The 144,179-nt window shown below is 40.8% G+C and overlaps 2 protein-coding genes across 4 annotated transcripts in view; one reads left to right on the forward strand and one right to left on the reverse strand.

Annotated features, from left to right (window-relative positions):
- The first annotated feature begins 44,355 nt into the window (after positions 1–44,355).
- Positions 44,356–100,482, forward strand: KDM3A (lysine demethylase 3A). Of its 2 annotated transcripts, XR_002143326.2 has the most exons (27): positions 44,356–44,497; positions 45,106–45,321; positions 51,814–51,969; positions 53,529–53,639; positions 56,722–56,824; positions 57,831–57,955; positions 58,204–58,276; positions 58,387–58,475; positions 64,674–64,837; positions 66,903–67,420; positions 73,231–73,435; positions 76,543–76,757; positions 79,759–79,911; positions 80,046–80,141; positions 80,539–80,666; positions 82,788–82,983; positions 84,693–84,865; positions 85,236–85,472; positions 86,771–86,942; positions 89,317–89,404; positions 90,348–90,478; positions 94,443–94,562; positions 94,643–94,782; positions 96,036–96,212; positions 96,296–96,430; positions 97,406–97,619; positions 97,916–100,482. XR_002143326.2 is itself a non-coding variant. In XM_002922335.4 (26 exons), exons 2-26 carry the CDS (start codon positions 45,136–45,138, stop codon positions 97,484–97,486), a joined length of 3,972 nt encoding a protein of 1,323 aa, XP_002922381.1. In that variant the 5' UTR covers positions 44,356–44,497; positions 45,106–45,135; the 3' UTR covers positions 97,487–100,482. The 2 variants fall into 2 exon arrangements, 1 of the variants encoding a protein (XP_002922381.1); XM_002922335.4 differs by having other exon boundaries at positions 97,406–100,482.
- A 21,081-nt stretch (positions 100,483–121,563) lies between these two features.
- RNF103 (ring finger protein 103) overlaps positions 121,564–144,179 on the reverse strand; it is a 94,368-nt gene continuing 71,752 nt past the window's right edge. For both annotated transcript variants that reach the window (XM_011228823.3, XM_002922336.4), the window contains 4 exons: positions 140,061–140,240; positions 126,224–126,345; positions 123,397–123,511; positions 121,564–122,170 (listed from right to left, as the gene is read on the reverse strand). In XM_011228823.3, coding sequence (XP_011227125.1) covers positions 122,028–122,170; positions 123,397–123,511; positions 126,224–126,345; positions 140,061–140,240 — 560 coding nt within the window. In that variant the 3' untranslated portion in view covers positions 121,564–122,027. The remainder of the gene's footprint in view (positions 122,171–123,396; positions 123,512–126,223; positions 126,346–140,060; positions 140,241–144,179) is intronic.

Raw genomic sequence — 144,179 nt, forward strand, 5'->3', positions numbered from 1 at the left:
TATACAAGGCCGTGGGTTTGTGACAAGTAGCCACAGGGCAATCCTCTGAAAACAATCTGTGCAAAGTCCAATCATGGGCCCAAGGACAGGATACACTGCACGCCTCAGTTACCTCCCTCTACGGTAGAGATGATAATACGCCCGGGTGTGCAGATAATGTTAGTTAATGAGCAGAATTTCGCTAACCATAGGCAAGGCTGGGTGCTGGGAGAGAACAAGGAGGCAAAAACATTTGAAGGTTATTATCCAGTTCTTATTAATAATGTAATGATAAAAACTATAACATTTATTGGGCACATAGCATACCAGGCACCACGCTAAGACTTTACAAGTCTCGGTTTAGCCTCACATCAGGCCTTTTAACATAAATAATGTGTCCAAGTTCAGAAAGCTAGTAAGGAGAAGAGCAGATAAGATGTGTGCATTAAAAGAAAGAAGAAACAACAGAGCTGAAGATACTATGTGCTTAGGGCAAGACTTAGAAGAAACAACATGCAGTGGAGAAAAATCTGTAAAATACAGGCAAAAATAGTTCCAACCTCATAGGCTTGTTCTGAAGGCTAAATGGGCTAATGTTGCAAAGGGTTTTTTCCTTAAGTGTCTAGCAGAGAGTAAGCTCTTAATGAGTATTAGACAATCTAATTATTAGTCATATGGGTGGGTCAGAGAGCCGGGGCCTCCAGATGGAAAGACTATCTCCAGGAAAGTAGAGATTCTGCAGTGGGTATATTTTATTCAGGAGCCAGAGGTCTACACTGAGCATGGAGATGAGGAAAGCAGACATGTGTGGCCAAATTAAATAACAGACACTGGGAAAGTGATCTGTGATCTTCTGAGCCAGGGTGTCCACAGAGTTGCTAGGGGAGGGGCGGCTAGGAGGTGGATGTTCTAGGCCCTTCCTTACTCCCCCCACCCTGAGCGAAACTGTATTGAGCGGTTTCACCCACAGGTCTTTGTTATGGGATTACGTCTGGAAAAAAGGACTCTGATTCCTAGCTTTGGCGCTCCTAGCCCAGTGAAGTTAGGCACTTCACCTCTCAGAGCCTCAGTGCTCCCACTGTGAGATGGGGAAAATATTAGCAATTATCTCCCAGGGTAGTCAGGAGCAGTGAATGATTCAACATATTAAGAGGGTAGAACACTACTGACACCTAGTACTAGCAAAAGGATTCTGCCGCCATCGTACAGAGGGGGGAAGATGCTGATCAGAGACAGGAGACGGCCCCCTTGAGGTTGCCAGCCTGGCTGGTAGCAAAGCCAAGTCAAACCAATCTTTGACAAGTCCGATCCATTCCCAGAAACCCTGACCCACGCTTCCTCTATGCCAGACACTGTGCTAAGGGCCTCACAAATAAAACTCACTTAAGCTCCTGACGGTCCTAGGAGGTGAGTATTATTATTCTCCCATTTTACAGACAAGGACACTGAGGCCCAGAGCAGTTAAGTAACTTGCCGGGAAGGGGTGTCAGAGCTGGTTAGTGCGCCAGCTGGGATGCAAACCGAGGCAGGCTGGTACCAGACTGTTAAACTTTGCCTCTATCAAGTGACAGATATCTATTTGTAACGAGGAGGGCTGAAATATAAATTCGGGGCCAGAGGCAGGTGGCTTGCTGGGCTGCTTGGGGTTCCGGCTGCCTTGGGGCTGCCTTCGTGACGCAGCCCACGGAGGACAGCATCCGCGGAGACCCAGGTGCCCTTGCTCAGTCTCCTTTGCCCTTCCCCAGGTGCGCCTTACCCGGAGCCGAGCGTCCTCCGTGCCCTGGCTTCCGCTGCATGCAGATCAGCTCGGCTTTTCTACTCCGGGTTCAAACCCCAGCTCTGCGTGCTGACTGCGGGCCACTTATTTAACCTCCCTACACGCCACCCACTATCTCTAAAATAGGGATGCCTTTCTTGTTTCGTTTGTTTGTTTGCTCTGTTTTGTTTTGGTTTTCTTGCTTTGCTCGGAGGATGACATCTCCAGCGTCTAAAGGCAGCGGCAGGTACGTATTTCCTCAATTCCTGTTGCGCCTCCGCCAGCCCCACCCTGCTACGCCCCTGCTCATGTGCCCACACCTTCCCTCTAATTGCGGACTCCGGGGCCCGGGCTCTGCCCTGCAGACCGCCCCGCATCAGACGAGAAAACGCCCGACTCAAATGGAAGCTAATGGATCCAAACTTAATAATAGCAAGTAACGTTTAGAACACTGCCGTGTCCCAAGCTGGTGCTAAGTGCTCTAAATGCACGTTCTTGTGAAATCGTCCCAAGAGTCCTGCAATTTCCCGAGGTTGCAGAGTCGCTGAGTAACTGGCCGGAGGTCACGCAGGAGCATAGCGTCAGAGCAGGACCCAGCAATCCGACCCCCGGCCCGGGCAGAAGGCGCCTCCCCGGTGCCTGCGCCCCACGGTCCGTCCCACTGAGAAGCAAGCCCGCGCGACCGGATTTCTGCCCCCAGCTAGGACACTCTAGCCAGGGGGCCGGCGGTGCGCGGCAGGGGGGAGGCGACTCCCCCGGGACTGGCCTGGGGCCGGTACGCCCCCTGGAGGAGCCAGCGCGGAAAGCCCGAGAAAAGCCACGGCGGCGGGTGGGGAGGAAGCGGGAGGCTTGGAAGCCCGCGCTGCCTTCAGCCGGGTTCGGCTCTTCTCGAGGGACCGCAATCAAGTGAGGTCCCCCAGTTCAAACCCGGGCTGTTGGAATACTTACGCCCTGTGGGGAGGGCCTAACATGAATCAGGAACGGGTGGGTGAGAATTTTAAAACGATAGAGGTTCTTGGAGGAGCCCACTCCACAGGCGACAGGCAGTCCCCTGGTGCTGGTCCCCTGACATCACCTTCAGACCTAAGCTGCTGGTCTGAGGCAGCCAGGTGAGGTGAAAGCTGTTCATGTCCCAGTCAGAGGTTGTCAAATGAGGAGACTAGAACAATGGACTATTACAGAGCAGGAATTTCAAGTATAGAGGACCTCTTGATGGTCAAAAGGATTCCTGCTTTGGACACAAGGTTGGAATTAAGAGAAAACTCTGAAGTTTCACTGATTAAAATTTCTGTGTCAAGGACCCATGATTCTATGACAGGTACCTCTCTAGGGAAAAGTGCACCTTGGGAATCTTCCCACACCTGGGGTTAATCTGAGGATCACAGAAGCACATTTGGAGGGAATATTGAGAAAGAGGAGAGCTAGCTTAGTGATTGTCAAAATGTGGTCCCTGACCAGCAGCTATAGCATTACTGGGATCTTGTTAAAAATGCAGATTTGAAAAAAAAATGCAGATTTGAGGACTCCACTCCAGACCTGCTGTGCTAAAAACTCTATGGATGGGGCCCAGGAATCTGTGTTTTAACAAGCCCCCCTCTCCCAGCACCACCTACCTCCACCCTCCCTACCCTCACCTCCGGATTCTAACGTAAGCTCAAGTTTGAGAACCACTTGTCTGAGTTTATCTTATTCTGGTTGTTCTTGTCCTCTGCATGTTTATCACGTGGTATTAATTTTATTACTGGTACTATCACAATATAGCATTCCTTAATTAGGCACTGGTGAGTCAACACAAAAATGAACAAGACATGGTACCTTCTTCTTAGGAATTCACAACCTGATGGGAAACTTGATTGTAACCCGGACAAACTGTGATCTGCTCTACAGCCGAGGGATAAACATAATAAGGGCACAGAGGCGAGAGGGGATTCATTCCTAATGATAAGCTGAGAGAAAGCATTACTGAAACAGTGACATGTTAGATTTGGATCTTGAAGGATGCGTGTGATTTCCAGCAAGCAGAAGAGGAGGAATTTATTATTTCTCAATAGCATTTCAAATACCCTTAAACCAAGAGTTTGGTTTGTTTTGTTTTACGCTCAACAGAGCAGAATAGCAGTTATCCTTGGTATCTCTTGTTTACCCAACAAGTCAGGGAGCCTCATTTGCTGGTGACTCTGGATAATAACAAGAAAGGGAAAATAAATGATCTTCATTAGTTTCCAAGGTTAGTGACCACCCAAGGTCATGGCTGGGGACTGTTAAACCAGATGCCACTGGTTTGGATTAGAGGAACACAATGCAGAGTTACCTGGATCAGATGCCTGAAATGGAGAGAGGGAAATGGGGAGACAGTAACAGAGAGGAGAGAAGGAATAGAAAAGGAATTGACTGACTGGATGGCTGTTACATAGAAGCCTCTGGAAAAGAGGAAGAAGCCGTGGTTCAGTAGTACCTATACTTTGCCTCCTAAATTAAATGTCAATAAGGCTTTTAACCTGAAAGCTTAAAAGGAAATTTAAGTCAGAATTTCAATTATTTAATACTACAACATAGGCTATGTGGGGCTGGCAGAGCTGAGATCCAAGGTGGCTTGAGGAATCACGCTGCATCACCCGTGGGAGAGATCAGGGCCATCTAGCCCCTGGATCAGTCAGGGTCTATTTGGAAAAGCAAAACCACACAGCAACTTGAACAGGGGAAGTTTAACGCAAAGAACTATTAACTATAATAACAGATTGGAGTAACGAGGGGTTGGCTAGAAAGGTGTGAACAGAACTCTAAAGAATCTAGGAATACGGGCTGCAGGGAGCAGCCGTTCACCCTAGGGCTGCCGTGGTGCACGGGATGGCTGGGCTGCCGAGATGCTGCGGCGGCAGCACTTGCCCGGGATGGGGCCTCTCGGACGCTGGGGAGCGCCGCTCCCGGCCTGGCATCCCCGGAGGTGCTGTGCTACAAAACTGCCGGAGCTGTGGTGCTGGCCGGAGGTGCTGGCCTCTGGGTGCTCCAAGAGCCTGGGGCTTCAGAAGCCTTCCTGCTGCAGGAACCTGCTGAGCAAGAACACAAGACCCAGAAGCAAAAGGCTTTCCTTCTGCAGGGTCTCTCCAGAGCCCTCTACTGCTCAAGCTTTCGTGCCAGTTGGGAAAGGAAAAATGTGTCAAAGTCCCAGCCCCATTTTCCGAGAGCTGCCCAAAAGGGTGACTCAGGGGCTGATAAAGCAATAATCTGGTGGCCAGCATGCTCTAAGCTGTTGTAGGCTCTCCGGGACACGGAGAAACAGCATCCTTTGATTTGAACAGGGCTCACGTGACAAGCAGGAAACAGCTGACACTTGTCTACAGTTGGAGTTTGGGGGCTGGCAGAGACTTGTCTGATGGGCGCCTGGCCACGTGTGCCTCCAAAACTGTGTAGAACTCATGCTCTGGAAGGTAGGGTTTCCACTCCTAGAGACCCATGATAAGGGATGCAAACATCCGATGACTGCTGTGCTGGGAGGAAGAGGGAAGAAAGTCCTTGACAGTCTGACAACGCTAGAATGGTTAAATGAGTTACAGAGAGTTTACAAGATGGAATATCATGTGGTCATTAAAAATTGCTGCTTTAAATGTTTAAGGAAATTGTAAAATGCTCATGATATAATGTAAAAAGGGGGAAAAGACTAAAACAATATATCTATAGAATATTCTCAATTATGTTTAAATAAAGTGTATATGTGTCTATAATGAAACAGAAGGAAATGGTGTTTATCTCCGGATAGTGATTAATTTTTCTTTTCTTCTTTGTATTTATCTGTATTATCCATGATTCCTAGACCGAGCTTGTGTCACTTTCATAACTAAAAGAAAATGTATGATACATTGTAAGGAATATGCATGTCTCTGGCGTTAGTAGCTGGAGGGAAGCTTGACATCACACTTCCTTCTGGGAGCTGAACTTCAAGATCTGATGTCTCTCCCGGAGCAAACTTAACTGCCTCTTTACGGCTCCGGTGGGGTTGTGGCTGGGGGTCCACTACCGCCTTTTTCATTTCCCCTTCCTCCCTCTCTTGAATATTTCCTTTCTTTGTGCACGAGGAGAGAGAACGAAAACACACAGCAGTGTGATCACGTGATCTTAGTAAACTCTGCTCTGGACAGCTGGCCGCAGGGCATTCTGCAGTTTGTTTCTGAACTGGGGTACCTCCCTCCTTCCTCCCCCCGAAACCCCCCTCTTGAGCTGCTGGATATTTACCAGTTCATTTGTATCCATGTTCCCTCTTGAAACGATCACTGGAATAAGATGAGATGACTTTTTCTTAGATTTTCACTTGCTAGATTCCCATTCCAGAATCCTGTTTTTCTGTTTTTATTTTAATTTATTTTTTAAAAAGATTTTATTTATTTACTTGACAGAGAGAGAGAGAGTAGCAGAGAGAGAGGGAGAAGCAGACTCCCCGCTGAGCAGGGAGCCCGATGTGGGGCTCGATCCCGGGACCCCGGAATCAAAACCTGAGCCAAAGGCAGACGCTCAACTGACTGAGCCACCCAGGCGCCCCTGTTTGTTTGTTTTTAAACAGAACTCAGTTATGGTAAAGAAATGCATGCTGCATAACAAGAAAATCTAATGTTCATATCAATGATTTAGGTCTATTAATCAATATCCATTTGAATAGCTTCCTGTGTAATAAAAGGAATTGCATTTTCGTAGGACACTTTCAGTGAATCATTGTGTGACCAACCCCTTCCTCTTCTCGTGAGTCTGAGGCAAGGCCAGCAATTTAATGATGGATATCACTGAGCAAATAATGGGAAAGCAATGGAGAGAGGTGTTTGAAACTAGTAAGCAATATGTCCCTGCCCACGCCCACCACACACAGTCAGGGGGAGATGGAGATTCCCTCTGGCCTATGGAGCAGAAGACTCCTGGAGAGAAGCAGGAGAACTGGAGGCTGGAGGGAGTCCCAGCGCAGGGTGTCATTTCCCACCCAGGTTAGATTCAAATGAGTGGAAACCAATAGTCTAGCACTGTTCCGTGGGGAGCGGAGAGCAGAGGAGCTCTGTTCCTCCTTGCCCTCCAGAACTCTGGTACCTCACAGGAATTTCTCATGCCCTCATGCAGGGGGAGCCATAGAGTAAAAATGGGGAAGTGGGATGCCCGGGACGTAGAGGTGGTGGGTCAGCCTTACTGAACTTCCCATGGCTTGAAGTGGCATGGGAGAACAGCCAGCCACGTTTTCCTGAGCCCCTTTCCTCCCAGAAATATACAGAAGTTAAATGAAAAGAGAGGAATGCTAACCTGTAGGATCTCTTGGTCATAAGAAGGGGATACTTTAGAAAATGGTGTAGCCATATGAAGCCCCGGGCCAAGAGCCAAACCCTTGCTAGAGTGGGATACTGTGGTGCTCCCCCATATTCCCTCTCGAGGGGATACACCCACCCTCCAGCTGCTGGGAACTCTGGTGGCTGACCATTATGCAGTGGGAATTGACCTGGCTGTGGGAAATGACCCTCTGGGTGGAAGCAGCCTATAGCTAGAGACAGACTGACGTAGGGATCCAAAAGCCAGCCTCCCTTCTTCCATTTGGAATCCTTCTAAAGAGTCATTCCGACTCCAGAGCTTCTCCTAGGGTGGGCTGAGGCTTCATTTGCAACCACATTGCTGGCTGGCTTCTCTGCACAGTCCTGCCTTCCTCATTCCCTTACAGGTGCACCTCCCGCAAACACTTTCCAATGAGCCCTTTGTGTGGGGAGACAGTGTGCAGTTCAGAATGGGCATTTATTCTAGGATAATCAGGGCTAGGAGTGGTCCTAAGAAGCTGACTCTAAAAAGGGAACTGGGGGGGGGCACCTAGGTGGCTCAGTCGTTAAGTGGCTGCCTTCAGCTCAGGGCGTGATCCCGGAGTCCTGGGCTCGAGCCCCACAACAGGCTCCTCCCCTGGGAGCCTGCTTCTTCCTCTCCCACTCCCCCTGCTTGTGTTCCCTCTCTTGCTGCCTCTCTCTGTCAAATAAATAAATAAAATCTTCAAAAAAAAAAAAAGGTGGGAGGGACCTGGGAAGTGGATCATTTGTTGGCTAGCTGGCAGTGAGGACCCCATTACTGGTGGTTGGTGGAATACAGATAGCCCCTGGCATGCTGTAACCATGCAGCCATTCCAACTTTCACCAGTGGTGAACTGGGAAGGAATACCAGTAGAGGGGGCACACCGGCAGTTACAATAATCACAGCACTGGAGAGGCATGAGGGCGCTTGGAAGGACTACAGAATTGCATGACAATTGCTGAGAACGTTGAAATTGTTGAAGAGAGAAAAGGGCCAGCACAGGGGGTCATTCACCAACTCAAGGCAAAATATGAAAGCCAGAGGACCTCCTTGGCAGTATTTAAGGAGATTCTGATCTCCTGCAGCCTGAAGGCAGGCAGAGCCGGAAGACCAGACTCCAGCTCTGGACTTAATCATAATGGGGGAGCATTAGAGAATGCTGGATTCTCAGCCCCATTCTGTGTGGCCTCCCACAGTCAGGGGCCTGCAAGGAGTAGGATTCTGAGACTTGCAACGGGGATATCTGGGTAGACGCAGGTGAGAACTTTGAATGCCCAGATTCCCCTAAATGCTTTGGTGAAGTAACAGTGAACTTTGGCTTAGCCCTCTGGGGTTCAGTTTAGCAAGAATTTTTATAAACAACATCCTGGTGCTACTTGTCCCTGAAAATACCCAGTTCGATGGGCAAGGCTGATTTTATCTCTGCCATCCTTCAAAGGAGGAAATCAAGGTTTGGAGAGTGAGGAATTGAAAGGAAGACTCTAACCTGGGACTCTGGCAGCTACAGCAGTGTTTTCTCTTGAGGAAGGTGGGCTCGGGCTTCGTGGCCACCCACACAGTAGCTTCTGCTCTTGGGGCTGAAACTAAAATACATTTCCCAGGCCACTCCGCTTCACCTGGGGTTGGAACCTTGTGACCGAGATCTGGATAGTGGACTGTCGACAGAATTGTTGTCGCCATTTCTGGTATTTTCCTAAAATACCACGTCTGTGCCATCTCAATGTTCTCTTCTCTACCCTTAGTGACTGGCCGATCTGTGTCAAAGGTGGTGGCCCTGCTGGATATGTATGTATTTATTGGTACAGTTCTTCTGTTTTTGATAGAAAAGTCAGGCCTGGTAAGGCAAAATTAGCAAGTCATCGGCAGGCATGTATGGGGAAACCGTAGCAGTGGGGCGAGCATGAGAAACACTGCATTGCAACCTTTCATCTTTTGATTTCAAACACATGCATCATCACTGGGGGTGAGTGGATGATCGAAGAGATAAAGGAACTGGGGGATCTGGGGCCTCATCTGGGGAGAGCTACCCTCCAGCATCCTGTGGAGGCTGTAAAGATGTGTTGGGTGGGACGGGAAGCGCAGCTCAGGCTGGAACCAGTAACCCATGCGGTTAGTGTATGCAACTGTTGCACAGCAGGTCGGGGCCCCAGAATCCGAGTAAAGTCTGCTTGAAGGCAGAGCACATACTCTCCACGTCTGTGTCTCCTTGGCTGCAGCCGGGGCCGCACACTCAGGAGGCCTTCGGGACATAGCAGGGGCAGCAATTCTGCGGAAGAGCAGGCGAGGTCTGAGCGCTGGTGGGACCGCACTCCGCTGGCAAGCCCAGGTAAGCTACCTGCTGGAGAGCCTCTGGGAGGCTCGCGTTCTAGGAACTTGAGGATGCCTCTTCGTCTGTAACCCGTGGCTCCTGCTGCTGTGGGTGTGGGAGGGAGGGGTGGGGATAGGGAATTTCACAGAGTGGGTCCAAAGGGTAGAGGCTGGCAGGGTGGCAGCGCCGGGGGAACCACAATCTCTGCCTTCTGCGCCCGAGGTCTCCTGGCAGCTGCAAGGTGAGGAAATTTGAGAAGAGGCAGATTGGGTTTGCTCCCCTGGCTCTCACGGCAGGGCTGGGTAAAAAGAGGCAGCGTGCCTTTCTCACACGACTGTTTCGTTGTTCTCTATATGCCTGCTAGCAGGCTCGGCTCCCTGGATCTCTGAGAGGCCCGTAGCAGTGCACAGTCTAGCGACAGAGGCAGCCGGTGAGGGACAATTACACCTTACAGCAGAGGTGGTGGGACAGAGGCCCCAGCCAGGGGCGGTGGGGCCCAGACACAAGTGCACTGTGGGGAGGCAGCCCCCTGAGGTGAGGGCCCTGCCAGAACAGACACGGCTCAGATCTAAAGAGCAGGAGCAGGAGGAGATAAAGAAATCCTGCAGGAGGGGCGCCTGGGTGGCGCAGTCGTTAAGCGTCTGCCTTCAGCTCAGGGTGTGATCCCGGCATTCTGGGATGGAGCCCCGCATCAGGCTCCTCTGCTGGGAACCTGCTTCTTCCTCTCCCACTCCCCCTGCTTGTGCTCCCTCTCTCGCTGGCTGTCTCTGTCAAATAAATAAATAAATAAAAATCTTAAAAAAAAAAAAAAAGAAATCCTGCAGGACCTGTGGGCCAGCCTGGCTCTCCTCTGGCCCTGTCATCTGCTGGAAAAGTAGAAGTGATTGTTTCTTTCTTCCCCCTCCCAACACCCCTTTCCATCTTGTCCCTTCCTCGATTTTCCGGGTGGCCAACCTTAGGCAGAGACAGTCTTAAGAGAGAGGCCTGTCTGCCATCACAACATAGGTCACCACAGAAGTGATGATGATGTGTGTGCACGAGGGGCAGGGACTCAGGCAGGGGACCCCCCTACCCGCCAACTCTCAAACTGAACAGGAAGGAGGAGGTCTGGGAGCCTTGAGCTGTTGTCACTGTCACTCTGCTCCAGGTCTCATGAGATGCTACCCAGGCCTCAGGAGGATGATTGAGCACGGTAAAGATGGAGGCTGAGACCCCAGTAGGGCATTCCCAACCTCAGAAGAGATCCCTGGGTCCCTTAAGTGACCTCAGAACCAAAAGGTACCATACCTGGAGACGCTGCAGGCCTGAACAATGAGGATAGTGACAACTGTGATGAACCGGAGAGGAGAGACCTTTCTCTGATTCTCAGGGCTCCATATGGACGTTCTGGGTGCCATGACACCCCAGCAGGGGGAGCTGGACGGTGCCCATGAGGGATCTTGTAGAAAGGACCAGGTCTTGGAGCCAGAGCTAAGTTGACTTAAAGAATAAATGTAGCCGACTGAGGCTCACACACCTTTACATTTGTTTGGTTCTGTAGCTTCCTCTTTCCTACCTCAGCCTACTTGAAAGTGGATTATTGTTTGTATAAGCCGATGTGGGGATATGGAGAGAGAGAGAAAGAGAGAGAGAGTTCTAATATAACTTCATCCCCCCGACACACACACACACCCAGCTCCCCTACTGCGCCAGAGTGCTACCATTTGTTGCAATTAGAGAACCTGCAATGACCCGTCATTATCACACAAAGTCCATGGCTTACATCAGGACTCATGCTTGACGTTGTCTACTCTATGGGTTTTGACAAATGTATAACGACATGGATCCATGATTGTAGTGTCGTACAGAATAGTTTCATTGTCCTAAAAGTCCTTTTGTTGCTCCCCACACTGCACCCCCACCCCCACCCTCACTGTAACCATCGATCTTTTTACTGTCTCCATAGTTGGGCCTTTCCTAGAATGTTATATAGTTGGAATAATACAGAATATAAAACCTTCTCAGACTGGCTTCTTTCACTTAATAGTCTGCATTTAAGATTCTCCCATGTCTTTTCATGGTTTGATAGCTCATCTATTTTTAGTGCTAAATAATATATCATTTCGGAATGAACCACAATTTATTTATCCATTCATCACTGAAGAACATCTTGTTGCTTCCAGGTTTTGGCAGTTGTGTATAAAGCTGTTAAACACATCCACATGCAGGTTTTTGTGTGAACATAAGCTTTTTGTTCCTTTGGGTAAATGCGTAGGAGTACTATTGCTGGATTGTATGGTAAGCGTATGTTTAGTTTTGTAAGAAAACCACCAAACTCTCCTCCAAAGTGGCTTCAAAGTGCCAAAGTACCATTTTGCATTCCCACCAGCAATGGGTGAGAGTTCCTGTTGCCCCACATCCTTGTCAGCATTTGGTGTTGCCAGTGTTTAGGATTTTGTTCATTCGAATAGGTGTGTAGTGGTATCTTACCGTTGTTTAATTTGTGTCTGTTCAGGTCTTTGGCCCACTTTTTATTAGGTTCATTTTCTTAATGTTGAATTTTAAGAGTTCTTGGTATATTTTAGATAATACTCATGTATGTGACAGATCTTCTGCAAATATTTTCTTCAGTCTGTGGCTGTCTTCTCATTTCTCTCTCTCTCTCTCTTTTTTTTAAAGATTCATTTACTTGAGAGAGAGCAAGAGAGAGAGGGAGCGAGCACATGGGCAGGGGGAGGGGCAGGGGAAGAGGGATAGAGAGAGAGAATCCCACGTGGACTCCATGCTCAGCATGGAGCCCAATGTGGGGCTCGATCCCATGACCTGGAGATCATGACCTGAGACAAAACCAAGAGTTGGACGCTCAACCGACTGAGCCAACCAGGTGCCCCTGTCTTCTCATCTCTTGACATTGTCTTTCACAGGACATTTTCAATTATAATTAAGTCCAGATTATTATTTAATTTCATTCAAACTAGTTTTTAATGTATCTTGAGTGTCCTTTTTTGATCCATGTGTTATTTTGAAGTGTATTGTTTAATCTCCAAGTATTTTGTGATTTTCCTGTTATCTTTCTATTATTGATTTCTAATTCAGTTCCATTGTGGTCTGAGAGCTTTGTATGGTTTCTATTTTTTAAAGTTGTTAAGGTGTGTTTTATGGCCCAGAATGCCTGTCTTGGTAATATAGTATAGCTTTTATTTTTTATTATGTGAAGAAAATAGTATAAGTTATATTTTCATCACTTAGCTTAACAATTATCAACACATGGCCAATCTTATTTCATTACCACTTTCTTACTTCCCAGACTTTTAATTCAATTTAATTTAATTTTTTAAGTAGGCTCCACACTCAATATGGGACTTGAACTCACCATCCTGAGATCAAGAGTTGCACGCTGTACCGACTGAGCCACCCAGGTGCCCCCTGGTCATTTTAAATCAATTTTAGACACGATATAATTTTATCCATAAATACTTCAATATATATTAGAATGTAATCATCACCTTTGTGAATGTGATCCTTTGGAGTTCATCAAAATCAGCCTATACTGAGACCCGCTGGTATCCTGCTTCCATCCACCCCACTCCATGCCCTCACCCTTGGCCAAAGCTAGATAAATCTAATTTGGCTCTGTGCCTTGAGAAGATGCCAGAGGCTGGTGATGTAAACATGCCTTTAGGTAGCTATTTTGGGTGGGCGAGGGGACAGTGTTGCAGTTGGCAGTCTGACTCCAGCTGTCACCACCTATGAGCCATGTAAATTTGAGCAAGGCATTTAACTTTTAGAACTGTGTCTTAGTTTTCCTCCGATTAAACAGAGATCATAAAACCTACTTTGACAAATTGTTGTGAAGCTTAACTAAGATAGTAGAAGTGAAAGCCATATTAGTCAATATTATCCTAGTTTGTGTAGCAACAAAACCACGTTAGGGAAGATTTTCAATTAACCTTTGGAACAAGAACCCCTTTTGTACATAGGAAGCCGTGTGCCTCTTTAGAGAAGAGAGTTCAAAACACCCCCTCCCCCACCGCCCCATGAAACCACAAGCTCCCAGGGCACTAATTCTCAGAACAAGGCTGAATTTGGGCCCTGATGGAGATTGAATCTTGAACGTGGGACACTAGGCAACCCAAACCGACTATCATGAACTAAGGTATTATCTGATCCACTGAGTCATAAAGGCGGTTTTTTTCTCTTAGACTGGCTGCTCCTTGGGTGAGGGGACATAACCACAGACAGTCCCAACTTTACATCTTCAGAATGTGCAACCAGAGAGAAAACAGGGCTCTTTTCCAAGTTCTAATGAGAAAAATCCCACGGAAAAACTCTGATTGTCCAGTCTTAGGTCATGTGTCCATTGCTGGCCCAATCACGATGCCTTAGGAATTAATGCCCAGCTTCTGCCACCATCCCTCACTGGTGGCCAGAAGCAGACTCATGGCTGGGGTGCAGGGATAGTTTCCTAGAAGAAGGAGGTCACTGTTACAAGCAGATGATATAAGTAGTTATATACCACACAGATGGAGGAAATACATGCCTGTGAAATAACCAGTATTTTTTAAGTTCTATTTTCATGGTGTCACTAATAATTGTCTTTTACTCAGAACAAGGTATTTATCTTTTATATATATAAGCAAATTATCTAATCAAAGATTCAGAATAAAAGTATTTTGATTCAGTTATTATCAGCAAATTACTGTGATTTTACAACTCAATTCATGTCCATGAGATGAACACTTGTCTCGTTTACTTTGTAGTAACCTTTATAAAGGGCCTTATTAAGTCACAGCTTAGGGTGAACAGAATTGAAGTCACCTTTCTTGTCTACTCCATAGTATATAGGGCTTCTTTCTTTCTGTGGTCACAAATGCCTCTAATTCCCAGTATTATGTGAGATTGTCTAGTGAAAAAGTGTAGATGGAAGAGAAGACAAAAGAACTCTGTGGAACACTCCCTTCATGGGTGGAACAAGCAATCGAAGCCAGGGAAAGAAGCAGAGAAGGAGGAGTTAGAGAGGAGTCAGAGACTGGAGAATACCATGACAGGTGTTACAGAAGAGTTATGGGAAGGAGGGTGGCCTGGAGGCTGGGAAGTCCAAGATCGAGGTGCTGGCAGATTCAGTGTCCGGTGAAAGCCCTCTTCCTGGTTCATAGATGGCCATGTTCTCCTCATAACCTCACATGGCAGGAAGGAAGAGGGAGCTCCCTGGGGCCTTTTCTTATAAGAGCACTAACCCCGTTCATGGGGGTCTACTCTCATGACCTAATCACCTCCCAAAGACCCCACTTCCAAATGCTATCACACTGGGGATTAGGCTTCAACATATGAATTGGGTTTGACATTTTCAGCCCCACTCCCATCTTCCAGAAAGGGGAGAGGGGCTGGAAATGGAATTAATGATGATCATGCCTATTTGATGAAGCCTCCATAAAATCTCAAAAATACAGGGTTTGTATTGCTTCTAGGTTGGTGAACGCGCAGAGGTGCCAGGAGAGCGGTGTGCCTGGAGAGGTCACGCAAGCTCCATACCCCTTCCCATACATCTGGCCCCATGCATCTCTTCCATCTGGATGTTCATCTGGATCCTTGATCACGTCCTTTTGAAAGAAGCTGGCAAACAGTAGGTAAACGGTTTCCCTAATTTCTGTGAGCTGCTCTAGCAAATTAATCGAATCTGAGGAGGGGGTCATGGGAACCTCCAATTTATAACCCATTTGTGAGAAGTGCAGGTGACAACCTGGACTTGTGATTGGCATCTGAAGTGAGGTGCAGGCAGTCTTGTGGGACTGAGCCCTCGACTGGTGGGACCCAACACTCTCCAGGTAGATAGTGTCAGAACTGAATTAAATTACAGGACACACAGCTGATGTCGCTGAGTGGTGCTTGGTGGGGGCAAAGCTCACTCACATCTGGTGGCAGAAGCCCTGTGAGTATGGTAGTCGTGTGAGAGTAAAGGAGACATGCAGGAGGAAGAGCGAGTTTTTTCTACACAATAGCAAACTTCAGTGTGTGTGGCCCAGTGTGTCATCCAAAACACCGTCCCAGATTTTCTAACTCAATGCCCATGACAACCCTATACCATCAACGTTATTATTACTACTTTATGGATGGAGAAACTGAGACTTTTATAGGTCAAGTGATTTGCCAGTCTCCAGAAAGCTAAAAATTAGCAGAGTTAAAATGCAGACTCGAATTCTCCTGCCCTACGAAGCTTAGTTAAAATGAGGGGCTGGGGTGAGATCTGAGGGTGCATGTACAAGGCTGAGTTCCAAGAGCAATTGTAAATTTGCTGCTTTCTTTCTGATGACAACCTCAAAAAAATGTCCTCAACCATTTCTAAGGATGTATCTTCCTTCCTATTCGCTGTGAAAAATCCCTGAAGTGTTCATAGAGTAAGACTTTTTATGTGCTTTTCTCAAGCTGGAAACAAGGAAACTGTGGGTCCATGAAACTAGCGTCAGGGGTTTAGTGGGATAGTTTTTGTGTTGAAAACAGTTGCAAATAGTATTTGAGTTTAAGAAAGGCTGGATCAGATGCTTATGAAGGGAGGTTCCAGCTCTAACATCTATTTTATAGATTTACTGTGAAGTAGGAGCTGAGTGACTGGTTGGATTCATTCGTTTAATTAACCAGCATTTATTGAGTGCCTAATATGCCTCAGGGCTACCGATGCCGAGAAGAACAATGGTCCATTAAGTGGGCGAGATGTGAGCAAAAAAATGTAATATAAAAATGAAATAATACGGTGCCCTGTGCACTGCAGCGGAAGTGTTGACAGTGTTTATGATGCATAGAAGGTGAGGAATTGCTTACGCCTCAAGAGGGAGTCATTGGTGGGATGAAAGTCACAGGTAGGTCTAACAGCGGGAGCAAAAGATGGGTGGTGTCAGGGCCCCTAGGATGAAGCACACAGGTGACAAGGCTCCCATGCTCAGGTGTTGAGCTTGCATTTGCATGACCCTAAGAGGGAATGCCTCTTTGAATTTTGCATGCAAGCTACTTCAGTCACCTCACCCTCGGCCTGGCCTGAGTAACGAAGTAGAATTCTTTTGTGGTCTCCCCAGATCCCCTTTGTTCGGGCAGGACATGCATCCCCTAGCTGCTGTAAAGTCAGTAGCTACCAACTCTCAGCAGACCCTCTTTCCAGAGAATTGCCTTTAGCCAAATGGAAGCTATGACCCTTGGGATATATATTATGCTTCTTTCCCACTCCCCATCCAAGGACAACCCCCCCCCCACAACCAAGGTTTACCAGCTTACAGAAACAAAAAGAGAGAACCCGAGAGAGGGACTTCTGGAGTGGACCCACTCCCAAGTGAAGCTGGTGAAAATTATTTTAAATAAACCCCCAAACCACAGAAAGCCTCTGGAAATGGTTCCAAGGAACTGAAGAAATATTTATTCAAGAAAACCTACTAGAATTCAGTATGAATAGCAAGAGTCAGTAGTATTTGAACCCAGGTATGCTCCCTGCCTCCACGTTCCCAACTCAGAGAGATGGAAACTGTGTTCTTGACTGGTTCAGTCAAGAACACAGGGCTCCTACCCCTCCTCTCCAGCTCCTTGTTGGAGAGCTCTTTTCCTGAGCTAGCTCAGACTCTCTCATCTGGCCCCTGCTCCTTGTCCAGGTAAGTGTGGCTGACTGGTGGGGGCTACCATCTGCCACCCAGCCCACACTCATGACAGGGAAGCTCTACTTCACTGGGAGATCCCACCTGCTCTGTCGCCACTTGTAAGGCAGTGATTTCATGCCAGGAGAAGTAAGTCAAGGAGAATGAAACCTGGCCACGGAAGACATACTGGGACCTTTCCACGGCATTCAAAGCATTCAAAGTCTAAATGAGTCACAGAGCCAGAGAAGTATTTGCCCTTCTGGGTACATATTTCAGCAGCCCAAGCTCCCCCTGGGCTCTGGAAGTGTCCAGTCATCCTGACACCAGCAACATTTGCAGGTTGAGACACTGGGACCCAATCCCTCTGCTATTCTTGACTCTTAGGAGGCACTGAGAAATACACAAGAATTGGTGTTTTTTTGTTTTTGTTTTTGCTTTTGTTTTGCTTATCAGTATGACTGGGAAGGCTACTGCCATTTAGTGGACAGGGACAGTCCTACATCAAAGAATTATCCCACTCAGAAAGTCTATTGTATTCCTTTGAGAAAAAAACCCTCCAGATTGTACCCAAAAAGTACACTAAGAAATTGAGGAAAACAATACTAAACTTCCAGAATGAGTATTTCTGACCTCACTTTAATATGTGGCTGAAGATGGATTTGGTGGCCCAGCTCGTAGGCCATCTAGCCCCAAACCCTTTTTCGGTACCTCGAACCAGGTACCGGATGGCAAGCTAAGCCAATATTCCTTGACCCCCAGCATGGGGTGGATAAGGGTGGGCATTTCTGTCTCTTGGGGTCCTCCATTCTCAGAACCTGCTTTAGTGGTCTAATCTGGAAATGGAATGTGCCTCCCGGATTACCCTCTCTGACCCAGGTCTAGCTCTTGTCACTTACATGAGGTAATCTTCACTCTACCTGTCCGAAGATAAATTTTAAACGACAAAAGAATCATCCCTAAACCCAAAAAGCCTATGGGAAAGGGAAAGGAGGCGGAGGAGAAGGAGGGCCAGGGGGGGAGGGAGTCTTTAGGTTTGGAAGGAATGGGTACCCTTTTTGTCAGGCATGGAGCAGAAGCATATCATGGCCCTGGCTCAGATGACCAATGACCAGAGAGACACCCTGCACACCCATCTCTTGGACAGAACTTTACGGATGGGGACCCCAGCCATGACTCCAGTTAGATTCTTCTGGTTGGCAGAGATGGAGAGTAAGGTAAGGATGTGGAGGATGTAAACAGGCTTAGTTTCTCACATCCCTGTGTTTATGGGCTGAACGTCGCAGCGACTCGCTTGCTGAAGAGATGTTTTTCAGGAGCTTAGGGGCCAATGATGTGAACATCAGCAGAAAAGAATCCTGTGCCCTCCCACCGCTGGCCTCTGTGTATGGTTCTCGTAGTGCCTCCATGCCTTCGTCTCAACATACGGCTCCCCGAACTCAGTGCCCTCCCCCCCAGTTGGTGCACAGCAAGCCGTCTGTGGCAGAAAGACATTCGGAGGGGTGATGTGTTTCTCATATACCTATTTTTTAAATCTTCAGAACAGTGTCAAAGAGCATGTGAAATCTATTAAGAGAAACCAGAGGGACAGCCGTAGCCATAGCTGAAAAGAAATCTTCCCAGTTTATATTAAAGAGTTTTTGCTGACACTTCCAACTTCCCACCGACTCCCTAATTATGAAAACAAACAGTAAAAAGTAGAAGTTAAGAATAAGAAGAAATAGGGACGCCTGGGTGGCTCAGTCTGTTAGGCGTCTGCCTTCGGCTCACTCATGATCCTGGGGTCCTGGGATCAAGTCCCTCATTGGGCTCCCTGCTCAGTGGGGAGTCTGCTTCTCCCTCTGCCTGCTGCACCCCTTGCTTGTGCTCTCTCTCTCTCTGTCAAAAACATAAATAAAATCTTTAAAAAAAAGAATAAGAAGAAATAGATAAAACTATGATGATGATGTTATCTTTTCAAGTGGACAAAGAAATCAATGAAAAGGGGAGGAAAAGAATCATGGTTCAAATGCATGAAACAAATTCAAACCAAACAAAACCAGAGCTTAATAATTCTTCTGCTACAAGTAATGGCAGGATTTAAATATAAAATTATTTTTAAGGAATTTAAAATAATGTAAACATGAAAATGAATACCAACAACAAAGTACCAAATGACCTTAAAGAATGAATAAATAAATCCCAAGCCAATATAATGTGTTCAGATAACAAAAGAGGCTAAAAGTTTAGAATAGAAATTATGAAATAAAAGTAAGGAGGGTAATTAATTAGTTTTTTATTGAAGTATATCTGACATACAATGTTATTTTAGTTTCAGGCATACAACATAGTGATTCGACATTTATCTATGTTACACAATGCTCACCATGGCAAGTGTTGTTACCATTTGTAACCACACGTTATTACAGTATTAGTGACTATATTCCCCATGTTGCACTTTTCATCCCTGTGACTTATTTATTTTATAACCAGAAGTTTGTACCTCTCAATCCTCTTCACCTATGTCGCCCTTCCTCTCACCTCCACCCCCTCTGGCAACTACTGGTACTCTATATTTATGAATCTATTTCTGTTTTTTGTTTGTTTTTTAGATTCCACATTGAAGTCAGATCATATGGCATGTGTCTTTCTCTACCTTACTTATTTCAGTTAGCATAATACCCTGTAGGTCCATCCATGTTGTCACAAATGGTAAGGCTTCATTCTTTTTTATGGCTGAGTAATAGTCCATTGCGTACACACACACACACACGCACACACACACACACACACACACACACACACATCTTCTTTATCCATTTATCTATTGATGGACACTTGGGTTGCTTTTATGTCTTGCCTATTGTAAATAATGTTGCAATAAACATAGATTGCATGTATCTTTTCAAATTAGTGAATTCTTTGGGTAAATACCCAGAAGTGGAATTACTGGATTGTACGCTAGTTCTATTTTTAATTTTTTAAGGAATTTCTGTACTGTTTTCCACAGTGGCTGCACCAGTTTGGATCCCCACTAACAGTGCACAAACTTTTCACCTTTTCACCACATCTTCACCAATACTTATTATTTCTTATCTTTTTGATACTAGCCATTCCAACAGGTGTGAGGTGATCTCTCATTATGGTCTTGATTTACATTTCCCTGATGATAAGTGATATTTTCGTGTGTTTATTGTCCATCTGTATGTCTTCTTTGGAAAAATGCTTATTTGGGTACTCTGCCCATTTTTTAATTGAATGATTTTGGTTTTTTAGTGTTGAGTTATATAAGTTTTTTAATATATATGTTGGATATTAACCCCTTCTCAGGTATATGGAAGCTAAGTAATTTAAAATGTAAAGTATTTCTTAAAAATTTAAAATGTAAAAATTTTAAATCTAAAGAATTTCTTAAAAATTGAAACAAGTAAAATCAAAATATCAAAAATATTGAAGATAAAATAGTGACTGTTGAGGTATAGCCAGGTTTAAAAAAAAAAAAGATTAAAGGGAGAAAAACAGCTATAAAAAGATTAAAAAGGGGGACCCAGATGGCTCACTTGGTTAAGCAACCAATTCTCGATTTTGGTTCAAGTCATGATCTCAGGTTGTGACATCAAGCCCCAAGTCTGGCTCTGTGCTGGACATGAAGCCCACTTAAGATTCTCTCTCCCTCTCCCCCTTCCCCCCAACAAAAAAAGAAAAAAAAAGAAAAAAAAGAAAAGCAAAAAAAGACTTAAAATTAAACACAATGTTAGGAAAATAAAATATTGTTTAAATGCATACAAAATAAAAGTGTAAAAAGTTTTAAAAGATTAAAAGAAAACAAGTATGAAAAGATCAGAAAGATAAAACTAGAAAACTGATCAAGACTTAAAAGGTGAAAAAATAATACCATTTAAAATAATTCGAAGCAACGTAAACGCGAATAGAACATATATAGGACCATAAAAAAGTACACAAGTAAAAGTATTTCAGACTAAATCCTTAATAAGGAAAAATAGGGTGAGTCAAGGGTGAGTGTTTAAGTGGGAATTTAGGATTGAAGCAGCCCTACAGGGAGGTGAAAAGGGGGTCCAGCGTGGGAGTAGGGAAAGGGGTCAGGACCCCCTCAAAGGACGCTCCAAGGAGAAGCCACACGGCAGTAATGAGCAGCTGACAGCCAAATCTGTCAAACCAGCTGGGCTTCCAGGAGGCCCCTTCACCCCCTTGTATGTGCTTGTCACAGCTGCAGCCCAGAATAATGGTGTGTGGTGGCGTCAGGCACCTTTTTACACTGAGGGTCACAGACAGTATAGGACAGGGGTAAATGAACACACCAGCTTTGAATGCAGATCAACTCACCCTTCTTAGCTACGTGCTCTCAGGTAAATTTCCTAATCTCTTTTAGGCTCAGGTTTCTCATAAGCAAAGTAGGAATAATATACCTACCTTATAATGCTATTTGGAAGATTCCACAAGCTAAAGCTTACGAATTATGTTACAAGACGTCAACAAAGGATAGCCTTTATCATTAACTCACCAGGAGGAAAACTGTCCATTTGCTTTACAGCTATACAGGAAAAAAAAAATTTTTTTTAAAGATTTTATTTATTTATTTGACAGAGATAGAGACAGCCAGCGAGAGAGGGAACACAAGCAGGGGGAGTGGGAGAGGAAGAAATAGGCTCATAGCAGAAGAGCCTGATGTGGGGCTCGATCCCACAACGCCGGGATCACGCCCTGAGCTGAAGGCAGACGCTTAACCGCTGTGCCACCCAGGCGCCCCAGGAAAAAATTTTTTTTAAGATGTTAAGATTTCTTGAAGGAGAACCAGAAAAGGTTCAACTGTGCCATCCTTTTTTTTTTTTTTTTTTGGTGGGGGGACAGGGGGTGCTTAAAATAACACAAAAAATTTTAAGTTTTTATATATTTATTTTATTTGAGAGAAAGAGAGAGGGTAGGGGCAGAGGGAGAGAGAAAATCCCAAGCAGACTCAGAGCTGAGTGCAGAGTTGGACATGGAGCTTGATCTCACAACCCTGAGATCATGACCTGAGCCAAAACCAAGAGTCAGAGGCTTAACCGACTGAGCCACCCAGGTGCCCCCAATTAACACAGATTTATTATCTTATATTTCTGGAGCTCAGAAGTCCTAAACTGAAGGTATCAGCAGAGCTAAATTCTTTCTGGAGGTTGTAGTGGAGAATCCGTTTCCTTGTCTTTTCAGCCTCTAGAGGCCATCTCCCTCCCTCCCTCTCTCCCTCTTTCCCCCATCCCCAACTCTCACCCATTTCTGTTGTCACAATCTCCTTCTCTGACTCTCCTGAACAAAGCCACCTCTCATCCCCACACCAAGGACTCTTGATTAATTCAGGTCCACCTGGACAATCCAGGGTAATCTCTCCGTCTCAAGATCCGTAACTTAATTATATCTACAGAATCCTTTTGCCATGTAAGAAATATATATTTACAGGTTCTGGGGTTTAGGACATGGATGTCTTTAGACCATTATTCTGTCTATCATAGCCCCTCTAAGGATTAACCTAGTGTTCGTTCTAAGATGCCCTAACTCTTTAAGCCCTAACTTGTACTAGGGGTGGATTACTCACATCTACCTCAGAGGAACTTCTACCATGTTACACCTGTGCAGTTGAGAATATTCCCCTGACTTCTGACATATGGAAATGGTGTCTAGTGCCCAGTACCCAGTCCAGGGCCAAACAGAGAGCTCTTCCAAAGAAAGGAGTGGGGCCCAGTGGTTGGTGTTGAAAGTCGAGGGAACACTGTGCTCTGGCTATGGTACTGCCCTAGCTCTCTAGGAATTCATAAGAATGGTAAACAGTGAGAAGAACCTGTTGGAGGGAGGAAGGAAACTCAGTCAGCTTCCTCAACTTTCACAGCTCTACTTTATATATAGACTCTTGTGTGTGTGCAGTAAAATTCACATAACATAAAGTTCACCATCTCAACCATCTTAAAGTGTACCACTCAGTGGCATTAGTATGTTTACAATGTTGTTCAACTATCACGATAATGTAGTTCCAGAACATTTCATCACTGTGGAAAGAAACCCTGTATCCATTAAATAGTCAATCCTCATATCCCTCTCTTCCAACCTTTGGCAACCACTCATCTACTTCTGTCCATGTAGAATGTCATATTCAGATATTTCATATAAATGGAGGCATACAATATGTGGTCTTTTGCTTCTTTGACTCAGCACAGTGTTTTCAAAGTCCATCCATATTGTCGTGTGTATTAGTATTTCATTATTTCTTTGAGGCCAAATAATATTCCATCATATGGGTATACATTTGTTTATCCATTCATCAGTTGTTGGACATTGGATTTTTTCCAACTTTTGACTGTTGTGAATAATGCTGCTATAAACACTCACCTATGAGTTTTTGTTCAAGCATTTATTTTCAGTAATTTTGGGTACAGACCTAAGAGTGGGGTTGCAGGGTCATTTGGTAATTATGTGTTTAATGAGCCATCTTTTAAAAATATAACATAAATAAAAACTTAAGTAAATTTAACTAAAAACCTTATCATATTCCAGTGGGGAGTACATGCTTTCAAGGAGAAGATGACAAAAGTGGAGAAAGGGACAAATGGGGAGAGGTGGAGAAGATGAAAGGAAAGAGAAAAAAAAAAAGAAAAAGAAAAGGAAAAAAACCATGAATTCGTTGGGATATAGGTTTAGCACTGTAAGAGAAACCAAAATAACAATAGCCTGAACAAAATAAGAGTATATTTTTCAATGATGTGAGAGGGCCAGGGGTTCAACAGCTTCCAAAACGGCCGCTCCAGTCCCTACCATCACATCTACACTTAGGGTGGACAACTCATCCCCGTTTGCCTGAGACCATCCTGGTTTTAGCTTAGAAAGTCCTGAGTCTCAGGAATCTGTACAAACAGGAACTGTTTGGTCACCCTACAACACTCCATCCAGCAGGAAGGGGAGAGGAAGAAGTGGTAGTCATGCCTTGCCTTTCAAGGCATAACTTGGAGGTATACCTATTGTTTCTGTTCCTATCCTACTAGCCAACACTTAGTCACATGGCCACATCTAATTATAGGGAACGCTCAGAAATTTAACCTTGAGCTAGACAGCTATGGGCCCAGCTAAAACTTGGGAATTCATTACTAAAAGAAGATAATGGATATGCAGAGACAACTAGCTGTCTCTGCCAACATACATAACAAAGAGAGGTACAGGGACACAATGCAAGCAGAACTGTGCAAGGAAAACTGGGAAATAGTCATTAAGTTTGTCATTACTGAGGTTTGTGAGTCTAATTGTTAAGAGATTATTTCCTCTTTGTATACTTTATGATTCTACCAATTGGTAGCAGTACAACTAACAGGTGACTGTTAAATTTGTACCTCTTCCCTCCTTCCTTTTTTCTTTTATTCCTTCTTTTTAATAAGGAACGTGCATTATCAGTCAAGATCCTGGCAGCAAATGGCAGGTTCAAGTGGGATAACTGAGGAGCATGTAATGAAGGGACTATCTACGGGGCGAGGACAGAGTTAAGTTTGGCTGCAAGGACAGTACTCTAAGGCTAGCAATAATGTAGAGCCATCATGCCCCTCCTCTCAAGGGGCAAGAGGAGGAAGGGGTTACTGGGTCCTGAAAGGATCAGCTGTGGTTGTAGGAGAGGGCCACCCAGCAGGAGATATGACCTCCACTAAAGGAATGTAGTTAAATCAGGGTCCAGCAGGGAAAGAAGAGCCTGGGGAATAAACACTCAAACTGCTCTCTCCTCCTACCCTCCAATCTCCTCTCCAATAGGAGGGCCAGCCTCCTGGGGCACAGAAATAGGAGGAAGCAAATCTGGAGGGGCAGATACAAAATACCCACCAAATCAACTTTTCATTAAAATGGCTCAAGTGTACAGAGTTAATAAGCATGATTTAAATGAATTAACAAAGAATAAATAGAATTAATAGTTTAACTTTACCTTTTAAATTACCCTTAATATTATTAATCGTAACTTCATCTAATGCTGGTCTCATAAAGAGACCTCGATTTGCAATTCCCTTTGGAATTCGCCTTCAATCTTATTTTGAAGCCTGTTCTAGGACTTGTGCTTATCCATCAGACTCACTTCGTAGGTTCCCATCTCTGTTTTCAATAAGGTATTTTACCATATTGTAAAAAGTATTTTGTTTACCCCTGGAATAATCCTCTGACATGCTTATGAACTAGGAATGCACCCCCCATAATGAAAACAAGCAAATAAACAAAACAAACCATTTTTGTGTGCATGTGTTCATCCTGGGCTTCCAGTGATATGCTTTAAAATAGATTCAAGCTCCCAGAAGGATATTCATCTTTAAAATTCTAGCTTTCATTATAAAGAAGGCACGTAAATTAGTATGACAAGCACTAACTCCCTAATTGATCAATGGAAAAAGGGTATGAATAAACAATTTTTAGAAAAAGGGTAAGAAATAGTCCCCGTTACTAGTAATCAAAGAAAAGCAGATTTTAAATAATCAGACTCAAATTTGGTCAATAGCAAATTAGCAAAATCAGAATTTGTGAATCTTATCTAATACTATCAAGGGTACAGGGCAAGACTGTAACTTGTCCATATTTTTCGGAAAGCATTTTGACAATATGTATCAAGACTCTTTAAAATATTAATATTTCCAAAATTGAGCACTTACGATGTGTAAGGCCCTGCAGGGGTTTTCAGCAGGTTTTCTGTAGTTAACAAGACACACATTTCTTCTCTGCCTGGTGTGTGAAGGGGGGTGGGGGTGGAGATGGATAATAAATAAGTAAATAAATCAACAGGATAAATTCAGGTAATGATAAATTCCATAAATAAATATGTTCATCAGAGGTGGGGGAAAGAGGAGAGGCAGTTCAGAGAACGGCTTGTCAGGCAAGGTCTTTTCAAAAAAATAAATGCTCAGTTGAGACTTACGTAAGTTAGGAGAAGCTAGTCTTGGGAAGATCAGGGAGAACAGGAGTTCCAGATTCGACTGGAGGTGGCACCATTCTACTTGGGAGCCAGGCTATGAGTCTAGGAAGTAGCTGGAGGCCTGTGTGGATGGTACCAGGAGGCAGGAGAAGAGACCAGAGGAGTGACAGGCCATGGTAAGGGCTGGATTTTACTCAGAATATGATGGACGTCAGTGAAGAAGTCTAAACAGGGGAGTGATGGGAATTAGAAAGGTCAGTCTATAAATCTGTATCTACNAGTGAAGAAGTCTAAACAGGGGAGTGATGGGAATTAGAAAGGTCAGTCTATCAATCTGTATCTATTAACTTAGAAGTTTGTCCAGAATATACTGTTTTAGATGCAACCCTGCACTGGAGTTTATAGCACTCTGATAGAGGAGAGGCTTGAAACAGAAATGAGGTCAAATTATCTAAAAAGCTGTGCATGTTGCTTGTCTGAGTTGCCGTGTGCTACAGCTCTTGTGTTTATATAAAGAGGCAGTGTTACTCTTTGGGCCTCTTTTGTCTCAGCTGCAGAAGCAAGGTGATAAAGAGAAGGTAATCGTTTGGAAAGCATGGCAAGGAGACACACGTGTTGTGCTGCTGCTGTGACTTTAAGGTCTACCATCTTCAGAAGTTGACCTGTGGCAAGTGTGGCTTCCCGACTAAGTGGAAGAGAAAGTATAGCTGGCGTGCTAAGGTTGAAAGATGAGGCCCCCAAAGATTGTATGCTGCAGGTTTAGGCATAGATTCCATGAAGGGATCACACCTAACCCAAGAGAGCAGGTGTTGCAGGATCCAGTACGTCTTAAGGATTTCAGCAATTAGTCACAATACATGTTCTAGTTTAAAGTAATAAATAGATAANAGGATCCAGTACGTCTTAAGGATTTCAGCAATTAGTCACAATACATGTTCTAGTTTAAAGTAATAAATAGATGATAGATAGATAGATAGATAGATAGATAGATAGATAGGAAGTGTCACATATTGCTATGGGTGCAATAACAGCTGCTACACTGCCCGGGTTTGAGGCCCAGAATCTCAGCAACCTTGCTTAGTGGTTAGATATGTATCACTAATAAGTGGGTATATCAGTCAGGATAGGCTAGGTTCTGTTGCAGTAACAAATGATTCCCAAATCTCAATGGCTAATAGCAGCAAAGTTTATTTCTCCCTCATGCTGCATGTTTTCTGAGGACTAGGCCATGTCTGTATTCCATGTTCTTTACACTTCGGGACCCATGCTGATGGAGCAGCCTCTATATGGAATATTGTAGGCCATGTGGCTGAGGGAAGGGAGATGTGGAGAACTATGGGCTAGTTCTTAAAGTTTCTACTTCAAAGTGATCCACTTCATTTTGGCCAACATATTATGTGACTCCTAAGTGTAACAGTATGGGGNCTCTATATGGAATATTGTAGGCCATGTGGCTGAGGGAAGGGAGATGTGGAGAACTATGGGCTAGTTCTTAAACAAAGTGATCCACTTCATTTTGGCCAACATATTATGTGACTCCTAAGTGTAACAGTATGGGGTTGGGAAACTTCATAGAAGAAAGAAAAAGGGGGAAATTCAGGGAGAATAAAGGAGTTAAATATTTCAAAATATTATGCAGCACCTAAGAACAGAACACCTGCTTCTTGAGGGTCATGTTAAGAGGATACAGAACATGGATCAGTTATTTTGTGGTGATGTTAAAGATGCCATAATTGGCACCATCAAACTCAAATTCTCATGGACATAGACTCTGTGGTGAACCACAGAAGTGAGCACAGCTACCAAGGGAATGCCATTCATGAAGAGCATCTGCGAATAAGGCTACTGTGTAAAAATTGGGCAGTATGAGGGCATGGGTTCTGTCCGTGACTCTTCTCTTTTTCTTTCACACCTCACATCCAATCATCAGCAAAGACTTCAAAATACATCTGTCATCTGACTGCCTCTCACCACCTCCACTGCTACCCCCCATCTCCCCCAGGAACAGCCCCTTAACTGGGCTCCAAACTTCTGCTCTTGCCCCAAGAAGCATCCTGACCAAACTTATGTCAGGTCATCTCTCTCCTTCCAGTGGCTTCCCATTTCTCTCAGACTAAAATCCAAATTCTTATAGTGCCTGTAAGGGCCAACACTGGCCTTCTGTTACCTGTTAGCCTTAGCCCTCTTCACTCTCTCTGCTGTAGCCACTCTGGCCTCCATGGGACATGCCAGGTCCACCTCTGCCTCATGGCACTTGCTGGTCCCTCTGCTGCACACACTCTTTCCCCAGATACCCACATGCATGTTCCCACACATCCTCATGTGTGGGAATCCCATTCGAGCCTCTTTTTCCCCTTCGCAGCACTTATTGTCTTTTGATATTCTGTATAATACACACATTTATTTTTCCCCAGTTCCCTACTGACATGTAAGCGCCATGGGGCAAAAATTTTTTTCTGCCTTATTTATTACTGGACCCCAGTGCCTAGAACAGGGCTTGGCACATATTAGAGGTTCAGCTAATCTTTGTTAAATATTAAATGACTCCACTGTAGCTGAGAAGTAAAAAACTTAAGCTGTAAGTGTCCTTAGATCAACTCATATCTGCAGTAAACCAGCTTTCTCACTGGTCTCCCATCTCATGGGATAGGGTCACCATCCACCCCATGGCTCAAGCCAGAAAACCTGGAATCATCCTGGATTCCTCCTATACTTTTAGCCCCTTTTGATGCATCACCAAGTCCTACTGATTATTCCTTATTGTTTTCCAAGCCCTTCCATTACCCTCCACCTCCTCTGTCACTAACCTAGATCAAGCCACCATCATCTCCCGTATCAATTAAGAGAACAGTCTCCTGACTTATCTCTGCCGCTGCTCTCATCTCTTCCATTCTATAACTCATGATCTGCTTAAGCTTGCTTAAGCCATTCAATGGCTGTTATTTGCTCTCAGCATGAAGTCCAAACTCCCTGACATGGGTTAAATCCCCTATCTGGGCCAGTATAACTCTTTAGCTTCCTTTCTTTGGGCCTTTGCACATGCTCTTCCCTTGGCATAAAACTGTCTCTCCATCCCCTCTTTGCCTGGCTAACAGCTGCAGTGTCACTTCTTCCACAAAACCGGAGCTCGGACAGAAGCCTGTACTTTGCCATCCTAGCATTCATCACCCTCTCTGTTGACTATTCCCCCACCCCACATACCCACCCTAATCTCTGAGTCCTGAGGGTAGAAGAATGAAGGCTTGGTCCTCAGCCTATTCTGGGAGGGTCAGAGAGGTGGCACTGGAGTTGTGTTTCAAAAGTGAAAGGAATTATTCCACCTTACCAACATTCCCCACAACTATGGTAAATTTGTTACAACTGATGAACCCACACTAACACATCATAATCACCCATAGTTGATATTATGTTCACTCTTGATGTTGTACATTTTATGTACAATGTATAAGACATTGTAGAACATGTTTCCATCATTATGGTATCGTACAGAGTATTTTCACTCCCTTAAAAATCCTATGTGCTCTACCCATTCATCCCTCTCCCTGCCCTTCCCCATTCCCAGCAACCGCTGATCTTTTTCCTGTCTCCATAGTTTTGCCTTTTCCAGAACGTCACACAGATGGAATCATACAAAATGTAGCTTTTTCAGATCAGCTTTTTTTGCTTAGTAATATGCACTTAAGAATCTTCCATGTCTTTTCATGGCTTGATAGCTCATTCCTTTTTAAGTACTGATTGTCTAGATATACTACAGTTTATTTATTCATTTATTTGCTAAAGGACATCTTGGTGGCTTTCAAGTTTGGGCAGTTACAATTAAAACTGATACAAACATCTGTGTGCAGGTTTTCGTGTGGACATAAGTTTTCAATTCCTTTGGGAAATACCAAGGAGCAAATTGCTGGATCCCATGGTAAGAGTATGCTTAGTTTTTTAAGAAACTGCCAAACTGTCTTCCAAAGTGGCCATACCATTTTTCCATTCCTGCCAGCAATGAATGAGAGTTCCTGTTGTTCCACATCCTCATCAGCATTTGGTATTGTCAGTGTTTTGGATTTTGGCCATTCTAGCAGGTGCGTAGTGTATAAAAGATCATTTGAAGATGCCGCATGGCACGTAAGTGGGCCAATGAGAGGATTTCATTTCTTAGAGCCTTTCATCATGGCAACTATGTCTTCAAATCTGCCTTGTTTTTGGTTCTAACAGGCAAGTTCAGCTAAGTCAAATAAGCCAAAATATGATTTTTTGGGGGGAAGTAAGAGGTTGTTTAAACAGAAAAGATATTTAAGGTGGTCTATTCAGTAATTTGTTTTTTTTTTATAAATATTTCCTCGACTTTCCAAGGTTAGATATTACTTCCCTATAGCCCTTGTTAAACCAGGAACTGCAAGGATGAAACCTGTGTTTCCCTAAATATGGGCAATGGAATGGATAAAACCTGTTTTACTTTCCAGAACTTTGTGATACAAAATGAGGGGAATGCCTCTCTCACTTTAGGCAAATGAGATAGAGTTCTGAAAGGCTATCACTGTTAAAAATCACTGACAGTGAAAGCCTTTTACTATCTTAATTTTCTTCTTCTTTTTTTTAAGATTTTATTTATTTATTCGACAGAGATAGAGACAGCTAGTAAGAGAGGGAACACAAGCAGGGGGAGTGGGAGAGGAAGAAGCAGGCTCCTAGTGGAGGAGCCTGATGTGGGGCTCAATCCCATAACGCTGGAATCACGCCCTGAGCCGAAGGCAGACGCTTAACTGCTGTGCCACCCAGGTGCCCCTACTATCTTAATTTTCTTAACCTCTTAATCTCATCAGTTCAACTGTGAGTCCTTGATAGTTTAAATGTATGACTCTTTGTGCCTTCTGTACATGTTTCCTATTCCACAATGCAAACCCTGTCTTCCTTGACATATTAGAAGGATAAGTTTCCTCATTTTCCAAAGTGCTATGATACTTTCTATTTTAAAATTAATTTTATAAATACTGTTGGGCATATGTATGCATTAAACTATGCATAACTACACATACCTTGTTTCATGAAAATAATATGTATTTATAATGTTGATTTCATTAATAATGAATAATAATGAATGATGAATAATAATTAACTTTCATCAATTAATGAAAATAACATTATATACAAATATATGAAATGAATTAATTTATTATACACACACACACATATATAACTGTGTGTGGTAGGTATTACTGGAACAATCTTATCTGTGAGGAAACTGAGACCCATAGAGATTAGATAATGTGCTCAATCATCCAGTAAATGATGGAGCCAGGGCATGATCAGGGTTCATGCATGAGTCAAAGCCCTTGTTATTTCCACTGTACCAGCGCCTCTCCTTGTGTCTGCTGTTTGACCAATGTAATTTAGAACTTTCAGCAGCACTTTTATTTTTTTTATTTTTATTTATTACTGGAACAATCTTATCTGTGAGGAAACTGAGACCCATAGAGATTAGATAATGTGCTCAATCATCCAGTAAATGATGGAGCCAGGGCATGATCAGGGTTCATGCATGAGTCAAAGCCCTTGTTATTTCCACTGTACCAGCGCCTCTCCTTGTGTCTGCTGTTTGACCAATGTAATTTAGAACTTTCAGCAGCACTTTTAATAACACCACAAGAAAGATCCTTTCACCCCCAAAAAGCTCTTAGAAGCTAAAAAGGCTCCATGGGAAATGTATGTGATGAGAAAAATAGAGACCTGAGGGGGTAGGACCCAGAAATGCAGTCAGTTGGTTGTGGATACTTTGTCATACGGATAAGAAGCTTTGTAGAGTCTTTGGAACACCTCCCAGGTTCTATTAATACAGCCTACTCCTAAGGCAGAGTCACTGAGTTGGATTTATGTTCATTTCATAGGTCATCAGCATTTCATTGGTCTGTTTTAATGTTGTTTATTTTAAATCTATAAGTTCTTAAATATTTGATTAAAAGATAGAGATGCAAAAAAATAAGTTATTTTTAAATTTTTTCTTAGTTTTCTTTTAGTACTGTTACAGTTTTATTTTTTCCTGCTTAAATCTTTCAACTTCTGGTGTAACATGTGAAGTAGGGACTCAACTTTACCTTTTTTCAGATGACTATCCAGTTTTTGCTGTGGGATCATTTGTTATATTTGTGGCCACCCAGTGTCATTTGAATCTCATTTCTATATTTGGGGATGTTCTTACGTTATGTGCCCTGCCTCCTCAAGTATGAGGCAACATTCAATTCCCCAACTTCTGTTGTGGGTAGGAGAAAGGCCCATGACCTAGGCATGTACAAGTGAGTTCTTGATTTGGTAAAGGACGTCATGGCGAGGCAGGTATACTACCCCAATATAGTTCCCAAGGAGGGTGATGAAGCACAGAAGAAAGATAAGAAGTCAGCAGCAGCAACAGCACATCTATGCTGTAAAGTGTGGTACCAGCACTAGAAGTGGTGCAATTATTCCTGTGAGCAGTTGAACAGGCTAACTTCGTTTCCAAATGCTTCACCCCAAAGCTTAATTCAATGACCCTTGTAGAAAAAAAATTTAATCTACTTAATATTGCTTAATACATTTTTTTCTGTTAAAACTATCTCAATTGGATTCTATGATTGCAAACTAGAACACTGATTAAGATGTGTTGACAACAGTTTTTGAATAATTCATCTTTTTCTCCACTAATCTGAATTACACGTTTGGTGAAATTTTGCTTTTTGAAAAAATGAAATATCAGGGACCAGATTTACCCCCTGGCTAAAACAAATTAAAAAAAAAACAGACAAAATATATGAAACAATGGGTTTCAAACATAATATTATGTGGTGCAAGGCCATGATTCCTGAAAGAGGGGAAACAAATGAGATGAGCCCTGCAACTGCCCAAACTTACATTTTTGAGAGCTTTTAGGCCACAGTTCGGGGGAACCCAGGCAAAGCCCTGGGTTTCCTTGAGTTGAACAGATAGACTTAGGAGATTGGGGAGGCCAAGGCAGCTAGAATTCACAGAGCAGAGTGCCAGAGGGGAAAGAGCTGCACAAAGAAAAAGTTCTGGATAATTGTAAAAGGTTCACTTCAGGTGGTTGGCTAAATGCTCTAAATACTCAGAGCATATGAGAAAGTAATCTACCCAAAACTAGGGAAATAACTGTCTGAAAGGAACGCTATCACCAGAGCTCACAGAGAGCCAGGAATAGCCAATGATTGTACCAGGCAGAGTAGAATATAGCACCATTCATGGGGTATTAGGTAAAGTTCTCAGAAGAGCTATATAAGCCTTAGACTAATCACCTCAATAGTGTGATAAAACACTATAACAAAGCTCAGTACTATTTGTAGGAATACAAAAAATATCCAGGATCCAGCAAAGCAAAATTCTCAACATCCAGCGTCTGATCAAAAACCATTAGATGTACTTATTCACAATGAGAAGAAAAATCAACCCATTGAAACAGACCCATAAATATCATGGATGATAGAATCAGTAGACAAGTACATTAAAATAGTTATTACCAATATATCCCATATGATCAAAAAGATAGAGGAAAGCAGAAACATGTGAGGGAGAGACATGGAAAATATACAAAAGACCTAAATTAAACTTCTAGAGATAATAAAAACCAATGTCTGAAATGAAAAATACCATGGAAGAGATTAGCACAGAGTAGACACTTCAGAAGAAAAAATAGTAAACTGGAAAACAGCAATAAAAATGATCTAAAATAAAACAGAGTTAGAAGACTGAAAAACTACTCAATAGGGCATCAGATAGCTGTGGGACAACTTCAGGTGGCCCAATATATGTTCAATCGGAGTAAGAGAAAGAAGATAGAGAGGAAAATCTAAAAATTTTTTTGAAGTGATGACCATTTTTTCAAATTATTTGAAAATTGTAAATCTACCAATCCAAGAAGCTCAACAACTCCAAGCGTAAGAACATGAAGAAATCCACCTCAAGGCACGTGATAATCAAATTACTGAAAGTCACCGACATAGCCACAGTACAAGAAATGTTAAAGGAAGTTCTATGGGCAGGAAAAAAAAAAAGAAGATACCAAATGGAAACCTGGATTGACATAAAGGAATGAAAAACCCCAGAAATGGTAACTATGTGGGTAAACATTAAAGATTTTTCTTATTAACTTAATCTCGTTAATAGATAATTGATTTTAAACAAAGTAATAAAAATGTATTTGGGGGCTAATGACATGCGTAAAAGTAAAATGCATGAAAATCAAAATATCATAAAGGACTGAAAAGGCAGAGTAGGGAGGTTTAAAACTCTGTTCATCTTTTAAAGGAACGATTATGTTCATAAAAATTGTCTGAATGAACTTTTACAGAACTCTAGAACATTGTAAAAATGTATAACAACCAGAGGAATGCTAAATGCAGAAATAAGTGCTAAATTTTTGTAATAAAGCATTGTTTGGCATTTTTACTTACCTACCTACCATCCCCCCACTTCCCAGATCAGCAACGGTTACAAAATATCTCAATAAATTTGAAAGCATTGCAATCATACAAAGCATGTTCTTTGACCACAATGGAATAAAATTATGAATCATTAACAAAAGAAAAACAAGAAAATTCATGAAGTACGAATTAAACAACACTCTTAAATAATCACTGGGTCAAAGAAGAAATCACAAAGGAAATTAGAAAATATTTTAAGATAAATGAAAACAAAAGCACAACATACCAAAACTTATGACATGCAGCAAAAACCATGCACAGAGGGAAATAAAATATCTCAGATAAATAACTGTATGCCTTAAGAAACTAGGAAAAGGAGTACAAACTAAATCCAAAACTAGTGGAAGGAAGAAAATAATACAGATTTGAGATCATTGAAATAAAGATTAGAAAAACAATAGGGAAAGTTAATGACCCCAAAAGTTGGTTCTTTGAAAAATAGCAACAAATTTGACAAACCTTTAGTTACATTAACCAAGGGGGGAAAAAGAGTCAATTAATAAAATTAGAAGTGAAAGTGGGGATATTATTACCAACCTTATAGAAATAAAAAGAATTATAAAAAAATGCTATGAACAATCATACACTAACAAATTAGATGTGAAATGGACAAGTTCCCAGAAACATAAAAACCACTAAAATTGGCTGAAGAATAAATATAAAACCTGAACAGACCTATGATAAGTAAAGATATCAATCGAATCAGTAATCAAAAACCAGCAGAGAAAACCCGAGGACTAGATGACTTCATTGGTGAATTCTACCTGGTTCATTTAGGCATATTGTCCTGCCTTCTCCCTTTTTCCTTTCCAGGTATTGGTGCCCTTTGAATGCCAAGCCTCTCTGATTTTTTTTCTATTGTGTGTCTCTGTGCAGACTTTTCTGTGGTTATGCTGTGTTCACATGAGAAATCTGCCTGGCACATCTGCTGACCTCATGGATCTGCCTGGTATCTCTGGTTCCTCTCAGCCATGCCTGTTTATGTCTACTAAGCTGTAAATGGATCCTGGGCTTGACAGAGAAAAAGGCAAGGATTCAGATAATCTGGGGAGAACTGTGTAAAGAAGGAAGTTGGTTCAGAATATACATGGAAGAGGAATCAGTAAGGAATTTGGGAGCAATAGATCCAAACTGTCAAGAGTCAACTCAATATTTATTGAGCAACTGCTGTTAACTAGTGCTAGTAAGTATAGATTTGAAGAAAAATAAGGCATAGTAGAAAAATCCCAGGCAGGATCTTTGAATGAGAAGGTAGGTATGCCTAATTTAAATGCAGGGAATGCACAAAGATTGGGGTCAAGACTGAGTTAAAGGCAGGTGTGTCAGAGATCATGGTCATCCAAGGGCCAAAAGTTTCAAACAGTGGATCAGAGTCAGCCCAGTTGTTATCAAAAGAGTAATAAAACAACAAAAAATTGCCTTTTGCTTTCTACTTTAGATGTAGAAATCTTCAAGAGAATGTTGTTCCCACTGTAATGATGAGAATGAGGTGAGTAATCTACAGAATCATGGTTAAGTCTGAATGGAACCTAGTAAATGCAAATCCATGACATGGTAAGCCTTCTTAGGAGAAAGGAGCCCATGGCTGATTTCACTCATGGTAGAGTAGCAGAAACAGCAGAAGGAAGCATCTGTGGATGCAGGCAAGAAGAACAAAGCTGAATTTTAAATGAATTTTAAAGGCAGGATGTGGTCTAGAATGACAGTTTAGAATTCCTGGAATGTGAAGACCCAGGGGAGTCTGAACCAGACTGCCAACTCTTTTCCATAGACCTTTTCACTGAATTCTCAGAAGAAAGGTTAAGACAGGCCATCTGAAAGACACTCTCTGAGGCGCAGATGTGTTAGTCCTGTTGATGTCTGAGGGGAAGTGAGAGAATGAAGAATCACTCTGGGCCTTACACTGAGTATGAGGTCAAGAAGTTGCCCACTGGGGAAAGACAAGTTGAGACACCCCCATGAAGGAACCCCACAAGCATTCCCAGCCTTACACTGAGTATCAGAAGTATCTGTGCTTGGAAGAGGTAGAAAAGCTCTCAACAGGACCTCTGAAATGCAGTCACATGCAATCTGCTGACATCTGTGGGTAGATGAAGAAAAGGAAGATGAATCTTCCAGACACTCAGATTCCAAGTCATGTTAAATGTTCTCATAACAGAGGGTTAGGACTAGGGTGAGACCAATGAGGCAAATGAAGAGCTTGCCCTTGGCACAAAAAAGGGGCACCCAAAAAACTCAGCAATTATGATAACATTCTAATGCAATATTTACAAAATTCAAAGTTATGCAAAAAAATCCATAATAAGCAAAATCTAAAAATTTTAAATAACAACAGAGATGGTATTACTGATTTTTTTCCTTCTGCCTCAGCTTCCAAAATAGCTCAGCACAACATTTATGGATCCTGTCTCTTTGTGTACCTCAGCAAATGCCTCACTTCTCTTACCTTAGTCCTGGTCTTGACCTTCTCTCAAATAATTCAAAGAGACCAAGAGATAATATACTGGCATCTTTAAATGAATTTTAAATGAAAAAAAAAATCCTGTCAATCCTGAATTCTATATCTCGCAAAAATATCCTTCAAAAATGAAGGTGAAATTAGGAGTTTTTAAACAGACAAGAGCTGAAATAATTTATCTACAGATCTGCACTGCAAGATCTACTAAAAGAAATTCACTGGTATAAAAGAAGTGCTGGGCCCTATCTGAAGGCTGTGAAAATCAATGGTTTGGATATATTTATAATAAACTAAATTAAACTTTTTCTATAAGAAGAAAAATTAAGATCACTTATTTGAAAAAAAGGATGAAGCCTCACCTTCCAATTTACTTTCTTATTAGTTCCTTCCGAAGTAAGGTCTTAAAGCTGCGACTGACATTTTTCTCATGATGAATCCTCACAGAACATTGCTTAGCTTGTGGTAAGCAAAAAGGGAGAGGAAGACATATTTAAGAGCTTTACTATCAGTGTAATCCTTCCTAGTTGAATGTTGTTCTCCTCTTATTCCATTAAGTAAAAAAAAACAAATCAGCACAGTTACTCAGTTTCCAATATTTTTAAATGTTACTTATGAGAAATATTCCTCATACAATTGTGTATGTAGTGCTTATATGCCTCAAGTTGAATTGATGGCTTTGATGTATACTCTAAAGCAAAATGAATAATGCAAAAATTAATATTATTAGTTGTAACTATGAGATGAATTCTGACATCAGTGTTAATTATCATTTTGTATTTCCCCCCTTATGTTCTCTATAGTATACATACTCCCCAAATCATTGAGCTCTCTTAAAAACAAAAAAGAAAAACAGCTTGACATTGTGTACATATTTTCTTCTTGTTGATCAAATCACACACTTGTAAACATGTAATGAAACTAAGTGGAGTACATATCAGTCTTGGCTTAGTATTATAGGTGGGCAGAATTGTACAATGAACATTATTACATTATTCTTTTGATTGGTCCTTAGGCTATCTAAATTGCTAAAAAATTGTTAATCCATTTTAAAAGTTCATTAGGCTGAAGGTAAATTATATTGGATAGAAAGCTGTCTTTGAAGGAAGGAATGAGGAACAGCAGAGTTAAAATATCAGAAAATATAAAGGCAGAACAGATAAGACAAAAATAAAACTTAGACTTAAAGTCAAATATATTCATAATTACATTATTCGTAATAGCCAAGGACTGAAAACTGTTCAGGTATCGATCAACAGAGCGTGGATATAGAAACTATGGCATATTCAGACAATGGAATACTAACTAGCAATGAAAGGGAATGAACATCTTATCGATGTAATCACAGAGATGGATCTCAAAAACATGCTGAGTAACGGAAGCTAGGCACTAGAGTACATACTGTATTACGTCATTTAAATAAAAGTCAAGAACAGGCAAAACCAATTTATGTGGATAAAAATTGGGACAAAGATTACAATGGGCAGGAGTATTGACTTGAGAGAAGCACTTAGGGGTGATGAAAAGCACATTCAGGGGTGATGGAGTGTTCTCTATCAGGGTTTGGCAAAACTTTGGCAAACCCTTTCTGTAATGGGATGAAGAGTAGATATTTTAGGCTTTGAGGCTTATACAGTCTCTAGTACAACTGTTCAACTTTACCATTGTAGCATGAAATTAGTCATAGATAAAACATAAACAAATGGGTATGGCTATGTTCTAATTTTATTTGGGTGTGGGTTATATGGATGTAGGCCTTTGTAAAACTAATGAAACTGTTCACTTAAGGTCTGTGCATTTCCCTAGATGTAAGTGAACAGAAAAAAGTTCTTATAAAAAAGAAGCAAGGAGCTTACTTAGTATTGATGCTCTACTTGCTTCATTAATTGTCACAGGTGCACTGCATTAACAAATAGCATAAGATATTTACATTTTTACACAAATACACCATTCTTGTGCTATTTAAGGAAAGAAGATTTATTATTATTTTTTTTAGAGAGAGAGTGTGTGCCCACCCATGGACAGTGTGGGGGAGAGGCAGAGAGAGAGGGAGAGAGAATCTTTTTTTTTTTTTTAAAGATTTTATTTGTTTATTCGACAGAGATAGAGACAGCCAGCGAGAGAGGGAACACAAGCAGGGGGAGAGGGAGAGGAAGAAGCAGTCTCATAGCGGAGGAGCCTGACGTGGGGCTCGATCCCATAACGCCGGGATCACGCCCTGAGTTGAAGGCAGACGCTTAACCGCTGTGCCACCCAGGCGCCCCAGGGAGAGAGAATCTTAAGTAGGGTCCAGGCCCCGGGCAGAGCTGTTGTGGGGCTAGAGCTCATGACCCTGAGATTATGACGTAAATTGAAATCAAGAGTCTGATGCCTGTTTTGTTGTTGTTGTTGTTGTTGTTGTTTTTTAAGATTTATTTATTTTAGAAAGAGAGAGAGCACATGAGTAGGGAAAGGGCCAGAGGGAGAGGGAGAGAGAATCCCAAGTGGACTACATGCTGAGGGTGGAGCCCAATGTGGGGCTCGATCTCACAACCCTGAGATCATGACCTGAGCTGACACCAAGAGTCAGTTGCTTATCAGAGTGCACCTCTCAGGTGCTCCTAGAGTCCAATGCTTGATTGAGCCATCCAGGTGACCCAGGAAAGGAGATTTAGACAGTAAATATTATATTCTAATTGTTTTGCAGCTGAGGAATTAGGGTCCAAACAAATTCCAAATTACTAGTTGCTAACTTTCTCAAAGTCTTTTAGAAACTTCTGATGTTCTTTGGGGTAAAAGTCAATTCAACTTGTTAGTGACAAGATTTTGACTGGAAGGTATATGCTGGAGCTTATTAACCAGTAGAGGTGATTTCTGATAATACCTCCAGGCTAAAATATATTTGTTGGAAATGTCAATAACTTGCTGCTCAGTTCTTTATCTGCCTTGACCTTGGCATATCCTATGATCTTTCTGAATATTTCTCCAAATTGGAATTCTCTTCTGTCATCTTTCCAGGATGAAACTCTCTCCTGGTTCTTCTCCTGCTTGAAACATCTCTCTTGGTTTTTTCATTGTCCTTTGCTGGTCCCTGTATGAATGCTCTCCTCACCTTCCTTAGGCTCTAATACCCTGTGCCAGGCTTTCTCCCAATGTGGGCAGTCTCTTCATCCTGGGTGGATTCTGACATTCCACACTAGGTTAGTCCCATTCATGGATGTNCTCCTCACCTTCCTTAGGCTCTAATACCCTGTGCCAGGCTTTCTCCCAATGTGGGCAGTCTCTTCATCCTGGTTGGATTCTGACATTCCACACTAGGTTAGTCCCATTCATGGATGTCCTCCTTTTTTTTTTTTTTAAAGATTTTATTTATTTATTTGACAGAGATAGAGACAGCCAGTGAGAGAGGGAACACAAGCAGGGGGAGTGGGAGAGGAAGAAGCAGGCTCCTAGTGGAGGAGCCTGATGTGGGGCTCAATCCCATAACGCTGGAATCACGCCCTGAGCCGAAGGCAGACGCTTAACTGCTGTGCCACCCAGGAGCCCCGATGGATGTCCTCCTTACCTCACTTGAGCTCTAAATATTCTTTGTTGGGTTCATCTTCTGTGTGTCTACCCTTCCCACCCCACTTGGGCTCTCACTCCCCATGTGAGGCTACAACTCCTTACTCTTTCTAGTTCAATCATTTCATACCAGGCAGCCTGTCCTTATGAAAACATACTTTGCTCTGCACTCCTACTGCCTTTAGGACTGAAATGTTTAGGAAGAGGAAAGGAAAGAAATTTTAATTACTATATTTTTATTTAGCTCTTAGATCCACTTAACCAATAGACCCTAAGGCATATATTGAATAGTTTATTTCCACTCATTTGAAATTCTGTGCTAATCATAAACTAATTTTCATATATATGTGGATCTGCTTCTGTATTCTCAACAGTTTTGTATTTCTATTTTGATTCTTTCATTCATTGATAGTGTAGTTTAAGAAGAAATGGCATTCTTACCAAGTCATATAAGGAGATAGAACTTTTCAAATCTTTTATGCCTGTCAGTAAAGTCTTACAGTTTTCTTCATATACATTTTATTGATTTCACCTTACGTTTTTTCCTTAGGTATTTTCAGTTTTCAGGATCATAGATGGTTTCTTTTTTTCTATTGTACATTCTAATTGATGCTTAAGGAATAGGAATTTTTTTGATTTTCTTTGTTTTTTTATTGCACCACATTTTGACTCTTATATTAGCCCTAACAATTTGGCACAACTGCTCTCGGGTGTTAATGTAGTAGATACCATTCACGGGATTTGAACACTAACTTTCAGGGATGCCTGGCTGGCTCAGTTGGTTGGGTGGCCAACTCTTGGTTTTGGCTCAGGTCACGATCTCAGGGTCCTGGGATCCAGTGATCCAGTCCCATACTAGGCTGCACGATTGCAGGGTAGTCTGCTTGTGGATTCTCTCTCTTCCTCTGCTTCTGCCCCACCTCCCAGCTCATGCTCTCTCTCTAAAATAAATAAATACACCTTTTAGAAAATTAGCTTTCAAAAGTAACGTGCATTTGCCTTATAAAAATGAGAGAGTTACCAATAATGCTAAATCACCTTTGACCAATACTTCCAATTCTATTATGCCTCTCCAATACCAGTAACTATTATCAGGAGTTTAAGTATGTTTCATAGAACATATATGGTGTTATTTGTGTGCATTTTCAAATATTACCAAATGCAACTTTCTTTTCATCCAAAATGTGTTTTTCTAACCTATCCTTATTTGTACATCTAAATATATTTCATTCAAAAAAATATAAATATATTTCATTCATTTTCAAATGCTCTACAACTTTCTATTAGATGTATCACACTCCACTTATTCATTTTATTTATTCATTCCCCACCTGAAGTACATTTGGGTTATTTTGAACTTTCACAACTACAAACAATGCTGAAATGAACAAACTTGTTGATGTTGCCTAGTTCACATGCGTGGATGTTTTTCAAGGGTAGATATCTTATATTCATAGGTGTCTGGGAAGTTTAACATTATTTTTAAAAAATAGTTGGTGTTAAATATGCGTGTCTCTTAACATTCCTAACATTCTAGGCAGTACAGTGTTCAATATGAATGTATGGTCTTTTTAGCCTCTACTAAAATGAACATATGATTTTTCTCTTTTAACCTGTTTTGGCGAATTATAGTAATTTTCTAATCTTGAAATATCCTTGTATTCATATAATCCTAATTAATCATAGTGATTATTTTTTTAAAATACTGACTTTAATTTCATTTGATTTTTAAACAAGATTTTATTTATTTGAGAGAGAGAGAGAGAGAGAGAGAGAGAGCACGCACACACAAGCTGGGGAAGAGGCAGAGGGAGAAGGAGAAGCAGAGGGAGCCCAATGCTGGGTTCAATCCCACAACCCTGAGATTATGACCCAACTGAGCCACCCAGGTGCCCCAATTTGCTGATATTTTATTTAAGAATTTTCCATCTATGTTCATGAGCCTCATTGACATGAACTTTTTCTTTTTTGTATTCTCCTGATTCAGATTTGATAATAGGGTTTTGCAAGTTTTATAAAATGCTTCAGGGGCACCTGGGTGGCTTAGTCAGTTAAGTGTCTGCCTTTGACTCAGGTCATGATCCCAGCGTCCTGGGATCAAAGCCTGCATAGGGCTCCCTCCTCAGTGGGGAGCCTGCTTCTCCCTCTCCCTCTGCCTGCTGCTCCCCCTGCTTATGCTCTCTCTCTGTCAAATAAAGAAATAAAATCTAAAAAAAAAATGCTTCAGATATTTTTCCATCTTTCCTATGTTCTGGAACCACAAACATAGGAATTATATGTTCTTTGAATCTTGTTAGAACTTATCTCTTTGTTTTTCAAATTAATAGTTCATTATGTAATTGAAGTCCTCCATACCTCCACTTATTTTTAAAATCTGAGATCCCTGTTTCTGGGGTAGATATATTTGTATCTTCTGCTTCTATTACAAATTGTCAAAAATTTCCCATAATTCTAATATTTAGTCTTACCTATGTTCTCAGAGCGACAATAGTTTAAGAGTGTATATTATCTTTGTGGACTTTATCCTTTATTAATATAAACCCTTTTCTTTTTTGACGCTTTTCAATTATATTAACATTGCTATAGTGCTTTCCTTCTATCACCATTTGATTGGTAAATCTTTTAACCTAATATTTTCATGCTTTCTGTGTCTTTGTTGGAGCTTGCCTGTGGTCTTGTTATAACTGGATTTTGTTTTTAATCCAGTGAGTCTTTTTAATATATGAGTAAAATTAATCCATTTATATTTATTGTAAATACTGATGTTTGGACTTACTTTTCTAGTCTTATTTTTTTCTGTTTACTATACTCCCTTCAAGTTTCTTTTTCCTTTCCTGTTCTCATTTCTAACTTTTGTTGGGCTGGATAAGTTTTCTTTGTTCCATTTCCCCCCTTTTTAATGGTCTGCAAATTATAAATCCAATTTAATTCTTCAGTGTATATATTTAGATTTTAAAATTTATTTAATATCATATATTCAGAACATATAAGTTAAAACTCAACACCTGGCACTAACCCGTCTGCACAATCCCTTTTTGAAATTTTTTTGATTCTCAATTTTCACACTTGTAAAATTGGCACTAAGTGTTCCTCACTTAATTTTCATTTAATCTTGAGGATTAAATGTGATGCCATGTCAAGCTCTAGGCTTTATTGAAAGGTCTTCAATTCCTTCATTCCATTTCTTCTTTATTCAACCAAAAAACTTCAGGTCCAAAAGACACAATCGCCTCTTATCTCCTTTGTCCTTCAAAGTCACCTCTTCATATTTCTTGCATCATTATGGCCTTCATCTAGTCTTTCAATTTCTATTAAGACTCAGAATATCTTCCCAACTTCCCTTTACATAAAAAAAATCCCATTCTGCATTGTACTGAGTGGCCTCTTTTGCTCTAGATTCAAAGAACGTCATTTCCCAATGACTCCATGCCTTTCTTCATTTTTTCCTTCAAAATGGCGGACTTTAGACGTTCCACGAATAACACCACGTGCGCCTGCGCCTCCCGCGGCCATTTCGCTCAGCAGCCCAAACTCCAGCCTCTGCTCTGCGAAGCGCCTGCGCAAGAGCCTCCGGAGCCCAGTGGCTCCTCCCTCTAGTTGAGTACGCTTGAAACCGCACGTTCCCGTCCCTTCCCTCCCCCGCTGACTCTGCACCGCCCTCACCCCTTTCCTGTGAGATTCTTCCGCCAAGTGGAAAGCCCATCTTCCGTCGACAGCCTACCTAATTGAAGAGCAATCCCATAGGCATATACAGCCCTGTGGCTCGTCACTCATTCTTATCTATGCACCCCTACAATTTTCCTCTGGCCCTTAAAGTTGATAAGCGATTTCGCGGGACTTTTTTGCATACCGTAGGCAACAAATGGAAAGAATGGCTGTGGCGGAGGGATCTCTCGCTTACGCTCTGTGTACTTTAACCTAATGGGGGTCGTCCGGGAGTCGGAAGGGGGAGGGGAGAGGGAGGAGGCAGCCAAGGAATTGTTTTTTTCTCTCGCCCCGCCTGCGCCAGGCCGGCCAATGGTGATGGGCTATTTACCCACGAGCCTCGCCCAGCTTCTAAGACTAGGCCAATGAACGGCGGAAGCGGCTCCGAGGGGGCGGACCCGAGAGGCTGTGCGTGTCTTGTGAGAGCTCTTGAACCAAGTCAGAGCTAGAGCTGGGCGGCTGGAAACGGCGGCTGCCGCCGGTGACTCAGGGAGGCAGGAGGCGGGGTAAGAGCGCCGCGGCCTCGGCTGAGGGGAGAGGAGGAAGAAAGATGAAGGCGCCGAGCCCGCGGCCCTGCCGCCCCCGCGTCGCGGCTCAGGCCGGGGCTAGGGACGCCCGGGGGTCGGCGCTCGGGAGAGCGCTGTGTCGGGGCGGGGCGGCGGGGCATGCGGAACCGCGGGCTCGCCCCTCCCGCGGGGCCGCCCGGGGCGGGGACGCGGCCGCCCCGGACGGGCTCTCGCTTTTGGCCTTTTCTTGCCCAGGGTGGGGGGGCGAACACTTTAAAATCCACTAAAGCTGCAGAATAATTCTCCCCTCACTCCCTCTGCGTTTAGGTTTAAGGTTTTGGAAAAGCGAAACTTGGGAGAACGAGGGTCACGCGGCGCTTGGGCCCGTGTTTGCCGTGGGGGAGGGATCCGGGGGGCGGGGGAGGACGCCGGTGTAGAGATCGGGTGTTGAGTCCTCTCTCGGAGCGGCTGCGGTCGCCGCCGCCTGGGATCTGGTGCTCCCAGCCGGGTTAGGACCCATCCCTCCGCCCCCGCTTCCCCCGCGTCCTCTCTTCCCGGCCCCCTCCCACCGGCGGCCCCCGCTGCATTTTGTTTTTGTATTTTTGCAGGGAGGAGCCCTTCCTGCAGGCGTGGAAACCATGGTGCTCACGCTCGGAGAAAGTTGGCCAGTATTGGTGGGGAAGCGATTCCTCAGTCTGTCCGCAGCCGACGGCAGCGACGGCGGCCACGACAGCTGGGACGTGGAGCGCGTCGCCGAGTGGCCCTGGCTCTCTGGGACCATTCGAGCCGTCTCCCACACCGACGTTACCAAGAAGGACCTGAAGGTAAAGTCAGCTCCCGGGCCTCAGCTGTCGGACGTTTTGTAGTTACCTTGGTAACGAGACAGCCGGTGGGGGCCCCCTCCCCTCTTCTGAAAAGGGCGACCAGAAAGTTGGCATCTGATCTGAAGGTGCAGAAAACTAGACCTTGAAAGTCTTTGAAATGGTTGTGTAGAACCGAGGTGTGTTTGGCCTGCAGTTGCCTGTGTTTAATGACGGCCTTGGGGTTGCTCAGACACGCTTCGTTATTGCCCGCGCTGTGCCTTCCTGGGACTGTATGATAGTTCTCGGAAGGGGGAGTGTTGTTAGCTAGAGTGGTCAGGTAGGTGATGTTAAGAATCATTAAGAATGGAGGGCTAGCGCTTCCAGGTGGTTTTTTTGTTTGTTCCTCTTAATTTCTTAACCCAACTTGTTAAACTTTCAGGCTTGATAGAAATGGAGTGAGTGAAGAGGGAGGAGCTTAGTTCTCTTTGGCATATTAGGGTGGGTTCTTGTCCGTATATGGTGGGTCAGGGTGGAAGTGGGTTCCTGGTCGCCTGTGATGAGTCTGTAGGTAGGTGTGGGCTTTGACCATGTATGGAGGGTAGGGGTGGAGCCGACCCTTATATGGTGTTTTAGAGGAATGGCTTTGAAATACTCCACTTCGGTGTTTGGGGGGAGGGAGAGAAACGGGAACAAATGTGGGCAGTGATTTTTAATCAGAATGACACTCAGAACCTTTTTCAGTTAGATCTTTTCAAAAAGAGATGAATTCTAATTGTACTCTCTAATAGAAGTATTGGTGGCAAAGGATTGTCTGGGAGCAACCAGTAAGGAAGCTATTCTACCAACAAAGACTCCTTTGTGCAAAAATAACTGGAGAAAGGTCCCTAACAAAGACTCCAAAGTGGTGATAACTTGAAGGAAGCTTGTTAGAACAGAAGAGATTTCCACCCTGTATAGTGGATATATTTCAGCATCTTCACTGCATCATTACTGCTTTTTCTTGAAAACCATGTTCAGATTGGGAAGCAAGTTTTAGCACTGTTAGTCGAATACATGTTGATTTCTGACACATTGTTCATTCGAACACTTTAAGGTGATAGTACATGCCCAAACCAGTTTTAGTCTGCAAAGGGTTGTTGGAGAAGCATATGTGGTCGTATATTTTTAAAGCTTCCAGCGTGCCTTGTCTTCATGTTTAAAAGGAGGAGTGACTATTGAGCACTTAGCCACGTGCCAGGCATCCTGCTGAACACTTCATGGCCATGATCTTATTAATCCTTACAGCAACTCTTCAGGAGTAGGTACTAATATTGCTTCATTTTACAGACAAAAATATTGGAGTTGGGGGAGATTAAGTATCTCACCAAGGTCACATACCTAGAAATTGGCAAAGCCTGTGCTCTGACCCAGGAAGTTTTGATACTTGAGCCCACTGTTTTTACCATTATGCTCCCCGTGTCACAAAAGGATTCCTGTCATACACTGTAAAGTTTGGTTTTTCTCCTCCTTTTCATTCCTCCCAGCAAACCGGGTTTAGCTATTTTTATAGAAAGAAAGTAGTGTGGTACAAAGATGGCCAACCTATTTGCTTTGGGCTAATGATCTTTCTCCATAAAGTGGGTTGCGTGTACCAGATTTCGGTCGTAGTTGTTGTGGTTTATTTCACCTGCCAAGTAAAATTTTCTCTGGTGCATTTGTTTTTATCTGATTTGAATGGAAACAAGATTTAAGTTGTTAGTGTTTTGGCAGATGAATGCAGACTAGGTGTTCTCTTCCCCAGCAGGACCTAATTATAGACCCATTGGATTAGGAAGGCAATCTAGGAAGTCCTTTCTGGGTATTCTTTTTAATCTCCACTTTTCTGCCACCCCCAATCTTTGAGGTGGTGGTAATATCTTCATTTTCAGAAGATTTGCATAATTAGCTACTCAGTGATGGAGGGAGGATTTGAATCTAGGTTTGGCTGTGTTTTTTCCATTGCACTAAGATGCCTCACCTGGAGATAAACAGGGATTTTTTTCATTTGAAGAACAGTTTTAACTACATTTGATTTTTGGTTTACCTGCAGACTTTGTAATTCAGCCTTCATGTAAGGTGCAAATTATTTGATTGCTCTTATCTAATCATGATTTATCATTATGTTCCTTAATTGAGTAACAGATGGTTTAAGTTTTAAGGGCATATTGTATTAGCAAAAACAGAATTTCAAAATACTAGAACCAAATCGTGCTTGGGAAAATGCAGGCAGGACCTAGTGAGTAACGAAGACCATGCTTACAGTTGGGCTAAGTGTATGAAGTTTTGGGGGGTGGAGTGGGACTGGGGTCTAAGATGAATATAAATGAATACAATTCAAGTAGTATGCAACCGGTTTGGTATTAGAAGTACAAGTTTGTCTAGACTGATTTGCTGCTATGTGAGGATGATGTTAATGAGGCCATGACTTGTTAACTTTGTTTCACCTGGAGAGAGACTTAACAAAGTCACTCACTCAGATACAATGTATAGTTGTTGATTACAAAGAGTTAGGATGAAGACATAATAATGATTAAATGCTTACTGTCTGGCACCTTATTTAATTCTCACAAATATTCTAGATGGTAAACCACATTTTTAGTGTTAGAATTGGAGGCTTGAAGAAATTAAATGACTTGCCTAAGTTTGTCTCTAGATCTTAAACACTGGGCTTTATATTCAGGTAGAGTGAGAGTAAGGCATTGTATTTTGTGAGCCTTTTATCTTCAGCACTTAGAACATTGCTTGGCATGTAGTTTGCTGAAATATTTGAATAAATGGAAGGAATCACAATTATTCTACATTGAAAAGCAGTTTAGAAATAATCTTCTGATGGAGCAGTGGCATTCTCTTGCTACAAATAACAACAAATCTTTATTAGTATGGTTATGAGAACCTTTTTTTTAATCCTACTCTTTCTACTTGAGCGTGAGACAAGTGGTTTCGTTCATTGTGCATGCTGAGAATGTCCTTTTTCCTCATCTTGTCTGTCTAGGTCTTTTCCAGTTTCCTTTCTTTGAACCTAACTTATACTTGAGTGTTCTGCTTTTTAGTTCTTAGGGATACCCCTAAGTAGCAGATGAGTAATACTTGACACCTCTGTGAACTATTTCCTGCTGTTAGAAGTTCCCTTTTTGGCAGTTGGGTGACTTGACCAATGTCTAGCCTTTTCATCCTTACATACAATTGGAATTTTGCTGCCAGTCAAACCGTGTAAAGTGAGAAATTCCTACCAGTGTAATAAAATCTGTTTACCCCCATAATTGAATGCTAGACTTCAGGATTTTAGATAAACGTTTTATTTAGTATAGGAAGACATAAACAGAAACATAAAGAAATAATTTCCTAATTTGTGGAAAGTGGAATAAGTGGTGTTCTGCATTATAGTGCTGGGCATAGAATAGATAAAAACTTGACTTAAAAACCATGCCATTCTGTAACTGCCTACTTTTAAACTTGGAAATATCTTACTTGGCCTTTCTGATGGTTTTTATAATCATATACCCGGGTGAGATTAATGTATGTTAAGAGTGGGAGGTTTTGAGATTAGCTTGATTAGATAAAATATTCATGTATTAAAAAGATTTTCTGTTGGGGAAAAATTAACTTGAAATAATTAATTTGAAATATTCAACATCTGGTCCAGAGGTTTAATAGACTAATAAGGTACACATTTACAAAATGTCCTATTAAAAGAATAGCAAGTTTGGACATTATAGGTAGTGAATCATAATTAATCGGCCTCTTTTTGGCCTTTGGAATCAGCATAAATAGCATCTACTTGTGTACCAAAGGAACATGAGGGGAATAACAGAATTTAAATGAGAACTAGTTACATCAGTAAGCTTGCAGAAGCTTGGTCAGGTCACTTTAGTTCCCTCTGAATTTGAATTTTTATTGATGCCCCTTTTTTGGGGGTGGGGCAGAGAGAGAGAGAGAATCACAGGCAGGCTCCATGCCTAGTACATGAGCCCAGTGTGGGGCTCGATCTCACAACCCTGAGATCATGACCTGAGTCAAAAGCAAGCAAGAGTCAGACACTTAACCCATTGAGCCACCCAGATGTCCCTGGTGTGTCTTTTTATAGAAATTTTTGAATAGGAGGCTGGGGGGGGGGTCCCTTACATATAGAACCTCAGGCTTCAAGGCACAAATGAGAGACATTTGTGGTTGTGATAGGAAACTTTTGAAAAGAAGAGGAGAGCTTACAACTTGTTTCATTATATTTTAAAAAAAAATCACCTTTTTTCAAAGTGAAGTTAATGTGAGTTTTTGACTAATGCAACATAATACTCCAAAGTCATAAACTAAGTTATTTTTAAGGAGTTAAACTTAATTTTTGAATCACTCAAAAATTGGAATATAAAGAAGAAGGGCCCCTATCTAAATTTTGGCTTAGGGTTGATCATAAGCTTTATAGATAGTGATTTGATAAGAATTGTGATGTTGCTTAAGTTTTGGAAAGCTACTCAACATCTTAATCCTTTACTTTTTTTTTTTTTTTCTTCCCCTGAGTAGATGCTGGACAGTCATATTTAGGATCTTCTCTCCCCCATTCCTAACTGAACTGATACCCTGATAAATTAAATTTGAATTACTGTGGAAGTCTTAAAGCTACCTAATCTCCTTGCCAGATACTTTACATACCTTGTCTTAAAATTTTATCTAATGATTCAGTGAGGGGTAGGTGTTAGTATTCTCATTTTGGAGCTAGCAAAACCAGTTTCAAAGAGCTTAGATTTAAGCAAGGGTTCTTAAGCTGACATGCAGGCTAATTGGTTTTCTTTGTAAAGCTATGTATATTATTTTATGCAGGTAAAATCATTCTAAAAAAGCTTCTGCATAGCTGGGATTCAAACCAGATTTCTCCAGTGCTGTAGTTTGTATATACTCATTCCTCTTACACCACATTGATGGCAGAACTCATCTAAATCTAGTGTGAGTTTGAGGTTGATGTGATGTGGGGCTGAAAGACTATCCAGTTTAGAGGAGCGATCGTAGAATCTGTATTCTGTGACTGGGGAGGCAGGAAGATGAGCAGTCTCTAAACAATTCTGTGAAGGACCATTTAATTGGGTATAGTGATGGATGGAATGCATAGAACCAAAGAGAGTGTAACACAGGGCCTTGTCACAGAGTAGGTGCTCACACATCTGTATGGATGATCTGATAACTGCAAGATTAAAAGTCTGCCATGCCAAGAAGATATGCATCTTCTCGGGAAGTTGCCTGAAAGTTAGGGATGCAGATTTTGAGGGAGAAGGGTAGGATGGGTTATAAATTTCATTGATTTTTTAAAAAAATTGATATTATAAAGCCATAAAACCGGAGGAGGTTTGGGATTGGGGCTAGTGATATACCAGTTGGGAATGTCCTACTTGCTAAATGGTTGAGAGTAACAGAAGGTTAAGAGTCCAATTCAGAGAGAAATTTATTCATTCAACAAGTATTTGAGTACTCACTGGGGACTGGATACCAGTGAAGTACAGTGGTAAGTAAAAACATATAGACTTTGACCTCTTAGAATTTATGTGAATCAGTTAGCCACAAATAAATAATTCAAAGTGTGGATAGGTACTAGGAAGGAGAAGTATAGGGCTTTGAGTGCAATTAACAAAGCGAACTCTCTTTTAGCGGGGGTGGGGGGGTGGGGACTTGCTCTTTGGTAAGGGAAGGCTTCTTTGAGGAAAGGATTTTTTTAATTGAGTTCTGACAGATGAATGGAAGTTAACTACATCTTTTTTTAAATTAAGCTTGGAAAGGGAGATGTGATTGTATATGAAATTATGACTAGGATTAATGTGTTCATTAATTCTTGGAAACCAAAACCGAGAGGCCTCTTTAGTAAGAAAAGGGATTTTAAGTCAAATAAAAATAGTGATTTTTACACCAAATATTGAAGGAGTTTAACTGTGGGGTCAGTTTATCAACTATTTGTGTATTTAGCAAAGTGGTCTTTGACTCCCAACTCCCAGTTTATTCAACTGAAGGGGATGTTGAGGATGTGCTGTCTACTAGATCTTGTAAGACTAAGTCCTATGCATACCAAAGGGATGCAAAACAAGTGGTGGATTATGCTGATGGGAGGGTCATCTTAAGCCCACAGTGTCATTTTAGAATTACAATGACGCCCAATAAGTATTTTTTTAGGGTTTCAAATTTCTTTCTTTTGATTCTCAAAGCTCTGATATTTAACATATGTAAAAACCTACATGGGGGTTCTTTGCTGTATGGGCTTCCTAGAAGTTATTTTGGGGCAGAGACTGGCCTCCAAAACCCTTGACTGCTGCTTCCCAAAATAATTTGGGATCCAGACTGGATGGTTAGATTAACCTGTTTGGTTGGTTGATTGTGGACTGTGAAGGGAAGTAAGGGTGGGAAAGAGGGACAGCACATTTAGATAAAGATTCAGGTAGAAAATAAGGGTATAATTCAACTTTTGGCGTTTTCCATGTTTATTTTCATTACTTGAATCTGCTTTTTTTCACTTCTGTTTAGGTGTGTGTGGAGTTTGATGGGGAATCTTGGAGGAAGAGAAGATGGATAGAAGTCTACAGCCTTCTAAGGAGAGCATTTTTAGTAGAGCATAACTTGGTTTTGGCTGAACGAAAGTCTCCTGAGATTTCTGAACGAGTTGTTCAATGGCCTGCAATAGTGAGTACAGCTGGGGGTTATGAGAACAGGGTATTTAAGCTGTTAAGAGTGAAACAAGGAAAATGTATATGTAATGCCAATATTTGGCCTCTGGAGAATAATAGTACGGATACATAACAAGGTAGAGGAGTCAAAAGAGCACCCAGAATCTCCTGTCAGCTCTGCTAGGCACCCTGTAACTCTGGGCCCTTGACTTTCTCCTGTCTCATTTTCTTCACTTGAAAAATGGGGAAGGAGGTAATGTGGGGAATGTCTAGGTCAGAAACCAGCATATGTATATAGGCATACATATATATGTGTATTTGGCTTGACCTTCATAGAGTTTTAAGAAAATTTGGATTAGTTGTTTACTTTTAAAATATGGAGAGTATACCTTAAAATCTGGCTGTTGCCTGGCTCCTGTAGGGGTTGCCAGTCTTGGCCTCATGATCTCTAAGGTTCTTTTTTTTTTTCTTTTTCTTTTCTTTTCTTTTTTTTTAAGATTTTATTTATTTATTTAACAGAGATAGAGACAGCCAGCGAGAGAGGGAAACACAAGCAGGGGGAGTGGGAGAGGAAGAAGCAGGCTCATAGCGGAGGAGCCTGATGTGGGGTGATCCCATAACGCCGGGATCACGCCCTGAGCCGAAGGCAGACGCTTAACCGCTGTGCCACCCAGGCGCCCCTCTAAGGTTCTTTCTGACTCATAATATTTTTTGGCTCTGAAAGTATTGATAGTACACGATTATGCCATTTCACATCATAAATCTGGTGTAGTTAGAAGATGAGAGTGATCAGTGTCTGGAGAGGACAATTCTGGTTTTGTGAGACATAGGGCTTAACAGTGGAAGGGCCAGGTTTAAACAGTTGGAAAGGCTAGGAAGGTGGCTGAAAGGCTGACCACATTGTGAAGGGTCTAGCGTTCCATGCTAGCAAAGTTAAGATTTTGCCTGTGGGTGAGAACTGGAGGTTTTTGAGTGGTATAGGGTTTTGGTTAAAGTTGTATTTTGCTCTTTGTATCTCCCCCTCCTCCCCAGCTATTAAGAATTTGCTAAAAACATGGCCCTGTCTCCCCAGAAAAATGTATACACACAATTTTTCACATAAATTTTGGAGAAGCTGTGTATTTCTGAACCCAGACCTATATGTTAATGACTCCCAAATGTGTGTCTGGTTTCAGTGATTGATTTTGGATGAAAATTGTGCAATCTTCGGGGTGCCTGGGTGGCACAGTGGTTAAGCGTCCGCCTTCGACTCAGGGTGTGATCCCGGCGTTATGGGATCGAGCCCCACATCAGGCTCCTCCGCTTTGAGCCTGCTTCTTCCTCTCCCATTCCCCCTGCTTGTGTTCCCTCTCTCACTGGCTGTCTCTATCTCTGTCGAATAAATAAATAAAATCTTTTAAAAAAAAAATTGTGCAATCTTGTTGTGGTTGTGTAAATAGTTGTTATCGAGATGCCAGCAGTAAATAAAAAACTTAATGGTTTTATCTCTCTGCATGTGTAGAAAATTGCTAGTCCCCATTTTCAGAATTATGCTGGTAGGAGTTGTGATGCCAAAACATTTTGTTTTTTTTCTAGGTGTATAAGTCTCTGTTAGACAAAGCTGGTTTGGGATCCATAACGTCTGTTCGCTTTCTGGGAGATCAACAAAGAGTATTTCTTTCTAAAGACCTTCTGAAGCCTATACAGGTAAAAGATAAAAACAATATTAAACTCTAAAGATAGAAATATAAATTTTTAAATATGAAAACTAGAATACTGATGTTGATTGCTCTAATTCCAATAGATACCTAACACAGAAAAGGACCCATCTCATCAACAGTTAGTTGTTAGACTTCATCCTTCAATGTTATCCATTGGGTTGGTGCTATCCATTTAGAGTTGGAAGGACAGAGGTAGTACAGTTGATAGTGTGTGTTTATGTATGGAAACACCTAGGTGATATGAAAATAATTTTTAAAAGATTGACTATCATTCATATATATACATGTACATGTATCCATATCCATATGTGGCAGTCATTATTTATGTATTCTATATGTGGGAAGTTGCCTACTTGCTAGAATATATTTATAACCCCCAAGTCAGTACTTCACTCTCATGGTCATTCGCAGACATTGGTAGAGTGGTGAAAAATGTGAGTTACCTGAGAAGTGTTCCCAGCTGAAGTCAGATAAGGTGACACATTCTGCCTTGTTTCATCTCTCATACTGTAAATAGATGTGCTTTTTGAGGTCTGTTTAGTGCTGAATTTTTGTACTTTTTTTTTTTTGGTGGTTTCACTATACCAAATGTAGTGCTGAAGTGCTAACTAGCGTTCCTACGTGCAATGAGGCCGTGATGTGTCTTAGGGAGGAAATGTATATGTTAGGTAAGTTTCATTCAGCCGTGAGTCATAGTGCTGTTGATTGTGACTTCCAGGTTAGTAATGCAGCAGTATATATTAAATAATGTGTCTTCCACAGACACGCACGTAATACATGGTTGTATATAGGTTGGTTGATGAAACTGACCAAGAGGCTCAAAGGAACCTAACCTTATCTTTCCACTAGGAGCAGTGGTTCACTGTTCATTAATTGTTTGTGGTGATGTAGTGAAACAGAGCTATGATGAATAATGAGAATTGAGAGCACATGCATGTTCTTTCCACTTAGCTTGCAAAACTCCCACCCTTTTCTTCATAACATTTAGGCTCTTGGGTCTTGCTTCTATGTGATTATTTTCTTTATGTAAATGTTTGGAGAGAGGAAAAGAACACAGTGGTTACCTCCTTGGGAATAATGTTGGTCATATAATAACATTCATCTTGTAGATGTCATTTATGAAAATTCCTTTAACCACTTGCATTTGGCGACCTGACATGTTTCTGTGGACTGTACAAAAATTAAAGTCACTTATTTGTTAAAAGGCCGTTTAGGGCCCATGGTCATTGCCATTGATGTGCCTGTATTGGAAAACCCAAAGCACTGGTTTTCTCTCTACTCAAGTCTCATTTTTGTATCGTGGAAGTGAGAACAAAGTCCACATTCTGAACCTTATTTTAATGTTTAATAGAACAAAGAAGGTGCTTTTGCTTAAGCTAATTTCAGATGCAGGTTACCTTCGTGAAGTCAAGTAGGCATGTTGGTATTTTTTCTGCCTTAAAAGGATGAATGACTTGCTCTTAAGGACCAAGGAACATAGAGGAGGGGATTTGGATACCTTGCTTTACTTAGTGATAGGGTAGTTTTTGCTTCTCAGCATTGTTTTCTGGACAGTTCTGCTTTACCTCTTTTGTGTGTCCAAGCCTTTCAGTCAAAGCAGAACTTCTAGAAACCAAGTAGAAACTTGTTTCTTGAGATTAGAAAAGCAAAATCTAGATCATTTAGTTTTTATTTGTTCTGAGGGAGATGCACTGTGGCTATCAGTATGAATATTACTGTTAGGGAGATTATGAAGTGTGGTCTTGACTTTCACTGATGATAATAGTGGCCAAAGTTCAGTGCTTCGGGGCACTGTCTTGTAGATATGGATGATTATATTAGGCTTCTACTGTATGAAACTATGTTGGGGGATGTGATTACTGCAGTAGAGTGCTTGCCCTAAATAATGCACAGAGAACCTGAAAATCATTTGGCCTATGTAGAAGTTGGATTTGAACCTTAAGGTCTATTGTTTGGATTGAATTCGACTTATCTGTGGATAAGAAAAAAGACAAAATACCCAGGTCAACTATTTGGCATTCAAACTCTGCTAGGCAGAGAAGAATTATTCTGCCTTGTTCAAGAGCCATTTATGGCTCTCCCCATTAATGTGCTATTTATCTCTTGGTAGGAATTGGAGCACACATTTACATTTTTTTGAAATTGCAATAGCATGAGAAAAAAAAAACAAACCCATACATGGCCCATTCTGATAATTAATGTTGAGCTCTTCTGAAGACCTTGGGTTAAGTCTAATGTTATTTGGCTTAAGAAATGCATGTTTCCAGCATGGTCTCTCTGAAAGACTAGTTATTCTTCCCAGTGGGAGAAATGGATGAACTATTTTTGGCCACTGTGTATCCATTTCACAGTGTCAGAAAAGCGTGAAGGCCTGCTATTAGAAGGGCTTCTGTGCTTTATAGTTTTTGTGTTTGGCAGGTTATTCCTATTGACAGTTTCTGTATACATTTATCATAACTTAGTGTGCACACAAAGCCAAAAGACTATGGAGTAGTGCCCAAAATGCAGCTGCTGCCAAGAATTGAGTGTTTCAAAACTGGCTTGCTGAAAACTTAGGCTGTTCATTCAGATTTTGTCCCTCCCCATCCCCCCTTTACCGTTTGTAAACAAAATGCATTTGGAATTCTAGTTAGGTTAAATCAATCTGTGTGAAGTGATTTGTTAAAAACAATTTCAGTAAATTGACACTACATATCTATGTGCTTCTGGGTGTGTGTGTATGTGTGTGTGTTTTGCCCCTGGGAATTCCCATTGGTTGACCAGCTCATTTGTTTCCTTCTTATATTTACCATATTCAAAGTTGTGTCATATTTAAAATTATGTTTTGAGCCACTTTTAGTATTTGTCATGCTCTTAGCTTGGGGTGACTTCACTTTAGTCTCCCTTATACCTGTGATTATTTAATGGATTCCTACTATTTGACCTATTAAGTTCATTGGAGTTGCAGTGGTTTGGTGCCATCAAATGGCTAATGACAGTACTTTGACATTAAGCTGATTGAAATGTCCACTGGAATTTAAACAGCTCTTATTGGCTACCTTAAAATATAATACTCTTCCATCTTTTAGGATGTTAACAATCTTCGACTTTCCCTTATGGATAATCAGAATGTCAGTAAAGAATTTCAAGCTTTGATTGTGAAACATTTGGATGAAAGCCATCTTTTACAAGGTATGTAGCTTATCTGTTGGTGACGGTTTGTGAGTTGACCAGTGATTAGCTCGTAAGACGGTACATTTTAGTCCTCACTCATTATCTCATTGAGATTTCTAATTTTTTAGAGATTGCTTTTACTTTCCTCCTGCAACTAGATGATTGAAGGACTTATATATTCTAAAGCCTCTGAAATTTGGAAAGCTCAGGGCTTATGTGAAAACTAGTAAGGTAAATAATAAAAAAAGCTCAGCTGTATGTTGACATGGAATTTGATATGTTTGAAATTTCGGTCTTAAAAAAATCGGTGGAACATGAATTTGGTAATCCTGATCCTCCTATATATTACTGAATTTCCTGGCCAGTTTCACAGTCATAAGTATTTTATAAGATTTATCAGTTCTTTTTTTTTTTTTTTTAAAGATTTTATTTATTTGACAGAGAGAGAGACAGCCAGTGAGAGAGGGAACACAAGCCTGGGGAGTGGGAGAGGAAGAAGCAGGCTCACAGCGGAGGAGCCTGACGTGGGGCTCGATCCCATAACGCCGGGCTGGAGAGTGGGAGAGGAAGAAGCAGGCTCACAGCGGAGGAGCCTGACGTGGGGCTCGATCCCATAACGCCGGGATCACGCCCTGAGCTGAAGGCAGACGCTTAACCGCTGTGCCACCCAGGCGCCCCAAGATTTATCAGTTCTGATGGGGTTCCTGAATTTGGATCCACTAAAACTCTGCATGGGACAGTGAGTTAGGGCTCAATGAGTTATCTGGTACTACTTGGTCTTATAATGCTGGAAAAAATAGTTACTTTTTATTCCATTTGCCTATTAGTTTACCTAAAAGTTTAAAATAAAAAGTTTAAATTTTTCCTAGCTTTACTGAAATGTCCTCTTCTCATGTCTATAGCAGTCTCTTTTAATGTTTATTTTTGTGTACTGCTTTTTTTTAAAGACTTGAGAAAATACTATCCTGGATGATGGTATGTTGGGAAATAATACAGGTTACTCTAAGGAATTTTTTTCTTTCAGGTGACAAAAACTTAGTTGGTTCAGAAGTAAAAATTTATAGCTTGGACCCATCTACTCAGTGGTTTTCTGCAACCATTGTAAATGGAAACCCAGCATCAAAAACTCTGCAAGTCAACTGTGAGGAGGTAAAAGATGATGCTAATTACATGTAGGATAACTTGACAGAGGGATAATTCTAAAAAGGAATTATATCTTATAGGAGCTAAACAGCTTTATTAACTTTATATTAAAACAGAGTAGAAAAAAACAGAACGATTGTTTTTAAAAGAAATTATTTGTAAGAAGCTTCTCTTGTATGTTAACAGAGCTAATTTCTGGTATGTTTCTGAGCATTTTTAATTTTTCTAGTATTTTTGTTTTATTTATTTTTAAGATTCCAGCTCTGAAAATTGTCGATCCATCACTGATTCATGTTGAAGTTGTACATGATAACTTTGTGACATGTGGTAAGATATTATTTGATTAAAGCCTTCATTCTCCTTCCTGTCTTTCCTCTTTCTCCTTTTCATGTTAAGAGAAACAGGGAAGCCAACCTACCTATTTTTAAATGTTTTAGGTAATTCTACAAGAGTTGGAGCTGTAAAACGCAAGTCTTCTGAGAATAATGGAAGCCTAGTTTCCAAACAAGCAAAATCTTGTTCTGAGGTAACCTGACTTATGTTTGTCACTTATGTAAAAGTTTCTTTAACTCTAATGGTGCGTGGCCAGCTTGTTAGTGGTTCTGAAGCTCTCTTCTGTGCTATGCTGTGCTGTCTTTTCTGCTGTTCTTTGCTAGTTCCAGATCTTGGCCATAATTTCTACACTCAAGCAGATGGAGATAATATAAGTTTCTGGTTAACTATTTTTTTGTGTGTGTAAAATATGTTTTATTTTTTGATATTTGCTGAAAATTCTCAATAGGCTTGATAATTTCACCCATAAGGAGTGTTTTCGAGGGTAAACTGAGTTGTGTGTATCAAACTGGAAGAAAGCCTGGCATGAGAGGAGGGGGGGAGAACCTTAGAAATCTGAGTACGTATTGAAATGGGACTCCCCCTCCTCAGTAATAGAGAGGTTTCATTGATAATTTATGATTGGTTAAACAGACATACTAGTTTTTTAAAGGAAGTGGTTGGCTTGCTATTACTAATTTCTGCCCAGAACAGTGTAGGTTGGTATGAATGCAGCTGTGAGTTCAAGTACTGGGTTTAATTCTGTTCTGAATTGGTTAGGGTTTACATCAAGAAACTTAAGGCTGTTTCTCTTTTAGGTGAGTTGAATCCTTAGGACCTATTACAATGCAAATAACTTTTTTTTTTTTTTACAACTTAGGTGTCCAGATGCATTTGTGTTACAGTGACAAAAACACCTTTATGATGCTGTGCTCCACGCTGGAGTTTAGAATTTTAAAATTGACCAAGCTGGTGTTAAGATTGTTGGCAGCACTTTAGAGGGAACTTTGGGATTTGTGGAAGTAAGGCAAGGAGAAATGGTATGGGAGTGGGCCAGAGTCGTTTAATGAACCTAGGGCTCTGGATCAGGGCAGACTGGACCACAACATCAGCTAGAACCAGAGTAGGCACTGTGCTACACAAATATATAAGAATCTGACTGGCAAAGATGATTGGCTTTCCTAAGTCTTAAGCCTGTGTATAGGCAACAGGAACTTCAACACTTGACCCCAAAACTTTGTAAACCAGGATATCTAATATCTCTCTCTTCCTTCCAAGTGTGTAGGCCTCACCTCAGGTTGTTCAGGAAAGAATGAAGAGGTTATTATTGGAAATTAATATTACTACTTTCATTTTTGCCTTAAAGTTTACAAGGGAGAAGTAATGTAGTAGGGACTGTGAAGTGAGGATGTCAAGCAAGTGATTCTTGTATCTTGGAGTTAAGCTTACAGAGGATATTTTCAAGTGATCCACAGTATCAGAATCTGAGAGAGAAACAGAGTAGAGTAATAACTTGTTGGGTTTTGACGTTGGATAATTGTTAGCAATCTGGGGTAGAGGTAATAAAGGCTAGTTTGGAGATGTTGATTGGCTGTATCCTGTCATGGAGAATGCATCAGTGTAAATAGTTGGTGAGAGGAAAAGGAGAACCACATGATGTGTTGAGGAGGGGGTCTAGGGAATAGGAAATGGCACCCTGATGGATCATTGAAGAATCATCCTGGGCTACAGGCAGGACTGGGGTCAGGGGAACTCCTATGGAAGAAGGTGCCAGTTCTTCACAGTGACAAGCTTATCAGTGATGGAACAGATAATTGAGCAAGTAAATGTATAGCCTTCAAAGAGTCATGTGTAAAATGTGGTAATATATATGTAAGTGATCCTCTGTTCCTGACTCCTGCTCTTCGAGGGCCGGGAGCATGTCTTTTTGAATTCTGTCAGCATTTTGTCTGGCTCAGTAGCATTGTGTGCTGCTGAACTGATTATTGGGCACCATATAGGCTATTTTTGAAAAAAGCCTGAACTTTGGCTAGGAGATAAGTTCCCATAACCTATTTGAGCTTAATTTCTGTACCTAAAATGAGAAACTAAATTGGTATTTTAAAAATGTCTTTTTGAGCTCTTAAACTCTGTACTAGTCAAATTCTCATTCTAAAGGAAATTGGGATGGTAGATTTGGCTGGAGATGGGTATTGGCATTTTAAGAAATTCTTTTTATTATTGTTACTGTAAAGATTATTCTCCTTTATATTGAGCTTACTTGTCAAAAGATTCTCACATTAAAAAAAATTATTCTCATTTTAAAATCTTTATTTAACCCAGAAAAACAGAAAAGAAACATCACTTCTAATCATATTTCTCACAGACTCTCACTCACTATTGACATTTTTGAATACTTGTCCTCCTCCTGTCTTCCCCCCCCCATAAAATCATGGAGGCCTTTTAAAAAAACAAACTAAAAAACAAACTGTTATATAGCCTCCTTGATTCCTTCCAGTATGTTGTGAAAATTTTTCCATATCCGTAAATACTCTATTTTTTTTTTATCCTGGATGGTTCTTGTAATCAGGTAAATTTTGGAAACACTGGCTGGGGCTAGATTCAAAAGAGCTAGACAGGTAAAGGAAGAGGTGGGGAAAGAAAGTTCATTTAAATATGGGAGTGAAAGGTGAGTACAGTGACATACTTGGCACACATCTCACTGTTTGGATTTCCCAGATGTGTTGGACTGGCATGGAGTTTACTTTTAGGGTGGTCTTTGGAAGACAGGTATTTGGGATTAGGTAGACAAGACTCTTGATTGCCTTGGTGAAAACTTTTGCATAGAATCAACCTGTTTGCCAGTAACATCTGGTTCCTTGAAGGTCTTCTCTGCCTAGCAGACTATTCCTCAGAGTTAGGACATTGCTTGGTTAATTGAGAGTCTGCTGAGTAGTGTGAGCCAGCAGTGTCCTTTTTAGAATACCATCATACACTCAATTATATTATCTCCGTCTGCTGGCAGGGAGGAACTATTGCCATGACTGGTATAGAAGACCTTCAGGGAAAACTCTTCAGGTAAGAAGAAACCTTGACCCTTGTCAAGTCAGAGGCCAGTGCAGTGGTGTGCACGTGAAGATGGGTTTTGGAATTGGAGCTCTATCCCTGTTGAGCTAACCCTTAGACATTTCTAGAGTGATATATTTCATTCCTAAAAGGAAAAGCATCCTAAGTTATGCTACTTGTAACACATGGGTGACTATACTGAGAAAATTTTTGTATTTTTCTGCTTTGAGTCAGCTAATCTATGTGCCAGGCACTGTGGTAAAGCATAGCCCTATAAAGTATGCTTCATTATTCTCATTTTAGTTGAGGAAACTGAACTCAGCTTAAGTAATGTGCTAGAAGTGTCAGAGACCAGATTCCAACCAAGGTCTGCCACCAAAGCCCAGTGCTTTTAAGCACTGTGCTGGTGTTACCACTCCTCTCCATATCTTTTCCTTGGTATGGTGAGTCACCATTGTAAAGACAGCAGATTCAGATTCCTACTTCTTTCCCTCTATCCTTCCATCCATCTTTCCAACAAATATTTATTGAATATGAAATATACACTGGACACATTGGTGAGCATTACTGCCTGGCTCTTAAGGGTAACTCAGGACTGACATAGCTATTTTGAAATAACCAAGTGCTAACAGCATTCATTCATAAATTCCACCAGTCTTATTTGAGCATCTGCTGTGTGCCTTGCTTTATAAGGTTTAACAGTGGACACAAAAGCAGGGTCTGCCCATAAGAGTGTGCGATTCATTGTGAGGAGACTGACAATAAAAAAGTAATTTAAATAAAGCGTTAAATGCAGTATTGTAATGCGATGACAGTTGGGGATGCCTTGTGTGGCACTGCTTTGGAAAGAGTAATCAGAGATTCTGAGGAGGCGACAATAGAGCAGATTTGAGAGTGAAGGGATAGAACCAGCCAGCCACACGGAAACTATCCAGAGAGGGGATACCAAGTACAAAGGTGCAGGCAGGAAAGAGTTTAGACCATCTGAAGACCAGAAAGGAAGCCAGTGTAGTTGAAGCACTGTGAACAAGTAGAATGAGAAGAGTGGAGAGGGTTGACGGAGACCAGACCACATAGAATTCTTATAGGCAGTGAAGTGCCATGATCTGATTTATTTATATATATATACATATAAGTGTGTGTGTGTGTATATACATATATATTTATATGTATATATATGTATATACACACACACACACACATATATACACACACATAGACACATAAAAGATCTTATTTATTTATTTGACAGTGCATAAGCAAGGGGAGCAGCAGGCAGAGGCAGAGGGAGAAGCAGTCTCCCTGCTGAGCAGGGAACCTGATGCAAGACTCGATCCCAGGACCTGATCATGACCTGAGCTGAAGGCAGATGCTTAACTGACTAAGCCACTCAGGCACCCTGATTGATTTATATTTTATAAAGATTGCTCTGTGGTAGAATAAATTTGAGTAGGAGGCAGAACATTTAGGCAAAAATGGAAGTCAGGTCAGTTAGGAGACATATGGTGGTCTAGGGGGAAATTGGTGGTAGAGGTGGCATAGAAAGAAGTTGGCTAGATTCCAGAAATATTTTAGAACTAGAGGCAGGACTTATTGGTTCATTGATTGGATAGTAGGAAATGAGATGAAGGGGGTTTTGACTACAGCAGCACAGCGCTATCATGCAATCGAAATTTCTTTAGTATGTTACTGTAGGTTTGCAATCGAAATTTCTTAAGTAGGTTACTCTCAGGAAAGTAATTTAAGAAAAGGTACTGTATGTGTTAGTGCATCAACTCTGAACATAATTGAGAACAAGGATAATGCTTGGTAAAAGTGAACGTCGAGTAAGTATTTTGAAATGACTTGGCAATTCAACTTTGGGAGGGTAATTTAGAATTCTAAAACAGTCAAAAAGGAACTTTAGGACTAAACTTCTCTAATTTCCTCGGTTTAAGGAATAAGAAACTGAGTGCCAGAAAGCTAAAGTTGACAATCCCCAGGATATTATTAGAATAGCCAAAGTCTCCCCCTCAAAAAATTTTTTCTGGGGAACACTAGGTTAATATTTGACCAAAATTGAGTTGACTAAAATAATATATGATCTGATAGTTTTGTATTTTAAAATAGTTTGAAGCTATGCCAAAACTTTGGTGATTAAGGTAATTCTTATTTTTCAGATATATCTAAATATTTAGCATATATTAGGCACTCTTTTCAAGGCTGCCAGAGTTAAATGTCTGAGAAGAAGATTCATGAGTAGACTACATATAAATATACTCAGAATTGAGAAATTTTAAAAACTAAGTTTTAAGGTCAGGTTCTACCTCAAATTTTACCTGGAAGGTGAAGAAACTTTGAAGATTCTTCAAGGTTAGATAAAGGTCATTGTGGAATGAAAGAGTTGCAACTGGGAAGGGCAGGGACTTATAATTTAAGTGCGTACGGAGAGGCTGCTGGAGAGGGGGAGTGATTTCCCCTGGTTTAGCTGGAGACTGCCCCTGTGGAGTTGAGTTTAATCGCTTCCTTCTTTTTCCCTGGTGGGAAGTTTACTTTTGTGGAAAGTGTAAATTGGGAAGAAGAGGGGTCTGTTACTTATATATTTGTGAAGATAAAACTACCTGAAAAGTGAAGGTGTCCCAACTCTGTCCCATAGGCTTGTCATGACTTGATATTTTTTGCAGTTGGGGTGGCCTTTGTGACTTGAAGAGCCGTATAAAAGCAAGAAAGGTGTTCTCAACCTTTATTGCATTGTAAAGGCTTCTCTTGGTACCCAGTAGGCACCACTGCCTACGGAAGTCCTAGGTGGTCTGGTCTCCTGCCAGCCAATGCAGTAAGTGCGTCATAGGCGCTCAAGTAATGCTAAACTGAATGCGTGTGAAGCTGCTACGATCTGAAGACTATCAGTTGAAAACTCATTTTTGTGCATTGCATTATTAAAGTAATTGCCACATGGCTGCATTTTCCTGACATAATGATCCAGAAGTCTGTAAAAGATCAGCTGGTGATTTTTTTATAGGAAGACTCAAGTTTTGTGAAAAGCTGGCGTGATTTATTTAACAGCCTTTGGATAGAAGTCCTTAATTTTGTGATTTATCACTTGTTATACTGTCCTGTTGTTTTTTTTTTTTAATTTGGAAATGGTATTTGCTTATTTAGTACTAAACCAAGCAAATAATTTGATTCTTGCTAGGACTTCATAATTCCCCAACTAAGAACTTTCCCTTTTAATATCTGTTGGTTTGGTANTTTTTTTTTTTTTAATTTGGAAATGGTATTTGCTTATTTAGTACTAAACCAAGCAAATAAATTTGATTCTTGCTAGGACTTCATAATTCCCCAACTAAGAACTTTCCCTTTTAATATCTGTTGGTTTGGTATCTTTTAGGCTTCTCCCAGTATGTGTCCTGTACAATCTGTTCCCACAACAGTTTTTAAGGAGATACTGCTCGGCTGTACTGCTGCAACTCCACCGAGTAAGGACCCGAGGCAGCAGAGCACTCCCCAGACTGCCAACTCTCCACCTAATCTTGGCGCAAAAATTCCTCAAGGGTAAGTAAAGCTGTTTGTTGAAGGTGTTAAGTCTTGCTAGAAGAAAAATGGTTTTAGCCATGGTTCATCATGTGTGAGTTTACCTTTGCTCAGGTGGCAAGACTTAACCTGCATTTGGTGTTTCATAGAGAGTTAGTATAGCTATGTTGGTGTACTCACCTGCCATTCATCACTTCTCAGGTTGTCCAGGGAGGTTTTGGTCACATGCCTTAGGTAAAAAGGGTGATAGGCATACAGAACAACGTGGAAAACGTTTAAAAAAAAATGAAGAGGTGAGGAAAGAGCAACTTTCTTGACTTGATAAAGTTAGGAGAATCCATTGAAATACTACAGACAGTTGTAGAATGAATGTCTGCTTTAAGGAAAAGGGAGCCAGGTTGGTGGAATGTGGAAGACTGAGGTCAGTGGGGGTGTGGAGAACAGGGAGACCTGGTGATAGTGAGTGGTTCTTTTCAGCTCAGACCCCAAATATAGGTGTGAGAAATGTGGCTGCAGAGAAGGTAAGTCCTAGAAATGAGGGTACAGTAGCCACAGGAGGCATAGGTTGCTAATTTATAGGTGAAGAAAAGGAGTAAGAAATGAGTGTAACCAGGGGTGCCTGGCTGGCTCAGTCGTTAAGCGTCTGCCTTTGGCTTGGGTCGTGATCCCGGTGTTCTGAGATCGAGCCCCGCATCGGGCTCCCTGCTCAGTGGGAAGCCTGCTTCTCCATCTCCCACTCCCCTTGCTTGTGTTCCCTCTCTCGCTACCTCTCTCTCTGTCAAATACATAAATAAAAATTTCAGAAAAAAAAAAAAAAAGTGTAACCGGAGATTTGAAGTGGCTACAAGGGCTTTAAGGGAAGCCTCTCTTAGAAGGGGTGGTGTCTGTGCAGATAGTTGATAAAAGCTTAACATACAAGTCAGAGAGACAGTGGTATAGAAAGGTGGATTTGGGGCACCTGGGTGGCTCACCTGGTTAAGCGTCTGCCTTCAGCTCAGGTCATGATCCCGGAGTCCTGGGATCGAGCCCATATCGGGCTCAGTGGGAAGTCTGCTTCTCCCTCTCCCTTTCCCCCTGGTCATGCCTCCCCACCCCAAATAAATAAAAATCTTAAAAAAAAAAAAAAAGGGGGGGGGGGGTTTGGAAGAATGCTGTAATAAGGGGGGAGGGTGACTGAGCATATTGGTTCACTGGGAGGAAAGCGGGCTGTCTAGGATGAGCTTGGAAGGTGGGCACAGAGCAGTCAGACAGGAGGAGGAGCCGTCTTCAGAGTAGAAAAGGGGAATAGTAAGAAGTACAGTGTTCCCCAGGTCTAAAGTGAGTACTTAAATGAAGAAGTTCTTGGGGCACCCTGGCTGGATCATTCTGTGGGGCATGCGACTCTTGATCTCAGGATCATTAGTTCAAGCCCCAAGTTGGGCATACAGCTTACTTAAAAATTTTTTTTCTTCTCAAGGGTGAAATTCTTTGTTAGAGGCATGGGAAAACAAGTTTAATAGGAAAAAAGGACTTTGTGTTTTGCTGGGGAAACAACTTTAGGATGAATTTCAGAGAAACAAAAGTTCTTTAAGGATACCCCCCATTAGGGTGAGGGATGGGAGGAATACCAGATCATTCTGTGAACAGGCAAATAATCAATTGGCTCTTCAGTTGCTTTGGGTCCTGATCACTAATCAAACAAGAATGGAATTCTCCAGCATCGGGGCTGCTTACATGTTTGTAGCCAGAGTGGGTTTTGTGCTGCTGGTGGTTTTGGTTCCATACAATAACTCAGTTTGTTTTGAGGGAAAGCTAAGTTTCATTATGCTGTAATATATAGAACTAACCTGAAGTAGTGAAGGATTTATAAGAACATACAGATAGGACTTAGGGTTGTATTTCCTGAGTGTTTAAGATACTTTTGCAGAGCCATTGACTGATTATTTTTAACTCCAGCTCACAGAAACCTATCCTACATTCTCTCATAACATAAGCATTTTTTTCCTCTTTTGTATCGGTTGCCTTAGGGTACCAAACAGTTGTTTTTGAAAGGTAGAGGAGAGGTAAAAGAGATGTAGATGCTAGTTTTTCATATTTCCTGTTTCAGATGTCATAAACAGATTTTACCAGAAGAACTTTCGTCCTGTCTCAATACAAAGCCTGAAGTACTGAGAACAAAACCAGACGTTGTCTGCAAAGTAGGATTGCTGTCTTCAAAGTTCTCCCAGAATGGAACGGGAGACTTAAAACCCCTTAGTGAACCAAAAGGTAATTGTACCCAGCTGAAGACCAACACTGATAAGGAAGACAAATTGGAATCTGTTCCTCAGTCATCGGCTGGCCTTCCTAGGGAGTGCTTACCTACAAAGCCTTCTACAGCAGAGCTGGAAATTGCCAGTACTCCTGAACTGCAGAAGCACCTAGAATATACACCTTCTACATCTGATGTCCTTTCTAATAAGCCAGAAGAGAAAGCAGGTGTCAGTAGTAATAGCCCTAATAGTTGTGTGGAAAAGAAGATAGAACCTTCAACTTTAGGATGCCGGTCACAGAATTTGAAGGACTCTTCCGTAAAAATAGAGAATGAAAGCTGTTGTACAAGAAGCAACAATAAAATCCAGAATGGTGAGTGTTTCTACATGTCTTTATTGGTAGAAGGTAAGAGATGGTAGTGGGTACATATATATTTTCTTACCTTATGAGAAAATAATATGAAAATGACTATAGAAAAAGTTCATACAGGGGCACCTCAGTTGGTTAAGCAGTCAACTCTTGATTTTGGCATAGTTCATGATCTTGGGATCTTGGGATCCTGGGATCGAGTCCTGTGTTGGGCTCCTTGCTCACTGGGGAGTCTGCTTAAGGATTCTCTCTCTCTCCCTCTCCCCTGCCCCTCCCCTGGCTTGTGCACACTTGCATGTGCTCTCTCCCTCTCTCTCTCTTATAAATAAGTAAATCTTTAAAAAAAAAAAAAAGGAAAAGAAATAGAAGTAGTTCATACAGTTGGAAAAGTTCAAAGGAGAAAGTAACATCCCAAAATCTCCTCAGAAATGATTACTGTTAGGGGCACCTGGGTGGCGCAGTCGTTAAGCGTCTGCCTTCGGCTGAGGGCGTGATCCAGCATTCTGGGATTAAGCCCTACATCAGGCTCCTCCGCTGGGAGCCTGCTTCTTCCTCTCCCACTCCCCCTGCGTGTGTTCCCTCTCTTGCTGGCTGTCTCTGTCAAATAAATAAATAAAATCTTTAAAAAAAAAAAAAAGATTGCTGTTAATGTCTTGGTGTACCTAGTTCCACGTGTATTAGAAGTACAAACTCTTACACAAATGGGTTTATACCAATAGTTTTACCCTGTGAATTAGTGTAGGTGTCTATTAACATTTTAAAGGCCACAAGGATTCCATTATATCATTTATCAGATGACTTAATTGGTTCCTATTAGATGGGTGGTTCCCAGTTTCTGGTTGTAAGCAAATAATTTTGAAACAGAATCTAAAGTAATCAGATGGTAATTTTATCTTCAGTTTATCACTGATTTTGTATGATAGAAGAGAGGGAAGGGTGCCTGGTGGCTCAGTCGGTTAAGCATCCAGCTCTTGATTTCGGCTCAGGTCATGATCTCAGGGTTGTGAGATCTCCATTTGGGCTCTGCACTGGAAATGGAGCCTGCTTGGGATTCTCCCTCTCCCTCTGCCCTTTCCCACTCCCACACCCCCCCCCAAAAAAAAGAAGAGATGGAAGAGATGATTGATACTTTATGCTCATGCAGGTAGTTCAGATCTGCAGGGGGTTTTTTTGTTTTGTCTTGTTTTGTTGTTTTGTTGTTTTTAAGACAATTATACCAGCACCTCTAGAAAAAGGACTCGTGGTTAAAGATTTTAAGGACGGACTGAAACACTGGGCAGAGTTTCTTTGCCTAAGGTGAAGTCCTACTGCACTCACCACTTAAAAACTATGTACAAGCGTACCTCATTTTATTGTGTCTTGCTTTATTGCACTTTGCAGATACTGCATTTTTTTTTTTCCAGATTGAAGGTTTGTGGTAACCTTGTGTCAAGCAAGTCTCTTGGCACCATTTTCCCAACAATTTTTGCTCACTTGTAGTCTCTTTGTCACATTTTGATAATTCTTGTAATATTTCAAACCCTTCCATTATCGTGATATTATGGTGATTTGTGATCAGTGATCTTTATATTACTGTTGTAATTATTCTGGGGCACCGCAAACTGCAGCCATGTAGGATGACGGACTTAGTTGATAAATGTTGCATTTGTTCTGACTGCTCCACCAGCCAACCATTTCCTCATCTCTGTCCCTCTCCTCCGGCCTGCCTCTTCCCTAAGACACAAAAATACTGAAATTAGGCCAAGTAATAACCCCACAGTGGCTTCTAAGTGTTCAGGTGAAAGGAAGAGTTGCACGTCTCTCACTTTAAATCAAAAGCTAGAAATGATTAGGCTTCGTGAGGAAGGCATGTTGAAAGCCAAGATAAAGCTAGGCCTGTCACACCAGACATTTAGCCAAGCTGCAAATCCAAAATAAAAATTCTGGAAGGAAATTAAAGAGTACTACTCTAGTGAACACACGAATGATATAAGAAAGTGGAACAACCTTATTGCTGATACGGAGACTGTTTTAGCGGTCTGGATGAAAGAGCAAACCAGCTCCAACAGTCCCTTAAGCCAAAGCCTAGTCCAGAGTAAGGCCATCACTCTCTTCAAGTCTATGAAGGCTGAGAAGTGCGAGGAAGCTGCAGAAAAGTTTGAAGCTATCAGAGGTCGGTTTTTGAGGCTTAAGGAAAGAAGCCCCTGCATAACCTAAAAGTGTGAGGTGAGGCAGCAAGTAGTGCTGGAGAAGCTACAGCAAGTTAGCCAAAGAGCTAGCTGAGGTCATTCATGAAGGTGGCTACTCTACACGACAGATGGGAAGAAGATGCCAGCTAGGACTTTAATAGCTAGGGAGGAGAAGTCAGTTCCTGGCTTCAAAGCTTCAAAAAACAGGCTGATTCTCTTCTTAGGAGCTAATGCAGCTGGTGACTTTAAGGTGAAGCAATGCTTTCATCATTCTGAAAACCTTAAGGCCTTTAGGTTATGCTAAATCCACTCTGCCTGTGCTCCATAAGTGGAAGAGCAGAGCCTGGATGACAGCACCTTTGTTTACAACATGGTTTACTGAATATTTTAAGCTCACTGTTGAGGCCTATTGCTCAGAAAAAAAATTCCTTTCAAAATATTACTGCTTACTGACAATGTGCCTCTTCGCCCAAGAGCTGTGATGGAGACACACAAGATTAATGTTTTCATGCTGGCTAACACAGTACCTATTCTACAGCCCATGGATCAGGGAATAATTTTGACTTTCAAATCTTATTTAAGAAATACGTTTTGTAAGACTATAGCTACCATAATGTTTTTTCAATGGATCAAGGCTATTGCACACTTAATACATTGCAGTGTAGTGTAAGTATAACTTTTATATGTGCTGGGCAACTAAAAAATTTATTTGATATGCTTTCCTGCGATACTCTCTTGATTGAGGTGGTTTGGAACCACACCTGCTGTGTCCCCAAGGTCTGCATGTACTCTTTAGAGAAAATGCGACACCGTATCTCATACCGCTGCTGCTTAGTTTGAGGGTGCGTTCCCCTGATGGTAGCTAACGCAAGTTCTGCTATTAGAATTAGTAGAACTAAATGGCTTTGGTATGTCAAAAGGTTCAGAGCTATTACAATTTAAAAATACCTTTGATAATTGTCAGCTGTGTGGGAAAATTAGCAGGGATTTTGATAGCTTTTAGAAAATGTAATAAAAAACACTATCCACTTGGATAAGTAGGAAACGAACGTACCCACGATTTAGTTTTTACTTCAGGCCTCTGAAGCTAGAGAGAAGGTGGATTTGACTGTTGGTCTTTGGCTACAGAGTTGGAGGAGCAGGAAAACCACTTTGCCTAGTGATTCTTCTAGCCCAGCTTCTACACTCTTAGGCATAAGTTGATAGGGCTGTTGATTTGCATAAAATTAATTGCATAAGATTATACTGTTCCTCTTAAATTATGTAACTCCCCAAAGAAAGTGAATATTCATAACCATATTTCTGTTCTATTTTTTTATTCTTTTTGAGTCATCAGGACTTACATTCAGATAGTTTTTGAAGCAGATTACTTTAATATTATGTAAAGAAACAGTAAAAATTCTACATTGATAAGCACGTTATAGGTTAGAGTTAGGGAGCTCGCTTTGTCTTACTTTGTATGTTGTACAGCTATATACCAACTAAAGTGATTTTTAGAGAAATGAAAAACCTAATTAAATGCCCTGGTGCATACTGGCTCCTGGGACGTCTGGTTGAAGAGCGAGAGGGTGTGATCAGGATCTCTGCGCTGCGTCCACTGGTATTGCTTGTGGGTATGGAAAGATTCGACTGGAAGCTATTTTGTCCCCTGCATCCTTCTCCAGTTTGGGCCTAGAAAACAAAAGCAGGCTGAGTCGAAGAACAGCTGTCTGTTTTCTGTTAGGTAGATGTGTGACTCCTCAGAAGTTGGCATCACTTTTTTCCCTTGGCTGTACTCCGAATTTGTGAGAATCATTTATTAGGTCAACTGTTCCTCTCCTCGCTAAAGAGCTAGATATATAGATAGTTCAGCTTGCTTATTTCTAGGTATTTCCTCTTATAAGTGAGGGCAGAACAGATAACCTTTGGACTCTTTGCCCGTGGTCTGTGAAAACCTGGTCCAACCTAGAGGGTGATGTTTTTTCAGTATCTGAGTGATTAAAATTCCATCCTTGAACTGCTGATCTCTTTATTTTCTGTTCTTTCACTATAACTGAATAAGGGATCATGGCCTGACAGCATCCATTTAGCATTTTACAGTGTGCTCTGGTTCTACTTTAAAAGAGAGGTGAGATGAGGCTCCTGGGTGGCTCAGTCGGTTAAGCATCTGCCTTCGGCTAAGGTCACAATCCCAGGATCCTGGGATCCAGTCCCGCATTGCATCGGGCTCCTTGTTCAGCGGGGAGCCTGCTTCTCCCTCTGCCTGCCGCTCCCCCTGCTTGTACTCTCCCTCTCTCTCTCTGACAAACAAACAAATAAATAAATAAAATCTTTTCAAAAATGAGAGGTAAGATTAGAATATCACTAAGGTCATTAAAGGTGTTTATTTTATTTAAAGCGTTCTTTGCTTTGAGATCTTCCACTTTCCTCCCCAACTACTAACCTCTCCCAGCTGTGTCTCAACTGGTTCCCCAAAAGTTGTTTCTTGGGCTTGTTTTTGTTTTTTGTTTGTTTGCCAAAGAATCTACATCCCTGCTGCCTTGGGCCCTGAGGGAAGAAGGTCTTTTCTGTTGGTTTCATATGAAATACTCCTCAATGCTCTTGACTTATAAATAGATTCATTTCCATGTTGTTTGGGTTGATGCAACTGATGAGAGATCACGCTTTCCTGTCAAATCTCTACTTTTTCTCCCCTTTTTCTTTTTTTTTCTTTTCTTTTTTTTTTTAAAGATTTTTATTTATTTGACAGAGACAGCCAGTGAGAGAGGGAACACAAGCAGGGGCAGTGGGAGAAGAGGAAGCAGGCTTGCAGCAGAGCAGGGAGCCCCATGTGGGGCTCGATCCCAGGACCCTGGGATCACGCCCTGAGCCGAAGGCAGACGCGTAATGACTGAGCCACCCAGGTGCCCCCTCTCCCCTTTTTCTTTAGAAACTGTGTTAACATTTCCCTTTAAGTTCTCTTGTACATTTCAAGTTAAAACTTAAAATGTGCCTTTACTTAAAATCATAATCCTGTCTTTAGTTACTTCCCTTCATTCTGAATGGAACTTGTGTATGAAGGAAATTGAAGAAATATCAAGGGTCAAGTGACACGTCTTGGAAGCATTTAGAAGATAGCTCTTACTTTATACAGCCAGGGGCCTGTGTGAGAAAGCTGTTTGGCCATTATTATATTTAGAATGGTTGGCTTTTCCACAGTGCTCTAGAAAACACGCTTTGTGTGTTTTGAAACACAGTCTTTGAAAAGTGACAGAATTGACTCGCACACAGATCTCTGTTGAGGTGAACCTGTCTCTCTGCGTTTTTAGTGTTGCAATGAATTTAAGTATTTGATTTGGAAGAGTCTTCCTAAAATATTTTTCTTATCTAGGGTTGTGAATAGAGATATATACTACCTTGGAATTATGAGTCTAGTTGGTGAATTTGGGGTTTTAAGTTGCCTTGCCAAATAGATTTACCAAATGAGAATTATTTTATAAAGTGAGTAAAGCTTTCCAATTATTCTGATGGTGGTCTTATGTTAAGCCAGTTTTAGAAATTACAGTTGAACCAGTATTTAAGGAGTTCTCCCTTTGGGGAAAACTGTCCTTTGGAAAAGAATTCAGTCAAATGTTGGGGTGACTTAAAATTTTGAGGTCTCATTTCTTTAATCTTCCGTTTTCCTAGCCCCCTCCCGGAAGTCGGTTTTGACAGACCCAGCCAAACTCAAGAAGCTGCAGCAGAGCGGGGAGGCCTTTGTGCAGGATGACTCCTGCGTGAACATTGTCGCGCAGCTGCCCAAGTGCCGCGAGTGCCGCTTGGACAGCCTCCGCAAGGATAAGGAGCAGCAGAAAGACTCACCTGTGTTTTGTCGCTTCTTTCACTTCAGGAGGTGAGGCATTTGGGGAAAAGCTCGGATAATCTGGGCCCTATAGCATACTTTTTTCCCCCTCTTCTGTCAGTGGTAAATCTAGAACTACAGAGTGAAGATTGCATGTTTAATCTCTGGCTTTGAGCGTCTGGATCTTATCCCATGTTATTTCCTTCTCAGTCTCCCGTTCAGTTGGTTTTTAAAGTAGAGAAGCCTAAACATGCAACTTTCTCTTACCAAAACTAGCAAACATTATAGAAAAATGCTGAAATTTCTTTTAAAAAAAATTACAAATAAACACTGTTAATTTTTCAGTGCATTTTAGTGTTTGTATGGTCATGAAATATATTCAAGCATACTTGCTTGGGTATGTTGTATATACTGTGTTTAATCTTACTTTCTCAGTACATTGTAGGAACCCCTTGGTCATGTTAGCTTTTTTCTGCAAAAACTTTGAATAATTAGGTAGGAACCCATAACAGTATTTGAAAATTCATTTAACCAATTTTCTTATTGGTCTTAAGATTATTTTGTGGTTTTTGTCACTTAAAATAATACAGAAACAATCATCTCCTTGCCCGCATCTCTCATTGTTTACTTTGGAAGGATTACTGGAAGTGGCATTACTAGGTCAGAAGCCGTGTGTGTTTTAAGGCTTTGATACATATGTTCTGCAAATTGCTCTACAGGAAGGTTGCACCTGCGTCCAGGCCCTCCGGCAGCGTTTAAGCATTCCTGTCTCTCTGTACTGTTGCCAGCAGGAAGAGGCATATCTTTTTAAAAAAATCTTCCCTAATCTTGTAGGCAAAACCTTTCATTTTTACATTGTGTTTTTTTAAGTCAAGTTTTCTCAATTCTTCTTAGTGAAGAAAAAGGCTGTTTTTTCTTTTTTGTTGTTATCTGTTCTTTGGTAAATAAATGAGCATTGTTGATCTGGGTATGGGCTAACTTTAAGTATGATTCACTTTCTCAGAAATGTAGATACTTTCAGGCTCTACTGGGCCTCCTAATCATAAACAGAAATATTGACTGTGAATTTTTTCTATTCACCACCTCCCCTTTAGTTTTATCAAGATTTAAGAGGGCTGAAGAACTGAGTTAAATGCACACGTATTTTAGGTCATTGATTATATCTGTTCTGGTAACTTTCAGATTTGGGCTTATTTTAATGAACTCTAGAGTTTTTTAGATGGTAGTTGTCGCATTTGTTCCTGAGTAAATTGCAGAAGCACCATGATGAAATATGTGTCTAGTATTTAGAACTGTAATAACTGCTAGCATGTTAGCATATCCTTATATTAGCATATTTTGAATAACGTGGCCCAGAATAAGTTCTTAGTAAAGGTTAGTTCTTCTTCCTCTCTGGGAATTCTTTTTACAGGAAAGTGTGTTAAGATGCATATGCTATGGGTTCTGACATATTTTGAAGAGAGCTCAAAATGTTACACTTAGTACAGATCTGTGTATTCCTATTTACACACTTGGTTTCGTTATTGTTCCTTTGCTCTGAAAGGTATAAGCAGACTGGAGGGGAGAGATTGTTTGATTTCGGTATAAGTGGTATAGGCCTTTTAAGGAGGAGACAATTAGTTTTTTCTTTTGAATATTAGTAGAGCTTTTTTTTTTTTTTTAACCACTATTTTGTAACCATCTAGAAATCACTGATTTTTATGACTTAGCTGTTTTCCCATTTTTGACCTCTTTCAAGACTAAAGTGCCTTTGCTCAGTGTTGCATAGTAGAAGCCAATGTAGTGGAAACTAGAACAAGTTCATTTCTTCAGTAAAAAGTATGTCATAACTTAAAGAATAGAGCCCCCCCCCGATGTTTAGAGAGAAGATTAAGGCTGTCATTAGTCTCCTTCTCAAGTTTGTTTCTTATTGAATTCTCCCGCAGATAAAATAAAAAGGTTAGAGACTCAGTACTAAAGCCCAATTGCCAAATCCTATTTGCCGTCTCTCCCTTTGAAATAGCTTTCAAATTCATTTTTTAGTATTAAAAACTGTCTCTTAATTTGGGCTGTCAGTTAAAAATTTGCATCTCTCCTTTTGACCATTTGAAATTAATGTGCATCTGTTATGGAACTCCCAATGACCTTTCAGTTCATTCTGCTCTCTTCTGGACAAATGGTTTTTCTAAAATACAACTTTAGGTGTGTCTCTTAGGTTCAAAGAGTTGGTAGCTGGCCAGTGACCAATGGAGAAATCAAGATCCCTGCACTTTCCTTTGTTTTGTATGAAATACTGTTTCTTTGACATGCTTCTCTTAGCTAATGTCTACCTTTTCTGGTAAGGCCAGTCTTAATCACTATCTCTACTATGACGTCTTAATGTTAGTCCCACGAAACTCACAGTCAGTACTTCCTCCTCTGGCTCCTATAAAATTTAATGATTGTTATGATATCTGTCATATCCTACCTACTTCACTGTGTATTTTATGTCTACTTCTGTGTCTCCAGCTAGATTGACATATGTCATTTTGAATTAATTTTGAAAAAATTCAAAACGAATACATAGCTTAAGAGAAACAGGTGTCAAAAATATTGAAAGAGAATCTTGAGAAAGCAGTCTGCCTTTTTGCTCCACTTCAGGTACTTAGGTCCATCTTAACACTGCCTCTCATTCTAGAAGCTTACATAATAATTTGCAGCTAGGATTCATATGGCTGCTGAATTCCTCATGGATGGCTTCATTGACTGTCTAGGGTTAGCCTTCCTTTGCTGAGCAGTATTCTTAAAGGAGTGGTTGTATTCAAACCTGATCAGATTATCTATCGCCTTCTGTTCATTTTCTGTATTCTTCTGTGGTGACTTGTGATTGTCCTTGCTGTTAAGTCCCAAATCTGAAAGGTTCAGCAGCTGTCCCTGGAGACAGTATGATTAGGTCTTGGTTAAAGTGCAAAACACCTCTCCCCTGCCTCCCTCCCCATGTCCTCTGAGGGAAAACTTGGAAATTTTAAAATTTTTTACATCTTTCCACTGACATTGCCAAGTAACAATTGGCTATAATTAGCCATGGAGATTATAGAGAACTGGGAAGGAATTTGTTGATTTAAATAGTAACTACAAGATGTAAATCAATTTTGTGTGTGTGTGTGTGTTACACACTTTTTTTCCTCCACTTCCTCTAGGTTACAGTTCAACAAACATGGTGTGTTGCGGGTGGAAGGCTTCTTAACACCAAACAAGTACGACAGTGAAGCAATTGGCTTGTGGTTGCCTTTAACCAAAAATGTTGTGGGGACTGATTTGGACACTGCAAAGTATATCCTGGCCAATATTGGAGACCACTTCTGTCAAATGGTGATTTCTGAAAAGGAAGCTATGTCAACTATTGAGCCACACAGTAAGAGCATCTCTTAGGGGGTAGGATTTTTGAGTCCAACTTGATTTTGTTCCTAAATGACACCTAAGTTCTAATTGCGTGGGTTTCATTTTCACCTGGAAGTTTGGATGACTTTTGTGTAATGAGGTTGCATTTTCCCTTTTATAACTGCCTGTTGGTTTCATCAGCGTCAGTCACCTGTTTGTGGGGTTTGTTTTGGGACAATTATCAAAGGAGCAAAACTCCTTTTTTATTCAGAAAGGTGAAGGTGAGGTAGTGGTAGAATTTGCACAGCTTCAGTAGCAGTGTGGGCTCATCAGAAGGGGATGAGGCCTCAGGTTGGGTTATTCTTAAGGCAAAGGTTCATAATCAGGAATGCATTTCAAAGAAAATAAGAATGGGCAGACTCTTCTAGACTTAATCAGAATCTGGGGGACTGGGTCCCATGCCTGAGAATGGGAACAAGCTCAGGTGAAAAGGATTCTGTTAGAGTCAGGGTTTTAACAGGATACTTGGAGGTTCCAGCTGGTTGAGTGCCAGTGTCTTCTCTCTAAGAGCACTCTCACACTGATCTGTCAGCCCAGTAAACCGCAGGGATCAGCATGAGTGACACATGAGAACCAGACCTCCTTCATGACATCGCAAGGTATGATGTCTGGGAGAACACACTTCTGTTTTTTATGCCTCTGTGAAAGTGAGGTATCCAGCCAGAAGCACCCAGGAGCAGCTATTTTTAAAGCCTCACACTTCCTTCCATCATTTTATCTTTCCCAAATGGTTGAAACTTAAAAGTTGAAGCCTGTCATTTCTCGTAGATGACTTTTCAGACTTTGCATAACCAAATATGTCTCAATACAAGCATCCACACATACCAGTCTTGAGAATTTTGGTTGTAGGTACCAGAAACTAATTGAAGCTAGGTTCACAAAAATAATTTATTGGATAGGTACAGGTACTATTAAATTTCCCAGGCGGCGGAATGGGAACTGAGGCATTTTGAGGAGTAGGAATTCAGAGCTAGAAGGAGAACGGGATCGTGAGCTCTGGGGTGCAGCCAAAGTCATGAGCCAAAGTAGTGAGCCAAAGTAAAGAGCAGTGTAGAATCACTCCATTCTGTTGGAGTAGTAGAGACTCTTACAAATCAAGGATCTTACTGAAATTGTTTTTCCTGTAGTCTTCTATTTAGGATGAGTGACACTGATTTCTGTTTTCAGTAAAGATAAAGAGTTTCCTAATCACATACATTTAAGTAAAATTAGCGAGGTTAAAGAAAAATTCTTAAGTAACTGATCTAGAGGTTACTTAGGTAGGTATATAAAGGACTGGAATGTAGAAACTCTTCTTTGGAATATATTAGTAGCTTCACTCTTGAATTAGCAGGACTTGTTATAAGCAACTGATTTTTTTTTTCTTTGCTCAAGGGAAGTTGTCTGAATAGTGTACAGAAAAAGGTACAGATAGTTGTCTTTTAAGAGTATAATTAAGAAACTCTGTCCTTGAAGATTTAAATTGGATTAACTTTTCCTCCTTGCCCTTTTGGTTTTCCTGTTCCTCTCTTTCCTCTGTGACAAGCTGGTCAGTTGAAGAGAGGAACTCACTGTGAATGATATTGACAGATGCACCTTAAGATGTTCCTAGAGGGCTTACCCTCTGATCCTGAGATTAGGAAGCAGGTGTCAACCTTTATACATTTATCCTGTCCTTTCAATGACAAGTAATCGTTAAATGGGTGGCTAAGAGATCTAACAGTACTCTCTAATAAAATAGTCTAATCCAAGTGACAAAGGAGAAGATCATAAAATCTCATTTGTAAAATGCCTAAAGCTCTGTGTCTCGTGCGCTGAGCTATTACATTATAACAAAGTGGCAGAAGTTCATTTAGCAGTTGGATTAATTTGGTAAAAACTGAAGTTGATCATTTGTGTTTTGGTCAGTTGGAAGAAAGAAAGAATAAACCAGATTGGATCAGGAAAAAGAGATTTTCCATAAAACAAGAATGTGACAGTATTGATCCAGTCTTGTTCAAGAGAGAGAGAGAGACAGAAAAGAGCTTTCTGATTAACAAACATTGGGCTTTTCTGTGACCCAGGAAAATGTCCTCCCTTTGCACATACTCCTTGAAGCTTTCTGATACCTGATTTGGCATTTCTCCATAGTGGAGGGGGGGGTATGATGCCCTACCCAGTCCTGGAAGGCCCCTCCATCTAGTTATCAGGTCTTGGCCACTGCCACAGAAGATACCAGTTTGTAGAATCTTGGGTGATGCCTCAACCTGTTGGTTATTTGGTTAGTGTGAGTCAGTCCTGGATACCTGCATCACTACTGACACTAAAAAAATCAAGTTTCTGACTCTGGCCCATGAAGAAACCAACTTTTACTATTGTTAAGTTAATGTGCTGCTCCTTGCAGGTTCCTTAACCACCTCGAGTTTTTCATAGGCTGTGTGAGTGGATTCAGGGCCTGTGTGAACAGCCTAACAATCTCTGTTGGTTTTGTGTATCTGAGTCATTTTTTTTTTCCTTTAGAGAAAGCATGGTCCATGCCCTCTTCACATTCTGAAAGGGGCACATGATCCAAAAGGTGAAAGAATCGCTGCTGTGTAATACCTGTGTCTGACCGGCAGCTTCTGTAGTCACTGCTGCTTTTTTCATTGATTTATTCTGCAGCACTTATATGGGTGCTATGCAGAGTGGGTGGGGACAAGGCACAGCCCTTTGAGCAGGGATGCTGCTTGTACAGAGCTTCGTCCCCTGGGGAGAGGCAAAACCACACCTGACTGTATACAGTGTGAAGAAGCCTGAGTCTGAAGTACAAATACAAGCTGATGAGAGTGCTGAAGGAATCCAGGAGAGCTTCATGGTGGAGGGGTTGGGGGTGCATTTGAGATGGTCTTTGAAGGCTGAACAGAGTTGGTGGGAACTCCAGTAAGAGGGAGGAATGACATCAGCTTCCCTCTCCTTTCATGTTTTATTTCAAAAACCTTTCCTCCCCGAGACTAAGTGATTTATTGATTTTTTTGTAGGACAGGTTGCTTGGAAGCGAGCTGTCAAAGGTGTTCGGGAAATGTGTGATGTGTGTGACACCACCATCTTCAACCTGCACTGGGTGTGTCCTAGGTGTGGGTTTGGAGTGTGTGTGGATTGCTACCGGATGAAGAAGAAGAATTGCCAACAAGGTGAGAAATGACTTGATTCTCCTCCAAGCCCCCCTTAGGACACTCTTAAATTAAGCCTTTTATTGATTTGTTGTTGATGGATTTCTGAAGCCAGAGTCCATGAGGAGCAGTTACTATAAATCATTCATTTGCAGGTGCTGCCTACAAGACTTTCTCTTGGCTAAGATGTGTGAAGAGTCAGATACATGAACCAGAGAACCTGATGCCTACACAAATCATTCCTGGGAAAGGTATTTCGTGTGGTGCAGTGATTTTCTTTCCCCTTGTTTTGGTTAGCTCATTGGGGCTGGTGGTTTGGTTTTACGTTATGTAGTATAATTGCTTGATAACTTACTTTAGTTTGTACCACAAATTGTCCAAAGATAAATTAAATCATGCCCCAAAAACTTTTTGATTAAGGTCTTGTGAATGGTTTTGTAGAAGGAAGGAAAATGATGCATTTGCGGGGGAAGGCATACTTAGGATGAAAAGGAGAGAATCTAAGCACCATGGGGCTTAAAAAAAAAAAAAAAAAGTAATTCTGTTGGAAATACCAGTTTCTGCTTTGTAATACTGAGGTTGAAAGTACCTAATACCCTTGCTGAGATGTTTGTCTCTTCCCTTTTTTTTTTTTTTTTTTTTTTTTAGCCCTCTATGATGTTGGAGACATCGTTCATTCTGTGAGAGCAAAATGGGGAATAAAAGCAAATTGTCCCTGTTCAAATAGGCAATTCAAACTCTTTTCAAAACCAGCCTCAAAGGAAGACATAAAACAGGTATACTATTTATGCTAGATTCACCATCCTTGAGATTGTTACCTATCTTTTCAAATAACCCAAAGATTTCTGTAGTATACTTGAACATGGACAGTGTTCAGAGACAACTCCTACATTTCATGTGACATTTCATGGACCCATTCTCACTTTTCACATTTTTGTGGACCTCATCTGTAGGTTCTTTTAGTAGGTTGTAATTTTTGTTCCTTGAAAAAGCAAAAATGTCTTCTGTTATAGTTTACTTAATGAGTTGCTGTTGAATTTTATGTGGGTTTTTAAGAAACTTTTCGTGTTTTACAGAGTTAAGGTAATCTTTTAAAATTACTGAGTATAGGGGCGCCTGGGTGGCACAGCGGTTAAGCGTCTGCCTTCAGCTCAGGGCGTGATCCCGGCGTTGTGGGATCGAGGCCCCACATCAGGCTCCTCCGCTATGAGCCTGCTTCTTCCTCTCCCACTCCCCCTGCTTGTGTTCCCTCTCTCGCTGGCTGTCTCTATCTCTGTCGAATAAATAAATAAAATCTTAAAAAAAAAAATAAAATAAAATTACTGAGTATGACTTTTTTATGCTATATATATTTGAAGAGTTAAAGGAAATAATATTGAAATGAACTTTACCCATCATTCACCNTTACTGAGTATAACTTTTTTATGCTATATATATTTGAAGAGTTAAAGGAAATAATATTGAAATGAACTTTACCCATCATTCACCATAAAAAAATGTACATTTCCATGGTTCTCATGTGCCTCTTCTTTGTAGCTTCCGCTTCACCTCCACTATCACATCTTTCTCGCTCGTTCTCCCTTCTTCCCCTTCACCCCAGCGTCTTCTCCCATGTGGATACACAGAATTCCACATTTTCATAAAGCTGTGGTGTCAAAGGCAGTAGAAGAACTGTACTCTTTAGATTCAGAACTAAATTTGAATTCTTCTGCCACTTTCTAATTGCATGACATTGGTTCACATCAGCTGATTCACATGTGCTTCCACTTCCTCATCAGTAACAGGAATTGGGGCACGTGTGTGGCTCAGTCAGTTAAGCGTCTGACTGTTGATCTCAGCTCAGGTCTTGATCTCAGAGTCGTGGGTTCCAGCTCTACATTGGACTTCGCGCTAGGCATGGAGCCTACTTAAAAAAAAATAAATAACAGGGGCGCCTGGGTGGTACAGCGGTTAAGCGTCTGCCTTCGGCTCAGGGCGTGATCCCGGCGTTATGGGATCGAGCCCCACATCAGGCTCCTCTGCTGTGAGCCTGCTTCTTCCTCTCCCACTCCCCATGCTTGTGTTCCCTCTCTGCTCGCTGTCTCTATCTCTGTCGAATAAATAAAATCTTTAAAAAATAAATAAATAAATAAATAAATAAATAACAGAGGAATAATAAACAATACTGATAATTGAGTATCAGAGAAATTCATCACATGTAAAAGAAAGGCCAGGACCACAGCAGGAATTTGACTGTTTTTCCTTCTTATGTTTGTATAAACTTGTCAGCTAAGTCAAGGCAGTTTTTAAGTAACAGAAAAATAAGTGGTGTGCTCTGCCTAGTTTTTTAAATGTTGGAGCTCTTTTAAGAGCTGTTCATCTCATTTTTAAAGCCTACTGTGCTATGCTAAAAGAGCATTTTTTTCTCTGCATCTCGTTTCCTTCTGAAATCACAGCTGTATCTTTCCTACCCTGCCCCTCTCACTCATTCATTTCACGTATTCATTCATTTAGCAACCATGTGAGTGCTTATTCAGGATGCTGTGAGTTCACAGGGGAGATAGACATAAACTGGTCATTTTAAAACAACATGGTGGGTGGAGTGATAGAGATATGTATGAGCAGAAAATGGTTGATTAAGGGTTAGGGAGGGATATCTTGCTGTATTTAAATTCGTAACATATCTTTTGTTTTCACCAGTAATACTTAAAGGCTAAAAAAAAATTAAAATCTCTTCTACTTTATATAGTTGTGGTCTATTATTATAAGATTACTGCAGTTGTGGTGATGTCCAGGGCTATTAGGTGGTTTTGTTTGGGATATTTCTCTCTTACTGGTGAGCCGTTAGAGGAGAAGGTAAGGAAAAGGAAATGTAATGTTTCAGCTCATGGAAAATTCTCTTTTTATATTCAACACAGACTTCTTTCGCTGGAGAAAAACCTACTCTTGGTGCCGTGTTCCAGCAGAATCCCTTGGTATTGGAGCCGGTGCCTGTGGCTGGGGAAGCCGCTTCCAAGCCAGCCAGCAGCATGAAGCCTGCTTGTCCAGCCAGCACATCTCCCTTAAACTGGCTGGCAGACCTGACTAGCGGGAATGTCAACAAGGAAAACAAGGGTGAGGGTTTCCTGCTTTCCTGTGGGTTCCTGAGAACTTTAGTCCATTCTCGGAGGGGTTTGGCAACCTCAGTTGCTATGAGAACTGTGTGATTAGAAGTGTGTGGAATGGAAAGGAGTGGTTCCCTGTAGTCACCAGTGAGACCTGACATACATGCAAGTATTTTTAAAATGCAGCCCCAAGGGGCACCTGGGTGGCTTAGTTGGTTAAGGATCCAACTCTTGATCTCAGGGTTGTAAGTTCAAGCCCTGTGTTGGACTCCATGCTGAGTATGTGGAGCCTACATTAAAAAAAAAAAAAAAAGTGCAGTCCCAAAAGGGAGAACAACTGCTGACAGTAGAACTCTAGGCTGAGATTGTGTTGGCAAGAAAGGAGTGGGCTGGGACTTGTTTTAATAAATGATTTCTGTCCTTACCCTGTTTGTTGTTCCTATTTTGTCTAATTAGAATGTTCTGGCTTCAGTTTTATTTTTCTCATCTGTGCTGTTGTCTTAGGATGCTTGATGACAGTATAAAGAATGTAGGCTTTGGAGTCAGATAGTTAGAATTTAGGCGATTCTGCTTTTTAGTTATAAGAAAGAAAAATTGCAGGTTAATTTCTTTCACTCAAAGATCCTAAACAAAGTTTCAGTACTCTAAATAAAGGAATTCTACAGTATGACCAAGCAGGGCTTCAGAAATGCAGGTGTAGTTTAACATTGAAAATAGAGGAAAAAAGTCATGTGACAAGACACAGAAAGTAGTAAAATTCAGTACCTATTCATGATTTAAAAAAATAACTTTTAGGAACAAAGGAACATTCTCAATCTAATGAGTTTCTACAATAAAACTGACAGCAAACATCATAATGCTTGATTTTTTTTTTTTTTTGGTTGAATATTTTTTTTAACAGTGTGCCTCCGTTCAGGAATGAGAGGATACCTGCCATCACTATTTTATTAAACGTTGTACTGGAGGTTCTGGCTATTGCAGTAAAGCAAACAAGCAAAAAAAGATGTTAGGAAAGAAAGTGATAAAGCTGTTGATATTTTAGACAATCTGATAAATCATGTGAAAAATCTATATATTTAATAAATATCTGTCAAGGTTGCTAGTTACAGTGTTAATTTATAAAAATTATATTTTATATATCAGGAGCAAACAAATAGAAAATGGAAGTTTAAAAAATACCATTTGCACCATATGATTTCACTCATGTGGATTCTAAAAAAACAAACAAATAAACAAAAAGTAGAATCAGACTTATGAATGCCAAAGAGGGGTGGGGTGTAGGGATGGGGGAGTGGGAGATCCAGGCTTCCAGTTATAGAATGAATGTGACACGGGAATAAAAGGCACAGCAATAGGGATTACAGTCCATGGTATTGTAGCAGCCTGGTATGGGGACAGATGGGAGCTACACTTGCAGTGAGCACAGCATAACAAAGAAGTTGAATCACGATGTTGTACAGCTGAAACTAAAGGAACCTTGTGTGTCAGCTATACTGGGGGGAAAACAGCAACAACAACAAAAACATTTAAAAAACCCAATTAACATAATATCACCTTGAATGTTGGGTATTTATTGTTTTAATACCAGTTGGAAATCCTTGTCTAAGTTCTAAAGTAAATGAAAACCAAGTTCCAAAGTAATTCTATTAATAGAAGATAAGTAAGGGATTTGCCTTTCGGAATGCTTTTCCATCTGGATGTTTTTGGTTTTGTTTCTAGAAAAACAACCAATGATGCCAATTCTAAAGAATGAAATCAAATGCCTTCCACCCCTCCCCCCTTTGAGCAAATCCAGCACAGTCCTCCACACCTTTAACAGCACAATTTTAACACCTGTAAGCAACAACAATTCTGGTTTCCTCCGAAATCTCTTGAATTCCTCTACAGGAAAGGTATACATTTCTTTTATTGTTTGTATTCCATCTTGTAAAAATGAATAGAGTCAGAACAGGAAGAGACTAGAGAAATTAAAACACAATAGAAGGAAGATATGACTCTTAGGCTGTCTGTCATGGGTACAGAAGGTTTCAGTGCAGCTGGGCTTCACAGGTTATAGTACTGAGCTGGGCCATTTTTTCTGTCAAACTTTTTCTGCACCTACTTCTGAGAGTCAAGTGGGGGAAAGGAGCTTACCTATTTGTCTTAGGGTCCTGGCTTAGATTCTTTTCTGGGTATTTGATACTTATCCTAGCATTATAGGAATGGGTTTTTTGATGGTAGGGAATGACCTGTTTACAGGCTTGTGTTCTTTCTCAAATTCAGACAGAAAATGGACTGAAAAATACACCAAAAATCCTTGATGACATCTTTGCCTCTTTGGTGCAAAATAAGTCTTCCTCTGATTTATCTAAGAGGCCTCAAGGACTGACTATTAAGCCCAGCATTCTGGGCTTTGACACTCCTCACTACTGGCTGTGTGATAATCGCTTGCTGTGCCTCCAGGATCCCAACAACAAGAGCAACTGGAATGTGTTTAGGGAGTGCTGGAAACAAGGACAGGTAAGAGGGACCTCTGCTCTCCCAACCCAATTTAGAGCCCCTTTCTCTGTTCTTTTGGTAGGTTCCTGACAATCCTGCCCCCCCCCCACCCTGCCACCCTTCAGTTGTAAGTGGTATGTACCTTATCTGCTCGTTTTGTACTTTATTGTTTAGGGTGAATATAATTAAGGCACTGTAGCTGTGAGTCTTATTTTTTACAGCAGACATTCCTGAGCTCAATTCCAGTGAGGTTTTGATTGCTTCTAAACCAGTCATGTTTGGGTTCTTGATGAATGCTTTTTGGGCATCGTGATTCTTGGGTGACAGATTCTTGGGCGACAGACATCAACAGGAGAGGTGCAAGCGAGACTAGGGGGCTGATGGGGCTTGGGGGATTAGACAAAATATAATCAAAGTCGCATGTCCCTCTTCCCAATCCTTATGCTGAAGGGTTTATGGTGAAGGCAGTTTTCGGTGGGCCAGAGCCATGCAGTGTCCTCTTGGAGTTGGCGTGTGGTCTCTCAGGGGCCTGCCTTGTTCAGTCTTAGGTTTTGGTTGATGGTTTGAGAGATGCATGGCTTTGTAGACCTGTTCCTCTGCTTCTTGTTTTGCTTTTTGTATTCTGGATCTTTGGCTTCTCTTCTGGGCCAAATGGAGTCCTCACTAAAGGAACACCGTGTTTTTGGACAAGGCCAGGACTTGAGGAATTGCCAAATAGAGAAATGTATGTATTTAACCAAAAAAAAAAGTTCCTACATTTTTTTTCAGCCGTGTATACTAATAAGATTTGCTCATGATGACGACGACAGGCTGAATACAATCCACTGGCCATGTTTTGTTTGGATTCCATAATGCTTAAAAAATTTGAACTCCTCAATATTTTAGTTAGGCTGTTTCACCTAAAGATTGGGGTTTTTGGTTTGTTTTGGCAACCACAGGTCCACGTTCCTGCCTGGCCACAGCAGGCTGGAGACCAGTGGCAGCGCCCCTTTTGGACAGGACACTCCTACCACCTTTGTCTCCCCTTTACATTCCCTGCCTGGTCCGGATCCTTGATGTTGGTATTCTATGAGTAACGGCCTCTGAGTCAGAAGATGGGATCCTTGCTTCTGGAAGCTTACTAATGTAGTTTGAGAGCAAGGAATACATGAAGACAAGAAGTGCTGCAGGAGCTCAGAGCACTAAGCTGTTACCTCAGGATCTGACACTGCGGACCGGCCACAGAGAAACAAAACAAGCAGCAGTTTGAAAAAGGGCTGCCATTGTTTGGGGTCAGAGCTGGGGGATTTCAAACTAAAGTCTTTGTTCTCTTCTTTTAGCCAGTGATGGTGTCAGGAGTGCATCATAAATTGAACACTGACCTTTGGAAACCCGAATCCTTCAGGAAAGAGTTTGGGAACCAGGAAGTCGACCTAGTTAACTGTAGGACCAATGAAATCATCACAGGAGCCACAGTAGGAGACTTCTGGGATGGATTTGAAGATGTTCCAAGTATGTATTAAAGACCTTTTAAGGGAGTTAGGCTGTGAAGGGAGGGCACAGGAGTAGCAGGAGTCTGAAGCCCTTCAAGGGCAGCAACAGCATTGTCCGTGATCTTGGAGCTTAAAATTTGTGTCTTATCTCTTCTTCCCCTTACTTTTTTAAAAGTTTATACTTTCGAACTGAGGCAGCATTCACTCTGTAGTTCCTTAGAGAGGTGAGGTTTTGGTCATCTGTTCTTCAGGTGGCTCCATGTCTGTCCTGTGACAGAAATTCTGTGCTTTCACTTATGCCCATGGGGAGGGGAGCACAAAGCCAGGGCTTGTGACTCAAGGCTGGTAATTTTGTGTGTGTCTCACCTTCATACATCCTTTTTGCTTTTAAAATTTACTGTTTAACAAGGTAAGTAGACCCAAAGATACCAGGGAATGTGAATTCATTTAACACGGGGTATCATGGTCACTGCCTACTGCATCTGGGCTGGGGGCTGTTGAGGCAGTAAGAAGGTTTGTGTGTCTAGTGCTGAGACTTGGCCCTTTCTGTGTATTGGCCAGTCAGGAAACTGTTGGCCAGGAACATCAAGTTTGTACTGGACCTTGAGGATTCACATCACCACAGACACCCATCACCAGGCCCCCATCCCCGCTGGAGGGTTTGGCCGGTTCATTCTTCAGACTCTCAGTAATTCAGGTTTACTCATTTATCACTCTCATTTTTTTAAGACACACCTTTTAATCTATCGCTTCCTTATTCCCTTTTACCCACATTTACAGATTATAGCTCATACTTTCAACAAACTTTATAACGAAGTTATAGCTGACTTTTTAATACAAGGCATGATGGGGTTTTCCACCAGTAGGTGCTGAGATGGAGTTTCAGACAGAAGATGTGTACTTAGGAGTCAGCCTCTGTGAAACAAAGGAGGAGAAATCAGGACTGAGCAGGAAAAGGAGTCAGCTGCAGTGCAGACTCGAAAGAGCCTTGGCCAGTCCTGCAGGGAGTTCTGAAACAAGTATTGCCCCTTTTTGTCTCAGATTGGGCTGAAGTTGGAAATGTCAGGGCCTTTGTCCCCCTGCCTCCCTCAGTCTCTAGATATTGGTACCCCTGGGAAAGGACCTGAGCTGGCAAGGCAGTGCTGTGCAGCCGAGGCAGACACTGAACACTGTGTCTGGGCAACAGGCCTTTTGAAGCTTTCCAGTCAGGCCTGAGTTCAAATCCTGTCTCTGATATGTCCTTGTTGTGTATAGGAGCTTGGTAACTTAATTTTCCTGGGACTCAAACTTCGTGCCGGCGGATGGTGCGCACAGTTCCGAGTCAACTATAGCTTGCCCATCCTGTGCCGATGATTCTGTTGCACGCCCCCCAGCACACCACCCACACTGACATCCTGCTGGTATTCTGAACATACACTGTACCCTGTATTTTTCTGTTTTCTCCTGGGGTGTGCACTTACTTAAACTAGGTTATGGGACAGTACTTGGTTGACTACAAAACATTATACAGATGTTAGTCATCAGGAATACAAGGTCTGAAATCAAACCTGGGTTCCGGTCCCAGTTCTGCCACTTACTAGCTTGATGACCTTGGGTATGCCTGTCAGTTTCCTCATCCCCAAATGGGAATATTAAATGGGGCCTAATCTCATTGGGATATTGGATTTAGTTGTAAGGATTAAGTGGTTTAAGACACTTGGCTGAGACTGGAACACGGCAAGAAATGAAATAATAGTTGTCATTGCTGTTGATCATAATTATCAACATCTTTTTCATATTAGAGCTCCTTGGTTCTTGGCTCCTTGCCATTTCCTCCAGTGGGTAATAGTGCTGACTAAACTGTGTGGTGCTGTTGGCTCTAGTTGTCCCTAGACAGAACATCAGGTAGTTTCAGTCTCTTTGAGCAAAACAAGTCATTTTTTATTTCATGGTAGCCTTAGAAAACCTGGTGTACTAAAGATCTGTGGCCTCTTACTGTGAAAGTGCATTGCTGTTCATTAGTTATGGCGCTGCTCACTTCTTCCAGAACACTGTACAGAAGAAAGATACTGGATCTGAGACAGCTGTCAAAACACCCAACTATGTGTAATGGGCAAAAGGGAGTGGCTGAAATCTCAAAGAATGAGCAGCAGTGTAATAAGCATCTAGAAAAAGATGAGTTGGTAATTTTTATTTTGCTACCCCCATGCTGCCTCCTAGGTACAAATGGGGCAGTTGGCAGGAGGGGAATAGTAAAGAAAGTAATATTTGTGTATTAAATGTATCAGGTTATGAAGATTTTGAAGAGAAAAATTTTATTTGCATTGTTAAGCATAAAATGCTAATTCGCCATTTATTTTGGTCTGTTTCTGAGTTTCGAATGTAACAATTCTATAATTCTGGTTACCTTTCAGACCGCTTGAAAAATGAAAAAGAACCAATGGTGTTGAAGCTTAAGGACTGGCCACCAGGAGAGGATTTTAGAGATATGATGCCTTCCAGGTATGATTATTGGCAAGGAGGATTCTGTCCTTGACTTGGTAGGATAAATTCTTCTTCAGGTAGTGAGAAGAGAGTTTTCTTTTTTTTTTTTCTTTTTAAAAGAATTTATTTATTTGACAGAGAGAGAGACAGCCAGAGAGAGAGAGGGAACACAAGCAGGGGGAGTGGGAGAGGAAGAAGCAGGCTCCCAGCGGAGGAGCCTGATGTGGGGCTCGATCCCGGAACTCTGGGATCATGCCCTGAGCCAAAGGCAGATGCTTAACAACTGAGCCACCCAGGCGCCCCCCAAGAGAAGAGAGTTTTCAAAAGGGAAAGATGAAATATAGAATAGTTTTGCTGGTGCTGATGTTTTATTTCTAGACTATAGTCTTTGGAGATGTGTGTTTTAAATGAGATTAAGAAGTTACGGACTTTGAGATTTGGCTGACTAACGGAAGCTTCACACATTTCCACTGTAGTGCTCTGCCAGAGAAGAGGCCAGATGAGGTGTGCAGCCTCTGGCTTGGAAGCAGTATTGGGATTGGACCTATCAGGGTTCAGTATAATGATACTGCATTAGACAGCAAGACAGCTGAATTGGTAGATCCATTTTCCTGATTTGAGCTTGAACCTTGGAAAGGATCCTTAGAACTGATGAACAGTATATTCCTGAGTGTCACTTCTTATCAGGAAGTTATTGCTCAGATATTTTGTCTGAAATATTCCAGATCATTTTGATAAAGATACATGGTGTGCAAGAGGAAGAAAGAAGAAAGAAAGAAGATATCTGTTCATAACTACTATAATTTCTACTCTTAAATATTGTTCAAGGAAAGCTTTCTCCATCTTTACGAGCACAGATATTTTTATTCCTTTTGGTAAGAAGGAACAAAACAGATCACAACAATGATGGATTAGAATTTAGGCAAGCTTATTTTGCCAATGCTTGGTTCTCTTGTCCTAGGTTTGATGATCTGATGGCCAATATTCCACTGCCTGAGTACACAAGGAGAGATGGCAAACTAAACTTGGCCTCCAGGCTGCCAAACTATTTTGTGAGGCCAGATCTCGGTCCCAAGATGTATAATGCTTATGGTAAGGAAGAAATGGCTAACTTGAAAGAATTATAATGGAAATAGAGCATGTCAAAATGTTTGGAAAATTGCTTTTAGGGGAGGTAGCGATGGAAGACGTCTGTAGTCCTAGCACTTCACAAAGCAGTGGGCTTCATTTTTGCATCTCTCATTTCTTTTCATGTGTAGGTGTATTTCCTTTTCATAGCTGCAATTGTAGGGTGTAATTTTTTATTTTTCTCTTTTCTATGTCTCATGTTCTGTTGTAAAATCTTTGTGTTGCTTATTAGTTTTTAGTGTGATAATTTTTTTTTTTAAAGATTTTATTTATTTATTTGACAGAAATAGAGACAGCCAGCAAGAGAGGGAACACAAGCAANTGTCTCATGTTCTGTTGTAAAATCTTTGTGTTGCTTATTAGTTTTTAGTGTGATAATTTTTTTTTTTAAAGATTTTATTTATTTATTTGACAGAAATAGAGACAGCCAGCAAGAGAGGGAACACAAGCAGGGGGAGTGGGAGAGGAAGAAGCAGGCTCACAGCGGAGGAGCCTGATGTGGGGCTCGATCCCGTAACACCGGGATCACGCCCTGAGCCGAAGGCAGACGCCCAACCGCTGTGCCACCCAAGCGCCCCTAGTGTGATAATTTTTGATGGTTGTATGGTACATAATCAAATTAATCTAATTTTATTATTAGAAATCTAATTCTAATCCTAATTTTGTTACTCATAAAGTCAGTCTGCTAGCATTCCAGCTGTTTAAACATCTTGCCACACTTTTTAAATGCCCCTGTGTTGGGGGTAGTAGTTTGTTACTTAAGTTAGCATTGGAAGCACCCTTTGAACTGGATTTTCATTGTTTAGACATGACTCAGTAAACGATCCAACACGGAGAATTGCACAGGATAGAGATTGATTGCCTTGGTTGCCAGAGTCGTCTTTCATCATTGTTGCTGTGACCTTGACTAGTTTTCTGTTGAGTCTTTAGTTAGATCTTGATTATAGTTGGCTATTTTGAAGGAATTGTTTACTGGTCGGTTGTTGAATGAAGTTTCTATTGTTTGGATAATTTATTGACTTTGGTTTAGTCTTTTATACTGTTTGGACCCCATTTTTCCAGTCCTTCTAGAAATTCTTTGATTTTATTCCGTCCTCCCATAATTACTCCAAAGTCCAGTCTCTCAGACCTGAGGGTGGCAACCCTCCTGAAGAAAGGACAGAGTCCTTTGACATCTTTGCCGTGTTTTCCAGAAACTGTTGGGGGATGAGAAGAGCGAGGGCTTGGATCTCAGCCCCACAGTTCTTCTGTTATGGTGGAGTCAGTCCAGGGATCCACCTGGAATGGGATCAGGGAACATATCAAGAAGGGAGTTTATATTGGGAAGCTCCCATGGCCTAGATTCCTGAGAGCATTCTGCCAGGGTAGGGTGAGAAATGGTCTGTGGGAGAGAGGACACAGCAGGTGAAGCCCCCCGGCCTATTCCTTTTCCTTTTCAGGTCTCAGTTTAGAGAGCCCTGCATACGCCATGGGGCTGTAACATGTTCCCCAGCTGAGTTTCCAGTTGGCTGGGGTCTCAGGGTGTAGTCTGCTCCCAGCCGAGATTTACAATGAATTTACGTGACAAAGTATTTTTCCACTAAAGTAAATGTTACAGTGTTGCATAGTGATTACCCATGCTTTGTAGGCCTCCTGAAGCTTTATGGGGTAGAAGTGGTTGGTTACCTGAGAAGTTTCAGAATAAATTGTCTGCTTGGTTTAAAGAGCTTGGCAGCATAGACACCAACAGATAGATGGCAGTGTTACTCTGTACAAGCTTTACCTCGGACAGAATTGTTCCCATCCAGAGTCAGCAGGTAGGGATTGAAAAGAATGAAAATGTGTTCATTTGCAAACACCTTACACCTTATCATAAACAGTAAAGCACAATCATTTTCAAAGTTTGGATGATTGATTGAGCTGGGACTCCTCAGTCAGAGTAGGGTGAAAGGCTCTTTGGAGAGAGAGAACATCTTTTTTTTTTTTTTTTTTAAGATTTTATTTATTTATTTGACAGAGAGAGAGACAGCCAGTGAGAGAACACAAGCAGGGGGAGTGGGAGAGGAAGAAGCAGGCTCCCAGCAGAGGAGCCTGATGTGGGACTCGATCCCAGGACCCCGGGATCACGCCCTGGGCCAAAGGCAGACGCTGAACCGCTGTGCCACCCAGGTGCCCCGAGAGAACATCTTTCTATTCCCCAGTACCACCACCAGTGTTACCCATGGCGGCCAGGACTTCAGGACAGTGGCAGGGATGGTGACCTGCTCAGGACATACAAGGGGCAGTCAGTAGCAGGTCTGGGACTAGGACATTGGGTCTTCTGATTTCCAGGCTAGTTCTGCTCCCCCCACCTCCCCAGCCCCAGTGCTGTCACCCAGCAGCCCCCCTTGTGTCAGCTTGTGCTCTTCATAACCATCCACGGTGTTATGTTCCAGGATTTTCTGTATTCTGGGAATCCTTTCCCAGGGACCTTCATGTTTTTATAATCTTGGTTCCATTGGGGTCCAGGCTCTCTCCGTTCTGAGACTCCTTTATCAGCGTGCAGTTGCCCGTGGCTGCCTGTGGATGAGCATTGGGCAGGTAGTTCGTAGGTGTCATTTCCTTCCTCATTTGGCACAACTCTTTTTCTGCATTTGGCACTGGCCAAATTTTTCATTACAGAAAAATTTTCCAAATGCCCTCGGAACTTGAGTCTAACACAGTGACTCCCCATATACTTGCTCCCCAGTTACAGCAGCTATCAATTTTTTGCCATGAATGTTTCATTGTTTCCTCCTGTTCTATTTTTCCTTTACCATTTTGAAGCAAATCTCCTGTGATACATCTTTAAAGCATATCCTTTGATTTTTGCCTAAATACTTAATGTTCAGTCCTCTCCTAGGGCTGATATTTCAGCTAAATGGAAAGAAAGGAAATCACTGTAGTACAGGGCTCTTAGGACTACCGTGCCAGTTGAAGTTATGGGGTGCCTTCGCCTCTGTCGAGCTGCTCCTGAAACTGCAAGGCTCTGGCAAGCTGGAGGGAAGTGCCTTGGCCTCCTCCACACAAAACAGAGCTGTTTCAGGAGCTGGTGGGTTAGCAGACAGCCTCTGCTTGTCCCCTACGAGACATGCTTCTCTCTGCTGCCCATTCAAGGGTCTTCATGTCAGGGCGGGCCGTCCACAGTGACCACAGGGCTCTGTGAGCCTCAGGATGACTACCGGGCAAGGCGAGTCTTTTCCTGGTGTTAAGAAATGAAAGTTTCAGACTGTGAGCACCAACCAGGACTTCAAGCTGTGGCTCACTATCCCCCTCCCCACTTTTTTTTTTTTTTTTTAAACTGTTGAAGGAACCAAGAAACGTGTTGGGCAGTGTTCTCTCTCATTCTGAGTGTATAGCCATTTGAGGTCCCAGGTTTATGTGTATGTGAGGGGGCTTTCTGTTAGACTCCCCATCTTGAGTGGGGCCTAGGCCTTATGTTTTGCCCCAGAGTACTCTAGGCTGCGACAACCAAAGCTTGAGAACTGGTTGAGCACATGTCCTTTTGGCACATTTCAGCTTTAGAGCCACTTTCCCATTCCTGAGTCCTGCTTTCTAGTTTTTTGGCTTATGAGTATTTCTTCTTCTCTCGCCAACACATTAATTCATTCGAAATTTTTTTTTCAATAATTTCATCCAGGATTTTTAGTTGTTCTTCACAGGTGGTCTATCAAGGACCTGCTTTGCTGTCATCAGAAACAAGTCCTAGTGTTAGGACTTAGTTTTTTATTTTTATAATTAAATATTTGATGAGATTATTTTCTTTCAAAGTTGAAAGGTTAACTTAATATTAAATAGTGTTTTCTTACTTTTATATGATTTTAAATAAGAGGAAGCTTTTAAATTTTGTGATCAGGTATCTCCCAGGGAGTGAGAGAGACAGTGGCAGCCTTCACCATTTCTGTAAATTTAAGGTGTTTTCTGTTGGCAGGATTAATTACTCCGGAAGACAGGAAATACGGGACAACAAATCTTCACTTAGATGTATCTGATGCAGCTAATGTCATGGTGTATGTGGGAATTCCCAAAGGACAGTGTGACCAAGAAGAAGGTAGGGTGCTCAGCACAAAAGTGAGGATTACTCTCTGAGCTGGAGACTGTGGTCTGATATTTGCTTTTCTCTTGCTCCAGAAGTCCTTAAAACCATCCAAGATGGAGATTCTGATGAACTCACAATAAAGCGATTTATTGAAGGAAAAGAGAAGCCAGGAGCCCTCTGGCACATATATGCTGCAAAGGACACGGAGAAAATACGAGAATTCCTTAAAAAGGTGTGCTTTCTATCCTGTGGCTTGTGGAGAGAGGCATGGAGAATAGCACTATTAGAAATTACTCCACGTTGAGAACTGACTGGCTACCGGGCAGTAATCATAACCTCAAAAGTTTAATCTCTGCGTGTCCGATTGACTAGGCTGAAGCCCATTGCTGAGGAACAGAGATTTCTAAATGATCAGGCTCACGCCTCTGAAAAGAGGAGGCCTTGTCTTACGTCTGTGTTTTACATTATAGTGCGTTTGGAGATTTTTGTGTTCTCCCTTCAGGTTCATTCCTCTGATCGTTTGCATTTATTTGTTTTTATTGCCTTGAAAATCTAAGTCCTGCAGAAGCTCATGTGTAATTCCTTGGCCCTTGATACCTGTGTTCTGAGTGAGTTACTTAGGTCCATGTGGGTTTTGTCCACCCTCATTTGGTAGTAGGTCAGGAAAGCCTCAGGCTTTACTTGTGGCCATTAGCTTGCAAGGGGCCATTGGAAAGGGGTACAGGGGCTTTTTAAGATTCCAGGTTTCTAGTAGTTGTCAAGTTGTTCAGCAAGGGCTGTGTGTGGAAGTTCTAGGCAACTGGAAAGAGGGGTGTGTTTGGTTTTTATCAGCCACGTATCTGTGGCTGGTACTCTTCAATTGTTCATGAGGGTTGGAATGTGAACACGAACACCCCTAGCCTTGATCTACCAAGTAGATCCTTAACCAGCATTGGTTTGAATCAAGCTGTTTCTGACTTAGGATCATTTGACTCTTCCAAAACCTGCTGGGTACCATATTGTTCCTTTGATAGTGTCTCCCTGAGTCTGAGAGTCTGTGCTGCCAAATATTGAGTCTAGAATAAACAGATTTGATCTGTAGCTGTCTTCGGGACTCCTTTGTAACTCAGATTGTTAAATGAATATAGATTTTTAATAACTGCAGTACAGCAAGTCTATACCTAAGGAACTCGAGCCAACTTATGTTCGAAAGTCTAGACCAAAATGTTGTCCAAACCTAGTATTTAGAAGAATACGCAGACTGCCAGTCAGAGATTATTGGAAATGACAGAGGGAAAACCACATTTTCTTTCAGTCTTCTCGTGGTTCTTTCAGTTAATGTCTTTTGAGTATTACTTGTCTCTTTCTGCCAATGGGGTACCTGTTAAGAAAGGCCTGACATCTGACTGCCCACACTATTCAGGGGCCGGGGGTGGGTGGTGGGGGAATGCCCTCATTGTGCCTCAGTGTGTTGCTCAGTTTCATCATCTTTCAAATGTGTTCCAGGTCTCAGAAGAGCAGGGTCAAGAAAACCCAGCAGACCATGATCCCATTCATGATCAGAGCTGGTATTTAGACCGATCACTAAGAAAGCGTCTTCATCAAGAGTATGGCGTTCAAGGCTGGGCTATTGTACAGTTTCTTGGGGATGTGGTATTTATCCCAGCAGGAGCTCCACATCAGGCAAGAAACATTACTTTATTCTTTATTCTCTTTACACTAAGAACTTTTGCATATGTGCTACTGATGTAACTTGTGTTTTCCAGGTTCATAACTTATATAGCTGTATTAAAGTGGCTGAAGATTTTGTTTCTCCAGAGCATGTTAAACACTGTTTCTGGCTTACTCAGGAATTCCGTTATTTGTCACAGACTCATACCAATCATGAAGATAAATTACAGGTAAAAATAGCACTGATTCTTGGCATTCTCTGTCTCTGGCTTCATGGCCCATTACTGAACTAAATAGAGTCAGTGAGTGTGGCCATGTCACACTTGGTACAGTGAGTTGATGAACTGGCTTCATGTGTAGTTTCACTGTCTGCTTAAGCCAAGGAGGAATGAACATGGAGGAAGTCTCACCTTGGTTTGTTACTGTTTAGACTCTAAAGGACTATGACCCAAGAGAAAGACTTTAATATTCAAAATGAATAGATCTTTGAGGGGTCTGGGTGGTGCAGTTGGTTGAGTGTCCAACTCTTGGTTTCAATTCAGGTCGTGATCTCAGGGTCATGAGATTGAGTCCCACGTTGGGCTCCACACTGAGCGCAGAGTCTGCTGTGGGATTCTCTCTCTCCTTCTCCAGCTTGTGCTTGAGTGCCTGTGTGCTCTCTTTCTCTCTCTCTCCCTCAAATAAATAAATAAATCTTAAATAAATAAATAAATAAATAGATAGATCTGACTTCTGATCCTGACTCAACTGCCAGACATTGGTCTTGAACAAAGACATTAAGTGCTGTGTTGTTCTCATCCTTGAATAGAGCAGAACAGAATCTCTGGGACCCAGAGAGGATCTCAGAGAGTGGGTTTAAAGATGCTTTCAGTAGTGAATTAAGTAACACAGTTTCATATTTGGAAAACTAGGGGAACATAAAAGTTGTGGAAAATTGTGCTTGGGGCTTACCTCTCCCTATGACTCACCAGGCTCAGGGTCATGGGACATCAACATCTACGGAAGGGGGGAAAGGAGGCATGAGTTTCAAATGTGTATGAAATACTGGCCTAAAGGAGTCTAGGGGCCTTTTAAGTAATGACATTTTGAATACCAAATTTTAACTTTAGAGAGAATGGTAGTAAAGTTGGCAGGGGAAATGTTTAGTCTTAGTGACAGATTTTAGATTTAGTGGCAAACTGACCATAATTCTCTCATTCTTTTAGGTGAAGAATGTTATCTACCATGCAGTGAAAGATGCAGTTGCTATGCTGAAAGCCAGTGAGTCCAGTTTTGGCAAACCCTAGGGGTCCCGGAGACGCCTTAACCCCTATACATTGGAAGCGAATTACTGGCAGCTGTTGAAACTCTTCAGGCAGGATTCCTGTGGACTCTGAGATTCATGTTACCTCATCTTCTTTTTTAAACTGTACCCAACTGGTAAGGGTACTCTGTCTAATGTATATTTCTAGTGTTTACACACACTAAATGTGTATATGTAGGAACTATTTACAGAACATGCATCCTTAAACTGTGACTCTTCACCTAGTGCAGAACTTCTACCATGCTGTAAAAACAGAACCTCGTATCAGCTCTGGAACAATACCTGCAGTTATTCCCCCACTGCCGGGTGGGACAGCTTAGTCAGAGTGGGTTTGTAACTAGTAGGAATCACTGCACAGTTTATTTGGTTGTATTTTGTTTTGTGTCTGAGTACCTTCTCCCTCACCCCGTAGGGTTCAGATGAGCGACGGAGGAAGTGACAGCTAACGATGCAGGTCCTGCTGTGTTGCATTAGGACTGGCGTTATATAGCAGAAATCAACTACTGTACAATTCTTGGGTTTAACCATCTTTATTTAGTTCAATGGAGTTTTAATTTAAATGAAGCTTTGCTAATTTTAAGTGTTAAGCATTTTGCATTAAAATATTCATATAATATTTTGACTCCACTCATTGGCACTGTTATCCTCTGGTTGTAGGTTCAGCACACTGTTCTCAGATGTTACAAGTGTAAGAGTTTTGCTCCAGGAGCTTGTCTTCAAAGCAAAGAAATTAGATGCTTTAGTGATTTGTGGTTATTATAATGCTAATAACATGGAAATAAGTTTCTTCCCAGCCAACTGGAAACCTTGTCACACTTCTGCAAAGAAACACCACCAATTAGCTAAATTCGGAGTGGAAGTTAACAAAAAAAATCCAAATAGTGACTGGCTAAATGGATCTGGAAAGGTATTTCAGAGATGGAAATACATTGTCTTTCTTCTGGCCTTTCATAAAGTAAGAATTTATAAAGGAAAAGGAAGTTATTAGAAGTTTTTGAACAGTAGTATCTGAAATAGTCCTTTCCGATGGAAGAAATTCATCAAGAAGCCACCTTTCTATATCTCCCTGATTCTCTTAGACAGCTATAGTTATACTAAATACAAGGAATGAAATTGAAATCAAGCAGTAGAGACAAGGCCTAGAGCCTGGGTTTTCTCTTATGTGCTCAGAGTAGGAGGTTGAAGATCCCTGCCTAATGCCAGCCCTCTGTTCAAGCCAAAACCTGTAATGGATGAACTTTGAAAAACATAAATTTCCTGGAAAAAATAAGTAAAAGTATCTGCCCATATCAGTGGGAAACCTCTTCCCTGGGAATTTATCAGAAGCTCCTTGATACAGGTTTGGCTCTCGAGTTGGCATTGCTACTTAGAATATCTCCCTCAGCTGAAAAGGAAAACTTGGATCCTCTGTAGAGGAAACCAGCTTCAAGCCAGGCCTCAAGGGAGTGACAGTTCCAAGACTGTTATTCACAATCAAATACATTGTAACAACAGATATGAAAACTGAAAACCACCATGAACAAGAGTCAGCAAGAACTTCAGATGCCACATTAAACCTCTGCCAAACCTGCAGAGGTTTACAGACTGAAATGAACCAGTATTATTTTATATTCTGAAATGTTTACTCTGTTAAATGAGAGTAGTATAGGAATATGATGGAAGAATGGGATTTCCAGAAATGACCAGATTTGGAAAGAAGCTAAATAGAATTTATAGAAATGAAATATGTTTAAAATTAGAAACTTAGCAGATGAGTTAAACAACAAAAAAAGTTTCTTTTATGAACTGGGAGATTGGTAAAAATACAGAATACAGCATCGAACAACTGGATTCTATAAAGAGGTGTTAACTGATAAGCTGGACACTAAAAAATACAGATTTGGTAACCCGGGACTAACAGCTGAGAGGACGGAGGGAGAGGGATGCTGTTCAGAGACAGTTTCCCAGTGCTCATGAAGTCAAGAGATTGGAGAGGCCCACCTGAATCAAGCAAGGTAAACAAAAAATCCACATATAATAATAAAAGAACACTCAGGTAGGTTCTTAAAAGCAGCCAGAGTGGGGAACACCTGATCCTCAAGGAAGTGACAGACTGACAGGTGACTTCTCCATGGCAACAGAGGTCAGAAGAAAGTAAACGCTGTTCTCACTGTGCTGAAGACCAAAGCCTGAAACAGCAATGCAGACACAACCAATTTCCTTCCCTTTTCTTTATGGAAACTTTAAGAAAAAAAACCAGTTTGTTTTCAGGCCCTCACTGAAGGAACTTTAAGGATATCCTTAGGAAAGAAAACCCACAGCATGTAAGAAAAAAATGGAGGACAAGGGAAATTACCAACTCCTGGGTACATTTAAACAATAATAGCATTAGACAATATTTTTAGAAGTCAGGATAATTTTTCTTAAAAAGTTAAACAGAATTATGATCCAGCAACTCCACTCTTAGGTTTACTCAAAAGGATTGAAAGCAAGGATTCAGATGCCTGTACACATATGTCCATAGCAGCATTATTCACAAGAGCCAAAAGGTGGAAACAACCCAAGAGTCCATCATAGATGAAGGGATAAATGAGCTGTGGCATATACATACAATGGTGCATTTTTAGGTCTTAAAAACGAAGGAAATTCTGGCACATGCTACAACATGGATGAATAAGCCAGACCCAAAAGGAAAAGTACATGATTCCACTTAGAGAGAATGATATTCTTAGAATAGTCAAATTTCATAGAGACGAAGTAGAACGGTGTTGCCAGGGCTGGGAGGAAGGGGTAATGGATACAGAGTGTCTGTATCGGGCTGGGATGATGAAGTTCTGGAGATGGATGGTGGTGATGGTTGTGCAACATTGTAAATGTACTTACTACCACTGAATTGTACACTTAAAAATGGTTAAAATGCTCAATTTTTTATTATGTATATTTTACCAAAATAAAAACTCCCAAGTAGGGAAGGAAAGCCTTTGGAGTTGAATGAGAAAATGACATTCTTGTTTTTTAAAAACTGATTAGAAAGGCACTAAAGAAGAAGTGGGACTTTTCTGAATACTCCAAATGCAAGATAAAGATGATCTGACTGTAATAAAAGACTGTATGCTGCTTATGAAAGATACAGTTGACTGTAGGTTAAAAGTATAGAGGAAATTATACCATGTAAATGCTAGTCATATGAAAGTAAGTATGGCTGTATTGATACCAATTTTAAGATTTTAAGATGAAGAGTATTACCAGAGAGAAGGTGTTTTTTGTTTGGTTTTTAGAAAAAAAAATTTTAAGAAATTTTTTGTATTTGCTTATAGCTGACACAGTGTTACATCAGTTTCAGGTGTACAGCATGATGATTGGACAACTGTATACATTGTGTATATGCTCACCACAAGTGTAGCTACCATCTGTCACCAGACAGTGCCATTACGGTATCATTGACTACATTCTCTATGGTTACCTTTTATTCCTGTGACTTAATCATTCCACAGCTTGGAAGCCTGTATCTCCCCCCTGCCCTTCACCCATTTTGCCCATCCCCCACTTCCCTCTCCTCTCATGAGGATCATGAGTTTATTCTCTATTTATAGGTCTGGTTCTCCTTTTTGCTTTATACATTTGTTTTTTAGATGCCACATATGTTTGAAGTCGTAAGGTGTTTGTCTTGAGAGAAAAAGTTTTAGTCATAGAAGGGTCAACTCAGTGGGAAGATACAATAATCCTCTTGGGTACACATCTAATAGCAGAGCTTCAAAATAAAATGAAGCGAAATTTGACAAAGGGGCAGAGAAATTCACAATTATAGTTGATGATTCTGCCTCTTTCTGTAGTTGCTACAATGAGCAGATGTAAAACCAGTATAAGTACAAAATAACTGAACCTATCAACCAAATCAACATTAATTAGAACACTATTTCTTTCAAGTGCATGTTGGTTGTTCACCCAGGAAGACCATACACTGTAAGTACATTTCAGAGGATTATATACGAACTGAGGGCTTCAGAGGGGAGGGGGGTGGGGGAATGGGATAGGTTGGTGATGGGTAGTAAGGAGGGCACGTATTGCATGGTGCACTGGGTGTTACATGCAACTAATGAATCATCGAACTTTACATAAAAAAAAAATTAAAAATTAAAAAATTTCATGCCACAAAAAAAGATTATATAAATTGAAATTGTATAGATAGTATGTTCTTGATGTGATGATAGTGGAATTGAAAAATCAGTAAAAAGATAACTGCAAAATTCCCAAATGCTGAGAAAACAGGCAGCATACTTCTAAGTAACCCATTGATCAAAGAAGAAATCAGAATGGAAATTAAATATTTGGAACTGAATAATAAAGATACAACACATCAAAAATAGTGGGATTCAGTCATGACAGTGCTTAGAGAGGAATGTGTAGTTTTCAATGTATATATTAGAAGAAGGAGGCTTAAATTACACATAAGTAATATATTTTGGAGATTTTTGCATCTTTGTTAATGGGTATTGGTCTAAAATTTTGAAATGTCCTTGTAATGTCAGGTTATATCAAAGTTATGATAACCTAAAGCAAGTTGGGAAATGTTTTCATCCACTCTCTGAAAATAATACATACAGTTAGCCCTTGAACAACAGCAGCCTTTGAACTCCACATGCCACTATTTTTTCATTTGTTACCATAAAGTATACACAAATCTATTATGAAAAGTTAAAATTTAATAAAACTGAGGCACGTTAACACAGGCTGTACATGCTGCCATTCCCAGTCAGGAAAAGTAAACCTAAAGATGCAATATGAAATACCTGCATAAAATTAGTTGTATATATTGTACTATAATAATTTCATAACCGCCACCTCTTGCTTTAAGCTCACTTAAAACACGTGACACTAGTCATCTCTGCATGAGCAGTTCATGTCTTCAGTAACTTGCATATTGTATTACGAAGTGCTCTCTCGGAGGTGCCATGTATTTTTGTGTTTAGTGCAATGCCATAAACAGTAACACCAGGGACCCGTATGAAGTGCCACTAATGATGCTGGAGGTGCTCCCAAGAAGCAAACTCATGCCATTACAAGGATAAGTTGAATTGCTTGATATGTACTGTAGATGGAGATCTGCTGCCGCAGTTGCCCACCATCTCAAGATCAATCAAGCTCAGGGAGTGTTGTTAGGAAGAAGAGAAAGAAAGGAAAGGAAATTCATCTACACCAGCAGGTGCAAAATGTTTTGTGAAATACCTTTTTAGCTTATTGAAGGTAAGCATTCTATGTGGGTGCAGGATTGCTATAAGAAAGGCATACCTATAGACTAATACTATTTGACAACAACTTAAGGCAAAGGAAGGCAAAAGATTTAAAGCTGGAGACTATAATGCCAACAAAGGATGGTTTGATAGTTTTTGAAAGGTTTGCCTTTAAAAATGTCATAACAAAGCAGTTTCTCCTGACCGGGAGGCAGTAGAGGAGTTCCCATGAGCCATTAAAATCATTGAGGAGAAAGGATATCTGCCTGAGTGGGTTTTTAGTGTAGACCAACGGCACTATTCTGGGGGGAAAAAGTCACAAAGGACATTTATTAGGAAGAGAAGCAAGTACCGGGATTTAAGGCAGGAAGGGATAGACAGGCTAACTACTGTTATGTGCAAATGCGGTTGGATTTCTGATCAGGACTGCCCTTATCTTTAAAGTTCCTAACATCCAAGCTTTGAAGGGAAAAGATCTGTGTTTTCAAGTTCTTTTGATATTGGGCAATGCCCCTGGCCTCTCAGAACTCTATATAAAGTTTAACACAGAAGGCAATGAAGTGTCGACTTGCCCCCCCCCCCAACCACAACATCTCTAATTCAGCCTCTGGATCAGGGATATAAATCAGTATAAAGACATCTATGTCTCATTACACATGGCACTCTATGGAAAGGATTGTCAAGAGCACCCTCATTGAACATCATAAAGTCTGGAAGGATTACACCATTGAAGATAACCATCGTTTTTAACAGAAAAAGCTGTGAAAGCCATCAAGCCCAAAATAATAAATTCTCACTGGAGTAAACTGTTCAGATGTACATGACTTAATGGGATTTATGACAGCCAATCAAGGAAATTATGAAAGATGGTGAATATGGTGAACACGGTAGGGGTTGAAGGGCGTCAAGTTATGGGTGTTGGAGAAATTCAAGAGCTAATAGACTTTAGAGAAATTATTGACTTAATAGGAATTAATAGTGTCAGACATTGAGGAAAAAGATGCAGACAATGCGAGAAAACATTGACAGACAATTTCACAGAAGGGTTCCGATTATTCAAGACTAATTTTGACTTCTTTTATGACATGGACCCTTCGATGATACAGGCACTGGAACTAAAGCAAATGGGGGAAGGAATGATTGGTACCAAATAGAAACAGAAATGAAATAACAAATTAGACATTATGATGTATATTCACAAAGTTATTCTGAGTGTGCCTGCCTCTCCTGCCTCCCCTTCCACCTCTGCCACCTCTGCCACCCACGACAGCAAGAGCAACTCCTTGTTGTCCTCCTCAGACGACTCAAAGATGAGAATGAAGACATTTATGACGATCCACTTCACTTAGTCAATAGTAAGTAATCATGCCACACAGTTAATAAGCTTATCTGTTGTATATGAATGTGTCTGTATTTGAGAATATGACCACATGGCAAGAATGACATGAGGCGTTCTTTAGTCATCAAGTATGCATTGCATAGAATGTCATGTGTAAGGAAGTGGACAGCCTATCCTTATATAGGCATAAGGTGAGTGATATTTAACATAAAATTAATGTTAGGTTTTTTGGGTTTTTTTTACTGTTCTATAACTACATTACTGTATAGTATGCCTATAATTTGAGACACTATCAGCCCATCATCACAGGTAAGTGGTTTTAGTGTAACATTCCCAATACTATGAATATGATTGTAATACTGTATGTCATGAAAATTCTATAGTGATTCATTCATTAGTGCATAGGCTAGGGTGTTGTGAGCATTTCTATCAATTACACTAGGCTATCATAAAGCAATCCTATTGCTGCTTCATTATCAATGCATGAATTGTTATACTTGTAAATATATATGAATTTTTTCACATCTTTTCATTTTTTATATCTAAAGTTAGTAATTTGTCTAACATTCACAGTGTTTTGTATGATATAAAATAATACTGATGTAGGTACTGACAAATGATCCATCTTGTAAACAGATGACATAAATTTACAGTATCAATAAATACCGGACAGTACTGTGTGTTTTCTCTTAATGATTTTCTTGACCTTTTCTTTTCTCTGATTTTATTCTAAGAATATAGTATATAATACATATACATAATATGTATTAATCGACTATTTACATTATCATAAGGCTTCTATTCTGGCCAACAGTAAGCTACTAAGTTTTTGGAGAATCAAAAGTGTATGCAGATTTTTGACTGGGAGGTCAGCGCTTCTAATCTCTGTGTTGTACAAAGGTCAACTGTACTAGTAATATTTCTTTCTTGAATATTTAGTAGAAGCACTTCATTAGTGAAAATACAGGCTAGGAAGACTTTTAACTAAGGATTCAATTTAACAGATCTAAGACTATTCAGGTTTCATATTTTATACTTTTTATACTTTTAGTGTTTTCTCTTTATTTTAGCTATTGGCTTGTCATATATGGCTTTTATTGTGTTGAGGTACATTCTCCCTGTACGCAGTTGGTTGAGAGTTTTTATCCTAAATAGATGTTGAATATTATCACATGCTTTTTCCGCATCTATTGACATGATCGTCTGATTTTTAAGTTTCATTTTGTTAATGTGGTGTATCGCGTTGATTTGCAGAGGTTGAACCACCCCTGTACCCTTAGGATAAATCCCATTTGATCATGGTGTATGATCCTTTTAATGTACTGTTGAATTCGGTCTGCTAATACTTTTCTTAAGATTTCATTTGTTTATGTGAGAGAGAAAGAGAGAGAGCAAGCACAAGCAGGGGGAGTGGCAGAGGGAGAGGGAGAAGCAGGCTCCCCACCGACCAGGGAGCATGACACTGGGCTCAATCCCAGGACCCTGGGATCATGACCTGAGCTGAAGGCAGATCCTTAACCAACTGAGCGCTAATGTTTTGCTAATATTTTTTTTTTTAAAGATTTTATTTATTTGACAGAGACAGAGACAGCCAGTGATAGAGGGAACACAAGCAGGGGGAGTGGGAGAGGAAGCAGGCTTCCAGCAGAGGAGCCCGATGTGGGGCTCGATCCCAGAACGCCGGGATCACGCCCTGAGCCGAAGGCAGACGCCCAACCGCTGTGCCACCCAGGCGCCCCTGTTTTGCTAATATTTTATTGAGATTTTTGCATCTATGTTCATCAGGGATATTGGCCTGTAGTTTTCTGTGGTGTCTTGTCTGCCTTTGATAACAGTGTAATGATGGCCTTGTAAAATAAGTTTGGAAGTGTTCCCTCCTCTTCTGTTTTTTTGGAAGAGTTTGGAAAGGATAGAGTTTCCAAAGGATAATCCTTTGAAAAGGATTATTACTACTTCTTTGAATATTTGGTAGAATTCACCAGGGAAGCCATCTGGTCCTGGACTTGTTTTTGTTGGGAGGTTTTTGATTACTAAGTCAATGCCCTTACTAGTATTCAGTCTGTTTAGATTTCTTGACATCTATTTCTCCATGATTCAGTCTTGGTAGGTTGTATGTTTTTAGGAATTTATCCATTTCTTCTAGGTTGTAAAATTTTGTTGGTGAGTTGTTGTTCATAGTAGTCTCTTATGATCCTTTGTATTTCTGTGGTATCAGTTGTAACATTTGCTCTTTTTTTTGGATTTTTATTTATTTGAGTTTTCTCTTCTTGGTGAGTCTAGCCAAAGATTTATCAATTTTGTCTTTTGAAAGAACCAGCTGTTAATTTCATTGATTTTGTTCTGTTGTCTTTTAAGTCTCTATTTCATTGATTTCCACTCATCTTTGTTATTTTCTTTCTTTTGTCAACTTTGGGCTTTATTTGTCATTCTTTTTCTAGTTCTTTAAAGTCTAAAGGTATAAGGTTAGGTTGTTTGAGATTTTTCTTGTTTCTTGATGTAGGCATTTATTGCCATGAACTTCCCTTAGAACTGCTTTTGCTGCATCCCATAAGGTCTGGTATGTTAATTTATTTCCATTTTCATTTGTCTCTGGTATATTTTGATTTATCTTTTGATTTCTTCTTTCACGTACTCTTTGTTCATAGCATGTTGTTTAATCTCCACATATTTGTGGATTTTCTAGTTTTTTACTTGCAGTTGATTTCTAGTTTCATACCATTGTCACTGAAAAGAAGCTTGTGATTTCAATCATCTTAAATTTATTAACCCTTATCTTGTGGCCTGACATATAATCTATTCTGGACGGGTTCCATGTGCACTGAGAAGACTGTGTATTCTTTTGCTTTTGGATGGAAAGTTTCTGGTATATATCTATTAAGTCCATCTGGTCTAATGTGTTGTTGAACGCTGATGTGTTTCTTACTGATTTTTTTGTCTGGATGATCTATCCATTGGTGTAAGTTGGGTTTTAAGATCCCCTTGTACTATTGTATTGCTGTCTATTTCTCCCTTGAGATCTGTTAATATTTACTTTATATATTTAGGTGCTCCTGTGTTGAGTGCATAAATATTTATGAATGAATATTAGTGGATTGACCCCTATATCAATATCTAATGCCCTTTTTGTCTTTTACTACAAAATTTTATTGTATATGTTAATTATAGAATTATATATTATATCTATGTGTGTATTACATAATAAATCTATTTAAAGGGTAATATCATGTGGGGTTTATCCCAAGAGTGCAAGACTAGTTTAATGTTTGAAAGTCAGTGCATTGTCAGAAGAAAGAGGAAAAACTGTATTGTCAGTAGATCAGAAAAAGCTTTTGATAAAATTCAGCCTTTTTTGATAAAAATTCTCAGTAAAATAGATATGATAAAGGGCATTTATTAAAGACCACAGCTAAATGATACATAATGATAAAATATTTTGTACTTTCTCCCAAGGGCAGGGATAAATCAGTTCTATGTTCTCATTCTAACTGTATGTACTCAATATTATAGTAGAGCTCCTAATCAGTTCAATGAGGGAAGAAAATATTTGAAAGTAAGTAAAATTGTCTTTATTCACAGATGGCATGACTATGTACACAAAAATCCAAAAGAAACTATAAACTACAATAAATTAGTTAGGTCATAATAACAATATTTAAAATCAGTTGTATTTCTAAATATTAACAATAAGTTTAAAATGAAATTTTCAAATGATATTTACAATAGCAAAAGAAAAGTAAAATTCCTCAGAAGGAATAATAATGAAAGATATTCAAGACTTTTACACTGAAGACTAAGTACAACTAAAATCAGAGACTTATATAGAAGGAAAAGTATACCATGCTCCTGGGTTAGAAGACTCAATATTGTTCAGATGTCAGTTTCCCCCAACATTGTTAGAAGACAACACTTTCTGGTTCTCTCATGTTTCTGCATACACTGTGAGTGAGGCACTGACTGCCCTTTGTTTTGGACTATCTTCTCAAAGCTGTTTGATAGTAAACAGCTTTATAAGAGATACTGCATCCCTCTGGAAGAAAAGTGCCCATTATAAAAGATTTGGATTCCCTAAGCTCAGTATCCCTCTCCTATAATAAACCTCTGTATAAGAAGGTATTAACTGGCCCTCTTGACATGACTGTCAAGTGACAGAGAATTGGGACTTGCACTGCCAAAAAAAAAAAAAAAAAAAATTACTGAGTCTCAAATCCTTTACTAGCATCTGTAAAAATGTGGCAGGCTAACTTGTTAGTGTGTACATAGGGTAAGATGCTTGTAGAATGCAGCTGAATAATTACACAGAAAGAAAATATGTTGCTTTAAAAGCACTTATTAGAAAACAAAAAGGACAATGAGAAAGTTAAACATTTAACTCAATAAACTAGAAAAATAAGGTAATCTCACAGTACACAAAAAGAAGAGGCTAATACAAGCAGAAGAAATAGAATGATTGACAAAATTGAAGTTGAATTTGAAAAAAAATTAGTAAAATAGACAAACTTCTGGCAAGACCGATGAAGAAAAAATATAAGTGAACAATATTAAGAGTGAAAATGAAAATATAACTTCAAATATGGAAGAGATTTTAAAAATCTTAAGTGAACTATTATTAATATTTTAATTTTAAACAAATGAAATAGTATTGTAGAAAATTTACCAAAATTGACTCTGAAAATCTGAATGAATAGTATTAAAATAACTGAATTGTTAAAAATTTTGCACCATCCATATGCTCAAAAGGGAGCAGGCTAAAACAAGTGAGTTTGTACTAAGGTTAGAAGACAATCCTTATTTTATGCAAAATAGCCTAGAGGATAGGAAACAGAAGACTGACTACTTAGGGGATTTTGTAAGGCTAGTACACTTGATACCAAAATCTGACAAGAGTAGTTAAAAGGAAATTATAGGCCAATATTACTTTAAATATACTGGCAAAAATCCTAGATAAATTATTGGCAAGTTCAAATCTAGCATGTATAAAAAATGGTGTGTATTACCAAAAAAAAAAAGATTAAGGAATAAAAGTCTAGTTTAGTATCAGAATATTTAGATATTAACTCACCACATTTAACAGAAGGCAAAAATCCATGTGATTATCTCAAATATACAAAAAAATAATTTAGCAAAATTCAACATAGATTTATATTTAATTGTACAATTGAGTGGGATTCACAGATGTTTATAACTAGCACCATTTTTTATTTCCAAAGTATTTTATCACCGCAAACAGAAACTCTGTACCCATTAAGCAATAACCCTTTTCTCCTTCACCTCCAGCCCTTGGTAGCCTCTAATCAATTTCTATCTATGAATTTGTATATTTTAGATATTTCTTATAAATGGAATCATATAATATCTATGCTTTTGTGTGTAGCTTTTTTTACTTCAGCATAATGCTTTCAAGATGTGTCCATATCGTAACATGTTTCCAAACTTCATACTTTTGTATGGCTGAAGAATCCACTGCATAACACGTTTTGTTAACCCATTCACTTGATAATGGATACTTGAGTTGTTTCCACCTTTTGGCTATTGTAAATAATGCTGCTTTGAACATTTATGTACAAGTATCTGAGTCCCTGTTCTCAGTCCTTTGGAGAATATAACCTGAGAGTGGAATTTCTGAGTCAAGTGGTAGTTATATATTTACCTTACTGAGGTACCACCAAACTGTTCTCCAGAGGGGCAGTACCATTTTACATTCCCACCAGCAGTACATGATGGTTCAGTTTTTTTCCATCACCAACACGTGCTATTTTCCATTTTCTCAAAGTGTAGCCATCTTCATAGGTGTAAAATGTCCTGTCATTGTTTGCTTCTCCCTAATGATGCTGAGCATATCTTTGTGTACATATTGCCCACTTGAATATCTTCTTTGGAGAAATGTCTACTTAAGTCCTTTGCACATTCTTTAACTGGGTTGTCTTTCTGTAGTTATGAGTTCTTTATGTATTCTGGATATTAAACCATTAACAGTTAAGACACGCAACTTGCATATCTTTTCTCCCCCTCTGTGGATTGTCTTTTCACTCTCTTGCTAGTGTCCTTTGATGCAGAGAATAGGTCTGATTTACCTCTTTTTGACTTTTTTGGCTGTGCTTTTGGTGTTATGTTTAGGAAAACATGACCAAATTCAAGGTCATAAGAGTTGCTCTTATGCTTTCTTCTAGGAATTTTATAGTTGAACTCTTAAATTTAGTTTTGATCTATTTTGAGTAAAGTAAGGTTCAAAGTTCATTCTTTTGAATCTGGATATTTCAGTTTTCTAGCACTATTTGTTGAAGAGATTGTTCTTTCCCTGTTAAATGGTCTTGACACCCCATTCGAAAACAGCTGACCATAGATGTCAGGGTTACCACTAAGCTTCCAGTATATTCTATTAGATTATCTATCTGTCCTTATGGTGCACTGTTTTGATTCTTGTAGCTTTGTAGTAAGTATTAAAATCAAGAACCATAAACCCTGTTAAGATTTTTTTTTTTTTTTAATTCAGGGTCCCTTTAAATTCTACATAGAAGTTTAGTTAGGTCTTTCCATCTCTAAAAAATAAAACCTATCTGAGTTTTGAAAGAAATTACTGAAACTACATACATTGGTTTAAGTAGTGTTATCTTAATGTTAAGCCTTGCAACCATCAACTGACATGTCTTTCAATTTATTGGTGTCTTCTTTTCCCTCCCAGCTTTCTTGAGGCATAATTGGCATATTGTGTAAGTTTAAGATGTGCGAGGTGTTGTTCTGATATGTTCACATATTCCTAAGTGATTAACCTAGTGGTGTCTTTAATTTCTTTCAGCACTGTTTTCTAGTTTTCAGTGTACAAGTTTTATGCTTCCTTGGTTAAATTTATTCCTATGTATTTTTTTCTTTTTGGATCATTCCTTGATAGTATATAGAAATGCAACTGATTTTTAAAAAATATTTTATTTGACAGCCAGCCAGTGAGAGAGGGAACACAAGCAGGAGTAGTGGGAGAGGAAGGAGCAGGCTCCCAGCGGAGCAGGGAGCCCAGTGCGGGGCTGGGATCACGCCCTGAGCCGAAGGCAGAAGCTTAATGACTGAGCCACCCAGGCGCCCCAGCAACTGATTTTTTTTCTACCAGTTTTTATATGATTTTATATCCTGCAACTTTGCTGAATTTATTAGTTCTGACAGGTGTGTGTGTGTGTGTGTGTGTGTGTGTGTGTGTAGAATACTGGAGTTCTCTACATATAAGATCATATGAACAAAGATAATTTTACATCTTCCTTTTCAACCTGGGTACCTTTACTTTCTTTTTCTTAACTATTTGCTCTTGCTAGAACTTCCAGTTCCAAGTTGAATAAAAGTACTTCAAAGCAGGCATCCTGTCTTGTGATCTTTTTTTTTGCTTCCCTGCTCATGCTCTTATATTCAAATAAATCCAAACAGCTCTCCCCTTGCTGTTTCCCCTGTATTTTTATGACACACTTTCTTACCTATTTCAGACAATTAGGAAGGCTGTCTGTTACCCTGGAGGATTAACTCTGGACTCCATTTTGCACTTAACTTTGTAATCCCACTGTTTTGTTTTGTTTTTCTCCCAGACTTGAAGTTTCCCATCTCTAGACTTGAAGTTTCCCATCTCACCATCTTGATTTTCAGTGTCTGGTTAAACAACAATTTTTCTTTCTCTAGGATCTGAGGCTGGGAAATTCTTTTATTTTTTTTTCTCTAAAGGAAAAACTAAGTTTGATCATTTAATAAGTGTGCCATGTATGGAAGATGCAAGAGGAGTAACCTAGTCCAGATACTAAGATACTAGATCAGAAACTAAGTGTGCTGAGTGAAATCAATAGCAAGGTTTTTTAAAAGTCCTTCATCACTTGTTTTATTTATTTTTGCTTTTGTTCCTTTTACTTTTAATGTCAGGTTCAAAGAAAATCCTCGCCAAGACCTATGCCAAGTGGCTTACCACCTATGTTCTCTTCTAAACATTTTATGGCTTCTGGTCTTATGTTCAAATCTTTAATCCATTTTGAGTTAATTTTTATGTATGGTGTAAGATAGTGATCCAGTTTGATTCTTTTGCCTATGGCTATCCAGTTTTCAAGACACCGTTTATTATATATTTATTAATTTTTCATCTTAATCACTTGGTTTTTTTATTGTTGTTGTTGCTTTTTAGTGTAAGCTTTATAACCAACATGGGTCTTGAACTCTCACAACCCCTATGATCAAGAATCACATGCTCTACCAACTAAGCCAGCCAGGCACCCCAACTTAAAATGTATTTCAGTTTGAAAATAATATAGATACCCCATAGTGTATCACATTTGATTACTATTCATATGGATTATCTTTTCTCCATTTTTTGCCTTTTTTAACATTTATACTGTTGTAGCCACTGAGTTTTTTTCTTTTATTCCACTATAGTTAACATACAATGTTTTATTCATTTCAGGTGTACAATATAGTGACCCAACAATTCCACCCATCACCCAGTGCTCATCATAAGTGTACTCCTTAATCCCCATCATTTATTTTACCCATGCTGGTAGCCATCAGTTCTCTATAGCTAAGAGTCTATTTCTTGGTTTGTCTTTCTTTTTTTTCCTTTGCTCATTTTTTTTTGTTTCGTAAATTCCACGAGTGAAAGCATATGGTATTTGTCGTCTTCTCACTTATTTTGCTTAGCATTATACTCTCTAGCTCCATCCATGTCATTGCAAATGGCAAGATTTTATTTTTTATGGCTGAATAATATTACTCTGTGTGTGTGTGTGTGTGTGTGTGTGTGTGTATCTTCTTTATCCAGAATACTTGGGCTGCTTCCATTATTTGATATTATAAATAATGCTGCTATAATCACAGGGGTGCATGTGTCTTTTTGAAGTCATGTTTTTCTATTTTTGGATAAATACCCAGTAGTGCAATTACTGGATCATAAGGTAGTCCTATTTTTAAATTTTTGAGGAAACTCCATACTGTTTTACAGAGTGGCTGCACCAGTTTGCATTCCCACCTACAGTGCAAGAGAGTTTCTTTTTCCCCACATCCTCCCCAACACTTGTTTCTTGTGTTTTTTATTTTAGCCATTCTGACAGATGTGAGTGATATCTCATAGTATTGATTTGCATTTCCCTGATGAGTGATAGCATCTTTCATGTATCTGTTGACCATCATCTGGATATCTTGTTTGGAGAGATGTCTGTTCGTGTCTTGCCATTTTTTAATTGGATTATTTGTTTTGTAGGTGTTGAGTTGTATAAACTCTTTAAATATTTTGGATAGTAACCCTTTATCTGATATGTCATTTGCAAACATCTCCCATTCTGTAGGTTGCTTTTTAGTTTTGTTGATTGTTTCCTTCATAAAGCAGAAGCTTTATGTGCAAAGCTTTTTATTTTTATGTTATCCCAGTAGTTTATTTTTTGCTTTTATTTCCCTTGCCTCAGAAGATATATCTAGAAAAATGTTGCTATGTCCAATGTCAGAGAAATTACTTCCTGTACTCTCTTCTAGGATTTTTATGGTTTCACATTACTTCTTGAATCCATTTTGAGTTTTATTTTGGTATATGGTGAAAGAAAGTGGTCCAGTTTCATTGCTTTGCATGTAGCTGTCCAGTTTCCCCAACACCATTTGTTGAAGAGACTTTATCCCATTGGATGTTCTTTCCTGCTTTGTCGAAAATTAATTGACTATATAATCGTGGATTTATTTCTGGGTTTTCTATTCAGTTCCATTGATCTATGTGTGTGTTTCTGTGTCAATACCATGCTGTTTTGATTACTACAGCTTTGTAATATAACTTGAGGTCTGGAATTGTGATACCTCCAGCTCTGCTTTTTCAAAATTGCTTTGGTTATTTAGGGTCTTTTGTTGTTCCATATAAATTTTAGGATTCTTTCTCTAGTTCTTCTAGATCTGTGAAAAATGCTGTTGGCATTTTGATAGTGATTGCATTAAATCTGTAGATTGCTTCTGGTAGTATTGTTTTTCCAGTCTATGAGCATGGAATGTCTTTCCATTTCTTTGTGTCATTTAGTTTCTTTCATCAATGTTTTATAGTTTTCAGAGTACAGGTCTTTCACCTCTTTGGTTAGGTTTACTCCTAGTATCTTACTATTTTTGGTGAGCAGTTGTAAATGGGCTTGTTTTAATTTCTCTTTCAGCTACTTCATTGTTAGTGTATAGAAATTCAACAGATTTCTGAATGTTGACTGTATCCTGTGACCTTACTGAATTCATTTATCAGTTCTATTTTTTTGTGTATGGAATTTTTTAGGGTTTTCGATATATAGTATCATGTCATCTGCAAATAGTGAAGTTTTACTTCTTCCTTACCAATTCGGATGCCTTTTATTTCTTTTTGTTGTCTAATTGCTGTGGCTAGGACTTCCAGCACTATGTTGAGTAAAAGTGGTGAGAGTGGACATCCTTGTCTTGTTCCGGACCTTAGGGTGAAAGCTCTCAGTTTTTCCTCATTGAGTATGATCTTTGATGTGGGTTTTTCATATATGGCCTTTATTATGTTGAGGTATGTTCCCTCTAAACCTACTTTAGTTGAGGGCTTTTATCATGAATGGATGTTTGACAAATGCATTTTCTTGCATTTATCGAGATGATCGTATGTTTTTTATCCTCTTAATGTGATGTATCTCACTGATTGATTTGCAAATATTGAACCACCCTTGCATCCTGGGAATAAATCCCACTTGATCTTGGTGAATTTTTAAAAATGTGTTGTATTTGGTTTGCTCATATTTTGAGAATTTTTGCATCCATGTTCATCAGGCATATTGGCCTATAGTGCTCCTTTTTTGTGGTGTCTTTATCAGTCTTTGGTATCTGGGTGATACACGCCTGATGAATTTGGAAGTTTTCCTTCTACTTTCTGGAATAGTTTGAGTAGAATAAGTATTAATTCTTCTTTAAATGTTTGGTTGAATTCACATGTGAAGCTGTCTGGTCCTGCCTGGCCTTTTGTTTGTTGGGAGTTTTTTGATTACTAATTCAATTTCATTGCTGGTAATCGGTCTGTTCAAATTTTCTTTCTTCCTGTTTCAGTTTTGGAGGTTATAGGTTTGTAGGAATTTGTCCATTTCTTCAAGGTTGTCTAATTTGTTGGCATATAGTTTTTCATAATATTCTCTTACAATTGTATTTCTGTAGTGTTGGTTATTTCTCCTCTTTCATTGGTGATTTGCTCATTAGAGTCTTCTCTTTTTCTCCCCCTCAATGAGTCTGGCTAGAGGTTTATCATTTTGTTATCTTTTCAAAGAACCAGCTCCTGGTTTTATTGATCTATTGGGTTTTTTTGGGGGGGGGTTGTTGTTGCTTGTTTCTGTATCACTTATTTCTGCTCTTTGTTATTCCCTTCTTTCTGCTGGTTTTGGGTCTTGTTTGCTCTTTTTCTAGGTCCTTTAGGTGTAAGGTTAGATTGAGCTTTTTCCTGCTTCTTTAGGTAGGCCTATATTGTTATAAACTTCCCTCTTAGAACCACTTTTGCTGTATCCCAAAGGTTTTGGACCATTGTTTCCTTTTTTGTTTCCATGTACTTTTTGATTTCTTTGACTTCTTGACTGACCCATTCATTGTTTAGTAGCATGTTATTTAACCTCCATGTATTTGTGGTCTTTCCAGATTCTTTTTTGTGGTTGATTTCTATCTTATAGCATTGTGGCCAGAAAAGATGCATGGTATGACTTTGACCTTTTTCAATCTGTTGAGGCTTATTTTGTGGCCTAATAGGTGATCTGTTCTGGAGAATCTTCTGTGTGCACTTGAAACGAATGTGTATTCTGCTTTTTCTAGGGTGGAATGTTCAGGATATTTGTGTTAGATCCATCTGGTCCAATATGTCATTCAAAGCCAGTTTCCATTTTGTTTGAATGATCTATCCATTGATGTAAGTGGGGTGTTAAAGTCCCTTACTATTATTGTATTATTATTGATTAGTTCCATTGTTTGTTATTAACTGTTTTATGGGCATATTTACGTTTGTTACATCTTGTTGGATTGTCCCCTTTATATAGTGTCCTTGTCTCTTATTACAGGCTTTGTTTTGACATCTGTTTTGTCTGATAGAACACACTCTGAAATCAGTATAAAAGATCTCACTCCATTGTGCAAGCATCACTTCTACATTGCCTCTTGTTGGGCTGCTGTCTCCTTCACTGGGCTGGCACCCCTAGCTGTCATTCACTCTCCCAGCTTGCCCAGGGCTTAGCTGGCTAACTTTTAAAGTTCTAGCCTCCAAGTCACACTGGTTATACCAACTCACAGGATTCAGCTCCACTGGCTTCAGACATCATGGGAATTTGCTTTCCCTGTGTGGGCTCTCTGGTGCTTTCTCTTCTCTGTGACTGCATCTCCCTGCTGTGGGCAACTCCCAACCACCATTTTCTGCCCTTCCTAACCTTTCTGATGGGGCTTCTTCTCTACCCTTATTTGTTGAGTTTGTTCTGCCAATGTTCAGATCACTCTCTGGTTTATTGACTTGGATGTGAGTGATAATATAGTTGTAAATGTGGGACAGTGTGGGCTTAGCATCCTCCTACTCCAATATCTTCCTTAGCACCCACTCTATTTTTTACTTTCAACCTTTTGTGTCTGTATCTAAAATGAGTCAGCATATAGATGTTTTTTATCTGTTCTCCCAATCTCTGTCTGCCTTTTAGTTGGAGAGTTTCATCCATTTATATTTAATTACTCATAAAGGACTTACTTTTCCTGTTTAGCTGTTTTCTGTATATGTAGTTCAATTCCTTTTTTTCATACTTATATGAAATTTTGTACTGTGCCATTTTTATGCCCTTGTTCTGTATTAGGTATATTCTTAACGTTACTTTTGTGATTACAGTTAACAATCTAGTTTGAATAATACCAATTACATTTCAATAGTATCCAAAAACTCCACTTCTATATATCTCTGTCCCTCTTTATATTGTTATTGTCACAGCTTACATCTCTATACATTGTGTGCTTATTAACATGAATTTATAATTATTTTGTATGTATTTGCCTTGAACTCATACGAAAAAAGTTACAAACCAAAAATATAATGCTGGCTTTTGTTTTTCAATGAAGTTGCTTTTACTGGTGTTCTTTATTCATATGGCTTTAAGCTATGGTCTATTGTCTTTTCATTTCAGCCTGAAGGACTCCCATTATCAGGGAATACCTTAATTTCTCCTTCATTCTGGAAGGGTAATTTCGCTGGATATAGAATTCTTCATTTACAATTTTTTTCTTTCAGAACCTTAAATAGGTCATCTCTGTGCCTCTGACTTCCATGGTTTCTGATTAGAAATTAGTTGTTAATCTTATTGAGGCTCCACTTGTACGTGAAGAGTTGGTTCTCTTCTGCTTTCGTTATTCATTGTCTCTACTGTTAAACTACTTGACTGTATGTCTCAGTGTGGATCCCTTAATTCTAATTGTTTGGAATTTGTTGAGGTTCTTGGATGTGTAGATTCATATATTTCAGATAGGGAAGGTTTTTAGCCATTATTCCTTTAAATATTATTTCTATCCCTTTCTCTCTCCTCCTAGAATTCCCATAATGCATATGTTAGTGAGCTTGATGGTCTCACAAGTCCTTTAGGCTGTTCACTTTCCTTTCTCCTCCTCAAACTAGATTTCAACTGTTCTATCATCAGGTTCACCAATTCTTCTTCTGCCTACTCAGATCTGATGTTGAATCTCTCTAGTGTAGTTTTGCACTTTAGTTATTACACTCTTCAGGTCCAGAATTTCCATGTGGTTTCCTTTTTAATAACTTCTTCTAATTGACATTCTTATTTTGTTCATTGTCTTACTGATTTTCTTTACCTCTGGAGTATATTTAGGCAGCTGGTTTAAAGTTTTTGTTTAGAAAGTACAATGTCTGGGCTTCCTTAAGGATGGTTTCTATTAATTTTTTTCTTTTGAAGGGGCCATAGTTCCCACTTTCCTTGTACGCTTTGTGATTTTTGTTGAAAACTGGACATCTGAATATTCCAGAATTATGCTGGAAATCAGACTCTTCCCCCTTCCCCAGGGTTTGTACCTCTTAATTGAAGGCTTTGCTGTGTTCAGTCAGTATTTTGACAGAGATCTCTTGAATGCCAGGACCTTAAAAAACAAACCAACAAAGACACCTGTCCCAGTCTTTATGGACTGCCCCTGTGCTGGAACACTCTTAATACTTAGCCGACTACTGACAATTCTGTCTTAGCCTTCAGTTCCTGTTTGCACCAAGCCTGTAGATCAGCCAGTAGTGAAAGTTCATCTCAGATCTTTTCTGATATTTCCTGTGCTGGACATGCATGTGGCTTTCTACATGCTTTTGAATTCCCTAATATTCCAAAGAAACCCTCTCCCTGGCTTTTCTTCCCAGGTTTTAAGCAAGCTATTGTATGTCTCAACTGTAATCTGTTGCCCCAGGTGGTTTCACTTTTTAAAAATTGCTTCCTTAACATGTTTTCAAGCAGTGCTTGCTGCTTTTCCACCCTGAGTAAGTTACAAGATAGGCAAACCAGAGATGAGCACCTTGTGTTAGCCCTTCAGGATGGTCCACAGGTAAGGGCAGACAAACAGGTCATTTGTGACTAAGTCTACTCTGTTTCCTTGGAACTAGGAACCAGAGTCATAAACTGAGAAAGTGAGCTCCTATCTTCAAGACTGCTGCCAAGTTGGGAGAGGGATTTGGAAAGGGCAAGTAAAATGCCACAAGGCTTTCTGTTTTTAAGTTTCTTTTTTCTTAAAAAGTGTTCACTTGGTTGAGGTAAATCCGTGCTTTCCAGTTCTGACAAAGTTAGCTCTATACACCCATACCTCCAGAGAAACATTTTTAAAAGTACCAGAAACTGTCAGAGCTGTCTACTCCAACATTTTGCTAATGTCATTCTATATTTTTTAAAACTATAATTAATTACATGTAGAAGAAAGTTCCATTAGCTTAAAAAAAGGCATTTCCCTACTGTGGTTTAGATTTGCATTTCTGAAAAGATTTCAGCGGCTAAGGAAATGTTTCTGACATCTCAAAAGAAAACTGTTTTGGTCAAATAAATTTGGAAAAAGCATATAAAAGGCTCTGAAAAGTTTATAAAGAAATCTGCTTTATGTTTTTTGAACTAAAGATTTCCCATTTATTTCAGTAAGAACCTTTCCTATTGACAATTAGTATTTGAAGAACATCTGTGTCTCTACAGTAGGACAAGAAAAGTGGTCTTAGTTCTTCAGCTAGGGGTTGGGTGACAGGAAGAGGTGCAGAGGCAGCATGGCTAGTATGATTTAGGAATAAATGAGTCATAACCCCTTCTCTCCAGAAGTTCTGAGACAGACGCAGAAATATATGACAAGCCTAAGGTCATGCAAGCTGTACAAGTGGTAAGTGCTCAGGAAGGCATGACAGACAACATGGGGAGAGTGGGGAAGGATGGGGAAAGGGAGGTTACAACCTGTCAACAGGGAAATGGTGGGTGAGCATCACAAGCTGGACAGTTATTTTTAAAGTAAGCTATATTTCCAAACAAAACAAATGGATTGCTGGTGTGGGATGCTATTCTGAGTACTCTTGACATTTTTTTTAGGGCACGAAGTGGATTCAGTCTGTTGGGGTGGAGAGAGCAGCAGCTGGTGCTGCTAGTGCTGGACCTAAGTTGAGAGGCTGAGGATAGAGGAGAACCTCTACTGCAGGTGTTTACACCTTATTTCCCTTCCCAGACTGTGGACCATCCAGAGCCAGGACAGTCTCTCTCCTTGTTTCCAGTGATGCCCAAAAGAATAGTGAGGGAAAATGGACCATCGCATGATGATAAGCCAACAATGGTCTTTCCTTAACCTGAAAGCAGGAATGGAGAAAACAGGACCTCTTCAAACAATGAAAACCAACCAACCCTACATTTAGATCATTTTATTTGAATGGCTGGAAGAGTGGTTATAAATATTCTGTCCATCCATCCACCTGAATAAACTGATTATCCACATAAAAATGCTCAGGGATTATGAGCATCCCTTAATTAATTCCATTATCATTCTGTGAATAAACTAGCCAGATAAATGCAATCATGAAACTATATCCTGTCAATATGTCAGTTCTTCTCAAGTTGATTGATTGATTTATAGATTCAAAGCAATCCCAGTCAAAATCACAGCAAGTTCGTTTGTGGATACTGACAAATGAATTCTAAAATTTATATGGAGAGGCAAAAGACCCAGAATAGCCAACACAATGCTGAAGAACAAAGTTGAAAGAAAGACTGATGCCATCTGACTTCAAGACTTACTATAAAGGTAGAGCAATTAAGACAGTGTGGTATTGGTGAAAGAAGAGGCAACACATCAACGGAACATCAAAAGAACAGAACCAAGAGCTTGAAACAGGCCCACACGAATATAGTCAACTGGTCTTTGAAAAAGGAGTAAGGACAATACAATGCAGCAAAGATGGTCTTTTCAGCAAATCATGTTGGAACTGGACATCTACATGCAAAAAAAATAGACACAGACCTTACATCCTTCATAAGAATTAAATCATAATGGATCAAAACCTAAATGTAAAACAAAATTCCTATAAGATAACACAGGAGAAAATCTAGGTGACTAGGGGTATGACCATGACTTAAGATCTAACACCAAAGACATGATCATGAAAGAGATCACTGGGAAGTTGGACTTCATTTAAATTGAAAACTGCTCTGTGAAAGACAATGTGAAGAAGTGAGAAGACAAGGCCACAACTGGGAGGAAATATTCATAAAAGGCACATCTGAGAAAGAACTATCACCAAAGTATGGAAAGAACTCTCCAAACTCAACAATAAGAAAATGAACCACCCAATTAAAAATGGTCAAAAGACCTAAACAAGCACCTCACCAAAAAAGATACACAGATGACAAAGCACACAAAAAATGTTCAGCATCATCAATCACTAGGGAATCGCAAATTAAAACAACAGTGAGATACTACATACCTGTTAGAATGGTCAAAATCCAAAACACTGAGAACATCGACTACTCGCGAGGATGTGGAGGATTAGCAACTCCCAGTCGTGGCTGCTGGGAAAGCAAAACGGTACAGCCACTTCGGAAGACAGTTTGGCAGTTTCTTACAAAAGCAGACATAATCTTACCGGTGATCCAGCAACTGTGCTCCTTGGTATTTACCCAAATGAGTTGAACAGTAATAGCAGCAGCAGAGAAAAGCAATGAGAGGATGAGAGAATCCTAATCTCACAGCTGTCTGTCCTGGGTCCAACTTGCACTGGGAAGGAGGGGAAGGAAAACTACATGCACACACCTGTCAGGACATAATACAGTCATCCAGCCACAGGACAAGGAGTCACAATTCTCGAGGATCCTTTTGGTTCAACAGATGACAGAAAGCAGAAGTGTGGCTTCCACACCACACCTGTGAAGGCTGGGGAACAGCATCCTCGGAGCAGAAGCCTCTCATGTGAGCTTCCACGTCCCGTACGACTGGCCACAGCACTCCTCTCTTTCCAAGGTCAACATGTGAGACTGCAAACACCTTGAAAATTCACTGCACATGACAATGTACAATGAGACCAAGTGTTAAAGCAGAAATTTATTAAAATCCATTTTATATAGTGTTTTAGGGACAAAAAAAGGTAGAGTCCTCAACATTCCGGCAATCAGCTCTAGCCTCAGAAGTGCTCTAGGAGAAGACAGATTCCTTGGCCCTTTCCTCCAAGAGATACTTCTGTTTACATTCCTGAAAATGATGCATTGCAAGAAGACAGACTCCTTTGCCCTCCCCCCCAAACGATACTTCTATGTATACCCCTGAAAACGATGCATTTATAACCCCGCCTCTCAAGGGCAATCCCGTTGAGATCCCAAAACCTCTGCAAAGAGTGAAGAGATATGAGCAGAGAACCTTCTCAGAATGCAGTGTGTCATTCAGAGATGTAGTGCAAGAGATACATAAAATGGTGGCTGCTTCAGAGGAGTGTACCCGCTTCTGGCAGGTGGGCCGAGAAAGAGCCTGGGGGCCCGGCGGGGCAGCCCCTAGCTGCGGAGTGTGGCCAGGCGGGACTGCATGGCCTCCAGGGCCTCTTCCTCCTCCTCATCTTCTGATGCCGCCATCGCTCCTGGAGGTTCAGGCTCTGGAAGGGCGTCGGTCACTTTACTAGGTGCTTTACCCAAGGCCCCTGAAAAGAAACAGCAAATAAATTAACCAAATATCATTTTAAAGAAGTGGTCCTCATCCTCTCTGCCTTTCATACCTTGGAGAGTCCAACAAGAAACAGAAAAGGGCCAATAAAATGAGCTGTTTGCGTGGGGTTTTGCTCAGTATGACAATATGCAAACACCAGCTTGTCATGAGACCAAGCTTATAATAACTGAGGATTCTGATCTGAAGAATTTTGGTTCTGACACTCTTGGTCTAAATCCCCAAACACCAGATTCCTGAAGATGTTAAATGTCTCTCAGTAAAACTGTTTCTAAACCTTAACAAAATGTTTTCCTGCAGCAACTAGTCTTTCTCCCAACAGTTGTAAAACAAAGAAACATAATTTTAAAACAGATAAAAATTAAATGTCACCAATTTTTTATTAAACCTAAAACCCAAAATCTAGAGGTAAAAATAAACTTTAAAACCTCATTAACCATCTTTTGGAAATAACGACAATTTTTTATTTATTCCCTTTCCAGACTTCTTCTACAGGCCTGGTTTTTACACAAGAGTATGGACTGCAGTAACAAGGCTTTTCTCACACATTATATTGTGAACATCTTTCCATGTCAGTGAATGTACTTCCACATTTACCACAGCTATAAAACAGATGTAACACAATTCAACCAATACCCTACTATTAGGCATTTGGCTTGTTTCAAACTTTTCAGTATGATAAATAATGCTACTACAGACATCCTTGAATTAAATCTTTCATCACATCCTTAATTATAGTATAAACTCCCAGAAATCAATCTGTTAGGTCCAAAGCTTTTGACAGCTACTGCCAAACTGCTTTCAAGAAAGTCTAGAGCAATTTAAGCTCCCAACGGCAGTGTTGTGAGGGCAGTGCTTCTCTTTACCATTTTGAAAACTCTAGGAGTGATGGGTATTAAGGAGGGCATATATTGCATGGTGCACTGGGTGTTACACGCAAATAATGAATCATGGAACATTACGTTAGAAACTAAGGATATACTGTATGGTGACTAACATAACAATAAAAAATTATTTAAAAAAATCTTGGCCTTTTAAAAAAGATAGTTCTTGAAAAATAAACAATATCCATAACCAACTTTAAAATCTAAAAAATGTAGAAGTAAGAGTCCTACTAAAGAAAAAGCTACTAGATAACTTAGTGACTGCAAGAAGAATGACCACAGATGGAGGGGACAAAGAGGAAGAATCTGAGGGCCATACCTGCTGTGATTTCAAACAGAATTTTGTCAATTTCCATTTCTGCTGCTTCTTCCATTTCTTCCTGATCATCCATGCTTTCAAAAGTGTCCTCTAACATTTCTTCTATGATGCCAGCCTAAACACAGAACAAATCACATCACTTCCCTCCACTGGTAAATCTGTTCCCCAGAGAGTCTTCTGTGGGTCTGGTTCCAGCCGAGCTCTAGCGTCTCCAAGTCCAGACCACCCTTCTGAGGGCTAACACCTAGACAAATGGCCACAGGAAACACTGATGCTGTCTTTCCTCTCTGAAGAAAGGCAAAGGCCACAGGGAAATTGTTTCCCATATTCAGCATGAGGGCTGGAGGGGCGCCTCTCTCAGCAGAGCCTCACACAATAATCCAGACTGTAATGACAGCACCTGGGGAACAAGCTGCTGAAAATGAGTGTGCTCTGAGCTCTCTCAGGAAGCATGTGCCCTGGGGTGCCTGGGTGGCTCAGTCGGCTAAGCTGCCTTTGGCTCAGGTCATGATCCCAAAGTCCTGGGACTGAGCCCCGTGTCAGGTGCCCTGCTCAGCGGGGAGCCTGCTTCTCCCTCTCCCTCTGCCACTCCCCCTGCTGCTTGTGCTCTAATAAATAAATAAAATCTTAAAAAAAGAAAAGGGAGTAGATACTTGGTGGACACTATGATACAGGTACTAAGAGCAGAGTGGCGTTCCATGGAACCCTGAAAAGGCCTGAAAAGTACAGGTTACAGCTGCTGGTATAGGGCCAGTCCAGGGGGTCTGGCAAAGATCAATCAATTCACCAAAGACTGATCCTCCAATCCTGACAATAAGACAAGGTTTTTAGACCCAACAAAGTAACGCCCAGACTCTACTGGAAGCCCCGTGCCTGCAGCCTGAAGCCAGCCACTCAGCCTCCTTTGTCCTCAAGATAGCATGGCGCTACTGTGGGGCACAAGAAAACCATTCTCGAACACTGCCCAACACAAGCCAGACCCACAGTCTTCCTTACCAAGCAGTGTCCTAAGCTCCAAGTAAGACCCTACTGACTGTTTTTTGTTTAGTTTTGAAGCAAAAAGTCCTAACGACACCCTCCAATGACAGAAAGAGGCCCCTGGTATCCCTGGGCAGAAGAGATGGGAAGGCACTGAGAGACAGAAGGAAAGTATGGCTTCAGGCTTCTGAGAAGCTGCCAGAAGAGAAAAATCCTAATTGCTTTGACACTTGCAAGAGCTGAGCCCCTTACTTTGAACCTTGATTCAGAGATTCAAGGGGCAGAGGGTCACTTGTGGCAGCTCTGACCCTGGCTCCCCGGCACTTAGCAGGACACGGCACTTAGCAGGACACGACCATGCTGATGGCATCAGGTGTTAAAGGAAGCCCTCTCTCCTGCCTGCCTTTCTGCTGCCAGACCATTCTTAATGACAGGAATCAGCCTACCACCTACATTCTAGCCATTCTCAGATCCTTTCCTCCCAACCTAAATGAACAAATCCAATTCACACAGGTGGAGCCCCTGACCTGAACGAACGGATGTCGTCTTAGTGTTGGAGGAGGGTTAGTACATGCTCCGTAACTGGCTAAAAGAGCCTACTGGAATCCTGACTGTGACAGCCTGCCACATCCTGGAGGCAGAAGTCATTCATCCGTTTATTCACTTATTCAATCAGCAACCATTCATCAATGCCTGCTCTGCGCCACACAACAGGCCAGGCTCTGGGAACAAATGGAATGACTAACATCATGTCCCTGCCCTCAAGGAGCTGAGTCCCCACCAGAGGCTTAGGTTAGTACTTGGGTTGTCGCCTGGAATGAGTTCAGTAAATAGTTATTATCTATTACATGCAGGCCCTCCTCCCAATCTATATTGCTTTCAGCATTCAGAAACCACTGTGGAAAGACCCCCAATTCTAAAAGGGGCATCCCCTCAGATCCTGGTGGCTACTACAGAAGTTAGAATGAGCAGGTCTAAAAGTCATTCTAAGAATTACCTTTTTATTCAGTTCTAGATGGACAGTCATCACACCTTGGGAAAAAAGATCCACACACCACTTTAAAGGACACACACTCCTGACCCCATTTCCTCCCTCCTACTGTTGCCCAAGCACTTCTCGTTCCAAAGACCTGCGTTCTGGGCACTGTATGTCGTCATTCCATCAATTTTCTCCCGTTCCTCTCTCCCAGGCCCTAGAGCCCCACCCAGAATTCAAGTTCATAAATGAAATTTCCTAAGGAAGAAGAAAGGCAATTTCTATACATAAGCTAATATATAAGAATCTGAGGTGTGCAATGCTGGCTCTCGGGTCACAAGTCCTAAGTGAGAAACACACCTGTCCGAGGAACTTACTGTCACCACTTCTCACACAGCTTAGGCAATAAGGTCAGACATGTGTGCTCCAACCCCAGATCTGTCACTCACTACCAAGGTCACTTAGGTAAATTACTCGATTTCCTCCTATGTAAAATGTTTGCATGGTACAAAGTAGCTCCCTCACAGGGCCACCAGGAGGACTCTCCAGGAGTGTGTGATACAGCGTGTGTGATACACCACTGGCCGGCAGGGGGCTCGGTAACAATGTTCTCCGGAGCCTTGTCCTTGTCTGAAGGCCACCAGTAGAAGTCCTTTCTAGGCCCTGATCCTGGGACACCGGCAATCTGACCCAGCCCCTGTCATGGTCGGCTCAGGTGGTTTCAACCAGTGTTAAGAGCTGCTCCTCTGTTTTCAAAATCATTGCTGTCTGGCCACAGTGGTCTGTCTGTTCCTGCCCACTCCTAGCCCTAGTCCCCGGCCATCTGCTGCGGGTGACTGCTAGGAATGGGACGCAGGGTTGGCGCCAAGTCACCTTCATCATCTCTTTGGACAGCTCCCTCATGGTGGCCTGGATTTCTGGGATCTTCACAAGACTCTGCATGGCCTTCATCACTTCTGTGCTCTTCTGCAGGGAACCAGCCACTCGCAAGACCGCTGAGAGGGAAAAGTAAGAGGGCTGTTTAACAGAATGTGACGCTGGATTAACAGTCATAAGGTATTCTAATAAAAGAGAACAGCAATAGGTGGACTCCCAAAGCTGTTTATGAACCTCCAGACTACAGTGCTGTGCTAGCTGACCAAGACACTGACTTTTCCCAATCGTATGTGACTTTGGCTACAACAGGTACACATTCTCTGAGCATGCGCACAAACCAGCGGATCTAGAAAGCGGCCTGAAGGCATGCATCTGATCTTTAAGGAAGAAGTCAGCAGGAATGACTGTGACACCCAAGACAAGTCATGCACGGGAAGAACTGCTCTAGACCTTGACAGGCCACACTGGAAAATTCAACGCTTTAGGCTGCCCAACTGGTGCTCCCCATACACCAGCTTATGGATGACGGCGGCTCTGTGACAGACCTGTCACTGGTCCTCAGGAAAATGAGGGAAATCAGGATGAGATATTACATAATGAATCTGTGGGTCGCCATATGGCGGTTACTGTTCCTTGTTAAGGAAACGTTTTTGGTAGTCTGATCATATCCATACTATATATTCTATCTAAGAAATCACGATAACAGCAACTGGTCATCCTTCTGCCCTGACCCCAGCCACACACACATCTTTAATATTTAGAAATAGAAAGTTAGCACCCCTCCAAATCTGTTCTGGAATTTCAGGAGACTTCCGAGCTGTTCAACGACAGCTTTCACATCTAAGGGGAGCTTTCACATCTAAGGAAGACAAGAGGGAAATGACTGTGTAACTTATACACAATTTTGTGATTTTTCCAAAGGAGTAAGGAAGTTTGCTAGTTGCAGCGAATGTTTCATTTCCCTTAACACTGGAATGGAAAAGTAAAATACTGACCTATTTATTAACATTGAGATTATTATAACAGAAATATCAAGAATCTGTATGGCTGAAATAATAAATTACATATGCCATTATAATGATACAAAAAAGTTCTAAAATATTAACGTTACTATTGGTTATTGTAAAAAGGTAAAAAAAAGTTCTTTTAAACTATAATGTCTGATGTCTTACACAGGCCCATATTTTATCCTAATTTGGGCCCTGAGTCTATATCAGTATGCCTGAATGTGACATTATTAAATAAACTTTTTTGAAATGAATTAGTAAAAACAAAAAGATAGGAGACAGGAAAAAATGGTGTGACAAGTGTTAAAATACTAAAAACATTTGTACTTTGAAAAAGGTATAAATTTCCAATTGTTAAACAAGAAAGGGAAGAGTCAATACAGTGGGGGAAAGAGGAAGCAAAAATAAACTTAGAAAAAAAACTAATTCCAAAAAATTTAATTCGATAACTGATCAGGATTGGGTAAGTGGATTTTTAAAAGGACAAAAATAAATGTGTGTGCTAAGAAGATAACACGTATACAGAGAAAAAGAAAAGACCAGACTAAGATGTACTTTCTGTGTTCCACAAGGAAAGAAACATGTGAGGCAGATAATAATTATTTTATAATAAAAATAGTCACCCCTAAAAGAGAATGAGAAGACAAGCCATAAGCTAGAAGAAAATATTTGGAAAAGACACATCTGAGAAAGGACTGTTATCCAAAGAACTCTTAGAACTCAACAGTAAGGGGACACCTGGGTAGCGCAGTCGTTAAGCGTCTGCCTTCGGCTCAGGGCATGATCCCAGCCTTCTGGGATCGAGTCCCACATCGGGCTCCTTCGCTGGGAGCCTGCTTCTTCCTCTCCGCTCCCCTGCTGTGTTCCCTCTCTTGCTGGCTGTCTGTCACATAAATAAATAAAATCTTTAAAAAAAAAAGGGGGCACCTGGGTGGCACAGCGGTTAAGCGTCTGCCTTCGGCTCAGGGCGTGATCCCGGCGTTATGGGATCAAGCCCCACATCAGGCTCCTGCTATGAGCCTGCTTCTTCCTCTCCCACTCCCCCTGCTTGCGTTCCCTCTCTCGCTGGCTGTCTCTATCTCTGTCAGATAAATAAAAATCTTTAAAAAAAAAAACAAAACAGTAAGAAAATGAACAGCCCAATTAAAAATAGGCAAAAGACCTAAACAGATACCTCACCAAAAAAGATAAACAGATGGGGGGGAAATAATCAACCTGTCATTAGGGAACTGCAAATTAAACAAAGAGATACCACTACACATGTATTAAAACTGTCAAAATCCAAAACACTGACAACACTCAATGCTGGCGAGGATGTGGAACTATAGGAACTCTACTTCATTGCTGATGGGAATGCAAAATGGTACAGCTACTTTGGAAGACAATCTGGCAATTTCTTACAAAACTAGACATATTCTTACTATATGATCCAACAATTGTACTCCTTGGTATTTACCCGAATGAGCTGAAACATATGTCTACACAAAAACCTGCAGCTTACCAGCTTTCTTCGTAACTGCCAAAACTTAGAAGCAGCCAATATATTGCTTGAATGTGAACAATGATAAAGTGTGGTACATACAGACAATGGAATATTCAGCACTAAAAAGAAATGAACTCTCAAGCCATTAAAAAAATGAAGGAAACTTACATGCATATTACTAAATGAAAGAAGCCAATCTAAAAGGCTTACACACCGTATGATTCCAACCATATGACATTCTGGAAAAGGCAAAACTAGGGAGACAGTAAAAAGATCAGTGGTTGCCAGGGGTTAGGGGGAGGAAGGGGTGAACAGGCAGAACACAGAGGATTTTTAGCTACATATATTTCACAATAAAAAAAGAATCTCTGGGGCACCTGGGTGGCTCAGTCAGTTAAACGAGGGGGGGAGGGAAATGGAGCTTGCTTAAGATTCTCTCTCTCTCCCTTTCCCCTCTGCCTCCCCACCCAGCTCACAGGCACATACGCGCGTGCTCTCTAAAGAAAAACAAAAAAACTCCAAAACGTTAAAACAGTACAGAAAACTTGCTGACATTTAAAATTAGATCAAAGTCACACAAGAAGGGATCATGAAATAAGCAGCATTTCCTGGTTGTAGCTCTTTCGGCTAGCCCCTCCCCAGCCCACCACCAGGCCTTCCTGCCGATCCGCCAGTGTCCAGGCTCCGCCAGCGGTGGGGCCTCTGCACATGCTCCTACCTCGACATGCAGTGCAGGCCCCACCAACAGCTCTCTACAGTGGGAACTTGCCAGACAGATGGCTTTTTTTTCTTAATGGTACGCTACATGAATTTGTAGGTCATCTTTATGCAAGGACCATCGAATCTTCTCATTAAGGTATTACATGCTTGTCCAAGAGAGGACAAGATTTCTTTTTTATTTGAAGTGCACTCACGATTTTACTCCCAGTGCCTAGCATTGTGCCTGACACAGCTAACACTCAAATATTTGTTGAAGAAAGCAACAAATGAACTCAGAAGACAACAAAACTATCATTCAAATTTGACTTTAAAAAATGTTAAACATACTCATGTCTTAATAGCAAACAACACTGAGGTGGTTAAAAAAGACTCAAGTGCTTCTACATATAATGACATATTTAAGTCAGAAATGTGTTTTTCCTTTTTTGTACTGACCATAAAAATTCCAGAACATTTTTTATAGAAATAAAATCAATCAATTTCATATGGCAAAAGGAAAGGGAGGGACTTCAACAAACAGCAACTAGTTCTCCCCAAATTCTCAATTATAGACATAGAATGGCTACATACTGGTGACAATAACAGACCAAATTATCTCAGAAAAGAAATGAAAATCCAGAAATAAACATAAAAAACAAGAGAAAAACATTTAAAACCCAGAAATAAACATAAAAAACACTGAAGTATTTAAAGGGTTAATCTTTTAGCATTTCACTATGGAAATTTCCAATATACACAAAAGTAGAGACGTGTCATTTCACCAAAGAGGAGATACAGCTGGCAAGTAAGCACATGAAAAAAATGTCTACTCATCAGCCACTAGGGAAATGCAAATTAAAACCATGATCAGCTCCACACACCCATCAGAATGGCCAAAATAAAAAATAATGACACTACTAAATGTTGTGGAGGATGTAGGAAAAACTGGATCACTGGATCACTCATACACTGACATGTGGGCATTTAAAATGTGCCGCCACTCTGGACAACAATTTGACAGTTCCTCATATACGACCACAAAACCCAGCAATGTTCTCCTGAACATCTATCACAGAGAAAAGATGTATGTTCTTGTAAAAACCTGTATACTTTTACAGCAGCTTTACTCAAAATAGCTGATAACTGCAAACAACCCAGAAGTCCTTCAACAGGTGAATGGTTAAACTGTGGTACATCCATACCATGGAATACTACTCAGCAATAAAAAAGGAATGAACTACTGATACATGCAAATCCTGGGTTAATTTCCAGAGAATTACACTGAGTGGAAAAAAATCAATCCCAAGAGGTTACATACTGTCTGATTCCATTTAAATAACATTCCTGAAATGACAAAATTATAAAATGGAGAACAGATTAGTGGTTGCCAGAGATGGGCAGGGAGGGAGATGCCAGAGATTAAGTGGGTAGGTGTGGTTATAAAAGGACAACATGAGAAATCCTATAGAGATGGAAACTGAAAATATTCTTCAGCTTGACTTTATCAATGCCAATAACCTGGTTGGGATATTATAATTCTGTAAGATGTTATCATTTGGGGAAAACTGGCAAAGGGTACACAGAATCTCTGTGTATTACTTCTCACAACTGGGTGTATGTGAATCTACAATTATCTCAAAATAAAAACCTTAATTAAAAACCCTCAGAAAACGCTGGGTGGCTCAGTCAGTTAAGCATCCGCCCTCGGCTCAGGTCATGATCCCAGCATCCTGGGATCAAGCCCTGCATCAGGCTCCCTGCTCAGTGAGGAGTCTCCTTCCCCCTCTGCCCCTGCTTGTGCTCGTGCTCTCTCTCTCATGCTCTCTCTCAAACAAATAAAACATTAAAAAAGAATATACAAAAATAAAGCAATAATATATTCCAATGCCTGCCTGCTAAAAAAGATACTATACACACAAAAATACAAGTTCTGCTATGAATACTACCACAACAATAACCAAAGATGGAAACAAAAGTAGCTAAATACAGGCTTCACTTCAGAATCAGCAATGCAAAAACTAATGTAGATATTCTGAGAGGAATTTGACACCAATACTGAAAGCAACAAAAGCACAAACTCTACTTATCATTGGTTCTTGTGGAAATTACAGTTATACTTAAAAAACAGAAAAGGAAATTAAAATATAAATATATGTCAAAAAGTATATAAAATAAATATAAAAAAATGGCATCAACAAAAATGCTGCAGCTCCTTGATATTGAGAGCCCAGGGGAGACAGACACTCACAAACTGGACTGTGGTTTTTAAAAGCCAATTCAAACGTGGCAATCACAAACAGAACGAATACAATTTCAAGAAAATATGGAATCTCACAATATTTCACAAATAATGACAAGTGAAAGCTCAGAGAAGTGACAAGAACACTCAAGTGTCAAAAATAAGTATCTTTGGGGGCGCCTGGGTGGCTCAGTCGTTAAGCGTCTGCCTTCGGCTCAGGGTGTGATCCCGGAGTCCTGGGATCGAGCCCCACATCAGGCTCCTCCCCTGGGAGCCTGCTTCTTCCTCTCCCACTCCCCCTGCTTGTGTTCCCTCTCTTGATAGCTGTCTGTCAAACGAATAAATAAAATCTTTTTTTAAAAAAATAAGTATCTTTGAAGAGAATGAGATACTTCTTCCTTATTATAGGGTTCAGAAAAAGAGTTAAAAGATAAATGATTTGCAAGAAACCTCTGATACATAATAGGAAATAAAGAACAGAAAGATAAAAATTAAAAGGAAAAGAAGACAATAAGCATTCTATAACATGGGGAACTCAACCAAAGGCCATAAAATAGAATTACAGTCACTAAAAATTATTGGAACCATGTACGTTTGGGAGACTTCCAAATTTAAAATCGAGTTTATAATTTATACGCTACCACTTGAAAAAATAATTTGAAACGGTTTATTACAAAGACACTGCATTAGCAGGTATGATAAAATAGGTAGAGAGGTGGAACTCCTGGGGGGCTCAGTCAGTTAGCATCTGCCTTCGACTCAGGTCATGATCCCAGGGTCTTGGGATCGAGCCCCACGTCGGACTCCCTGCTCAGGGGGGAGTCCGCTTCTCCCTCTCCTCCCCGATTGTGCTCTCTCTCGCTATCCCTGTCGCTGTCTCTCTCTCATATAAATAAATAAAATCTTAAAAAAAAATAAATAGAAAAGCTAAAAAGGGTGAGTTGATTCCACAGATGCAGGCCTAAGCTTCTCAGCAGTGGCAGACCGAGTGGTTTGGGCTGGACGATTCTGCTGTAGGCGGCTGTTCAATGCCTTCTAAGTGTTTAGCAGGATCTGTGGCTCCTGCCCACCACGTGCCAGCAGCACTCCCCCCATCCTCCAGCTGTGACAACCCAAAATGTCTCCCAGCACTGCCAAACGTCCCCTGAAGGGCAAGGCAGCCCTCTGCTGGGGATCACTGACCTAGGCTGGGAGAGCTACTGCAACTAAGAATAAACTCAGCTTTGGCAGCTCAGCAGCCAAGGGGCAAAGGCTGAAAGTGTTCTGAGCCTCAGTAAGGACACCACTGGTAGGAGCAAACCGTTTCCATGGGAAAGATCATTTGTTTTCCAGCACGGGGTTCTAACAGAAATTTCACACCCCAATCTTTACTGACTACCCCAGTAATTTGTACAGAAGTTATACAAACAGTCTTCATTTAGCTGTATCCTAGCAAGAAAGCATGCAGAGGAGTGCTATGCCAATCCGGCTCATACAGCCCAGGAAGGCCTTTCTGTGGGAGCAAAGCTGAAAGGAAGGAGTACGTGGCTTGCTGACGATCTAGCTGATGATTTGCAGATGGGACCTTAAAAATTTTAGGACAACGATCCCGTGTCACTCAGTGTCAATTACATGTTCTTGTACACGTACAGCTCAGTAAAAGAAGTATTTATATCGACAATAACTAAAATTAAAAAGGAAACAAGCAATTTATTAGGGAGGTATGTTTTCACCCTTTTAGAAATTCCTATTAATACTGTATTTTGTCTGTGCAAAGGAAAAATATTTCATTGAAAAAGACAATTTGCTCTACAGATTTCAAATCTGTGAAAGTTTTGAAGGAAAACATTTAAAACCACTGAATAAACACATGGACAATACGTTAACACAGACACGTATTTATTTCAGAAGATTATTGTTCAGCAAATCTTACAGAAACTGAACTTTAATCTTGTATATACTAGATCATGTTAAACATTAAATGTCAAATAAAGGGAAAGTCTGTTCCTATGTGTTTATTTATGGGCTTGGACTTGGAGACCTGGGTAAGAAATAAGTATGTATGTGTATCTCTTACTGTACTATCCACTGTGTATAATGTTTATGTATATAAGAATAGTGTGTCGTTATATGTACACGTCATTTATACATAATGACACACTATGAAACATAGCCAACTGCCCGACACTCCACATGGTACTCTAACAGTAGTTGCTGATGGAGAAGAGGCTGAGGCCAAAACAAGGGAACTGGTGAACACTTACTTTTTATTTTATATATTTATGTAGTAGTTTTTTTTTACAGTAAGCCTGCATAACTTTTAAATTAAAAATTCTTGCTTCAATATCATTTAAATTTCACAAACATTATGTTTCACCTCAAAGATCCATATTTTGCAAACTCACTTTCAAAGTGCTCCAATCAAAGCAAGAAAACAAACAAAACAGAGAGGCCACAGAAGGAAATCGGGACAGTCCCTCCCTAAGTAGAGTGACCCCCTCTCTTCGCTGCCTTTCTTTCTTGGTCCTCTAGACACACTGTCCCAGCTATCCACGGCCTTCGAGCTCCCATTCAGTCCCTGCTCCAGGACTCCACGATGGCTCAGCATCCAGGCCTAGCCCACCTTTATTTTTACTGTGACAAAATATGCATAACATAAAATTTACCGTTTTAACCATTTTTAAGTGTCACATTCACACTGTTGTGCAATCACCACCACCGTCTCCAGAACTTTTTTCAACTTCCCAAACTGAAATTCCGTCTCCATTAAACTCTCAACGTCCCATTTCCCCTCCTTCCAACTCCTGGCAACCACCACTGTCCTCTCTGTCTCTATGGCTCTGACTGTTCTAGGTCCCCCACGCAAGTGACGTCATATAGTTGTTACCTGTCCTTTCATGACAGGCCTATTACACTTAGCATAATGCCTTCAGGGTCCATCCACGTTGTAACGTGTCAGCATTTCCTTTTTAACTTAAGGCTGAATCATGTTCCACTGTGTGTACACACCACATTTTGTTTACCCATTCATCCTACAACAGACGCTTGCGTTACCTTTACCTGTTGCCTACTGTCAATAATGTGACTATGAACGTGGATGTACAAATATCTGTTTGAGTCCCTGCTTTCAATTCTTTTAGGTATATACCCAGAGATGGAATTTCTGGATAGCACGGCAAATCTATTTCCTGCCCCGCCTTCGAACCTCTCTCTTAATTTACTCCCCCAATTAAAACATACTCATCATCTGTCTTATTCTGCAAGCAGCTGCTGTCAGAAAGCGATCATTTGGAAAGCATCTAATCATGACAATGTATTAATAGTTGACAAGGTTTAACATATTACCCCTCTCAGGGACATCTGCATTTTAACCAAAGAACATCTTAAGGAAAATGACTACATCAAATGGTGGCTTTTCAAAGCAGCAGCAGCCTGGGGGTGGAAGGGGGGCGGACATCGAGGGCAAGACCTGATCTCTCTCGGGAACTCTCAGTACAGTATTTCTAATTTTCTCTTTTCTCATTCCAAAATGTAGACTCCTCCCTCCTGCCCTGTCCTTGATGCCACCTCAGTTACCTTCTTGGCTGTATTTAATTTGCCACAGGAACATCCTACTCTAGATCCTCTCAACAGCCCTCCCTAGGGGGGCCTCCCACCAGGCATTGTGCTTCCATGCTAGGGCAGTAGGGCGATCCTGCTGGAGTCAGTCTGGACAGCCCCAAACAGAATCTCCATTCTCTCTTTAGAGCCTCTTCCTTCCCCTGGCTTTCCAGTGTCTTTTAATGGCCCTGCATTCTTCCCAGATTCAAGGGCTTAGAGCATTTCAAGCTTATTTATACTTTCACCACGTCCATTTACTCTGCATCCAGACTAGGTCTTCCTAGCACCCTCTAGTCCACTCCATCCCGTCAGACTGAGCTACTCAGCCCTGCCTGGCCAGGGGCCCTGGTCCCCCTGCCCACCCTCAGCTGTGCCAGCCCGTCGCTGCGCTGCAGTCTGTGCTCGCAAGGGGCTGACCGCTCCCCTGCCTAAAAAATGAATGACAACTCCTCAGTTTAACTGATAAAACTGACTCCAAATGACCTTTGGAGCTTTACCTCCCACTGCCCCTGCCCATGTGCTCTTGTCAAATGGAATCAAGTGCTGTTTTCTGAACACGGCCTGAAATATTTCACCTGTGCCTTTGTGCACCCCAACCAGTCAACTGACAGGACTCCGATTCTCCCCAAAACACTTCTCTGAACTCCCCCTGCATATTAACCTGTGCCATCACTACCGCCCATCTCAACCCGAGCTTTCTCTGAAAACCGTTGCTCTCCTAACAGCTGTAAAAACCGTCTTCTTCACCTCCCTGCTCAGGCTCTCCGGCCACCCCTCCCCACTGCCCTCAGGCATCCCAACCTCCTAGAACTTTCTTCAGTGTTTTAAGTGCACAGTTCTTTTTGGCCCCAGGGCTTTCTGGCAGTCTGGCTGGACCCCTCCCATCCCCCACCACCCACGTCCTCCTCCAGGTATCATCAGTCCCGGGAAGGAGCCATCGCTGACCTGACTGCAGTTCCCATTTATAGTCCCCAGGTGCTTATTGCAAATTTGTAGGCCATCTGCTTACTTCTTAAGTTTATTATTTCTTAGGTATTTTTATTTTTGTTAAATTTATCCGATTATTTGTTTTCCACCCCATACCCTAGAGGGCAATGACTGTGCCTGTAATGTTGATTATTTCATACCTGTGCCCAGCAATATGTCTGGCACATGATAGGGGCTTAAAAATGGATTTATTAAATGTATTATCATTTCGCTCTTTGTAGTTTCGTCTATCTGCCTGAGAACACTGGGGAAGGTCCTCAGGCAGCCTACACTTAATCCAGCCTCCCCACCCTATCCTCTCCCTTTCTTCCTTAAAAAAGAGGAGAGAGAGAGGGAAGAAGGGGGTGGTGAGAAGGAGCTCTGAGAAATAGTTCAAGGAACACTAGAACATTTCAGAAAGAAGACTATCAATGTGAGGAACAATTTGTGTTCATGAAGTAAGAACAGGATGATTAAAAAAAAAAAAAAGGTCAGAGAACTCTTTTGTGTAAATAAAGTTAAAACAGCCAAAATAAAGAATTCAAGAAAGGAAATGGAAAATAAAGTCGAAATTTCTCAGAAAGGAAAACACAGTGACAAAATTGATGACAGTGATACCCTGAACCTACATCTAACGCAATCACCACGTGCCAGGCGCTGAATAAGCTTCACACCTATCCTACGAGGAAGGTGCTATTATGATTTTCAAAACGGAAAACAGGAAAGGTAGAAAATTCAAGGATCAGTCTGGGAAATCTGACAACTAAAATCTTTTTCTTCCAGAAAGAAATAGAAAGTACAATGGAAAGGAAATGATCACATGAACATATCCAAAAACTAAGAGAACAGGGAATAGAGGGACAGAACCCCTGTCTTCTAGGAATCCAAGTGAAAATATTCACGGATGAAAGTGTGTGAGGTCTTGGGTTCCCAGGGGAAAATGCAGGGAGGGAGTGTGGGTACAGCTGAGGTACGACCAGCCACGATTTCTGTGTGGGCATGGCAATTCTGACATGCCCACTAAGACAAAAAGTGGAGATGCCACCCATACACCAGGTGACAAAGTCGGGCTTGCAGATAAAAACATGGAAAGCAACATTTGGAGGAACGAGGTTAGGTGAGGTCACCTGGGGGACAGAGAATATGGAAAACAGCAGAGGATCCAGAACAGAGCTTTGGACCACTTTGACATTTAAAAAGCAAGTAGCAGATATTTTACTTTTCGGTTGTGATAAAACCACAAATAATATATATTTGAAACCAATGATAAAATACATTATTACAGGTGTCTAAAGAATAACAAGCTTCTGACTTCTCTGCAGTACATGAGAGCTTTTCTGATGTTTACTGCTGAAAGAACATTCTACAGAAGAGATTTTTCACACAGATCACTTGTGAGCTGTAACTGAAAAGGTTTTTAGGAATCAGTACGCAGAAAGAAAAGGTGAACAGAAGACCATGATCAAGTACGTTAGTTCCCTGAGAAATGTTTTCTGCTATTAACAAGGTAACATTTCTCAAAAATTATGAAGTCTGACAAAGGTTGGTGAAGAGGTATGGAAAAAAGAACTCTCAACCACTGCTGGTGGGAAGGTAAATCAGTAAAGCCTCTTTGGGGAGCAATTTCGCAATTCCACCAAAATTTAAGCCCAGTTATTTTTAATACAACAATCCCACTTCTGAGTATATAATTGTCGTAAAGAAACCTTAATGCATGTGCGAAAGTGAAAAGACATTCACAGCAGCACTGTAATAGCAAAAAAATTAAAACAGCCTAAATGTCCCTCAATGGGAGAAGAAAAAAAAGTAATAACATCCATCTGATGGAACACCGTCCAGTAGTTTTAAAATGTATCATTATCAGTATACTTCAAAAACACAATGATAAATGGAAACGACGCAGAATGGTACACGTATAATACCATCGCTACAAATTTTAAGATTCATGAGAGCGGTTACCCGTGGGGAGGCTGAGAGAGAAGGGACTGAAACTGGGAAGGCATTATTAAAGGAGCTTCAACTTTAGTAACAGGGCTTCTACTAGAATATAAAACTGAAGCTAATATAACAAGATGTCAAACTTCACTGATTCTGGGTGACAGGTACCCAAGCGCCTGCTACATTAGCTGGTGTACTTCTGTCTTGGCCATCGGGGAACCAGAGGCTGCGCGCACGGTGCTTTACTCACAGGAGAAGCGGGCAGCAGAGGAAGCTGTGTTTTCTAATGTTGACTCAGTAAATGCTGAACATTTTTAAAGGAAGTTCACCACGGTCAACTGAACACGTATCTTACCCTTTCAGCATGTTGCAGAAAGAACAGGAAGTGAACATGGAACCTTCCTTGCTGACCGAAAGGCAAGAGGACACTTAAGCTTTCAAACTGACAGGTAAGATTAGATTAGTTCTTCCCGGTCTCTGTGGTACTCCGGCTTCTTCAAAGGCATGTATCTAGATTATATATCCAGTATTTATAGAGTATATCCAGTATTTAAAGAGTGTGTGTGTGTATATGTACGCGCACACACGCATGTGTGTATAATTACTTACGGCTGAAATAACAGATTTTAAAAGTTAAGATATGGTATGGTTGCGTTTTTTTGTTTGTTTTTTTCTCCTTCCCAATACAGTATTACTATCTTCAGTATCTGGAGAAAGAAACTGATGATATATTCATTACCAGGCATTCTTAACTACTACATCTAAATGTTAATATTGAATGCAAAGGAACACCTTCAGAGCCAAATACAACCAAATAATGGATGAGGTACTCATTTGGCACCAGCTTCTAAACCGAAACATGCAAATCTCCTAGCTTTTGAGTGTGATGTATCATCAATGTCATAACTGACAGAGAGCTGAAAATATTCCTTAGTGAAAAACTTCACTGTAATTTCTGAGTCAGTACTCAAGTCTAAATACTTTTTTTAAGATTTTATTTATTTGACAGAGAGAGCGAGCCAGAGAGGGAGTATAAGCAAGGGGAGTGGGAAAGGGAGAAGCTGGCTTCCCGCTGAGCAGGGAGCCTGATGCAGGGCTCGATCCCAGGACCCTGGGATCATGACCTGAGCTGAAGGCAGACGCCCAACGGCTGAGCCACTCAGGTGCCTCTCAAGTCTAAATATCTGACAGTCACCTGCTGCCATTCTCAAGGAATGATACTTCTGAGTTAGGACTTTTTAATTCAACAGAAATTAAGTAAAAAACCAGAAACCAACTGGCTGTAAAATTTAACCTATGACCCAAGCTGCCACTGACCTGGAGACAGATGCAAGTGAAAGATCGTAACAGTATTATACTGGACAATAAAAGAAAACTAAATTATGTTTATTTTAAATATTATAACACATTTTTTGAAATTAAACTGATAGTTCACATGTGTGCTGAATACCTATTACATAGTCTGGGATTCCTAAGATGTAAGGAAGCACTGGGGAGACAGCCAGAGATAAGGCAAAAAAGGAGGTGGGTGAAAGCCAAAGACAAACATGAACTATTTCAAAATTCTGCCTTGGGGGGTTTGCACCCAGACAGAGGGAATGCTCTTCTGCCTCCTCCAACGCACTTCTTACTCCCATGAGTCAACGCTCAGGTCACTTTACAACACTGCTCACATAATGGATAATATTCTAAGTAAAGCAGATTGATACGCTATTATTATAACAACACAGGCGAAAGAAAACGAATCATAAAATGATAGTCGTAATTATATTTTGCATTTGTCTAACACTCCAATGAAGACAATATAAAGAGTACAAACCAGAGCTGAGACGGTTTCTCCTACTCAAGGAAAGCAGCCCGTGCTGCTAACAAGAGCAAGCACATGAGCGCCAATGAGGGGCAGGAAGGTAACTGCCAGCTTACCCAGCTGGTTCTTCATCCCCATGAGCACGGAGTTCATGTGAGCTTTGGAAGCGTAAAGCTTGCTCACGGCCTTCCTCGACCTGATCATCTCCTTGGCTAGGACCACACAGACATCCTTCTGACCCTTCCTGGCGGCATCCTTCACGGACCGTTTCACTTTTTCTTCTTCTCTTTGGATATCTAAATTTGGAACATAACACAAAACACCAAAAAATTCAAGGTAAATCAGGACATGTATTGGCACTCAAATCTGTTCTTATGGTGATCTAAGTGCGTCTATTAAAAGGAAAACAGGGGCAGCGGGCTGGCTCAGTCAGTGAAGCCTTTGAATCTCTGGGTTGTGAGTTCAAGCCCCATGTTGGGTGTAGAGATATTTTTTTTTTTTTGCATTTAATGATTTTTTTTTTATTATATTATGTTAGTCACCATACAGTACATCCCTGGATTCCGATGCAAAGTTCAATGCTTCATTAGTTGCGTATAACACCCAGTGGCACCATGCAATACGTGCCCTCCTTACTACCCATCACCAGCCTATCCCATTCCCCCACCCCCCCTCCCCTCTGAAGCCCTGTTTCTTTCCCAGAGCCCATAATCTCTCATGCTTCATTCCCCCTTCTGATTACCCCCCCCTTTCTTTACCCCTTTCTTCTCCTACCGATCTTCCTACTTCTTGTGTTCCATAAATGAGTGAAACCATATAATAATTGTCTTTCTCTGCTTGACTTATTTCACTTAGCATTATCTCCTCCAGTGTCGTCCATGTTGCAGCAAATGTTGAGAAATCGTTCTTTTTGATGGCTGAGTAATATTCCATTGTATATATGGACCACATCTTAATCCAGTCATCTGTTGAAGGGCATCTCAGCTCCTTCCACGATTTAGCTATCGTGGACAATGCTACTATGAACATTGGGGTGCATATGGCCCTTCTCTTCACTATGTCTGTATCTTTGGGGTAAACACCCAGTAGTGCAATTGCTGGATCATAGGGTAGCTCAATTTTTAACTTTTTAAGGGACCTCCACACTGTTTTCCAGAGTGGCTGTACCAACTTGCATTCCCACCAACAATGTAGGAGGGATCCCCTTTTTTCACATCCTCTCCAACAATTGTTGTCTCTTGCCTTGTCAAGAGGTTCTGAGATTCATAAGAATTATTCCGCCGTCAACCTCCTGGTCAACATTCACCTGCGGGCCTCCTGTACCTACCTCTCTCCTGCGCTTCTATTTCAACTGCAATGATGTGGCTCAGCAGGGCGTGGGCCACTTCCTCCACAGTGGGCACCAAGCATCTCTTGAAGATGCAGAACCAGCACCCTCTTCCAGGAGGTGTAGAAGCTGCCCCAAGAGGAGTGGGGCAAAGCCCTGGACACCACAGAAAACACCATGTCCCCTGGAGAAGAACCTGAACCATGCCCTTTGGTACTTGCAAGCCTGGGCTTCTGCCCATGCAGAGCTCCACTTCCTGGAGAACCACTTCCTAGATGAGGAGGTAACACTCATCAAGAAGATGGCGACTACCTGACTCACCTTCACAGGCCGGCCAGACAGCAGGCTCTTCAAAAGGCTCACCCCTCCAAGTAAGACTATGAGCCTGCAGAGCCTGGCAGCCTTTGAGGGGCCCCTCTTGCCCCCTCTGGTGCCTGGGGTTCTGCCTGAGCCTCTCCCAGCACCACCTGGAGCCCTCACTCAAGCCCTGGACCAAATGGAAACAATACTTTTCATGACAAAAACAACAAGAAACCTGAAACTCAAACCCATTAAACAATAATATGCCATTCCCTCCTCTCACTAGCCCCTGGTAACCATCATTCTACTTTCTGCCTTTATGAATGACTACTCTAGCTACCTTATATAAACAAAATCATAGACTACTTGTCTTTTTGTGACTAGCTTATTTCACTTAGCATACCATCCTTAAGGTTCATCCATATTGTTTCATGTATCAGAATTTCCTTTCTTTCTAAAACTGTATATACCAATACAAAATTTTATTTATCCATTCATCCATCAACAGACACTTGGGTTCTTTTCACTCTGAGTTATTGTGAATAATGATGCTATGTACATAAGCGTACAACTATCTCTTGGAGCCCCTTCAAATATTTTGTGTACATACCTGTATTACCATAGACTGGGTGGTTTGCACAACATGAATTTTGTTCCCACAGTTCTGAAGGCTGGAAGGTCTAAGATCAAGAAGCCAACAGCCAATTTTGTTCCTGCTGAGAGCCTATTTCCTAGTTTGCAGATGGATACCTTCTTGCTGTATCCTTGCATGGCCAAGAGATACAAACACTCAGTCCATAGCATTCTGCCTCCACCCAAATTTATGTCCTTCTCACATGCAAAATGTACTCATTCCATCCCAACCACCTCAAAAGTGTTAACTGATTCCAGCATCAACTTGAACTTCTAAAGTCCAAAGTCTCATCTAAATATCATCTAAATCTTACACCTGAAATTAATGTAACACTGTGTGTCAACTATACTAAAGAAACAAAATAATCAATAAATAAATATCCAAATCAGATATGGGTGAGACTCAAGGTATGACTGGTCCTGAGGCAAAATTCCTCTCCAGCTATGAACATGTGACCAGCACAAGATAAACATTTTCATTCCAAAAGGGAGAAATAGGAAAGAAGAACTTAAGGTGAAAGTCCCAAGCAATTCCAAAACCTAGCAAGGCAAACTCCACGAGATGTGAAGATTTAAGAATGCTCTGATTTCCAGACCCACTGAGGGGGGCAATATCACCCCCATGTTTTGCTGGGGCACCACCATGCTGTGGCTTTCTGTGGAGGTCCCATCCAATCTGAGGCTCTGCCAGGCAGGGAGTCACGCCCCCAGGGCGCTGCCAGGAGTCCTTTTCTATGGCTTTGACTGGAGGCAGTCTGGATTACTAGAACCAAGACGGTAGCCCTCATGACCTCTGAATCAGCTTTTGAACATTCTTTCCTTTTCTTGAAAAATAGTGCAGGATCTAAGGCTAATGGTTTATTGTCCTGTCCTGTAGAATCTAAGTCTGACAGCGTTCCTTCATTCCGACCTGTATCCATCTCCTTCAGTTCAAACTGGCAGTGATCTTGCTGGGGTCACTGAAGAAGTCTGAGGTTAACACACATCCTAATCTCCTTACCAAACGGTTGGTCAGCCATAGCCTTGTCTTCTTTCAAACATGCTTTCTCATTTTCTGCGATATGTACAGATTGAGACTATGCCAAATCTTTAAGTTTTGCTTCCTTTTTGTTTAACAATTCTTTTTTTGAAATAATAAATGAATTCAGTAACATTACCGGATATAATATGCAGAAATTGGTTACATTTCTACACATTAATAACAAAGTAACAGAAAGTAAGAAAACAATTCCATTTACAACTGCACCAAAAAGAATAAATACCTAGGAATAAACTTAATCAAGGAGATGAAAGACCTGTATTCCAAAAACTATAAAACACTGATGAAATCAATGAAGATGACACAAATGAAAAGATATCCCATGCTCATGGATTCAAGAATTAATATTGTTAAAAGTCTATACTACTCAAAGCTATCTACAGATTCATTGTAATCCTTATCAAAGTACCAAAAGCATTTTTCACAGAACTAGAACAAATAATACTAAAATTTCTGTGCAACCACGAAGGACCTTGAATAACCAAAGCAACTTTGAGAAAGAACAAAGCTCCAATTATCACAATCCCAGATTTCAAGATATATTACAAAGCTATAGCAATCAAACACTATGATACTGGCACACACAAAAAAGATATATAGATCAACAGAACAGAATACAGAGTCCAGAAATAAACCCATACTTATATAGTAAATCTATGACAAAGGAGGCAAAAATATACAATGCAATAAAGACACTATTTTCAGTAAGTGGTGCTGGAAAGTTGGATAGCTACTTGAAAAAAAATAAGACTACACCACTCTCTTTACCATACACAAAAATAAACTCAAAATGGAGTAAGACCGAAATGTGAGACCTGAAACCATAAAACTCCTCGAAGAAAACATAGGCAGTAATTTCTTGACATTGGCCTTAACAACATTTTTCTAGATAGGACTTCTCAGGCAAGGGAAACAAAAAGCAAAAATAAATTACTA

Source organism: Ailuropoda melanoleuca, chromosome 4 (assembly GCF_002007445.2).
Source record: "Ailuropoda melanoleuca isolate Jingjing chromosome 4, ASM200744v2, whole genome shotgun sequence".
Lineage (NCBI taxonomy): Eukaryota > Metazoa > Chordata > Mammalia > Carnivora > Ursidae > Ailuropoda > Ailuropoda melanoleuca.

What these genes read in the sequence shown, in the direction of transcription:
- KDM3A (XM_002922335.4), top strand. Translation starts at nt 45,136, where the DNA reads ATGGTGCTCACGCTCGGAGAAAGTTGGCCAGTATTGGTGGGGAAGCGA. An exon ending in ACCTTCTGAAGCCTATACAG is followed by an intron (nt 53,640 to 56,721) that starts GTAAAAGATAAA and finishes TCCATCTTTTAG; the next exon opens with GATGTTAACAATCTTCGACT. An exon ending in TGATAACTTTGTGACATGTG is followed by an intron (nt 58,277 to 58,386) that starts GTAAGATATTAT and finishes TAAATGTTTTAG; the next exon opens with GTAATTCTACAAGAGTTGGA.